The 144,179-nt window shown below is 40.3% G+C and overlaps 2 protein-coding genes across 4 annotated transcripts in view; one reads left to right on the forward strand and one right to left on the reverse strand.

The window, feature by feature from the left end:
- The first annotated feature begins 27,413 nt into the window (after nt 1-27,413).
- On the forward strand, nt 27,414-116,571 carry LOC119649134 (SEC14-like protein 2). Of its 2 annotated transcripts, none has more exons than XM_038051140.1 (11): nt 27,414-27,867; nt 101,450-101,519; nt 101,579-101,622; nt 101,861-101,969; nt 102,027-102,236; nt 102,303-102,383; nt 109,694-109,893; nt 109,959-110,104; nt 115,659-115,750; nt 115,858-116,012; nt 116,074-116,571. In XM_038051140.1, exons 1-11 carry the CDS (start codon nt 27,808-27,810, stop codon nt 116,107-116,109), a joined length of 1,203 nt encoding a protein of 400 aa, XP_037907068.1. In that variant the 5' UTR covers nt 27,414-27,807; the 3' UTR covers nt 116,110-116,571. The 2 variants fall into 2 exon arrangements, with proteins under 2 accessions (XP_037907068.1, XP_037907067.1); XM_038051139.1 differs by lacking the exon at nt 115,659-115,750 and having other exon boundaries at nt 27,414-27,684; nt 27,770-27,867.
- Nucleotides 116,572-126,225: 9,654 nt separating this feature from the next.
- Nucleotides 126,226-144,179, reverse strand: part of LOC119648330 (mediator of RNA polymerase II transcription subunit 14) — an 18,070-nt gene continuing 116 nt past the window's right edge. Inside the window, exons 1-18 of one of the 2 annotated variants that reach the window (XM_038050024.1) lie at nt 143,965-144,122; nt 143,777-143,909; nt 143,421-143,720; nt 143,214-143,346; nt 142,803-143,161; nt 142,603-142,747; nt 142,280-142,487; nt 130,000-130,159; nt 129,735-129,936; nt 129,400-129,677; nt 129,032-129,344; nt 128,840-128,970; nt 128,612-128,785; nt 128,264-128,458; nt 127,171-128,208; nt 126,966-127,112; nt 126,564-126,845; nt 126,226-126,470 (exon numbers count right to left, since the gene is read on the reverse strand). In XM_038050024.1, the coding sequence (XP_037905952.1) occupies nt 126,339-126,470; nt 126,564-126,845; nt 126,966-127,112; nt 127,171-128,208; nt 128,264-128,458; nt 128,612-128,785; nt 128,840-128,970; nt 129,032-129,344; nt 129,400-129,677; nt 129,735-129,936; nt 130,000-130,159; nt 142,280-142,487; nt 142,603-142,747; nt 142,803-143,161; nt 143,214-143,346; nt 143,421-143,720; nt 143,777-143,909; nt 143,965-144,122 (4,488 nt within the window). In that variant the 3' untranslated portion in view covers nt 126,226-126,338. Of the gene's footprint in view, nt 126,471-126,563; nt 126,846-126,965; nt 127,113-127,170; nt 128,209-128,263; nt 128,459-128,611; nt 128,786-128,839; nt 128,971-129,031; nt 129,345-129,399; nt 129,937-129,999; nt 130,160-142,279; nt 142,488-142,602; nt 142,748-142,802; nt 143,162-143,213; nt 143,347-143,420; nt 143,721-143,776; nt 143,910-143,964 lie in introns of both variants that reach the window. The other variant, XM_038050022.1, reaches the window with a different exon arrangement.

Here is a 144,179-nt window from a genome sequence, read left to right on the forward strand (position 1 = left end):
ACGAATTTCTGAATTAGAGGACGTGATCGATGGATTGCGATAGTTGGTGGAAGGACATCCTAAAGGTCCGAAACAAACTGTGAAGCCTCGATGACAACCGTAGGTTCTAATATGAAGCATTATACTGGAAAGTTTGGTGGAAATCCTACCACTATTAACAAAGTTATAGTAGGCCCAAAATTCCCACTTTGGCGACAAATTATTATTCCCTAAAAAATAACATCGAAACTATTATCATGTATATTCAATGTATGTATATACGTTACGGGCTATGTGTACATAAAGGGACCATCGTGAACCCAAATTTTCTTGCATCTTTTATCAATAAAACAATTAATACCTGAAGCGCTAAGCTTTCAGTTTTCGACTTGGAGCTCGTGGAGCTCTTCGAACTCGAGACTATGTCGATGATACATCACAACACAATAAAATTTCCTCCTGAACAATGGTCTGAAACGTATATTAAATCTCTTACAATCTAATTGTCCTTTGTCCTTTTTTAAGGTTTTGTGTAAACACAAAACCTTATTAAAATCGGTTTACTGTCTGTCTGTCTGTCCGTCACACGCATTTTTCTCGGAGACGGTTATAGCGATTTGCACCAAATTTGGTAGAAAGGTGGGAACTGTGAACGCTTACTCATATAATGAGTTACATCCGTTTACATCGAATTTAAGGGGGGGTACCCATACATGCAAAAGAGGGGGTGTAAATTTTTTTTTCATCAAATATAGTCATGTGGGGTATCAAATTAAAGGTCTCGGCTAGTACTTTTCGAGGCCGGTCTTAGTTTTGACATTTGTTGAAAAGGTGGGAAGTGCGGGGGGTTGAAAATGGTCATTTTTTTAACGAACCCATTCTCAGAAACTACTCAACCGAAAAATCTGAAAAAAATCAGTGGGCTGCCACTATATGGTGCCTAGGCTCCGAAATACCGTCCATACCGATACCTGTTAAAATAAAGTTAATAATAGTACATTACTAGATTTTTTAGTAATTGACAGGAAAATCCCCCTTAAGTTCACTCTAGAATCACGAGCAACGATATAGGCTACAGCATAGAGCATGATCGTGCCAAATTTGGTGAAAATCACACTATTAATAACAACGTTATACTAGGTCAAAACTGTCGCTTCTTTGCAGATTCAAGACTATGAATGTAAATATTACTTGAAAGTGGAAATTTTCACATAATACATATATGCATATTTTACGTGCTACATGCTAATGAGACAAATGTACACTCAAATCTCTTTATAAAGGAAATACACAAAACCTTTCATACCTGAAGCGCTGAGCTTCCGGTTTCCCGACTTGTTTATAAATAAAGATATAAAATATTCCTAGATATGTTTTCCTGTATGTGAGATCAAAATAGTGGAACAAAATGGTATCTGTTGGCACTTATGTAAAAGAAAAATCAATCAAATCAAAATATGTACTGCATTTACAAACTTGCTACATCGTTAATTAAAAATTGTTCTTAAGAACTGTTACCTAGTAAGAATGCAGTTCCGTTTTTACATGAAGGCAACTGATGATATCTACTACGCGGTGATTGAAAATTGATTTGTCCTGTGGAGCAATTATTATACTCAACCAAAGAAAAGTTTAAAATGAAATTCCGCAGCGAAAATTTTGTTCAATTCTATTTCCTCTTATGAAGAAAAAGATCAATTCCTCCGAAAAATTCCCTCTACACATTCATTTAAAGCATCGAAAACTGCAATATTTCAATTTAATAAATTCATCACTCTGCCTTATTAGATTGAAGAGATCTATCTAGCAGAACCTCATCACTTCTGATTTCCAATACATCATCCTCATTCTTTACCATATCACCATGACTAGATAAATTCATCTCCCCGTTTAGTGTTGAATGATTCAGACTAAAGCAGAATTTGCTTAGGTATGTAGTTCCGTTCGCGAATGGTGCAAAACTAAAAATAAATGAGTCTATTGAACGCAGGTGAAAAATCAAAATGCGGACGCTGAAGCCACGTCTAAGAACGTGCACCCACGTTGCCGATGACATTCACTTTCGGTACCCTATTTGTTACAATTTCGATTAGGAATCATCCAGGTAAATATTTACACTCAAGTAGCGAATAAAATTGTATTTTTAGTAGCCGTAGCATTAGCGGGGAAACACAGTTTTATTAGATACGATCTTTGAGCGATTTATAGCAAGGAGTGATCACCATTCGTATTAGGTCCCATTCATTCAGATGGAATACAAATTATTCAAACTTTCTGGTGAATTTAGTCGTTGAACTTCATAGAATATACTCTATATTGGGATATTCGGGTTTGTTACATAAATAACAATAGCTTAGGGACGTCAACATCTTCCCTTTTCACAAATGAAAAAGTTACAGAAAATTTATTTATAACTTATTGGCTTATAATATAATATGGATATCTTTTATAAACACCGGTAACCCTAACAAAGCAAGCAAGCAAATGTGCCGTTCACGCAATAACTAAGACACATTCCTCAAGCATATGTGGTTCGTACCCGCACTAGGTAGATAGCAAGTGTCTATAAAGTCGAATTTCCCAGGCTACAATCTAGGTGGTAATACAGTTCGCCAAAGCTTTTGCCAGTTCGACTCGCGTTGAGCACGTACGTGTTCATGAGCGCCGTAAGAAACGAAAGGTGGTATTGAGGTTGGTTAGTGATAACACGCACAACAGGGCCGCAGTGTACGCAGAACAATGTATATTAAAGGCAGGAATATTTACATACACAGTCTAATTAAAGATATCGTCAATTTAAGTGAGAAATATCGAAGTTCGCTTTTCAGGAAAACGAAAAAAGTATCTCTATCTAACATCTAAAATGAGTGGGTACTGTAAAATGAAGTTCAGATAGAAGTTTATGATTTTTGATTAAAATAGATTTATTCTACGAAACAATTGACCATTACATCAGGACATTTCGAACTCTATATTAGATCTATTATCTCAGTTAACGCTGTAAATACGGAGTTCCGGTCGGTGAAGCCTTATTTTGGCGAGGCTCCTAAATAAATGGAAGTCGGTAGATGAAAAGTCTAATGATGAAGGACACTTTGCAAAAACTTCACATCCTTGAGGCAAATATTTTTAAACGATCGTCCAAAAGTAGTCACAGCGACAATACTAGCGCATTTTTTTTAAATTTCGAGGAAGTGCTATTATTCTATATAGATAGTTGCCTTCGAGGATGATACACCGATTATGCCGGTCATACAATTTTTGATACTATTTTTATAGTACGATTTATCTTTATTCTCAAAATAGGCATCAGACGACTACCTCTTCATCGGCGGTAAATTTCTTTCCAGCCAGCATTCTCTTGAGGTCTGAGAACAGGAAAACGTCGCTGGAGGCCAGATCTAGAGAATACGGTGGATGCGGAAGCAATTCCAAACGCAATTGATACAATTTTGCCATCCTTTTCATTGATTTGTGACACGGCGGATTGTCTTGATGAAAAAAAAGCTTTTCTTTGTTCAAATGGGGCTGTTTTTCCGCAATTTAATCCTTCAAACGGTCCAATAACGCTCTGTAATAGTCGCCATGGATGATTTTTCCTTTCTCAAGATAGTCGATGAATATTATATAATACTATGAACATCCCAAAATACTGATACCATAGCCTTGCTAGCCCACTGTTGTGTCTTTGCTCGGTTTGGAATCGGTTCACCACGTGGAGTCCACTCAGATGACGATGGTTTTGCCTCTGGTGTGAAATAATGGAGCCATGTTCCGTCCATTGTCACATATCATCATCATCAACGGCGCAAAAACCGGTATCCGGTCTAGGCCTACCTTAATAAGGAACTCCAGACATCCCGGTTTTGCGCCGAGGTCCACCAATTCGATTGTCACATATCTCCGCATAATCGTCAACTCGTTGTTGTTTTTGGTCGATTGTAAGCTCGCGCGGCAACCACTTTGAGCAAAGCTTTCGCAGATTCAAATATTCATCCACGATATGTCCAACACGTTCCTTTGCTAGATTTAGAGCCTTAGTATTTTCTATCAACTTCACTTTGGGGTCTTCCACTTTTTGATGTTTTCGTCGGTAACAACTCTATTGGTTCGTCCACTGCGTGGATCCTCCTCAGTTCTCATTCCGCCTCGTTTAAACTTAACAAACCACTTCTCAACGGTTTTTTCCTGATGCAAAGTCTGAATAATGTTTATCAAGCCGAGACTTTTCTTTAACAGCATTTTTCTTGCCAAAAAGCAATGTTTTATTAATACACGAAATTCCTTTTTATCCATTTTCTTCAAACTAACAAAAGTTGCTTCAGGCAAAATGCTCTATCCCACAAACTGATAGTCAGCTGTTAAATTTGCACACGTGCCTTTCGAAGAACGTTGATCACTAATTGTTAATGCTGTATGTTATAATCTAAATTGCTGCAAAATTTCGTGGTTCTCAAGTTAATGGAAGTTTGGAAGCCAACTTCTAAAAATTATAGTAATATACTATTATTAATTTTATTTGAATAGGTAGTATGGAGGGTATAGGCTCCATATAGTGGCAACCTCTTAATTTTTTTCAGATTTTTCGTTTGGGTAGTTTCTGAGAATGACTGTATTAAAGAAACGATCACTTCCGACCCCCCGCATCCCCCCCTTTAAAACGAATGTAAAAACTAAGACTGGCACTGAAAAGTACTAGCCAAGCCCTTTCCTTTGATATCCCACATGACTATATTTGGTGAAAAAAATTGTACACACTTTTTGGATGAATGGGGACCCCCTTGAATTCGACGTAGAATGTTGTAACTCACTGTATGCGCGAGCGTCCACAGTTCCCACCTTTCCGCCAAATTTGGTATCAATCGCTATAATCGTCTGGAAGAAAAATGCGTGTGACCGACAGACAGATAGACAGACAGACGGACAGAGAGACAGTAAGCCGATTTTAATAAGGTTTTGTTTTACAAAAAACCTTAAAAAATGACCAGTTAATACTTCGTGTGAAGCTCTGTAACTTTATATACCACCTTCATTCTTCGGTGATGGATTCAGCCGGACGCTGGGCATATTCGCCTGGATTTTTTTTCAATTCTTTTGGAAGAAGGGTTCGGTCTTCTTCTTTTTCTTTTCAGTCTTTCTCCCGTTCACAAGCGAAATCGGTTCATTGTGATCGGTTTCGCCATTTGGTTCTATCATCTGATCTGGATGTAATCGCGAGGCTTTTAAATCCCCATCCAGCGTTGTTTCGGCGAGTGAATTTGACCATACCACTGAAGACGCCTCTTTCGCAATTTTTCCACGATCGGTGTAACCCAATATCGATCGCGGATATCCTCGTTTCGGATGTGATCAAAATCTGTCACGCCACTAGTCCAACGCAACATCTTCGTCTCCATTACCGCAAAACGCATTTCATTGTTTTTTATAGTTGGCCAACCCTCGAAACTATAGAAAGCCACAGGACGGACGACAGTGCGGTAAATTTCAGATTTAAGACTTTCGTTGAGATCATGTTGCATGAGGCGATCATTCCATTTTTGGACAAGTTGCTCGAGATCGTTTTTGCTATTAGATGCTAGGAAAACATCATCTGCGTAAAGCAGTGCATAGGGCGTCGGGCGTTGGATGTCCCGTGTGACAGTATCCATAACAAGAACAAAGAGTGGCGGTGAGAAGACGCTTCCTTGATGAACACCAACAGAGACACGAAGCGGTTTTGATACACCCACCACGCTTCGAACTTTACTTTTCGGATCGTGGTAAATCAATTGAACCCAGCGGACAAGTTCTTCTGGCACTAAGTATTGTCGTAGAGCATGCCAGATGCTGCTTAGTGTGGCACACGGTCAAACGCTTTCTCTAGATCCAAAGAGGGCAATGCTTCTCGCGGTGTTTCTCTGTAAGTAACCGCGCAGCGTGTATTACGTTAGTAGTTCTGCAGTTCCTGACAAATCATTTCAGGGTTTGCAGAGGCCGCTTTGTGGATCGCATCTTTAATTTCGATTCTTCTTCGCGATTCTTCCATATTGGTAATGGTTGGTAATCGCGTAAGTGAGATTATTTCTTCTTTCTTTTCACGAAATCGCCACTATTTAATGCGCGGTGGGCCGATGCGTTCTTCATGCTGTTTTATCGGGGTTTGGTCTATATTGAGATAATTGAACAAAAACTAAATGCGTGTTTTCCACGCTTTATGATTCGGGTCATTGGCTTGGTATATCTTGCTTATTTGACGAATACCCCATTTCTCTGCGCTGACATGAACATTTTTTCAGTATATTAACGGACGTATTGTTTATGCAGTAGTTAATTTTCACCAAGTCATTTCTTATTAAGCGCATACAGTGTATTTAAAAAATACTTCATTTACCTCAGTGTAATATTTTTCAATTAATGATATACGAGTAATTTTTCTCATTGGCTTAAAGAATTTTAGTGGTTTATCACAAGTCAAAGAATTTCAGTCTTTATTTTCTCCAGTAAGACTGTTGGTAGTGATTCTACACTCCGCCATTAGATACTTAATTTGGTGTTTCACCAAATCTATAATCGAGTACATTCGGTGTTTCACGGAATGACACTATCGATCACATCACACAGAACGTCAAAAAGCGAAGTTGTCGTAGCCAACCATGGAGGCATAGAAGAAGGTAGATCAGCTCACTCGCCAGCAGGATGCGACTGGTCAAGACAAATCTTTAGCAACTACCGGAAGTATCTTGTAATTCGGAAGCCCGGGGACTACCTCACAGCGCGATTAAACCAACTTGAGGGGATATGGAACGCATTCTCAGCAAAAAGGATGAACAGGCGCATTATTTTTCAGAACACCGATGCTGTGCGTACTACAGAAAACAATACTTTTCGTCGACGCAACGTGAGTACAACAACTGCAAGGATAACATAGTCCAACGTCTTCAGCACGTAGAAGGCACGTCGAGAGAAAATACCGGATTTGGTATACCAACTTCCGTTACGTTAGATACAGAAGCTAAGTAGGAAACAATGGTTAGCCCGCTCCTCCCAGCAATCTTGTCGTGCTGATATGGCAGCAAGAATCGAAGGCTGTCGAACATATCATCAACGGTATCGACGTGGAGACACGTTCATTCAAATGAGAATCCAGCAAACTTGACAAGTGTTGCCACCTATTCCTCCATGGAACTAAAGAATACCGACCGAAAGGGTATCAACATTGAGAAAAATGTGCGAACATGGTGCTGACCATGGTGATGGATGCAACTTCGTTGATTAATCAAATAGATCATCAAAATTCCTTTCAGCGAATGCAATGTGCAGTGACATATAGGTTGCGTTTCGCTAGGAGTATATGAACGACAAAACACAAGGAATAGGACAGAACGCTTTCAACTGTAACAGAAATAGAGGATACCATACGGGTGATAATTAAAGAGGGAGTTACATTTCAAGTCCGGTACCGTACTCCCTAGTTCAGTAGAGATTTAGGTATGTCTTGCATCCACCAGAATGAATGCGCTCAGATATAGATTGGTACCGTTGTATATAGTTTGCCACAGCCAAGAAGCAATTAAACGAATCCAGGATCATCTAATCCGAGCCCGGTGAAGTTCCGCCTTTTGTGTGTTCCTCCAAGCAGAAGGGAAGTCATCTCGGTCATCAATGCACTCAAGCGGAGTAAAGCCATTAGGCTTGACGGTCTCCGCGCAGAGTTGTTTCTCGAGGCCGTCGGAAGAGGAAGAAGGATATGATGGTTATGATTCAAAAGAAGGGTACTCATTTTGAATGCGAAAATTGAAGGGGAATCCGCGCGCTCCCTGCCGTCGCAAAGGTAGTGTATAAAATAATCCTAGAACGCATCAAATAATATCACCGAAACTTGATCAACAGGGAGCAAATTTTTTTTTTCTTGTTATTGATGACTTTGGCGGATGACATCCGTTTGTTCTCTCACCGGATCATAGACCTTGTCCAAAATGACTTTGGATTTGGAAAAGGAGACAGGCTGAAGATAGATATTCTCCCTATCTGCATTAATGGGCACAGCATCAAAAGCATCGATCAATTTGTATATCTAGGAAACATGGTCTCTACCGACGGTGGTTATCGGGAGCATTAACAGCGTTAAATCCGCTTTCGCTACATTGCCTAAAATCTGGGAATGCAATTATCTCCGCCAAGATCAAGTCGAAACTGTTCTATGCTAGTGTTCCTTCTATGTCGCTATATGGGAGCAGTAGTGAGCATCATTGTTACTGGAAAGCTCCAATCCTTCGTCAGTATCTGTTTGTCACGTATCATCGGAATACGCCTGATACTGCATAAAATGACGAACTTGTTCGGCACACAGGATTGGCAGTGGATACATCATACATTAAGGAGGGGTGCAACCGCATTGCTGACTACGCCATGAAGTGGAGCCCACTCTCCTAAGATGGCTGACGAATGGGTACGAAGACCTCGGGAAGTCCATTTCATTGAACCGTAGTTTACGCACAATAACGCTACGAATGCCTTCAGATTGACAGAATATCTGAAACCTGAAACAAAACTGCAGCCCGCTGGCTGTTCTACTTGCGTCACCTATATTATCCTGAATTGATGAATTTGGTATCCATCATTTGAATGCTACTTCCGCTTCGTCCTGTAACTTATTATATCGCATTCTAATGACTTTCACTATATGCTTAACTGGTTCGGTTTTGTGTAAAGCAAGATGCTTATAACAATAAATTTTATGCTGGCCAAACTATGCTTACTCCCAGAAATCACCGGTATTCGTATTTCATCTACTCCTTTCTTTTCTGTTCTTTACTTGTTTTGAATTCGGAGTGCCCTGCAGCCATTTTTGTCCGAAATGTAGAATCTAAGCACTCTGAGACGAGTGTCCTGATGAGTCGTGAATCACCAGGAACCGGAATTACAGCTACACTGGTTAAATATAGAGGCGGCCAGCTATACCAAGTGGTTCATAAACTTATGCCCAACGAAACAATGCCTGATGACTGGCAAACAGGCATTATATGCTTATCAAAAAAGGGATTTCACTCAGCGCAGGAATTATATAAGTACCCCACTTCTGAATAGCATATGTAAGATCTCTCCGCTATCTTGCGCAATAAAAGCAAATCAGCTATAGTTCAGAATTTCTCTCAACGACAAACGATGCAGAAATTGTTGGAATTTGTACATCAATTGCACTGTGTGAGGCAATCTTTGGCATCAAACATGGCCACATATCAATAGGTCAACCGAACTACTGGTCGACCGACATAAAAAAGACTCCAAATCTAATCGACTTTAAAATTTCAGTGGCACAAAGAATCTGAAAGCTCTCATCAGACCATTCTCCCGTGATCATCACGGCAACAATGTTTCACCAGACATAATATTAAAGAACAAATTTGATATTGATGAAGTGTTTGATCGTTTCAATCAAATTATAGTGGAAACCACCGTCTCCACAGTTACTAGAAAACCATCACACCATGAAGCCACAAAAGTGCTCAAATTCGCTCTCTGAAATACAGCGGTGGGGTATCTTCTACTGAAAAGAAGCCCAAAAGATCAATAAACCAATGTTTAAGGACTACCACAGGCAATCGGGCTAAAAGAATGAGGGCAAAGCCAGAGCATTCGCAGCTCATCTGGAAGAAGTACTCGTACAAGTTCACTCCCAAATGACATTTGCCCAGAATTAGCAGCAATCTGAACCATTTGCAAACATCCTTAAAGGAAGCTCAAAATACCATTGTGGAAAAAGTCAACCGCATGCAAGCTCCAAGGTATGATTTAATCTGCCAGTAAAAGCCCTCAAACTACTGTGCTATATTTTTGGAAGAACGCGATTGTGACAGTGATCCCAAAACCTGGAAAAGTTGCCACCCAAATAAAATTGTACAGATCGACAAGCCTTTTTCCCAAAATATCAAAAGCTTTCGAAAACTTCCGCTTCAGAAACTATTGCCAGTCATAGCAGGCAGCAACGTCATAGCAGATCATCAATTGGGTTTCGGAAAGCAATATAATTCAATAGAGCAAATCCCCCGGATTGTATCAGAAATTAACAATGCTCTTGAGAGAAGAAGATATTGCAGAACAGTATTCCTAGATGTAGCACAAGCATTCGATAAAGTTTATCATACGGGTCTTATTAATAAAGTCAGACCTCTACTCCCTGGTTGTTTTCACAAACTATTTAACGAAGCACAATTCCAGGGGAAATACAAGAACATTCTCAGTGAACAAAGATCAGAACAGGTGGGGAGGGAGGGAGTCTACTTATACTATAATTACCTTACCTACACAGCTAATCTCCCTGCTAACGAGCTAACCACCACAGCACCCTTTGCCGACGATACCAATTCACATGCAGACCCAAAACTGGCTTCCCTGCAACAACTGAAATGGCATCTCGGGAAAATATGAAAAAAAAAAAACTTCAGATGTGGAGGATGAAGGCAAACGAATCGAAGTGTGTGCAAATAACTTTCACTTTCAACATCATCAACGGCGCAACAACCGGTATCCGGTTTAGGCCTGCCTTAATAAGGAACTCCAAACATACCGGTTTTGCGCCGAGGGCCATCAATTCGATATCCCTTAATGCTGTCTGGCGTCCTGATTTACGCCATCGTTCCATCTCAGGCAGGGTCTGCATCGTCTTTTTTTTACCATAGATATTGCCCTTATAGACTTTTCGGGTTGGATCATTCTCACCCATACGGATTAAGTGACCCACCCACCGTAACCAATTGAGCCGGATTTTATCCTCTATTAGACGGTCATGGTATCGCTCATAGATTTCGTCGTTATGTAGACTACCGAATCGTCCATCCTCACGTAGGGGGCCAAAAATTCTTCGGAGGATTCTTCTCTCGAATGCGGCCAAGAATTCGCAATTTTTCTTGCTAAGAACCCAATTCTCCAAGGAATACATGAGAGCTTTGATCCTATGGTGAGCCGTTTCGAGCGAAGCCGTTTTTGTAAGCTGAAATAGGCTCTGTTGGCTACTAACAACCGTGGGCAGATTTCGTCGTCGCAGCTGTTATCGGTTGTGATTTGCGACCCTAGATAGGAGAAATTATCAACTGTCTCTAAGTTGTAGTCTCCTATCGCTATTCTTCCCGTTTGGCCAGTGCGGTTTGATGTTTTGGTTGGCTGGTTTTTGGTGCTGACGTTGCCACCATATATTTTGTCCATATCTTGCGTCAAAGATCTCACGCCGCCTGCTCGATCTGGGGGGTCGCTCTTCCCATGATGTCAATATCGTCAGCATAGGCCAGTAGTTGGGTGGACTTAAAGAGGATCGTACCTCTTGCTTTGACCTCAGTATCACGGATCACTTTCTCGAAGGCCAGGTGAAAGAGGACCCATGATAGGGCATCCCCTTGTCGTAGGCCGTTGTTGATGTCGAATGGTGTTGAGGGTGATCCTGCTGCTTTCATCTGGTCAGGGTCAGCCTAGTCAGTGTTATCAGGGTCAGCCTAGTCAGTGTTAGCCTAGTCAGTGTAATCAATTTCGGGGATACCGAGTTCTCTCATGGCCGTGTGAAGCGTACCCTGGCTATGCTATCATAGGCGGCTTTAAAGTCGATGAATAAATGGTGCAACTGATGTCCATATTCCAACTTTAACTTGGCGAAGTGGAAATTCTCCTCAGGTGAAAATCAAGAACATTGCTATACGCCAAACAAATGAAGTTAAATATTTGGGGATGCATCTCGATAGAAAACTCTCGGCACATAGAGGCGAAAAATGAGCAATTTAAACTTAAATTCAAGAAATTTTTGTGGATGCTCCACAAAAAATCAACACTTTCTCTGAACTGTAAATTGTTGATCTACAAATCGGTGCTTAAGCCTATTTGAACATACATTCAACTTTGAGGATCTGCCAACCCATCCAAGATTAATTTCTTGCAGCGGTCTTAATCCAAAATTCTGAGATGTGGTACTCTCACACGCTGACATCCACAAAGGCTTGAAGACCAGAACAATAGTGGAAGAAATCGAGTGTGCCACTAGTAAACACTTGACCAGGTTGAGTAGTCACCCTAACAAAATGGCGAAGAAGAAATTCAAAAGATTGTAGAGACTCAACCCCTGGATCTCGGAAAGATTCCTTGCATTAGCAACAAATCTCTTTCTGTTTACACAATTAAATTAATAATAATCACGGCTTAGCCTCTTACAGAAATTTGCTTTTCTTATTAAATTAATTTAATTAAGAAAGGAAATAAAATAAAAAAGGGCAAACAAAAATTAATGCTAAAATGGAAAACTCCAAACCCGACATGGGATATTGTTAATTATTCATTAGATTTAAAAACTGCAATAATTTGGAGTTTCCCATATATGGTTGGAACAATAAAAACAATAGTTGTACTATGGTTTGTGTTGATTGTCAAATGGAAGAGTTCCATATATCGACAGATTACTAAGAATGACTAAGCTGCTCAATGTGTGAACTCAGATAAAAACAATCTAGAGAACCTCCAACGTAAACAACGATTTAAGACAAGAAGAAGATTATGCCCCAAACGCCCTGTGAATTGCGGTTTAAAAATACATTTAAAGCCTTCCCTGCTTGTCGTAAGAGACGTCTGAAATGGATAGAAATTTGTTAGCCTATAAACCTATAAATTTTGAAACTCTATTGCTACTGAAACGTCAATAACGAATCGGATAGGGACTGACCCCACGGCAACAACCTTTGGCTATCGAAAAGGGACTATGATTGGTTTCTGGAATGGAGCATCAGAATTGTACACTGCTTCGGACCAACTGGAGGAACAATTAAACGCAGTTCTGGGGAGACTTCCTAAAGGAGACATTGTGATCGTGATGGGTAATTTGAATGCCAAGGTGTGATCTGACAACAACTTGATCGGACATTTAGAAACACGGTCTTGGTGACCAAAACATTAATCTTAGGATGGATTTCCGGAACTTCTACTGCCTCTTCATGGGAGGCACATTGTTCGAGCACAGAGTCTATCATCAGTTGGGACACCGTACGAGCGATGAAATCGACCACTTGGTGATCAGCAGTAGATTTAACTGTTGTTATCAGAGTTGTCTCCGGATATACGTTACAAGAGAAAGGGATCACCAATTACTTTCGCTTGCGTGTTGCGTCCGACACTTCTCACATTCATTCACAACTGGGTCGACTGCGGATACGGACTGTTCTTCCAAACAGAAGAGAAATCATTTCCGCCATCAACGGAGTAAAACCGCTGGGATCGACGGCCTCGCCGCAAAGTTATTTATCGCTGCACCTGCAGTTACTGCATATTTGCTACTCCCCCTCGTATGAAAATCTTAAGAATCCATGATCTTTCCAAGAGAGTAGGAGAAGGATATGATCCTCAAGACCCTAAAGGGGGGCCAGCTTTGAGTGTGACAATTGAAGAGCTGTCTAGGTGCTCCCTGCTGTAGCACAAATAATAGCTAAAATAATCATGATACCCATCGAACATCTCGAAAATTTCTTCGACAGAGTGTACGCTGGTTTCCGCTCCGAATCCTTCTGTATTGACTACACCAATACCTTACGGATCATTCTCAAACAGTGGCAGAATTTAGATCTTTGCTGTACCCGCTCTGCTCAGAAAGGGCATTCCGGAGAAACTAATAGCTATTATTAGAGTGACATATGACGCCGTAAAATGTCACGTGTAGCACCGAGGAGGATTTTGAGGTTCAAAGCAGAGTTCGCTAGGAATCCATCCTGTAACCAATATTATTTCTTCTTGTTATCGATAACATTTTTCATGCTGCCTTCTCCAGAGGACGCGGAGGAATTCAATGATCGCGGACATCTTTCCTCAAACTCCTCGACTGCGGGTATGATCTCTCACCGAGTCATGAACCTAGGCCAAATGCCTCTGAATTTGTAAGTAGAGGCAAACAGAGTTGAACTGAAGATAAACACTAACAAAACCAAAGTTTTCAATCTGGCGGGTCATCGCAATCTATCTGCATGAATGCCGACGATGGCGCCAAACGAATGTTGCCCGACGCATTAACAGCACTAGATCTGCTTTAGTTGTCCTGCCTAAAATCACAAAATGCAATTATCTCAACACGAAGATCAAGTTGAGATTGTTCTGTGCTATTGTTCTTTCTGTGTTGCTATATGGGAGTAGCATATGGAAAATGAACTCCACTGTTACCCGAAATACCTGTCTGCGCCGTATCATCAAAGTACGCTGGCCCGACACTATCTCAAACCAAGAAGTTGGTTGGGGCATAGGCCTGGCCCTCGTACGCACTGAGATCGGAAGACGGAAATGGCAGTGGATAGGTCACACATTAAGGAGAGGCGACAAGAATCCACTCTCTCAAGATGGCCGACGAGTGGGTCACTCCAGGAGCTCTTGGCGCAAAACAGTCGAGATGAGTGCAAGCGTCTCAGTGATGGGGCTGAAGAGTATTTCAGATAACCGCAAGCGATAGTTGACGACGATGGCTGATGCGCTATACCCCACAAGAGGAGAAGGGCAACCATATTAGAAAAAGTGATCCGTAACCATAATATAAATGTCACAAGCACTACTCTTTTAAAATCCTCCCAATTGATGTCCTATGTTGACAATGCGAAGAACAATCAATGATTTATAAACTGCCTTCCTTCCGACCGAGCAGGTAGAATGAGATCTTACGCCGCATATTAACTAAGGTTATAAAAAGTGCAATCATAAACCACAACTATAACGACAAGACCGGCGCAAGACTGTTGACAACAGAGCCCTCATATATTCCTCGGAAACCGAGGTTCTTAGCAAGAAAAAACGTGAACTGCATTCGAGAGGAGAATTTCCCGAAGAGTTGTTGGCCCGGTATAGGAGGATGAATGGTTCCGTGGCCCATTAAGCAAAGAAATTTATGAGTGATACTGCAAGCATTTGTTTCTGGATAAAATCCGGCTTCCTACCTAGTCCGTACGTGTGACGATGATTCAGCCCGGAAAGTCCATAAAGGCAATATCTACGCTACAAAAAGAAGACGTAACAGATCCTGCCTCAGATGGAGCATTGGCGTAGGCCAGAATTCCAGGACGATGGACCCCGTTGCAGAATCGGGATGTTTTAGTTCCTCCTTAATGTAGCCCTAGACGGGACACCGGTTATTGATGATGATAAATAATTGATGAGGATGTAAGAGCGTTTTTGTTAATTATCATGATTTGGAATATTACTTGATGTTTCAATAATGTTTACTATAGAAAAGTTGTAGAAAAAAGGAAAGGCGTTTCGAGAGGAAGAAAACAACTTTTGCCATGTTTTGGGGTAATTAGTTGATGGTAATTCTTCAAGATAACTTTGCGTTAATCCCATCCCATGTAAACAAAACAATTCTGCAAATTAAATAATTGTGAACAAAACGATAATTTGTTGGAATGAATACACTATGTACTTAGGCAACAACTTTCTTGTGCAAATATGAATGTAGCGATTATTTACACGAAAGAAAACAAGTGTAGTGACCATCCAAGGAGTTGTATTCAGAAAATTCCATGACTTCCATAATTAAAATCCACTTGCGGTCCACCAGCTTGAAGATAACGTATAGCCACAATTGTTTCCCACAAGCCACATGAGACTTGCTTTATTTTGGATTACTCTGTTCGAATACGAAAGAATTTTATCAATTTCTTTTAATGGAAAATTATCACGAACTGCTTATCGCGCGACTTGCAGACGTAGCTGTGAACTTTTGCAGTCAAATAAACAAAGCATTCATACTAATCTGCTATGGTCTTAGCCTAGGTTAGGGATAGGTTTCTGAAGCAACGTTGTCTAAGGAAGGAAACCTGCAAATGGATATTCGGAATCTTTAATACAAAATTAAATTAATATTCATGCATTTTCCATAGACACTCACAGTGTCATTTCATCCAGAGAAACTCAAAAAACAAAACATTCATCAAAATTAGAAAGAAATGCTTCGTAGCGCAGAAAGTGCCTCAGGTGTAATGAGTTTTATATTTAGCTTTTGGTTGTATGTATCAAATTAGATATTATTTGTACTACGTCATGTTCCTGCTATCAATCATAGAATTCACAAAAAACTTCTTATTTCAATTGTCCTCATTTTAATTTAGTTCCTAAAATAAACTTAGAAGTACATCTGAGTTGATATTATGGATATGAGAAACTGCTATTTAATGGCATTTGAATCGATATGTTGATTTGATATGAATTGCACAGCCAAAGAAAAACTGAATTTCAAACTTAATACAAAGACAACAAATTTTTGCCATCAATTGAGTAAATTATTATTTTATGAAGTAATCATTAGCTTTTAAGATTGCGAGAGGTTTTCTTTTCATTGACCATACAAGGGTTTCGGTAACTTTTGCAGGAATAGACCTCCAGATGTCCTTTATATGATTCTTCATGAAACGATCAATATAGCAACCGTAGCTGGTGCTTTACTGAAGTTTCCTTGGATTATACACAGTGAACTTGGTCCTTTAGATACCAAAGCACCTAACAACATGATGCTACCAGCGCCGCGTTTAACTGTTGGCTCAATATTACGATCTTCTAGGACTACCAATTTCGAGCCGTCGGAGTCGAAAAGGTTGAGTTTAGACTCGTCGCAAAAAAATAATATCTTTCCAAAGTTCTTGTCTTGCTAATAAACTCCTGACCATATTCAAATCGGTTTTCAATATTTCTTCTGAGAACAATAGCTTTTTTCTTGGAATATAGGTCCTATATCCCCTTCTGTGAAGAAACATTCGAACGGTTTGAGGATGAATTGTTATTGCAACTCCAGTCTTTGCAATAGATACTGTTGTTGTCCTGGAGTTGTTCCTTATGCCCTGCAAAATATGTCGAAACGGAACCACTGTCGTTAAAGTTTGCTATTACATAATGAACAGTGGCTTAAAATCGGTTCAATGTCTGTCTGTCTGTCTGTCTGTCTGTTTTTTTTTTTGAGGATGTGGAAATCTTCAAAAGACACTGGTCTGGACACATTAGCGTGTGGGGTTTTTACCCACTAAAACCACCCCCGACTCCCTCCCTGCCCCGCGGAACCACCACAAGGTATTACATCACGGGGCGGAGTCAGCTTACTCTAGCTTAATCCCATTTCTTCTATGCGCGGCGCACGTGACCGCGCTTTTCTCCTTTCCTCTGCCTTTCGCAATTTATCTTGAATAGATGCGATCATGGAGTCGACCGCATCCCAAGTCTCTTGATGTGCAAGCATTTTCGGCACCAGATTTTCTGGTACCAGCACCTCTCCTAGAGTCTCCTCTAGGTTCCTCCTTTCTTCCACAAATCTCGGACAGTGGAAGAATACATGCTCTGGGTCCTCTGGGACTCCATCACAATTTGGACAGTCGGGTGAGGTCTCCAATTTAAACCTGTGAAGGTATTGGAGATATCCTCCATGTCCCGTGAGAAACTGGGTGAGATTATAATTAATCTCACCGTGTCGCCTCTTCAACCACTCCTTGATGGCAGGAATGAGCCTGTGAGTCCACCGACCCTTTCCCGAGCGTTCCCACCGCTCTTGCTATCTATTTATGGATCTCTCCCTCTCAGCGTTCTTCGTCTGCGATAAGGGAGAGATTGGCTTCGCATGGTATATATTCGCCATCTCATCTGCCAAGATGTCAATCGGCATCATTCTAGATGACGAATGCTGCGTCATCTGAGACAGTCCTGAAGGCAGAGCATACCCTCAGAGCTGTCCTCCTGTAGACTGCATTCAGTTTGCTAGTGTTAACTGGCATCCGCAATGCCTCGCCCCAAACTGGGGTCGCATAGAGCATGATTGAGGTCACCACTCTGACTATAAGCAACCTAGAGGTATGCCGTGGCCCTCCCACGTTCGGCATCATCCTCGCCAGGGCCATACTGGCAGTGGATGATTTATCACAAACATAATGTACGTGTTGCTTATAGCTGAGCTTCCTGTCTATCACCACCCCCAAGTATTTGATGGTCGGCTTGGAAGTGATGATATGATTCCGGATTCTAACATAGGCGTCATTTCTCTTCCAGCGCTTCGTGATGAGGACCGCTTCTGTTTTCTCCTCCGCAAGCGTCAAACCAGAGGTCTCCAACTAGCATTTGAGAGCACTGATTGCCTCGCTTGAGTATAACTCAGCATCTTCAAGATGCTACCAGTGCTATGTCGTCAGCGTAACCCACCACTATGGCTTCCTCCGGAAGGGGAAGATTAAGTGCATCGTTGTACATGATGTTCCACAGTAGTGGGCCCAATACGGAGCCCTGTGGGACACCTGCGGAAATCAGTCCATCTGTCTGTCTGTCACAGGCACTTTTCTCAGAAACGGCTATACCGATTGACACGAAATTTGGTGAGAGGGTGGGGTCTGTGTACCCTCAGACATGCAGTGAGTGATATCTTCCTACGTTGAGATTTAGGAGGGGTTCCCATACATGTGAAAGGGTGGTGTACAAATTTTTTTCACCAAATATAGGCATGTGGGATATCAAATGAAAGATCTCGATTAGTACTTTCCGAAGGCGGTCTTAGTTTTTAGATTGGTTAAAAAGGCGGGGAGTGGGAGGGGTGCAAACTGATGATTTCTTTAACGGAGCCATTCTCAGAAATTACCCAACCGACAAATCTGAAAAAAATTATGAAGCTGCCTCTATATGGCCTCAAAATACTCTCCATATCGATATCTGTTCAAATTAAGTTAATAATAGTATATTACCATATTTTTGGGAAAATTGAGTAAAACCCGCCTTAAGTGCATATTATCATATTATCTCCAAGTTTGATCAAAATCATACTATTAGTAACAAAGTTACATTAGCTCAAAGTTGTCTTTACCGTGTAAATTTACAACCCGAAGTACTAAGTCTGACATGCTAAATGCATATTCTTAACTGGCTACGTACAAATGGGATAGTTCTACACTCACCCTTTCATACCTGAAGCGCCCAGCTTCCGGTTTTCCGACTTGTTTTGTGTTATTTTAGCTATTTCTTGATTACTTATTTTCCGAGATGTCACAATCTCGGCAGATGCCGGATTTTACCCTATACCAGCACTAAGTGTCGAGCATTTAGGCTCGGACGACCCTGCCTACTTAATAGATAAAGGGGCACTGGTGGTGGTGGCCCCGTAACATCGAGCACGTGTGCAGAATGGTGTACTTCTGCAAGGCTTAAACAGGGTCCGTGTGAGAGTTCCAGGACATCGAAGGAAGCCGTGAGGGATTTAGGTACAATATCTGTAGCTGGTATTATGGGAACTACAAACACTTTCTCGAGATGCAAAATTTCATTAATTTCCTGATCCAGGAGGTCATAGTTCACCTTCTTCTCCACATATTTCCATTCAATGTTCCAATTATGGGGAAAACCAACGTCAGCTAACAGTACGTCAGGCTTGTTGTACTGCTTCCGCTCTTGGTCGGACTTCACCCCACTCAAAGGATTGAAAGATCGATGCTTCAAATTAAGCCGCATGCAAAGGATTCACCTGCTTTTTACGGTGCAAATAAGCGCGTATCGAATCAACTAGCTGATGATGTCACGAGGCACTTCATTCACCGCAGAGTTTTGATGATGCATTCGGTCTTTTTCCGGATATAGTGGTCCGTATCTGCCGCTGGAAGTTTTCCAGACCCATTTTCGTATTCGGCAGTATTCCGGATGCATAAGCCAGTGAAGGGATAGCGAATACATTCAATGCGTTTATCTTATTCTTCCCCGAAAGATGCGATTTCAGTACGTTTATACTTGGCAGGAGTTCAGACAGCAGAGCATCCTTCAAATTACCAACTCGAGCATGGGTTCCTTGCAGAATTCCTAGGTGCTTGTAGAAGTCTGTAGAGGACATCAATGTAATGCCCGACATACGGCTCATAATGGCCTTTGCATATGGCTTGGATTCAACACTTTTCTAACTCGAATATCGCCGGTGAACATATCTACAATTCATAACAGAATTGTCATCAGTACCAGCAAACAGCTTGATGTCATCTAAGTATATATGTATCAAGTGTATAAGCACGCAATAAATACGAAGGCCATATTTTATTGGGACACCATGCCCTCTAGCATCATTCAATGCCACAAATGGTACCATGCAAAACCGAAGGGAACTCAACGCATTCCCCTGGAAGGCTCCGAGGTATTGGCACCCTTAGATGAATGCACTGATGATGTGAATTTCTGCACATGATCCAGAACTGAGCCTCTCCAGTTCTTTGAGCGGTTTATTATTCGTTTTGAGAATGATGGGGTCCTAAGTCCGCATCAACTTAATGCTGGACCGGACCAAATGGGGAGCAACTTACTCCCTCTTTCCTGGTCCACGGACCCCTCGCTTAGGGCTTGCACCCAAACTTTTAAAAAAAAGTCAAGCGAAGACGGCTTTACAGTTTCTTACCAGGGCAGCGGCAAATCGTCAGACGCTGCCTCACCTCTGCCCTGGGAGCAGCGTGACCGTAGCGGCTCGCAGGTCCAGCATTAAGTTGATGCGGACTTCGGACGCCATCATTCTCAAAACGAATATTTCAGCTCTGGCCAAGCTCTGGTCAATAAGGCGGATTTGCGCTCAATATAATTCGTCAGTTTCAAAATGTTTAACTTCAAAGTTTATAGCAGTAACGACCTAACTTTTTAATTGGTTGACTGTATATAGAAGTCGACATACGGGGATTTGTATGATGAAGAAAAGCATTGCACATGTTTGACATTCTTCCGTCACTTCCAAGTGAAGAAAAATGTTTGATACCGTTGATGTCGTGTATGTGATACATTGGACGGAGAAACATACACAGGAAAACCATTTAGTCGTCATCGTGCGTATAAAAGCGTACAAAAACACTCCGTGCCGCGTAGAAACCCGATTAACTCCTCCCGTATGTAGTATATGTGTATGCAGTACATATGATGGAACTACCTTCGAATGTATCTTCAAGTCATTTCATTCAATAAGGGCATTGTACTCTCCCAATCGTACCAAATTCGATATCAATAGGCTAAGTATTTTCCTGGTGAATTGTATGTTAAATAAAAAGACCGATAGATGATACTAACTAAAGCAAATATTTATAGAAGGCCCGGCGTAAAAGAAAAATGATGCAATATAATTTTAATCATTTATCTTTATTCCCACACTATTTGTCTTCTTTATTTTGCTAGAAAGAGTACACCTCAGAAGGAACTTTATACTATTGTTTTTAAGTTGAACTTAGATTACTTGCAATAGCATAAGGCATATTCCATCGCAACGTTTCTTTTACATTGCTGAAAAAATGTTATCTGTTAATATTGCTTAGCAGCATTCACAGCCGTGACTCCTCGTCGATCCCTTTGTCTTTCCATCCAATAGACAGATAGTCTATCGGTCTTCTATCTTCAAAAACCACTGGCTTGGACACACTAGTCTCTGAAATCTTTACCCACGATAGCATTTCATATAGAGTTCCTTCTAGGTTTCTACTTTCTTTCAGAAATCTCGGACATGGAAGGAATACATACGTTGGGAACCCCATCATACAACACAATCTGAGACTTAATCTGAATAAAACCGAATTTTCGACCCTAACGGTACAGGCACTGTCGTCGCTACTCCGCTTAATATCAATGTTATCCACTAATGGTGAACTACCTTATGAAGTTGCTTCACGCATCAGTGCAACTTACATGGCAGGTGTTCTGCAATTAGCGTTTTCTTTTTCATCAACGAACGTTTCATTTCCAAAATTTAGGGAAGAGTCGTTCACCGTCTTCTATGGTTCTGAGTGCTGACCGACTATAAAAGACAATGAACCCCCCCTCTCTCCCCCTCATAGTAATGGAAATGTTGGGTTGGACCAGTGACCTAACACCCCATGATCGCATCCGAAAGGAGGACATTCGTGGTTATATTGATCCGGGCTGCATCGACCGTGGAAAAATTGCAAGATTGCGATGGAATAGACATCGCGCTTGGGTGACGAGATGTCACTTGCTTAGATTGATCTAAGTATCGATGTCGATGAGAAACGACCAAACGGCGGCCTGAAACAACATTGGCTTAATACGCTAGATGGGGACGTGAGAGCCTCTCAAACTTTGTACAGAGAAATATGTCAAAATATAAAAAGTAGCAGACCAAAAGATTGTAATAGCGTGGGTTATAATATGTCTACCCAAATGTTGTTGGCCAACATTTTTTTTATAGCCTCAGAGTTTGTTTGCGATCCCTAACGAGTCGCTCATGACAAGGGAAGCGTCGTTCCCCAACTAAGTATTTCAGACCCCCTAACTAGCATTATACCGGTGCTCGTCGCGACACGCTAAAATTTCTCGAAGCGATCGTCAACTCTCTATTGATGCCGATAGGGAGATGTAAACCCGGCTCTGCCAAGGTAGCAGATGCAGCACGTATCAAAAGCCAGCCTCTTCGGCACCCTGGTCAGATAGTGATCATTGAAGTGGAAGACGCATCTGATGGAATTTTAATTCAGCTAATCCACAGGCTTCAAAAAAAAAATGAAGAAAGACAAGCAGAAACAACGTGTCGTAGCGACAGAAAACCGTCTGCCAACATGGATGGGAGAACGAAGGAGTGCTCCACCGCTAGCTCTGATTATCCAACCGACGAAACGCAAACACTTTGTAAAAGGCGTCTGCTAGATCCGATGCCATCTGGTTTCGGGACGGAGCCCGATTTCAGATTCACATACACCTGCCAGGTCGAAGAGATGGATTCGTCTGGATTCGGGGCTTAGGGACAATTTTTTAAAGGTTTACCTAACACCGAATGATGTAATGCTGGACTTTCTACGCAGGCTGTTAGTTGAGGGTTACTTCAATTCCAGCGAATTTACCACATTCAGCCTCCTGAGGCCCAGAAAGCTACTAGTTTTAAACATCAGATCCACGTCAATGTTCCAACGTTATCTTCACGTCGGAATCACTGGTGCCGCTGGTGTACGGATGGGGAGTTCTGGAAGAATTCTGGTCAATCGACCATCGATAAATCGCAATCAAAGTGAAACTGGAAGTTAACGAGACTTTCGCCAATCAGCAAAGGTAAAGGAAACCCTAAACTGCCGTCTGCTCACTGACCACTGGACGGCAAAATCTGGATGGAGATCATGCCGGTGGTAGCGCAGAGATCTATCCTTGAGTCATACCTCTGGAGCGCTTCTTGCATCTGCTAACAACCGAAAAGCTCCTGGTTGATTATGCGGATAATATTGCGGCACATGTTGCCGGACGAACTGTTGAATAGGCGCACAAGCGGTCGGAGAGACTATTATATGGTCAAAACCGAGATTTTCGCGCAAATCAAAACAGGCTGTTCTGCTCTATGGTGCAGAGGTATGGGCTGATGGTCTTGGCAAGAAGGTTTGCGAATGACGCGAATCAACTTCTAAATGGGAATGAAAGTTTTGAGCCTTACCTGCACAAGATTAGGATGGCACAATCCGCACAATCCGGTCCCGAGCTGGACCGTTGAGAGAACGGGCTGCCAGAGGGCTCTTTGATGACTACTTTTTTAAGAAGGCAGATTATTATATAAACGTCTTAAGAAATGTGAAATAATAAGATCCAGATAATTTGAATAAATGACGCAAACTCGAGCTTAATTTTGAACAAGTGGAACATCAGAAGCTCAGCTCTTCACAAATGAAAAGTTTTGTGTATTTCTTATGCAAAAATATATAAGTGGACATTTGTCCCATTTGTACTCAGCTCGTAAGTTCCATATAAATCATTCAAATTATTGCCCATCGCTAATTTGAACTTTTTGTCATCTTTCTGGCAGAGTTTGCATACCGTTACGATAAAAGTGTTCATCTCGTGAAGGTACCTGCGAATCAGGCCATTTTTCGATTCCCTCATATGAGCGGAACTGCTGATCAGCCAGACCATGTGCCATCAAACGGAACAGGCATTTATCGGCTAGCGCAGTATCTGGGGAATGTAGCATGTAGGGTATAACTTCCGATTTGAGCGTCTCTTTGTTGGTTTTAACGAGAGTTGTCATGCAGTAGAACAACTTTTTTCTCCTTACTCAGCTCAGTCAGACGTCAATTAAAGTCGCTACCGTTCCCCGGATCCTCATCGAGCAATTCCTCCAATTTCCCGTCTTCGAAGGTATTTGGTCTTTCTTCACGCGAACAGTCATCAACATCGAAGTCACCGTCGGAACCAATTACGGTACGGTATTTTGCTTAAAGCAGCATTTCCATAAACTTTTTTGTAACTCTCGATATGCTTCAGCTACCGTTTTCTTTGAATAAAATAAGAGAAGTAACACTTGCCGCAAATGGCGATTATTTAGCACAACATCAGACATTTTCACATAACTAATCTCTCACAATAAAATCTCTAACGTGTCAAAACGGTTCATTTATCATACATGTCTCGGCTTGGTTCGTTTTAAATATGTCAAAATCGACTAACACTTACCCTGGACCTAACTATTGACAAAAAGCGAGAACCTAATAACTTTGTAAATAATGGTATGATTTTCACCAAACTCGGCAGTATCCGGTTCGATTTTTTAGCCTATTTTCCATAATTTTTGTTTTTTTTTATTCCGAGATGAACTTAAGTCAATTTCTAAAAAATATACTTATATACTATTATTAACCTTCTTTGAGGACCAGGCACCATCTAGTCGCAATTTCACGATTTTTTGAAATTTTTCGGTTGTGTTGCTTCTGATGCCGGCTCCGCACGCCTGGCAAACTTCAACAAACTACGAGAAATTCAAGCGTATAGATAGATTGTTTGTTTTATGTAGTTTGAGAGCTAATCCGATCGAGGGTCGGTTTTTTGGCATAAATCAAAGAAAAAACACTAACACCTTTGCAAACATGTGGATGACGACGTTTGGTCCTCACAATCAAGTCAAACGTTTCTGATGGTTTCAAGTTTGCGACAAGTGTCAAACGAGTGGAGCCGGCATGAGATGTGTCCATAAAGAAATTACCATTTTCCAGCCCCCGCACTTTCCCCTCTGCATAAAATGTCAGAACAGTTTCGCAGAGTACTAATCGAGAACGTCATTTGATACCTCATATGACGATAATAACAATAATAATTTACGCCTCCTTTTGCATGTGTAGGGACCCCCTTAACGTAGGATGATGTTACCAACTGCATGTGCACCAGCTCATAGTCAAAAAGACCGTAGACCGACTTTGATCAGGGACTGCGCCTACACTTTTTGCGGTATTTGCCGGCGAATTGTTCAATTCTTTCGATTTTAATAAATCTCCTAAAAGGTCGTTGGTTGCCTTTGCTGACGATCTGATAGCCTACACGGCGCACAAGAAGGTAACTGAGGTGCAAGTTGAACTTCAGAAGATGTTCAATGATATTAAGTTCTTTACGAACAGTTGGCGGATGAAAATCAATGCGCAAAAGTGTGAAACGATTCTGTTTCGAAATTCCTTGGCGTATGCCAGTAGGAACTTGAAAAGGAATTGGAGAGATTTCCACATTGTCGCGAACGAGGATAGTTCAGAGCGCATTCCTCATAAGAAGTGCGTTAGATACCTGGGTGTGCGTCTTGACGAGCGTCTCCAATTTAACGAGCACGTTAAAGTCGCGCTAGAAAGCGCTCGCAAGGCATTCATGTCTCTTCGAAGACTCTTTTATGCTCCACATCTTAGCCGGAAGGTTAAGATTATTTGCTATCTTACTTTGGTTAGACCGGTGCTTACCTACGGGTGTGCTATCTGGTTTAATTTGAGTGCTAGCCAAATGGAGAAAATAAGAATCTTTGAAAGGAAATGTCTGCGTGCTTGCACGGGGCTTAATAGGACTGCTTCGTCAAACTATGAGCACTATGTAACTAATGAAGTGATGTATGCAGCTGCTGCTGTGCCAAGAACCGATACAGTTATCGTCAGATTGATTCGGAATCATATAGTGCGATCTGCTTCGCATGGTGAGAACCCTTGGGTTTCGCAGCCGTTCTACCCAAATGATGGGTATTTCGAGAAAACTCTCACGACAGGCTTCCTCCCGAAGCGTTCGTGTATCTTGACAGGAATGGTCTAATTCTTGATTCTGCCGGTGATCCGGTTATGTATCATATACATAGGCGGGCCACGGACAAAAGGATAGAATACTCCCCGAATTTGACAGTGGAGGCTCCGGGATTCGACTGGAGATACTCCAGAGCGAGAGCAATTGACATTAAGCGGGATGAAAAAGAGAAATCTTGGTACTGGTGGCTGCGGGATGCCGGTTAGCGGTGGCCGTGCTCAGTCCTGCCATTTGTTTCTTGGTGGGGCTTTGTAAATATGTATACATTGAACGGGTGCTGATTTTGTCTCCAGTTGTAATTTATAAATACATACGTTATTATTCTTTGTTTTTTTTTGTATGGATGTTATTTTAAAAAAAAAAGAAAAAATGTGTAATATAAAATCTATAATTATGATAGTTTTAAGAACAATAATTTAAGTTAAAAGTGTCTTTTGAAGCGATCAAATATTTATTATTACTTTTTATATTTCTTTATTTGCCACTAAGGCCAAGTGAATTCTGTCGGGTTTTTGACCATTTCCCGACAACTTATTGTAAAATTAGATTTTCATTTCTTACTGTTTCTCTTCTCTGTCTGTAAATCGTTATTCAAAAATTTTGAGAGCCCACAGTGGCCATTAGATTTAAGTTATTTTTGTTATTTTAAAAGATTGTTTTTTATTGTTCATTTTTCCAATCTATACACTATTGTTACCTATTTCTTAAAAATAAAAATGGTTTTAAAAAACAAAAACAAAAAGACTTTGATCAGGATTTGTCTTATACGAAACCCTAAAACGACAAAGCAGACTATCTTTTAGGGAAGCAAGAATAAAAAGCACCTGTAGGTGGAAGCAGAACCGAAAATCATTGTGCTTCCTGAGATCCAGGATTGCAACAACAAAACAATAAACAGCCAGTTAAACCTGTTTTAATATAATTATCTTCTAGTTCCCAAGATGTTCAGTCACAAAAAGTATAGCAATAGATACATTGGGATTTCCGATTACCTACAACGACTTCAGGCCTCTATCTCTGAAATAATATATAATTATATGTAAAGGCCGTGCTGTGCCAGCTGCTGTATGCTTCCAGTAGGCAGTCTAGAGTCAAATTGGTCAATGTCTAAGAAGGTCGCCAATAACCACAACCGATTACCAGCGCGAAGTTCTTATCACATCCGGATTTTGTAGTTAGTTGAATGACAGTGTACGATTGGTAAGCGGCTCAGACCTCACAGTTGCAACGAGCTTTTTTCACCTGAGTGAATTCCGATCGGCTGCACGTACATTCCTACCTGCCCGCACATAAGTACATACATGTGACTATGCATAGTTCGAAGCCCAGCCACCCCACCGATCTTTACTAGAAGCCGCTTGTTTAGATACTACTGCGAATCGTACTTTGTTGATGTGTGGATTTTCCACTTTTGCAGACCGACTATCTGAAGCTCGTCTGCGATTCACTTTCAGTTAGTATATCGCGCAATTTCATAGTGTTGGGATTGTCGGTGCGCGATCTGCTTGGAGTCCTCAGATACTTTGAGGTACCAGTGAAATTCTCACGCTTGGGATTAAGATAAGTGCAAAATACATACTTGAATACTTTGTGTGCAACCAAAGCAAGTGCGCCGAAGACTGTTGACACAAAGATACTAATTAAAATTTTCCTGGGACGCTGCCAAAGTGTGAATAGCGCGATTAAGTGAATCAATCAATTTGAAGTTTTTATGCGAGAGTGAGTGTTTGGGTAGAAACGAGTAAAACTCCTATTCTTGCAGTAAAAATAGCCACTGCTGCTCATTGAGAAAAGTGTGTTCCAGATTACAGTACTTCCCTTTGTTGTTGATAATCAAATAATATGTCAGCGATTGTGAGACGACCGCAGCTTGAAGATGATCAAAAGTTTGCGCTTATGAAGGTAATTGTCAGTAATTAATAATAGTTTCACCTCCCCCCACCAATTCAGAAAAAAGCTGGAAAACAACTACGTATGTAATAAAACTGCAGTCTAGGTGGGAAATGGGATTAGTCGTATTATCCGCCCAACAAATTGTTGTTGGGGAATCAAGAGCTATTGTTACTAGCGAAAAACAAAGCTTCATGCTCCATATTTTTCACAAAACAGAATAATAAAGTGAAATTGGTTCCAAGGATTATTAGCAATCTCTTATCGGCAGAGCCAACTGTATTGGACTCACTCCGTGCCATAACTGCAACGTGAATTGAATTTCAAATAAAGGGCGCGGATATTCGCAGAATGGTCTTTGAATTTATTACTCTTCTCAGTAAATCATTGCAAGGTGGTCTCTCTGCACATTTTCACCAAATTAAATTAAATATCGCTTGTTCTCTATTTCCATCCTAACTTAATGGTGGGAAAGAAAGGTTCGAAGTTTCGAAGTAATGTTCTGAGCACTATTTGCAGTTAGAGGCAGATTTCCAACAGTATTACCCGAGTTTCGAATGGAAGCGAAAAAGGTAGGATAGTTGTAGCAATCCGCTAACCCTTTTTCAATTCGAGGAGAGGGATTTACACCAGGTTTAGACTCTGTTATACATGAATGGAGGTGTCTGGCGCAGTGGAGTTAGGATTTTTCAGAAACAATTCAAGCCAATCATAAGATGAGGTCCTTAGGGAATATAATTGGGGAGACACGGCACAAATAGTAAAAAATATCGAGAATATATTTGTTTTCTCATAATTATAAAGATGGATTTGCGTCTTTACCTGTAAATTCTAACTGGCTCCAAAACCATCCAAACGTTAAATGCAGTGGAGATGAGAACAAGGCGGAAATCGAGAGGTGTCCAATTTTATGTGCACGATTGTCCCATTTCTTTCATTTTAATTTGTGCGCCTTTACCCACTCTTAGGTAGCTGAATCTGTTTTCAGTTAACTACAAAACCACTAGAAAAGATTAAGGCAAAATGTTTTCAAGCGGTACCCCATCTAAGCAGGACCGATTTTGCTTTCAGTCGCAAATATAGTTTACCTAATGAAAGGCTTTCTCAGTAGTTGTTAATGTAATAATATATAGCATAGTATAATATATCTCTGTAGTTTGGTAATTTAACAGAGCTATAAAGGAGTTACATATTGAAACGAAAAAAAAAAATCATCAATCTCAAACTAATTCAAATAGGTCACCCATCCAATTTGTTACAAACGCTTAACTTTGCCTGCTTCCAAAGATAATGAATGCCGCCTCTTGGTAATGGAGACGACATTTTACATTTGGGATTGCACCGGAGGAACCGGGAGAGAGGTGCGCTGACAAGAATTCACTAGCTAAGATTGACGTGAACATAAAAATCGATAAGAAACGAACCAAAGGCCAGTCAAAACAGTAATGGCTTGAAACTCTAAACGGTGTTTTGAGAGCGTCTCGACTCCCCCTGGGGCCCATGAAGCGGCGAACCCATTCTATCGAGTTAAACAAAGGCAGAAGAACTCTGTACTCTTTCTTTTGTTGCATTTAAGTCTCTGTTTTTGGTATTATTATTTTATTATATATACTTTGACGAAAATCACTGTAGGAAAAATATGTGTGACTTGAATTTAAATCGTAGTAACAGATGAAATCGTAGTAATGACAATTAGCCAGGACACCAAAACTGTATTATCTTAGAGCGAATATTAGAATGAATGATAACGGATGAATCTCATGTTAATACCAGGTGTACTCCTAATTAATTTCCGGTTTTTTTTGTGAATAAAACTCATAATGCCAAGGGAACCGTAATAGTTATTTTATTCAAAATATTTTCCATCGCTTTCTACACATTTTGTCTACTTTCTTGTAATTTGTGAATACCGCACCAGTAGAATTGACTGTCTTTAGAGGTGAACCGCTCAGTGAGCCATTTCCGCAAATTTTCGTAGGAGTCGAAGCGCTTCTCAGAAAGTGCGTGGCCCAAAGAAGCAAAGAGGTGGTAATCCGATGGGGTCAGGTCTGGTGGTGGTTAAGCACCTCCGACTTGAGCTTTCCCAGCGTGTCGCGAACGACTTTCGACTTATGCGATGGTGCTTTGTCGTGGAACAATCGCTCGGTTCAAATCTTTCAATCGTTGTTTGTAGCGAAGGGCGTTCACAGTTTCACCGGGTTTCAGCAGTTCAAGGTAGATTAGTCTGGTCGCACTACACACACAGTATGTCCTTTCGACCATAACGATTTGGTCGTGCCGTCGATGTCGATGCTTTACCCACGATTTGTTCCGTTTAGGATCCTGCAAGGAAATCCACTTTTCGTCGCCTGTAACAATACGATGGAGAAAAGACATTCTTTTGTACCGTTGAAGCAGATTTCACACGTCACTTTTCGGATCTCCGTTTGTCTCTCGGTCAGTTCATGCGGCACCCACTTTCCACACTTCTGAATTTTTCCCAAGGGTCGCAGACGTTTCGAAATTACTTGCTGTTGAACTCCCAACGTATCTGCAAGCTGTCGTTGTGTTTGCGTGTTGTCTTCATCCAATAATGCTTGCAATTCGGCGTCATCAAACGATTTTCGCTTGCCGGAGCATGCGGCGTCAACAAGTCGAAATCTCCATTTTTGAATTGTCGAAACCACATTTCACATGATCACACACACAATTGCACAGTGGCTCTTGGACACTTTTTTTCTTTGATTGAACATGAAAAACAGTACATGGCGCATATACTCGAAATTTGGTACGTACGCCGACATTTTTGACGTGCAATAAAAATTTGCTGGAGGAACTTTTTTTGAAAACGTCAACGCAGTTTAAACACTCGACAACAACTAAACAAAATGACAGGTATGTACGACCAACAGCGACACAAAACATAGAACGGCATCTATTGAAAAAACCCGAAATTAATTAGAAGTACACCTGGTAAGAAAATCCTGTATAAGGGGTAAAGTATTAGGTTGTTGCACATGAAATGACCGATTTGGTCTAACATTTGAAACGACTGCAAAGCTTACAAAAATGTATTTAATTAATCAAAATACGTGCCAGTTGATTCAAAACACTTCTCCCAGCGAAATACAGGAACAGGTATGCCAGTTTCGTAGAAGTCCAATTTTCGGGTGTGGATAAACTCGTCGAAGGCAATTTTGATGGCCTTTTCATTCCCAAATTGTTTTTCCGCCAAAAATGATCCAAATGCTTAAAAAAGTGGTAGTCGGTTGGCGAAAGTTCCGGTGAATACGGTAGATGAAGCAAAGTATCATACTGCAATTCATTCAACTTAAACCGTTGTTCTAGAAACATGAGGTCATGCATTGTCCTGAAGGAGAATCACACCATCTCTGTTGACTAATCTCGGCCGTTAAATACTCAATTTTTGGTGCATTTCCTCGAATTGAGCCAGGTGCCAAAAAAGAATAGTGGATAACTCTAGCTGTAGACCACCAAACAGTCACCATTACCTTCTTCCGATGGAGGCTCGGTTTCAGCGTATACTTTGGTGGCTCATCAGCATCTAGCCATTGTGCTGATCGGCGACGATTGTCGTATAATATCCACTTTCATCACATGTCATTATTCTGTGCAAAAAGGGATCGCTTCTATTGCGGGAGAGTAAAGAACTGCAAATTTCCATTCGAAACGCCATGTTTTGTTCCGTAAGGGCATGCGGAAACCATTTGCCGAGCTTTTTCACCTTCCAGGTTGTTGCATGTGCCAGGAAACTGTCGAATAGTGTACGCCCAGTTTCTCTACAATGTCTCTCACAGACTGACGTATGTCGGATTCGACTAGCAAACGTAACTCGTCGTTGTCAATCAATGGCTCTGGATGTCCGCGTGGCTCACTTTGAAAGTTTACGTCGGTAACTCGGTGGGGTATAGCGCGTCAGGGTGATCTAATCGTCGCCATTTTGAAATTATCGCCCCTCTTTAAAGTTTGACAAAGAACTTGGTCGTCAACCAAGTTCTTCGTTTGAGATAGTGATAGTTGAGCGCACTACGATGACGCAGCCAGATATTGACGAAAGCTTAGAGCTTTTGGATAACAGTGGAGTTCACTTTCTATGTGCCAGTCTCGTATAGCAACACAAAAGGAACACTAGCACAGAACTAACGCTGTTAATGCGTCGGACAACATTTAGTTCGGTGCCGCCGTCCGCAGAAACCACGCTTCCTGGATATATAAATTGTTGTGAGATGAAATGACTAGTCATCCACAAGAGGAGAAACTTTACCAGGTGTGATACGGTTAAGAACCGTGGTGAAGTCTTCCTTTCACCTCTTCAATTGTTCATCATCGTGGATGAGAAGTCAGCCGTTGACGTTCCTCACAGGACCATCGAAAGATTTGCGACCACATGCAAGCTCTTTTGTGTTGCGGGATACATTCCTGAAATCATTGTCATCTTCGACGTCCATGTTGAACTTAGGGAGTTGTAGCTCTTCAATCCTGTGGGAAGTGACGGATGCAACCCGGAAGCGACCATCAAATGGTGATCCCTTTCGAAGCCGATGTCAGCGCCTCTCTTGTTTCGCACATCTAAAAGACAACTCCTAAATCTACTGCTGACCGCGATCTGATTGCTCATACGGTGTGGGTCAGTTGGAACCCAACTGACCTTATGGCATGCTATGTGCTCGAACAATGTGTCACCAATGACAAGGCGGTGGAAGTTGCAGAAATCCTCGAAACCCCCACTATTACCGCTGCGGTCGCCAAGACCGTGTTTTCCTATCACATGTCCAAGCAAGCAAGCATAACAGATCAGAGCCGACCATGGCATTCAGATCTCCCATCACGATCACAATGTGACCTTTTTGGAAGTCTCCCCTGAATTACTTTTAATGAGTCGTAGGAAGCACCCTTTCCCACTATATCGGAAGTCTCCGTTGCTGCATATCATTGTACAATTGTGACTCTTTATCACCTAGACCAGAACCTTGCAGTTAGAAATCTGTCAGAAACTGGCTGCCAGGTCAAGAGAGAGAGCGCCTTTTGGTAGAAGTCAGAAGCAACCACACCGGATTCGCGTCTGCTACCACTTGGCTTTCCAGAGTACAAAAGCACATTGCCGCAAGAGGGAGAGGAGTACTCCCCAGATTCTCAATATCTTATTTCGCTTATACCCGGTATGTCCAGCTTATATCGCTGGAATGTGAATATTCTGAGGAACCTTGCTTCCGCTATCGAAGAGCGTGCGCATATTGCAGTCCGTTTTTGACAGCCAACGGTCGTTGCCGTGAGGTCATTTTGCAGGTTGCTAACCCACAATTTTTCTATCCTCTCTATAATTCCTACTACTGGCGGCATTCATTCATCGCTCCAACATCCCCATCAAATTCTGTTCGAGTATACATATGAAAACATTTTAGGGGTCTAGTTCCAAAAACGTCTTTTTTCAGAAAACTCAAAAAACTGATTCCCAAGACATGCTGCTGAATCTAAAGCCGACTTTGAGGACCAATTTCACTCTAAAGGAGTCCGGTACGGAAAATGGTAGTAATAATAGTAATTGTTCGAAGCGGCTTGAAATGGACTCTCCAGTACTATATTTAACTTATTTTCGACTATTTTGGAACATGCGACCTTAGGAACTAGACCCCTCATTTATTTCCAAAGAAGCAATCTATTTCTCAGCGATAAGGAATTGGTCTTCATTATCGCTGGCACTTGTATATCGTTATTGAATGATGGAAAATTTTCTTGTTTAACAAATTTTATAGCGATTAAAATAGTTGGAATTAGATAGTACAAGATTAGGTGAGCATAGTTGACAAAGAAATATTTTCTACTTAAATTTGCGTAGCTTTTGTTGAACTTTGGGAGCTTGTAGTGGCTGTCATTTCACAGAATGCAGATCGTTTCGTTCACATTTGTCATTCGCCGAACTCGAGAAAAGATGTGATCACCAGTATATAGCGTTTTTCATTTCCCCGTTATTTCGCATCGTTTAGCAGCTCCATTATCATCCTTTCAAATTCCTACTTCCCACCCCGACTGCATTACACCAAAAATATTAACGTATTTTTCTTACAATATTAATTTATAAATAATCATTTTAACTCCCGCTTCTCACCCACACAATTTTTAAAAATGGTTTTGTTTTTATTTTGCTTTTTTTTTCGAAAATATTGACATTTATAAGGAGTATGCTGAAATTTCATAAAGGGTAGTATTGTGTCGGACTTTTATAAGTATAAAGATTTTTCTGAGTAGCCACGCGACCGCCCGATTAACCGAAAAACACATTCCACTCTCCTTCTTCTGCAGGCTATTTGGCTTTGACACCTCAAAAGAAGCAAAACTCAACATAGAACGGCTAGACTGGACAAAAGTGGCACTTTGAAGTCTGCTCTATGCTCGGCACTGCCTGGACTCAATGCTGATCAGCCTTAAGTTGCAATTATCACTGATTTTCCGTTAAAAAAATGAAACTCGCTTTTCTTAAAACAGCATTTGTCAACGCAAAATTATAAACTCTTCCCAAACCAATCAATCGATTCGCTTGACACACAACCAAATTAAAATATAAAGTTTTACAACTCCTGTCATTTTCCTGTTTTTTTCCAAAAGTCCCACTATGCTTTCTACATAAAAACAATGCTTAAGGTAGGGACCACAGCCACTTCTAATCATAAATCTTTTTGATTTTTTGCTTTCACAATATCCAACTGGACGCAAGTTTACTATCTTTGTTTTAAAGTTTTTTTCTTGCTAATATTATAGTTAATTATTGACAATGTAAAACCAATAAAAAATGTTATTGTATTTTAAGAACATCCTAACGTAATTAGTGTCCGGGTAGCTGAGTGGTTAGAGCACTAGGCACTGCAGTGATATAGGCTATAATATAGAGCATGATTTCACCAAGTTTGGTGGAAATCGCACTATTACTAACAAAGTTATAATACCTCAAATTTTTTGCTTCTTTGAAAAATGAAGACTATGAATGTCAATATTACCCGAAAGTGGATACTCTCACATAATATATGGATATATTACGTGCTAAGAAATGCACAAAACCTTTCGTACCTGAAGCGTCCAGCTTCCGCTTTTTCCGACTTGTTTTGAGGTTAAGGCCTGCCACCTTTAAATTTCCTGAAAACCTTTATTATAATACAGAAATTTTCAAAATTATCATTAACCTTTTTTGTTGTTATTTTCATATAACTAATCATGATATGTGTTAGCAAATGTACCTTATGTCTCGGGCAATCGCAATGAGTTGATGTATGGAAGGGTTGCTGCGAAAGCAGTTGACAACACGAACTGTCATTGTGTGGCTGCATTGAAGCCGGTACCTTTGGAGGCGTTTTCTTAGTTCGGATAGAGGAGTGAGTTTTGTCAGTCAGCTTTTTTGTTCTTGCTTTTGTGCTGTAACAATCCAGTAAGCTGGTCTTTGTTCTGCTTGAAAATTGGTTTACGTTGCGACTAGCGAAGATTAGTTAGGAACTTTTTTTGAGAAGACTTTGCAGTGACTTCGTACGCCAATATTGGATACGAAGTGTTTTAATCCTGGAAGGCCCCATTTAATGTATTGTCTTCGTTGTTTTTGTTTGCGAAGGGTTGGAATCTGTGACGATTTTTAGTGAAAAGGCAATGCCCCTCGATATATAATACATTTCATTGATTTTTCGATATTAGAGCTAACACCGTGTTAGCAAATTCAAACCATGATATGGTGGATTATAAATAAATTAATATATAAATAAATTCTTTCAGATGAGTGTCGTACACTAACCAAACATGAGTATCAACGAACTTATAACGTAATATCCGGAAAACTCGTACAAGATCATAATAATAATAATCGTTGGCACAACAACTCAATTAGATCGGGACCTTGAAGTAGGTTATAGGACTTCATTCAGAATATCATAAACTTTGCCCATTCAATGAGAAGACAGAATTATACCCTTAAATATCATTTTCATCCGTGCACCTGTAAATACTTCCCTCTGACTTTAACAAAGTGGTTGCTTGCACGATTTCAACGTCTCAGAAAAAGACCTAAAAATTCTTTCCACTGAAAGCTATTTTAGAGATTTGATGTAGCTGAGGTCTACGCATACACTTTTGGCTATAGGGAGACGTTCTATAGGATTAACTTGAAAGGTAATCAACATATTGTTAGGAAGTGGACGCATCAAATGAGAGGATATCCACTCATACTCCGTACAACTCAAAGTGGTGTGTAAAACAAAATTTTATTAAAATCGGTTTACTATCTGTCTGTCTGTCTATCTTTCTGTCACACGCAGGTTGTGCCGATTGACACAAAATTTGGTGGGAAGGTGGCAACACCTACGCATGCAGTATGCTACGCCGTCTTATGCAAAAAAGGAGTGTAAACTATTTTTTCAGCAAATATTTTCATGTGGGGTATCAAATAAAAGGTCTTCATCAATACTTTTCAATGTTGGCAGTTCTGCCATTTACTCCAAAAGAGGGAGGATGAGGCAAGAAAGTGGTCATTTCTTTCGCGGGTCCATTCTCAGAACGTACCCAACCGACAAATCTAAAAAAAATCACGAAGTTGCCGTTGCCTAAGCTCCGAAATATCCTGCATACTGTAAAACTTCCCGTAAGTTCTTCCTAAAAACATAAAATTTTGCAGTAATATAGGCTATAATATGAAGTATATGAAAGTTTGGTGGGAATCACATTATGATTAACAAAATTATAGTAAGTCAAAGTTGTCACTTCAGTGTAAATTCTAAGACTTTGAATGTCAGTAATAATAATAAATACACAAAACCATTCAGAACTACAGCGTCCAGCTTCTTGTTTTCGGAATTATTTCAAATTTATCGCTTTTCCTGTCCATCTGAATCATTTGCTTTATTATCACAAGAAAGGAAGTATATTTAGAGTTTATGACGCCTTTACTTCGTTTGGTTTCCTTAAGCTTGCCCATGTGTTATCAACATTATTTGATTTCAGAAAAGCATAATATTGTTTTCTAAATCTAGTTATAGTTGTAAACTTACTCTTAGATCTCTGGGAGAGGATGACTGTTTTTTTAGGTTTTTGTGTAAAACAAAACCTTAATAAAATCGATCAATGTCTGTCTGTCTGTCTGTTACCCATACTCGGAAACGGCTGAACCTATTGCCATGAAATTATGTGGGATGGTGTGGTTTGTAAATCCCTTTGCATATAGCACCCCTTTTTCGTTGAGTTTGAAGGGGCCCAATTGCAAAATTTTTTCACAGAATGGAATTATCAAATCAAAGGGCTCCATTAGTACTTCTGATCGTATTGTACTTCTTATTCTTATTCTTATTAAGGCACAAAATGCGTGTCCCCAAAGGTGAAATATATCTCGTTGTCAGAACGTATTCAATCGAATAATCTGAAAAAAAAAACTCAGTGATGTATCTATACGAAAGCAAAGCCTCAAAACACATCTCGTTCCTAAGAAAGAACCATGAATCCCCACGCATACAGAGAGTGGCACGAATTTGAGTTCACTGTAAAACAGGCTCCCAATAAAAGCAGAAACCATCTAATTATTTTAAATAGTTTAATCGCTAGAAACACCGCAAAATCTCACTTAGACTCAATAAGTACTGTCAGTTTCGAAATCGGTTACAAAATTGGAGAATAAGAAAAAACTCAAAGAGAGACAGAGATAGTATTGCGTATAATATTGGAAAGCTCAACTCGGCTTCTAGTAGTAAGTTAATTTACAGCAGGTCAAAATACCATTACAATTCCTCAAATAAAGTAACTAAAACCCCTTTTTTTTGTCAAGTACAGCCTTATTAAAATCGAGTCAATATCGGTCTGTCTGTTTATCTGTCTATCAAATCCAGTTTACTTGGAAACGGCTGAACTGCTGTAAATCCCTTTACATATAATGAGTGCATGATTTTGGGTTAAATTTAAGAGGAGTGTGCTTTTTTTAATCAGAATATGATAATTTGTGATATCAAATGAAAGGGTTTAATAAGCCTGATTTTCCGTATCGGCTGTAAGAAAAGGGAGTAAGGACTCTAAATCAATCAAGATAACCAAATATCTGAAGAGGAAATCAAAATTTTATAAAATCTAGGCTTCAACATACACATTACCCTATATATGCTGGTATATTTAGAAAATTTGTCAAAAGTACCCCCGTAATACATTCTAGAACTACGAAAGTTGGCATGTGTGTGAAGAGTTATACAAATTATACATTGTATGGAGAGTTGAAAATACTGACATTGCTCAATAAATTAACTTCACTAAAGAGTTAATGAGAACAGGCAACGTTTGGGCTTTCAGTATATGACACTATTACTTAAATGTGAGATTGTCTTTGGGTGCAGCAAGCTCACAAAGAAGAACCACTTTGTCCTTCTACCTGTCCTTTTCAATAATAGTACGATTCCCAGAAAACTTTATAGCAGTTGTTTAAGATAACACGAACAAATAAAACGAGAAATTTTCTCTGGTGCTCAATCCAACTCAGCACCGTTCTCAACACCGCTTGACCTTGGCGATCACTTCAGTCAAAGTCGAGTAATTAGAGTACATAATCGGCAAGACTGATATTCCGAAATAAATAAATTTTACTAAAATTAAGATCCAATAATTTACGGTTAATCAAAATACTTTCTTACTGTTATTATATGGGATGGATTTTAGTTGCGTCAGTTTTAAAAAACACTGAGCCTTTCCATTCTTGTCTATTTGTATATATACATTAATAATAATAAAATAATACGCTCCATATTTGATCCGGATCTTGAAGTGGGTTAGAACACTTGATTCAAGACCGTAACATCACTTACCACAGTATATATAATAGGCAGTACCGACACTCAATGGACTGGACCGGGATTATTGTGGAAGCTTATCTGTCACATCATAGGCTCTCAACATCTGGCACTATCTAAATATGGTTTAGTACCTATGATATGTGCGGATAAATTTGCCCAATATATTCGCAAGTCCGGTTCATTGAGTGTGAGTAATATTTGTCAGAAGTACTGTGGATGTTCCTTTGAATCTGACTCTCCCTCAAAGCAGCATTTCCGGACCGGTATAGCGTCGCAGGTATATACTGTCTTTATCAAAAAGTTCCCGTGCAACCCTCCGATTTAAATTCCGTTTTTCGCTGGATTGCCACATCTGCTACTGACACACCCTTCATAGCTCAGCTACGTTTTTTAATAATTTTCACAACTAAGTGATAGCGTTTTTTTTTTTTAAATTTTAAAAATGGAATTTACAACAATTTGAGTCCATTAATGTCGACATGACATTGAATGGCTGGATCCGATTCTATGTTGCCTCTCCTGCGCAAAGCATTCCAAACACTCTCCCTGTTGATTATGTTGAAATCTTTCGGTAGCGCTGAGTTGTTCCGTTTTCGCTATTATCTTTGCGAAAGAGAGTACTACAATCCCTCCAATTGTGGCGCCATCATCCACATCACATCATCTACGAAGGGCGGAACTTCATCGGATGTTATAAAATTAGGAATTAAACTTCTCATGGTCATTGATGAGAAGCCTATCGTCAACATCCCTGGTAGGACTATAGAAAGGCTTACGACCACTTCCAAATGCTTCCTTGATACAACATGCGGTAGCGAAGACATTGTTATTGACGGAAGCTTTTGCTTTGTTGACCAAAGCAATGATCAAATTCCTTTTGCACTGACGCACCAATGCTGCACTTCTGGATTTTCTTACGTCATGAGAGCTCCAATATGCCAGCCCCCTGTCAACCTGCAGATAATATACTTTAGAGCTAGTTTAGGAGGCAAACCCATTTCTTCGTTTCAGCCGGTGCTTCTTTTATCGTATGTTTCTATCCTAGCTTTGATGATTATAAGGCATAAGTATGTATGGTTGCTTCAAGACTTCCCGAGAGATTTACACTCTTCCTACATTGCTCTAACCATATTCCTTGTTAACTAGCCTTTCGCCGGCCATTACGCAAATAAGTGTTAACGAAGGCTTGGAGGATATGCACCGCAATTAGATACTCCTTTAGTTGTTAACAGTAGCTTTATTCTTTTTTCTATGAATAGCTTCAGCTATTTTTTCATTAGACCAAGCTCCTAAATTAAATTAATAGAAGAGATTTGTGAAATGATTTTGCGCAATCTCTGATATTTTAGCTGGAATACGATCAATTCTCGCAGTTTGTGAAAAAAGAATAAATAAACGTTAATCACTTTAAAATATTTACCCTAACTAAAACATCCAATGCAGAAATGCCTTCTTACTAAAAGTTTAACTGCTAACGAAAGCAGGGATGATTGCACAAAGCAAGTTTTGTTAATAATATGCACATTTGCTGCAATCGAATCGCAACTGGTTTGTTATTCCATCCAAAATAAGCCAATTTATCCCAGAAATGCATCTAAATCGCATGAAACTGGACAGACAACTGTAGACGGATAGAGAAAGTGGAATATTTGAAAAAGATGTTTTTTTCAAGGTCATATAAGACATTTGCAGGTTAAATCGCGAATTTAAGCTTCATTAGTGGAAGAAACTTCATTTCGAGAGGTTGCGGCCTCTTGAACGGTAAAAAGATCATTTCACTAATTTAGGCGTACACCAAAGCCCCATTGACCAATTGCAGATTCCAATTTTCCTTAATTTAAAAGAGGAATGAGTACTAGGGCTATTATTGAATGAAAGAATTGATAGACGAATTTAATTGGGTTGCTAAAGCGACAAATTCCAATGAAAAGATGGGAAAGGTTTCTACAGAACTACATTCATATACATACATGTTATAATAAGCAGTCAGAGAAGGCGGAGGTTTCTCACGCTAGCGGAAAATATAATACTAACTCAAATATTGGTAACAGGGAGCAAATGAAAAAAACAAACAGCACATTCATAAATGGACCTAATTAACAAGTTATTGACACAAACAACACTTATTGGGCATTAACATTGATGATTTGTCAGCAAATACGTTACAACGTGAAGAATACAAAAAATTAATTATCACTTAATGAGTAAGTAATTATGATGATTAAAAAGGAGGGATCAAGTTGAATTGTATTGAACTTGTTAGAGGCAAGGTAATTACAGTCGAGGGAACCAGGGGGATCACGAAGCGATACAAAAAGGTGCTTCGAACAAGGTAGTTGAAGAAAGTAGTGTAAGAAGTAGTGTAAAGTAGTGTAAGTAGTGTTAAGAAAGGTTGGACAGAGTCAAATTAAGGGGTCGTCTAGTGTGAAGGCCTTCTTATGATTTATTGTAAAACAAAACCTTATTAAAATCGGCTTATTGTCTGTCTGTCTGCCACACGCATTTTTCTCAGAAACACCAAATTTAAAGTGCAGGTGGGAACTGTGAACGCTCTCGCATACAGTGAGTTTCATCATTCTACATCGAACTTAAGGGAGGGTGCCCATATATGCAAAAGGTGGATGTAAATTTTTTTCCATCAAATATAGTCATGTGGTGTATCAAATGAAAGGTCTCAGTTAGTACGTAGTAACACGAAGCTTAGTTTTGACATTTGTTGGACCTGGGTAGTGCAGGCGGTCGAAAGTTATCATGGACCCATTCTCAGAAACTATCCAACCGAAAAGTCAGGAGGCTGCACTATATGGTGCCTAGGCTCCAAAATAACCTCCATATCGATATGTGTTCAAATAAAGCTAATAATATAATTTTTAGTAATTGTCTGCAAGATTTCTTAGATTTACGAAATTTTGCAGCAATGTAGCCTGAGTTTGGTCGAAATCGCACTATTACCAAAAAAGTTATAATAGGTCAAAGTTGCCAGCATCACGCGAAAGTGAATATTCTCACATAATATATGCATACATTACATACATACATTAATATATGCACTAATGAAACATTAATATATGCAGCTTCCGATTTCCCGACTTGTTTAAGGTTTTGTTTGTAAAAAAACTGTGAACGCCCAGGTATGCAGTGAGCCACATCTTTCTACGCTGAGAATAAGGGGGATTTTCATACATGCAAAAGGGTTGTGCATTTTTTTTACCAAATATCGCCATGTTGGGCATCAAATCAAAGGTCTTTACCGTGCGTGTGACATGCTAAATGCATATCCATGACGGGCTACGTACAAAAACGATAATTCTACACTCAAATATACTCACACAAGAAGCAAACAAAACCTTTCACATCTGAAGGGCCGAGCTTGCAGGTGCTCGACTTGTTTAATATTTTTTTGGGACATTTTTGACAAATCATTCAAATAATGCAATTTATGAATTTTTTAGTAACATTTAAACAAACTTTGGGAATCTTTTGAAGTCGTTATATACAACATAAATGAAGATACGCTGCCCAACAGAGAGGCATATAAAAAAGAGGCGCTCCACTGCTGCCATGATCCTGGCTGTTCTGATAATTTGAAATCAAGTGCCATTTTAATCGTAAGATTTGAGATCCTACATGCAACTAAAATAAAATTACAATTCTAAAAACCATATTTTTTGTAACCTTTAGAAGGAAAAAACTAATTTTTCGCCCTTGTCTGTTTTAGTTAACTTAGTTCATCCTGTAGTTATATATGTACTAGAGCTGCGGTATAAATTTGGCAATATCAGGCAAATGGTTTTTGATATATCATGATAGCAGTTTAAAAAACGCCATATTTTGAAAAAAAAACGTGTTTGAAAGTCATTGTATATAATGCACGTCCCGTACACTTGCTTAGGCCTATGGCCGTAACTTTTCAGCGGCTTCGATTTTCGAAAAATCTTTTTATCTACAGTTTCTACACAGGTTTTAAGTGCGATTTATGAAGAAACAAAATATTTAATTTTTTTTATTTGACACACTAGACGACCCCTTTAAGAAGAAATGCGCAATTTCTGACATCAATGAAAACGGTGGGAAACAGATTGGGAGACGATTTAAGAGAATAACATTTCGAATGATATTTGCTGACATTTAGTGTCAATTAATTTACATAGCACCGATGAACCAGAGTATCTTAGTTAGACTGCAGAGACGCATAGTATATTAGTGATGGTCATGGACGTATAGCAAACAAGGGTAAGTGAAGAGGAAGATCGCTGATGAAGAATAAATATAATAATTGACCCACAATGAATCTCCGCCATACATCAAAAGTGGGGAACGACCGTTGAAGGAAATACTGAAGGTACTGAGGTGAGATACATAATGTGTGATAAGGGAATGTTACCTGAAGTGAGTTAGGACAACAGTATCGTGTGAAAAAAAAGTCAAGCGACGACGGCTTTACGGTTTCTTACCAGGGCAGAGGCCGAAAAGTCGTCGACGCTTGACTTTTTTTTAAAAGTTTGGGTGCAAGCCCTAAGCGAGGGGTCCGTGGACCAGGAAAGAGGGAGTAAGTTGCTTCCCATTTGGTCCGGTCCTGCATTAAGTTGATGCGGACTTAGGACCCCATCATTCTCAAAACGAGTATCGTGTGGTTAAGGGAGTCAAAGGTCTTAGACAAATCCATGTCCATAACGTGAAAGCAACTTAGCAACAATGGCCAATGGATGGCGGTTACTCTTTCTTAAAATTACGCAGAAGGGGAGAAAAATATATTGATTGACTTTTAGTGAAAAAGTGCAAGGAATGCCATCAAGGTCGGAACTAACATCTGGCAAGGTAATCGAATAAAGAAGCAGAAAGAAGCTGAATTGCCTAAGACAAGAGTACAAGCCCTTGATGGCCGCTTGGCTGTCGCTCCAGCCATCGACAGACTTCCAATATTAGGGGCGATAATATAACAAAATATCACGGGAATATAAAAATTAAATAATTTTTTCAATTGTTCTTTATCTCTGCATGGTCATGTTAGAGAGGACAAGATCAAGAGTAGAGTTTAAGTGGTGGATTGGAACTAAAAAATGCCGCAGGTATCCATGAAGATAGATAAAGGAAGAGAAGTGTGAAAGGAGTTGTTGGTGAGACCATTAAGTCGGGTGAACAATTACGGAGAAAGAGTGGAAAATTGCAAATACGATTTCCGGTAATACACATATAATAAGGAATTCTGTAGATTCATTTTCGAAAAGACCCGCATGTTCATCTGTTCTAGGTCGTCCATCTCTAAAGGCTCCTTCTTGAGGTACGCCAGTCACATTTTCAATAGGGCCTGAGTCTTCTCCTTAAAAATTTCACGAACACTCTATAGGAAGTGTATAATAGTAAAATATCTTTGTAATTTTCCGATGAGAGTTTCTAGCATTTTTTATATCTATGATAAATGTTGCCTTGATCAATATGTGAACGCATTTTACCACAAAATTTTTCCAGCATTTCAAAAATCTGTTGTCAATATTTCGTACTTTGCCAAATTTTAGAATTTTGATGATGATGCCTAGGCCTTTTATAAACGGGAGATCAATTGCAAGGATGAATTGTTCATCCTGCTGGGTTCGGGAGTTGCCTGCAATAGGATACCACTATTTACCTTGCTCCCACTGATTAAGCTTCAATCGTAGCCCGGTGTACAATCATTTGGATGTACTATTGCGAGAAGCACCCGCTGAATCTTTGGTGCAATTAAGAATGATATAAAAGTTTTACCAGCCCCCGCCGTTCTTTCCCCGTTTCAAAGTGGGAAGAAATTCGCTATTTCACACCTGCCCCATCAGCCCGGCGAACTTGCTACATGCCCAAGGATTGACAATTGGGCAACTTCATCATTGTAGTATACATATGGTGATGGATATGGTGTCGTGATAGCTTCCCCACTCAGCAGTCTTTAACACCACAAGGGCCTTTCAATGTATCGACCTACCCTTCGAAACATTCCGTGAGCCAGACTTCACTCAAATTGCCATATCCCAGAACTGGGATTACGATCAGTTACCGCGGATTTATGGTATTTTTTATTATTTCTAGTTCTTTTCTATTCTATTTCTAGTTTTATTCTTATATTCATATCACTTCTCATATTATTTCTTTTAATTTCATCAGTACCACACATGGATAGAATCAGTTAAGGTTTTCCAACGCGCTCGATCGATCCGCTTATCGTTAGTTGTTTACTTCATTTTCATATCGGACCCCATTTTTGCAGCGTTACTTTGATTTATTTAGTTTTTGAGTCTTGACGAACATTTTTGTAAAATGGCTTCTGAGAGACTGAAGCTCCAAAAACCTTTCTTACTTTCCCGAACTGACCTGCAAGATAGGGGCGCACTTATGTGCGCCCGGGGCAAAGTATAGCACTGCTTCCTTGGCTGACAATAGCCAACCCGGAATGATATTCCCGAAATCAGATCTTTATCAGAAAGTAATATATGCAATGTATGTAGATTGCATCTAATTTATTATGTCATACTAATTTCATATGTATATATCAGATATTGGCATATAAATAAAATGTATGACGCAAATACAATTATTTGAAGAATTTTTCGGTATGGTGGCAATGAAACCCCACAGCTGACATTTTGATAATTTATCTGGTGTTCTATTTTTGGAAGAAATCTTTATGACAAATAACAAGGCTAAAACAATAAATTATTGATATCACCACCAATGAAATTTTAGCCCTATCTCAATTGATTTTACAGTAATTTTGTATATTTAAATTTCAATATTTGCCTTTATTTATAATTAAATTCATACTCCTGCGGTAAAGAACATTCAGCGGAGGTCTGGAAGTACCATTCCAACCATTTCATTGCCTATTGTCTTTATTCACATGAACATCAAATTCGATTTAACTATGCATATATGCAGGTGTATAACTAAAATATTGATGTTTTCCAAATGACTTGCTGATGCGGCATTAAGTTTGAATTATAATGACACGGTACAGCACGGAACGGTTTCGGCCAGATAAATTTGGTGGCTGCTAGCTTAATATTAGTAGTCCTATAAACGCAATGAAAACCGTGGGTGCTTTGGAAATCCGTCTTTGAAGGCAATCTGGTTTAAAAAATCGGTGTATATGCAGATATTCAGGAATCGCAATAATTATAGCCAACATAAATTAAGTTCTAAAGTAACCCACCACCCCTAACTGTTTATCTGAAATATATCCAGGGATTTGTGCACTGCACCATCCCAATCTAAAGATACAAAAATAAGGGAATAGTGCATTAAAATGTGAGAACATCTACGGGAATGTAATCGGTTAATGTCGCGTTGATGATGATTTTGGTCTTAGTTTGATTCGCTTCTTTGTCAACCTTCACCAGGGTCTCCTTCGTACTCTCTTACGATCGTACCAGGGTACTGATATCATCCGCATAAGCCACTATCTGGGATGATTTATAAAGTAGCATACCGAACTATATACTTCGGCGCGTTGTTGATTAATACTTGGGCCAACCCTTCGCCTTGCTTTAATCCGGAATTTCTGTTGAAGTATATTTTTAAATGGTTTTGTAGCTTTTCTTGAACACTGTCTCATGGTTGCAATGACGAACCTAATTAATTTTGGCAGGATGTCGAATTTCCACATTTCTTCAACAATTTCCAACATTCTTCCAGTACCTTTTTCACCGAAAATAACTGATCGATTATTGACTCTCCACCTTAAAATCCTTCTTGATAGTCGTCAATAATATTTTTTGAGAAGAGTTCCAGTTTCCTTTCGATTATTTTTGACGGCATTCCGTAATATATTTGTATACTCAACAATATATCTGCCTGCAGTTCTGGCAGAGCTTGTTACCTTTTTTGATAAATAGGACAAATAACATCATTCCACATTTATAATTACCTCAAATGAAACAATCTTTAGAGGTTCATGAAAATTCGTCGGCATCCCCATATATCTGCCTTTAAGTATAATATGTAGTTATGCAGGCATTGTGCTTTGTTATTTCTGAGTATTTTAAGGGCATCCTCGACTTTCTTGACAATTGGTGTTAGGTTAGCTAGGCCAGTCTATAAAGCGGCTCTATTCCTTCAATGTTCGGGGAAGCAACTTTCACATTTCGGAACTAGATTGCTTCGGCTATCGAAAACTATTTATAATTGGTTTCTGGAATGTGTGCACACTCCTCGGTACCGAGAGCTCTCAGCATTCTCGCTTTCTCAAACTTGAACTAGAATGTCGATACTATAGACTGGCCCTACCCAAACTGAAATGTTTGAACCCTAGAGAGCACTTCTGTTCCTCTTCCCGCCGTCTACTTTTGTACTTTGGAAAGCAGAGGCAAATCCGGTGTTGAACTGCTGCTGACAGTCTTGAGTACAAGATTCTGTTGCTGCTCCTCGTCCTCTTCATGGATTAAATTTGTTGGGACTATGAACAAGCGGGGAGGGACATTTCGAATAGACTAATAGCTATTATCAAAGCACCATATGATGGCGAAAAATCCTACCTGTTAAATAGAGCTAAAACCTCCGAGGAATTTGAAGTGCCAAACGGAGTATGCCAGACTTGAACTTTATCGTCGCTACTTTTGACGTCCTTCATTCTTTCTTGGCTGGAAAACGTGGGGAGATCCAATCGACCATCTCATCTTTGATGAAAACGTCTAAGATGACCAATAATTTGTTTCTGACGACAGTGCAACGAACTTGACGTCGCTCGATCTATTAACCACATTAAATCCGCTTTTGCTATCGACCAATGGATGGAACTATGTAGACTAGAATACATAGGAGTTTATGGCAACTATATTAAGTAGCTCCATGGAATATTGGGTCCATCGATATTTGTCTCGTTTGGTTTTTGTTGCTTGCTTCTGATATTGATTATATGCAACGTGTTTCTCCTCGATGGCTGGTTAGTCTTACCTGCACTCCACTTTATATCAATGCTGTTGGTTTCTTAGTGTCGATCCAGTGTCTGCACAATATTGAACCTAACAGCTGTGCTGAGGCTGCTTCTCACATCATTTGCAGTCTGATATCGATACCTTGCTCTGAAAAGATACTGGTCGCTGTCGCAGTCGCACTTGTGCATGAAAAAAGCTGCGCCACATTCTATCCTCCAAATTTTTTTCGTCCTTTAAAAATAACCTGTGTTTGTCCGGTGAGTGCTCTAAGAGCGTCAGTTCTGAATAAGACGCGGACGTTTCAAATTAATAGCCTTTTTCCTTTGCCATAGCCACCGTATTTCCAATCCGATTCGAGGCTCAGCCCCGATTTCCCAAACAATAATATTCTGGATAGAGGTTGTCTGTTTGTTGCATAGCTCTCGACATGAAACTCCCTCTCGGCTGATTTCTGGTTTACAGCCCAGAGAATTCTTATCGTCCCTAGTCTGTCTACCACGTTTCAATGGGACCCTTCAGAGGGATTTGTTGAGTCAGATCACGGGCGAGTGCAATTCTGACCACATTGCCGTTGACCTAAAGTGTATCGTTGCGGTCTTAAATGAAGTGCTCTAATCTGCTTTAAGGCTCAATTCCAATTGAATTGTTACACCAACGATTAATATTATTTATTTCATTGTTGTCGGTCAATCGAAACCCAACTGATGTTATCGCAAATTATGATTGGAAAACGTGCCACTACTCTCGAAGCAGTAAAATGTATGTCTACAGTCTCCCTACCCCTATTGTACAGGAACCGAAATAATTTTTTTCTAAGCATCGATTCCCCCCATCAAAATCGCAAGGACACTTCCACGAAACTCCTCCTAGTCGCAATTTTTTATTTGGATGGGACTTTTCACAAATAAGGTTGCTGGACACTGCATAGCATAAAGCGAATCTCAATCCATCGTCGTTAATTATGGGAAGAACTCGGACAGCGCCAGTTCAGGGCTTATCTACAGCGCTCTAAATCGCGATTTCTGGACAAGGAGGGGACAAGAGGGAGTATACAATATTTTTTCTTCAAATATAGTCCTGTGGGGTATTAAATGAAAGGCATTAATTAGTGCCGATTTGCTTTGACACTGGTTGCATAGAGGAGTGCAGGAGTCCGAAAAGGGTCAGGACTCCTTCTCAACAGAATAGTCCAAAAAAATGGCTCTCCATACATATGGTATATAGGCCTCAAAATACTCTCCACACCTATATCTGCTCAAATAAACTTAATAATAGTATAAAAAAGCAGACTAGAAACTTGTTTAAGTTCACTCTAAATTCATAAAGTTTTTGCAGGCTATACCATCGAAAATAATATAATAATATTCAGTTTGATAAAAATTGCACTATAACTAACAAAGCTATTATGGATCAACGTTATCCCTTTTGTGCAAATTTATTACAATATAAGACGTTCAACGTTAATAACACATTAAAGTGAATAGTCTAACAAACTAAATGCATAAACATTACGAGCCCGCACAAATATTTTTATATAAGAAATATACAAAACTTTTCATACCTGAAGCGTTCAAACTCCAGTTTCCCGACTTGTTTTCCACTTCCGAAGATTTTGATGCCGTGCCAGATGAATATGCAAAAAGATCTCATAAGGTGTATTGCACAGGAGTACTTACAAATTCCCTGATACAAATCTTTTATGAGTCTATTTTCATTCATTAAAATTATTTACAATAAAACGGAGAAAAACAACATAATATACTGAGGACTAATAATGATCAGTTTCTGTGAATTATGTATACTTTTATGTGTACGTAATATACATTCATGCGACCGGAAAAACTAGAAATTGCCAAAAACTACGAACTGTAAATATGTATGTCTTCATAATATATAAAAACAATGCCTAACAAAATATATAATCCAAGTTCATATACATGTTGTATTACATAATTTCCGGATACTTGAATCAAAAATAATAACCTTGAAAAAGTTAAAGGTTGACCGTGAAAACAATTCAAGATATTTGTGGAAAGTTCCAAAATGAAGCAGTTAATATTGATGTGTATTTTATAGGAATAACCCCGCAAAAGTTGCAGAAGCGCGTGACATGTGTATATACTATACATATATATATAGGATCTCACTAAATTACTCATCTAATGACACTCATTCATTAATTTCCCAACACTTTTCGCGATAAAACTACAATTTCTTTCACCTGGCCCGCATTAAGAGAAAGTCGTTTTCGGTCAATGTCAAGCCGGTTTGCATGCAGCAGATAAATGGAGTGCACAGCAGATACCTCAACACGGAAATTGTAAAGCTACAAATGAGACCCCTAAATCGAGCCCAAGGTGCGCTGTGCGTTAAATCATTAACAATGATGGCAATGAAGCTTTGAAAAGAAGAAGCGAAGAGCGAACTCACCTGAGGTTAATAGCCCACTTTGTAAGCATTACAGTACGAAAATGTTGTATTATTATAGATAGATAATAATTATGAAAACCGCGTCGCATACTATCATATTCATGGTTGGAACTAATGGAAAAAGTTTTACTTTCAGTGTTTGCAACGTTTATTGCCAAAATTAATCGTTATTTAACGCATTTGAAAAGCAACAGTGATATTGACTGAGTTTTTTTGGGGTGGGGACATGATAGATTCAGTATGAAATTATCAGATATTTTTTATTGTTTTATTTACGATAGCAGTCTTAGTACGTGCATTCACAGCCTGCGAGCCATTTTTTACTTTGAGAGCGTTTGAAACAATGAGCGGTGCAAACTGAATTTTGGTTTTGTAATGGTTGGCAGGCATATTTAGACGAAGGCTTGTGCACATTATTTGCACCTTGGAAACGGAGCCAAGGCCGCGAAGAACTAAATAAAGTACTCATACCAGCAAAAAAGTTGCCATCAACCATGACTGACATTCAATCTTTTATGTCAGTGCATTTAGCAAGCTTCTGGAATTCGCAATTGATTTTTATTGATGATTAACTACATATATACAGATCGCCTACCTAATTATGTATTGTTGATTTGCGAGCGCGTTCTCATTTTCACAAGTGCCTTTTCAGAGAAATTCTTTTGTTCTTATATATATACATCTTTCCAAATTTCTTTGCACTGTTCCAATCTTCAATTGAATTAGTCTCCATTGTATGGAGAAGGCAAAGTTCTGCAAAGTTTCTTCCTTAGCAACCATCTCAAATGATCCTTCAGTTCAGAGATGCTGCTCCTGGTGGTTCCTACAAGTTTGTTGATCACCAGTCGGTTTGCATTTAGCAATGTAGCGAATGACCATTATGAAATCGATTAGCCTTTGTTTTAAGACTGTTAGATATCCGACGAGAGATACTATACTAGGGAACGCAAGTGAGTTGTTCAAGTTAAGAATCTACATTTTGTTCGTACTCGATATTCCAAGGAGGATTTGTGCACGCTGATGTTCAAATTTCTCAAGTGATGGACGTTAACATCGAAGCCGGTTATTACCTTCAGCCTTTCTGAATATTCACTAGAAACTTTGGTCGTAAATGAAGTTAGGCGGACTCCTGTTGACTTTGAGTAGTATCAAATCAATCCTGGTCGAAAAGGCCAGTAACCTTAGCCCGGAGATATTTCAGAGGACCTTCATCGAAACACTGACACAACATGTAAAGGGGGCGTTGTCGACCCTATTGAGGACCAACTTCAGTGGAACGTGAGTCTAAGCTCAAATTTCCCATCAATCAGCTTAGAGTTATCATCTCAACTAGCTTACGATCACCTAAATTTTATTTTTCTATGTCAACACGTTTAACGTGTACTAATCCAAGTAGAATTCCTTTCCCGAGACAATTCTAAGACTAGGACCACCGGTAGTTAGAGCTCAGCTTAGAACACTTCAGTTCATCACGCGTCGTATGAAACTGAACCATTGCGCGGGAACGCATCGGAACCTTAAAAACCAAAAAAAATATGGGACATCATGTGAACCTGACGGAAGATACATACGCCAGCTAAATGCGGAAATTAAAACAAACAAAAACAAATCGGGAAACCGGAAGCTGGAAGCTTCTGGTATGAAAGGTTTTGTGTATTTCTTTTATAAAGAGATTTGAGTGTACATTTGCCTCATTAGTATGTAGCACGTAATGTATGCATATATTATGTGAAAATATCCACTTTCATGTGATATTGACATTCACTGGCTTGAATTTTCACAGAACCGGCAGCGTTGACCTAGTATAATTTTGTTAATAATAGTGTGATTTTCGCCTAATTTGGTAGGATCATGCTCTACTATTATTAACATTTTTTGAACAGGTATCGGTACAGAGGCACCAAACAGTGGCAGCCTCCTGATTTTTTTTCAGATTTTTCGGTTGGTTAGTTTCTGAGAATGGGTTCGTTAAAGAAATGATCAGTTTCAACCCCCGGCACTCCCCATCTTTCCGAGAAATGTCAAAACTAAAAGCGGGCTCGAAAAGTACTAACTGAGACTTTTAATTTGATGCCCCGCAAGACTATATTTGATGAAAAAAACATGTGCATCCCCCTTTTGCATGTATGGGGACCCCCTTAAATTCGACGTAAAAGGATGTAACCCATTATATGCGTGAACGTTCACAGTTCCCACCTTTTTACCAAATTTGGTGTCGATCGCAACAACTGTCTCCGAGAAAAATGCGTGTGGCAGACAGACAGTGCGGCAAGTAAGAGGATCCACGATTGCTCGCGTCCTCAGTTGCTGTTTCTCCTGCGTCATATGTTGAATGAGGCGTGGCCTTTGGTCTTCCCGCCATTATATTGAAGAATACCTCTATATTAATAAAGTGAGATTTGCGGGTTAGAGAGGAGGAGGCTGCCGTCTAATCAAAAATTGTAACTCCGATGCAGCTCAGCAGATTCTGAACTCCATAAAACAATTACAATTAATAATAATGATTTAAATAAAAAGAAATTAATAAACCAATACGAAAAGATAATGAAATGGAACAATAATGGTAGATGGAAATAATAATAAAATCGAAAAAGGGAAATAAATACAAAACAAAATAAAATACTGATGCAATCAAAAAATAATAAACAAGTCGATAAAGTTTTGTGTATTTCTTATACAAAAGTATTTTGGCAGACATTTATCCCATTAGTACCTAGCACGTAAGGTATATGCATATATTATATCAGAATATTTATTATTGTTACAATTTACACTGAAACGACAACTTTGATCTATTATAACGTTGTTAGTAATAGTGTGATCTCCACCAAACGCGCTAGAATTATTCTTTATATTATAACCTATATTACTGTAGTTCAATTTCTAGGATGAACTTGAGGGGGGCTTTGCAGTTAATTACTAAAAATTATACTGATATTAATTTTATCGATATCGATATGGAGGATATTTCGGAGCCTAACAACTTCGTGATTTTTTTTTCAGATTTTGCGATTGCGTAGGTTCTGAGAATGGGTTCGTTAAAGAAAAGACCAATTTTCAGCCCCCTCCCTCCCTCCTTGTGCATTAAATGTCAGAAATGAGATCAGATTTGAAAAGTACTAGACCTTTCATTTGGTGAAAAAATTCCTTAAATTCCACGTACAATGATGCAACTCACTGCATCCATGAGCGTTCACAATTTGGTTTTACATAAAACCTTAGAAAGTTTTCAATGCTAAAAAAATATCACAGTTAAAAAGGGAAAATGAAAAATTATGTAAAAATCCCACGATTTAGTCTCGGAAAATGGTGAGCAAATGAAAGAAAATGGTATTAAGATAAACTCGGAGCAATGAAAACCTCCCTCCATTCAGAGCTCTCAATCGTTTACCTATTAAAAATTCAATATGATAGTTCTCCCCTATTTCTAATTGTATTTCTTGAGGAAAATTCAAAGTGCAATCTAATCTATCAAATATTCAAGCACCAATAAATTCTTATTTGCTTTTTATAGCAACAAATATGCATACATTAGCATAATCCCACCGTTGTGAGGATATGTTCAAATGACTTAATTTTGAATTGATAGACCAGTAGCTTACTATAAACTACAATTTTATTTTATTATGCATGTATGTATGTATGTACAAAGCTAATTGATAGATCAGTAGCTACTTTCAGTAGCACTTACTCCCTTCATCAGTACAAAGCTAATTGATAGATCAGTAGCTACTTTCAGTAGCTTTGTACTGATGAAGGGAGTAAGTTGCTCCCGAAATATATATATACATAATAAAATAAAATTGTAGTTTGGAGTAAGCTACTGGTCTATCAATTTTAGACTTAACTACAAATAGAAGACAATATCTAACGTTTTAATTTTGAAGTTAGGAAAGACCAAAATTAGCACTTTCAAAGTCACGGGTTGTTGGTGGGGCTCATGGATTAGATTTCAGCGCTAACACGGTGGACTCCCTTCGCAGCTATAGACTGGTGTAAAGTGCTCGAGGACCTTCATGTCCAGAGATGGTAACGAATGCACTTGTTAAACTACGATCATTTTGAGCATCCGTTGTTCTTGCATCCTTCTAAGCTAACCCAATTTTATTCACCTTGGTATTAGCGCAAGGTGACGCCTTTTGTTTACCTTTCTATAATTACTAACAGATTAATTTCTTTCGACTCAAGGACCATTTCGAATTTTCGCCAAGCATCTGTAATAGAAAGCATTGATTGTCTGCACTTTTATTCATGAACAGCCTCTTAACATTTAATGCTTCCTAAACCAAATATCAAGGTTCACTCACAAGACCGAATTTATACTATCAACTAATAACAACGTAGTTCTCCTACTGTTTAGCCCGAATAAATCCATTAATTATCTTCTGTCTGATTTATGTACTTTGTGGTCATTTTGTGTAATCTGCTAGGACGACTTCTTGAAATGGTCCACTTACATTACATTCATTTTCGATCAATTTCAAAAATTTATCGGACTGGAGGAAGACACGACTCTTCCTCCACTTCAGTTTGATCGAGGAACGCATGTTCCATTAGCGATTCAACAACCCTCTTAATCCACCTAATCGCCAGTTCACATGCCTCAGCCGCTTAAAGCGTCGCTAATTTTCTTTGGTTAGCTCTGACCTTGAACTTGAAATTCAACCTCGGCGGTGACGGCAGCACCAACTGCCTCGAATTTTTCGTAAGCTGTATCCGTCTAATCGGCCTTAAAACAAATTCCCATTCACTGCAGCCAGAAACAAACAATGGAAGTGCGCTTAATAATATGTAACATGTCAAAGGAAGAGGATAATGATCATTTCGTAATATTCAGAAATTTCTATTTAAATATTAGTGGATTTTATAGTTTTGAAGAAAAGTATAAAAATGTAAAATTATGAAAAGGAGAATTAAATTGATAATTTTAAAAATTAAATTTTTAATCTAAGTGGATGTCGGAATGGGAATTAGAAAATCGACAGCGGTGTATTGGAGAAAGTGAGAATGTACTAAAACGTGCGAAAAAGACGAAATACTGCATATTAGCAAGTGCATTCTCTCATCAGCTTGTCACCAGATAAGGCGAACGAAATATTGCACATGCTACAAAGCCGCCGACACTACAATTTTCAACAAAAAATTCGAAGAGTGCTATTTTACTCATATTTGGAAAGAGCGCGTTATTATCCCTTTTCGAAAAAGTGGTGACTCACTCTAACTGTTAACTACCATCCTATCTCATTCTTTTCCTTTTGATCCAAAATCATCAAGAAATAGCTGAACAACCATACCTCGGCCACCTCATAGCGAAAGAGCAACATGGCTTTGTGAAATATCGATTTACTGCTTTTAACCTTCTCGATTTTATAAACTTAGTTAGTTAGTTAGTTTAGATAAATGGGGGGAGCCGCAGCTCCGAGCACTCAGGCCATTATTAGGCCCATTGTACTATACCCGTAAGTTGCCTATTCAATGGCTTCCCGCCTACGGTGTTCGCAGGCTTTAGCGAATCTGAGAACATTCTCAAGAGGCAGAGAGTGTGCAGATTCTTCATTGAAGAAAACCTTGCCAAGGTGTCTTCGTCTGAGATCTGAGGATGCCGGGCAGCTGCATAAAAAGTGCAGGGCAGTTTCCTCCTCCTCCTCACATTGGCTGCACACAGCCGAAACCACTACCCCAATCTTTTCCATATGGTAGTTTAAGGGGCAGTGTCCCGTCAAAAGCCCTACTAGGGTTTTCATGTCCCACTTCTTAAGGGACAACCAAAAATGTCGCTCTAGTGGCCCTAGGCTCCTTCACAAGGATTTTCGCTTGCCGGCAAGAGTCCAAATTTCTCCACTCGGTTGCGTGAATCCTTGCAATTTCACCTTTCAGAGTAGACTTGACAGTAGATGGTCGGATTCCAAGAGCTGGTTCTGGGCCCACCATTGTGGATCCAGACCCTCGGCGAGCCAGTCTATCAGCCCCCTCAGTACCGGCGATGTTAGAGTGCCCCGCCACCCACATCAGGAATGTTTCGTTCAGTCGGCCAAGTTTCAGCAGCACCTGATGACAACTCCACACCAACTGGCTTGATATGTTGTTGCCATCTAGTGCTGATAATGCCGCCCGACTGTCGGAACAGATTAGAATGGTGCGACCCCTCCATTTTTGTCGCAGACATTCTTCTGCTGCCAATGAAATGGCATATATCTCCGCGTGGAATATGGTCGTAATTTTTCCGAGGGATCGGGCCAGTTCTATAATCGGATTCTCCGAGAACACGCCTGCACCCGATCCATCCTCCGTGACTGACCCGTCGGTGAAGATTATTAGGTCTGTAATCTGAAACAACTCATGGCCACTTGTCGACCATTCTTCTCTTTCGGTGATTACGACAGTGTATGTCTTTTCAAAGACGAATCTGGAAACCATATGATCGGTCGACATCAGGGCTAGCGGATGTTTTTCAAGGAATTTCCATATAGACGCATGCCCGTTGGATTGGCCGCCTTTCCACGCCCCAATGGTATCGAGCCTATATGCGTCGTTGGCTGCTTTCCGTTTCACCTCCAAGTGGATGGGGGGTAAATTTAGGATGGCTTCAAGTGCCGCAGTCGGCGTAGTACTCATTGCTCCAGTAATACTTAGGCAACCAAGTCTCTGAATCTGCGTTAGCAGCTTCCTGCTGTTAGCAAAGTTCAGTCTTGGCCACCAGACGATGCATGCATACATCAAAATGGGTTTTATTATGGATGTATACATCCAATATATCCGTTTAGGTGAAAGTCCCCAGGTCTTACCTATCGCATTCCTACAGCACCACAGCAATCTGCAGGATTTCTGGTATTGTTCCTGGATATGATGCTTCCACGTTAACTTGGAGTCGAAATGTACTCCTAAGTACTTGACTGTTTGTGCCAGCTGGATTTCCGCCCCTGCGCAGGTGGGTAGCGTATAGCTGCCCCACCTGACGTTCCTAGTGAACATAACTAGTCCAGTCTTTCTAGCGTTCACCGTGAGTCCATTGCGGAGGCACCAGCTGTGGATTACATGCAGAGTTGCATTCAAGCGGTCACATACTGTGTCCGCAAACTTGCCGGTAATTATTACGGCTAGGTCGTCCGCAAATGCTTGCGCGAAGACTTTTTTGTCCTCCAGGAGCCACAGCAGGGTATCCATCACCAAGAGCCATAACAGTGGAGAGAGAACCCCTCCCTGTGGGCAGCCCCTGAGACATTCTGCTTCAATAGACTTCTGGCCGACCGATATGTGGATTTTTCTCCACTCTAGCATGTGAAGGATCCAGCTGATTAGCAGCGGTTCGATTCCATGCTGTCTTGCCGCATCACAAATTGCCGCAAATGAGGCATAATTGAAGGCACCTTCGATGTCCATGAATGCGCCTCAAGTGTATTCTTTATCGGACATCGTCTTTTCAATTTGTGCCGTAAGTTCATGGAGTGCTGTCTCCGTGGATTTGCCTTTCTGGTAGGCGTGTTGCCTATGGTGAAGTGGCCATTTAGGAATGTGTGTATCCCTTATGAACCGATCTACTAATCTTTCTAGTCCTTTTAGCAGAAAGGACGTTAGGCTGATCGGTCGAAAGCTTTTTGCGTCTGTGTAGGTGGGTTTTCCTGGCTTGGGAATGAACAACACCTTCACATCCCGCCATATAATTGGAATATAAGCGTGTGCTAGGCATGCCCGATATATATTCCGAATGTGTCGACCCAGGGCATCCATTCCTTCTATTACTAGCGCAGGAATGATGCCATCCGGACCTGCAGACTTATATCTGTGGAACGAGTTAAATGCCCATTTCACTCGCTCCAGTGATACTACTTTGCATGCCAGATTCCAATCTCTCGGTTGAGGGCTGTATGCACCTGTTGGCCCCGAGATTAGATTTTGGATGCTGCCTGGGAAGTGTACTTCAAGCAAATGATTTGCCGTTTCTTCATCGCTTTCTATGTACTTCCCATTGTGTAAACGTAAGTAACCCAGTTTCTGGCTGCGTTCTTTGACCAGAATCCGCTTCAGCTTTGAGGTTGCCTCAAGAGAGTTAGTCTCTTCGCAAAAGCGTCTCCAAGATGATCGTTTAGCCGATCTTATGCTCTTCTTTAGAGCCTTCTGTGCCTCTTTATAGCGATTCCAGCTAGTGCTTGATTCGCCCTTCAGAGCACGATTAAGGAGCATCCTTGTCGTTCTCCTCTGTTTTGCCAAATCCGAGTTCCACCATGGTTTTTTACCCTTCTTTGGCATCTTGAGTGGACAGCTTTCTTCGAAAGCTTCTCTCATGCTAGTTGTGATCATCTGGGTTGTCTTCTCAATTCCAGCAATGGATTTGATGCGCCTCCCAGGGATCGTGACTCGGGCGTTCAATTCTGTTTGATACATTACCCAATCTGTCTTCCTCGGATTCCGAAATAGAGTGGGTGGAGGTAGATCCATGCCCATAACGAAATCAATGCGTCTGTGATCCGAGAGTGTGATATCGTTTGATACTCTCCACTCTCCGATCAGAGCCGCGATGTCAGGAGATGCCACCGTGATGTCGATGACCTCTCGCCTGACCACGTTGAAGAAAGTGGGTTCATTACCCACATTTAGGATCTGCAAATCGGTTCCTACTAGATACTCCAGTAGTCTCGATCCTCTTGCATTGATGTTCGAACTTCCCCAACATATGTGGTGAGCGTTGACATCACATCCTGCTATTACCCCCATGCCTTTACTTTTGGCATATTGGATAGCTCTGATGAATGTTGCACTGGGAACGTCTTCTGCGTCGTAGGGGAAGTATGCGGAGCACCATAGTATCTCTTTATCTCCCTGTTGACTTTTTATGGTTAGCTTAGCCGATGTGGTGTCGCCATCACATAGATCGTTAACCAGGTTAGCCTGGAAGTCTTTGGAGACTACCATGCAGGTGCGGGGTCGATCGCTTCCATTGGCATACAATAGGTCAGCGTGTTGGAAGTTTAGGCCCCTGACTGCCCCACCAACAACCCACGGTTCTTGTATGAGGTATATAAATGTCTTGCAGCTATTGATCCGACGACTGATAAGTGCAGTCGCCGCTTTACAATGCTGCAAATTTATTTGGGAAATGTGGCACCTCATTTATGTTTCAGATGTAGATGCCGGGGGCTGCATGTCCCCTTCAATGGTTTTAGGAGCCGACACTTGTAACGTGACGGTCCCCAGCCCATAGTAGAGCCGCCAACCCGATTCTTCCCGAACTTTCTTAACATCAGGTTCGGGAACGCCGATAGTGAGAAAAGTTCCCGACCTATCGGTTCTCTCTCCTGTTTTGCTGCCTAGCGGCAACCAGGTGGAAGTGTTAAGGTTGTTCTGTACACCAAGTTGTTCCAGAACCCCGACACCATTTCGCTCTTCTTCTGGAAGCCAGAGAAAGCACTTTTTGATCGATGGCAGCTCAGAGACCCTTTTCAAGGTTAGTCGCGCACCCTCCCACACATCGTTAAGGGAGGAGCAGTACTGCCTGAGCCACTCGTTCGTGTCTTCTTTTATAAACTTTGTTCCTAACTGAATTTATTTGCGACATGCTGCTTTGATGATAAGAGAACAAACTGGCACTAAATGTCAGCACTGCCATTCGATGTATTTATAATTTTCAATTTCAAAAACTCTGGTTTTATCTTACGTTCCTGTCCGAATGACTCAATCAAGCCCTCACTTTTCAACTCCCTCGTTAGACATATTTTTGAATATCGCTCTGTGATTTCGTTCTGGGAGCTATATAATGCAAATTCAAACTATTCCTCTTTTTTGAAAACAACTTCCCCAGGTGCACTATATTTCCCGCCTCCGTACTCTCAATCTCTCGTATCTGCAACAACACCGAATATGCCTTGATATGGGTACTATCCCTTTTTGGATATTTTCAGCATTACTTTTCGTAGCGTAGATGTTTTGAAATTTCTTTTACGAAGCTTGACAGTCTTTTCAATCTCTAATCGCCAGATTATTTCGGTCCTACAATGCCTTGTAGTTTGATTCCTTTGACTATGTCTCTCCTCTTGGTTCAAACGTAAAACAAACTATTCACTTGCTCATCCGTCTGACGACAATACGTAACGGGAAACTCAATCTTCCGTGTATTGTCTCTTTAACTATGTAGTGACAAATCTATTGAGCGATCAATAAGTTCTTAAAAAGAAGTCACCAACCAGAACCCCGGCGCTTCAGTTATGAAAGGCTTTGTGTATTTCTTAGGTATTAGTCTCACTTGTTCCTATTTCGAGGCCTGGACAGGACTGTGAATCTATGGTGAAAATTATTCGGCCCCCCTATTATCCCTTCTGTCATTGAAATTTCTATTCCGCCAGGGTCTGAGCACCGTATGGTGGTAACTTCGTGGTTTTTTTCTGTATTGGGTAATTGCTGGGTCCTTAAACTCAACGTAGAACGATGTTACTCACTGCATACGTGAGGATTCACAATTCCCAACCTTCCACCATTTTCTGTATGAATGTGAGTAACCGTTTCTGAGAAAGTGCGTGTAAGAGACAGATAGACAGGCGGACAGACGGACGCACAGACAGACAGACACTAAACCAATTTTAATAACTTATTATTTTAAATAGAACCTTATGATGAAAGGATTATTTATTTACAACAGAATAATTTACGGAGCATCATCAAAGTTTTTGAATTATCAGCACTAAATACCCTATCTAGCTAGTTAGAGCGGAGCCGTCACCAACCGCTTAGCTTAAGTCTGAACGAAACGTTCCTGATGTCGGTGCCAAGACACTGCAACATCGTTGGTAATGAGAAAGGTGATAGACTGTTCCGAAAAGGATTTGGCCCCACAATGGTTGAATCAAAGATAGTATTTATTATACTATGCGCCGTCAAGTTTACTTTGGAACTTGAAAGTGCAAGGGCTCACGCAGCCGAGTAGAGAAATTTGAAACAGTGCAGGTGGGAGAGAATCTTTGTGAAGGAAACCGAGCGCTATAAAGCTGCTCCTTAAACTTCCTCGCGGGAAAAGTCAGGTGGTGGTCTTAGCTATATGTAGGCATTGTGGGGAAGAGGAAGAGACGGTTTCATCTGTTAGTATAGGATCCTGCATGGGGTGGTTTTTCGTGCTTACTCGTGTTGTCACCTCAAATCGCCAAGGAGAGCTTTTTGAAGTCGACGTGTAGTTGCTTTTCCTTCTAACTAGACACCGGCATCCAAAAACTCAGAGCTCTTAGACGCACTTTACAAATAAATAACAAACGTGGATAGGCCGGTACTTTCATCTTAAGGGACTATATCTGTTTGTAAATTTTTTCTTCGCTTTTCTTATTGACCTAAAATACGTGAAAAGAAATTTATAATCAATAGCGATTTGTATAAAGAAAAAAGTCACAAAATATTCACTTTTCAATACGGTAAAGTGACTCGTATATTACAGTAACCACAAAAGAACTGCAAATGCAAAATATGGCTATGGTAGAGCAATTGATTGCAGTTGTATGATGTTGGGATAGCAGAGTGAAAAAAATTATGAACTGAATATTGTGATTTCGAAAAGTTACAGCGTTTTTAAACTTCAAATGCGTTTTTCTCGAAAACATATTTTCAAAATCGACAAGAAAATTTAACTGCAACTTCTTCATTTGGTTGTCTGGTGAAGAAGTACATACGATTTTAGTGATTCATGAAGAGATTTTTTTTAATAATTTTTTTCGAATTTCAATTTTTTTAAGTCAATTTTTCTCCTCGAAAAAGCTAAACCCCGAAATCCTGCGAAAAAATTCTAAAATTATAATTATTTGTACTTCACTGGCTACTCTTATGTAGTTCATGACAAAAATTTCAATTCCACTGCCCCCCGCGAGAACCTTAAAAAAATATTGGTTTATTTGTATAGTCCTACAGCCGAATAGAATAATAATTTTTTTTACTCCTCAAGAGTTACTTTATTGATTGGTATATTGGTTGTGAACTATAATGTCTTTTTGAGGAACTCCAATCAGATATAACCCTTTAAGGTGAGAGGGTACTGATGGATGGATGGAAAATTCTTAAAATATGGAAAAAATTCAGGGGAGTCTTTGCCGCATATATCAAATAGATCATCGTTATGCCAAGTAATGTAAAAATTAACAGGCCGTCAATAACTACCCTAATAAAAAAGTCATGTTATTATTAATATATATTTTAATATAAGGCAAAAATATTTAATTTTTCATCTGTTCAAATCGTCCGAATATGTGAATATTTCCTTGTTTAATTGCAAGGGGGAATAAATGGGTTTCCTGGTTTTCGACGCTTCATTGTTGCAAGCTTACTCTGCGCCCCTCCTTTTCCTCCTTAATTAGCAAACCGAGCGAAAAATTCGAAACATATTTATATCAATTTTTTATAATATCTTTCCAGGTAAATATTTGAAAACCCACATATATTGAATACAACTACATAAGTGAGTATTGTTTTCAAACTCTTATAAATATTTTTTTTTCAATGAAAATGTCACTTTTGAAAATTCTAGCTCTAACTACTTCATGATAACTTTCGACTATTAAATAAAGATTAACGTTATAGACTACCATTTCACATTAGCGCGGGGACTAAAAAAGTAAAAGTAAAAAATGACAAAAAGTATTAAATCTTTTTATTTAAATTTTTTTTAATACATTTTGAATTTTTATTCAATAATGTATACCAAATTTATGATGATGGAAATAGAAGAGAGCAATATCCAAGTAATATTTGTCGGACTATTTGCAATGTATTGTTGCAGATCCACAGTGCTGAGCATCGTCTAGTCATACATATATATAGTTGCATGAAGCATCTATGTGGGATATGACACGTCAACCACACTTATGGAGAGAGAGGGAGAGAACATTGGCGAGAAAATGCCCTGATGTTGACGTCCAGATTTTATACAAAATAGCGAAAGTAGATTTAGTGTTGGTAACACGTCTAGCGATATCGATGTTTTGCTCATTAACGCAAGGCAGCAGTGCGATGAACAGTCAAAGTGGGAATCTTGGTTTTGTTGATACGTTTCTTCAGCCCAATTCTGCTTGCCTCTTTTTCTAAGTGCAAACCAGTTTGGCGAAGGTTCATGACTTGGTAAGAGAGCAAGCAGGTGCCATCGGTGGTAAGACACAACATCAGCGTACCTCTGAGGTGTCACCTCGATGCAGCAGATAAAATCATGCGCTATCATACATAGTTCTGATAAAAGCTACTACTTTCACCGGAATGTCTTCCACGTTTTCAGCAGTTCATCTTCGTGGAAGAGAAGCCTATCATGAACACTCCTTATGGGACTATCGAAAGACTTCGGTCGGAAGATGCGGTCTTATGTGCAGAAACTTCTACTTGCTTAACATGGCAATGGTCGAATTGCTGTGGTTATACACGACGCTACACTTCTCCTGTTCTGCCACGATAACGGAACCGCCATCACTTTCCGCCACTTGTAGCCATCAACAAAACTTTGAGCATCTTACGCATTCATATTATCGCATCCCCTTTTAGGACGCGACCGACAACGTCATCATCATCATCATCAACGACGCAACAACCGATATTCGGCCTAGGCCTGCCTTAATAAGGAACTCCAGACATCTCGGTTCTGCGCCGAGGTCCACCAATTCGATATCCCTAAAAGCTGTCTGGCGTCCTGACCTACGCCATTGCTCCATGTCAGGCAGGGTCTGCCTCGTCTTCTTTTTCTACCATAGATATTGCCCTTATAGACTTTCCGGGTTGGATCATCTTCATCCATACGGATTAAGTGACCCGCCCACCGTAACCTATTGAGCCGGATTTTATCCACAACCGGACGGTCATGGTATCGCTCATAGATTTCGTCATTGTGTAGGCTACGGAATCGTCCATCCTCATGTAGGTGGCCAAAAATTCTTCGGAGGATTCTTCTCTCGAACGCGGCCAAGAGTTCGCAATTTTTCTTGCTAAGAAGAAGAAGTTTCCAAGGAATACATCAGGACTGGCAAGATCATAGTCTTGTACAGTAAGATCTTTGAACCAATGGTGAGACGTTTCGAGCGGAACAGTCTTTGTAAGCTGAAATAGGCTCTGTTGGCTGCCAACAACCGTGCGCGGATTTCATCATCGTAGCTGTTATCGGTTGTGATTTTCGACCCTAGATAGGAGAAATTATCAACGGTCTCAAAGTTGTATTCTCCTATCCTTACTCTTCCCGTTTTACCAGTGCGGTTCGAAGTTGTTGATTGGTTGGTTTTCGGTGCTGACCATATACTTTGTCTTGCTTTCATTGATGTGCAGCCCAAGATCTCGCGCCGATTACCGCCTGCTCGATCTGGATGAAGGCAGTTTGTACGTCTCTGGTGATTTTCACCATGATGTCGATATCGTCGGCATAAGCCAGTAGTTCGGTGGACTTAAAGAGGATCGTACCTCTTGCATTTACCTAAGCATCACGGATCACTTTCTCGAGGACCAGGTTAAAGAGGACACATGATAGGGCATCCCCTTGTTGTAGATCGTTGTTGATGTCGAATGGTCTTGGGAGTGATACTGCTGCTTTTATCTGGCCTCGCACATTGGTCAGGGTCAGCCCAGTCAGTCTTATCAGTTTACCCTGGCTATGCTATCATAGGCGGCTTTAAAGTCGATGAATAGATGGTGCAACTGATGATGTGTATTCCAACAGTTTTTCCATCACTTGCCGCAGAGAGAAAATTTGATCTGTTGCCGATTTGCCTGGAGTGAAGCCTGTTTGGTATAGGCCAATGATGTTCCAGACATATGGGGCTATCCAGCCTAGCAAGATAGAAGAGAATATCTTATAGATGGTACTCAGCAACGTGATACCTCCATAATTGCTGCACTGTGTGATATTTATGATATTTATGTATGAAACAGATATTATGTATGAGACAGATAATGCCTCGTTGCCAATCGTAAGAAATTGATTCGCTGTACGGTTGTAATTCCATCGACTCCTGGCGACTTATAATTTTTTAGCCGATGAATTGCACGGACTGTTTCTCCTAAACTTGGTGGTGGCAGTATTTGTCCGTCGTCTTCAGTTGGCGGGACCTCCAACTCGCCGATGTTCTGGTTGTTCAGTAGCTCATCAAAGTGCTCTACTCATCGCTCCAATATGCCCATTCTGTCGGAAATCAGATTTAGCTCTTTGTCGCGGCAGGATGAGCATCGAGGTTTATAAGGGTTCACCCTGCTGACTTGTTGGTAAAACTTCCGCGCCTGGTGCGGTTGCTCTCTGCACTTTTCGAGTTCACAGACCCGTTGGTTCTCCCAGGCTTCCTTTTTCCGTCGGTGAAGACGCTTCTCCGACCGACGGAGTTCATGATAAGCTTCTGCGCGTGCCTCCGTTCTTTGAAAATGCAACACTACACGGTATGCGGCATTCTACCGTTCCGTTCCTAGCTTACATTCTTCGTCAAACTCCTTTTGCGGCTGGAGCCAAGTATGTTTGTGGCCGTATCAATGATAACGTTCTTCAGGTGGTTGCGAAGATCATTTGTTAATGCTTCACCTCCAGGTCCTCTGTTGACTGCGGTTATTGCGGCATCCATTTCCCTCTTATAGGTGTCGCGGAGGGCTGTGTTGTGGATGGCTTCAGTGTTAACTCTCACCTGATTGTCAGAGGGGATTCTGGGTAGTGTTGTTTTTCGCACTCGGAACACCATGCCAACGAGATAGTGATCCGAGTCTATATTGGCCCCCCTATATGTTCTGACATTCATCGAGGCTGAGAGGTGGCGGCGTTCAATAAACACGTGGTCAATTTGGTTGAAAGTGGTCCCATCTGGAGAGGCCCATGAATGTTTGTGGACCGCTTTCCGCGCCAACCAGGTACTTCCAGCAACCATTTCGTGTGACACTGTTAATTGGCTAATCCGCAGTCCGTTATCATTTGCATTTTGGTGTAAGCTATGGAAGCCAACGTATCGGCTAAATATGGGCTCCTTCTCTACTTGCTTATTAAAATCCCCAAGTATAATTTTAATATCATATCTGGGACAGGCTTCGAGGGTTCGTTCTACTGCCTCGTAGAAGGTACCATTCTCCGACTCTGCAGTCTCCTCTGTAGGGGCGTGAACGTTAATGAGGCTTATATTTCTAAATTTGCCTCGCAAGCGCAGACTGCATAGCCGTTCGTTTATGTTTTCAAAGCCAATAACAGCAGGTTTCATTTTTTGGCTGACTAAGAAACCTACTCCGAGCACATGGTTTATAATATAAACCATAATAAAATATGGTGTAGCGGCTCTTCTCCAGAAAACCGGTCCCTGTCCAACGCATCTCTTGTACCACTGTTACATCAGCCCTATATTGGGACAGAATATCGGCTAGCTGCGCAAATCGTTTTTCCTTTGTCGTTGCTGGGTTCGTCGTTGCTGGGTTCGTCGTTGTGTATTTCGTCCAGACCGAGGCTCCTGTTGTGGCTTCGTAACAAGTTGTTTTCCGTATAGGGTTGTCAGCCCTACCCAACCCCCAACTTGGAGGACCAGTTGGAAAAATTTGTCCCATTTTTAGGCGCGGGAGACTCGCCTTCATCCTTCTCCGTCTACAGCTTTTCGTTAAGAAAGAGCTCCCAGCGGTGACGACGTGGAAGTGGAGATAGGGTTTGGTAGTAGAGCTGTTGGTGTTGGTCCAGCAGGCATTTCCCAGGTTTTATACTCCATCGTGGGTACCAATCCACGTTTCGCCCTGGTACCTATACTACCCTTTGACTAATAACCGACAACGTCACCCACATTAAAGGTAAAGCCACTTTCATTTAGAGCTTAGAGTTTGCGCCTTTTGCACAACAACGAAAGAAAGAAGTAGGAAGAAAGACGCTCTGTTCCCCTACGAGCGAAAACAGTAGTAATTGGATTTTTCGTGGCCGATTTCGGTGTCCCTTTTGTTAAGCATATCCATTGGTCGATCTGATCAGATGTTCGCTGCCAGTCAGTGGAAACCCAATTGACCGGGCAAACTCTGTGCTCGAACATGAGGACGTGAGAGTGCAGCTTAAGCCCGCCTTCAGTTCGGTCTGTCTGTTACGCCTGAAGAGTTCGCATTTGACCGGTGGTTATTGAGTGTATGGGATGCAATTGTTATGTGTGTTTTGAATGTCCAGGCGGTCGGTGATCGAATGAAAAATGATTCGGCCAACCCAGGATTTCATATTTATTTAAGCTGTGAGCGAGACTTTTATGGGCACCTTTATCGCTGGTGAATATTTTTGCTCACACACAAAAATTAATGATGTTGCGGCTTGCCGGTACGTGGATGATGCTTTCAGTTTAACTAGCGGCCGGGCGTATTGCGGGTTCTTCCGGCGTGACTGACAAACCGTTCTGAACACGGATGGTAGGCTTCACACGCGACCTATTGCCCACATATAGAGAAAGGCGTTCACAATTACATCAACTGAGTCGAGATAATTATTTGAGGTAAGGCGAGTTAGAATAGAGGGTACTAATATTAATAAAACTAATAACTTTTTTACGTCAAGGAAATGCGAAAAAATGATAATTCCTAAATTTGCAATGTTAATTAAGTGAAATACAAAATGGTCCATTAATTCTTTTTCCTTTAGTTATCTCCCATGAAAAACCAAGACTGCTATTTATATGTACAAATAGATTTTTAAGCCCAAATCAGGCCATACACTTTCGGTTTTGAATTAGTTCTCCTTGCTGCTCGCGTTTTAACTAAACAGCAATTTATATCTGAAATGCTGCTGAAAATGATTAATGCGTTCCTGAAGAATTCGCGTAAAGCAAACCCGCACTAAGTGAAGTTTCATACATTTTAATCCCTAATGAAAACTTTGTGGTTCTATCATTGCTTTTTATTGATTTAATGTTAAAAATACATAAACATAACATTGAATATAAATTTATACGACACTAATAATTAGGCACTTAGAGCTAGAATGTCCTGAGAAGTGAAAGAAAGAACTGCTCTATCAGGGTTGAGGGGAAAACCACATTAGAAAGCTATCCATACTTTGTTGGAAATTTGTTAGTGGGGAGAATTATTTAGGATTCATTCAAATTTGAACATTATATCATTCCGAACAACTTTGGAATTTTTTGAAAAGCTTAAGTTAAAAATAAACGAGTTGTGCGACAATATTCCGCTGAGAAAAGCTTTTATCTTTACATCAACAACTTATTTTCTTAGAATGTGAACCTTAGTGCCGCTGACAATAATCAAAATTAAAAATGTTGCAGGTGTTTAGAAAAAAATATTTCGATTTTCACCATTTTTCACTAATTATACGAAAAAAGACACCCTTAAAAATATGATATCATCCATCATATTCTTGGTCATTTTATAGAGAATCATTCCCCTTAAGGTCATAATGATCGATTTATTACTTTTTGAGATAGAATTCCTACAAATGTGAGAAACGTCGTTTTGAAAAATACTCGTCTGAGAAAAAATTGGTTGAAAAATCCCCTTTCAGATATGAGGGCATTTATTACTGTTAATTACGAACAAAATACCGTTACAGCAAATGCAAATGCACTCGTACAAGGGACTGATGCCAAGTATTTGTAAATACTTACATAACATTATCGAATTTCGTAAGGACATAAAGCGATCACCTCCTGGGCGGTGGACCCTGAGCCTGTACCCGATTTTCGCTTGCTTCTACCCCTACATTATCTAAAGGACCACGAATTTCGCTTTGAAATTTCTGCAGCATATTCTGGAATAGCTAGGCGATCTCTGCATTGACGAAAGAGTCGATTCTGAAAACCACGTAATGTGGTTTCCCCCCTTAACGGGGTCATCCCGTGTGTCGGATCCACGGAATCGATTTTTTTTGGCATCAATTGTATCTGGATATAGTGTAAAATATATGGGCAAAGTGATTTTTTGATATTCGGAGTCGTTCGGAAATTATAGTGTTAAACACGTGATAAGTCACATGCTATTATAGATTTATGTCGATCGCCATAATAAAGCTCGTATTTTTCGGTCCGAATGACGTTCGAATGTACATGTGTTTCTTGGTTAAGGTTTTATGGCTAAAAATCACATTCTACTTTTTAAATGCGTTTTTCTCGAAACTGCATGTTGAAAATCGGCTGCCCAAAATCTATTCAACGAAATTCTTTGAAATTTTCACGACTTATTCAGAACATATTTCTACGGTCCGCAAACTAGGATAATTGCGATTCATTCAGTAGTTTTTTTTTATTCACTGAAGAAGCCGTAAAAAAGGCAAAATTAAAAAAAAAAGTTTAACAAGGTACCAAAAATTTAGTTTTTAATATTTTTTAATAATAGTTTGTGGACTGTAATTTAAGTCTGTACGTTAAAATGGCGTTTAGTTTTTTCTCTAAGATGATCGCAGCGCCCTCTAGCGTGACAGCAGAAAAACACATTTTTTTGGAGATGGGTGTATAAGTTGCTCGGTATTTCAATAACGAATTACGTCATCGGGCTGGAAAAATTACTATTAACGCTCTGAGGTGGATTTTGACATTATCATAAATGTCATGAACTAACAATATAGCAAATGACAAGCCCAATATAGTAACTATAGCTGGTATGTTCTACCTTAGTGTACCAAGGTAGCCTACTTTAATGAAGTTTTCTTAGTTTATCTACAGTGACCCTGGTTCTTTAGACGATATTACGCCCAACAACATGATGCTGCCACCCCATGTTTGAAAGTTGGTTCAATATTACGATCCTCTTAAGCAGCGCCCACCCTTCTCCACACCAACTGCGGGCCATCGGAACCCAAAGATTAAATTTAGACTCATCGCAAAAATAACTGCTTTCTAGAGCTCTTCAGTCTTTTTAACAAACTTGTGAGCATATTCAAGTCGTATTTCTTTGCAAAATCAATTGCTTCTTCCTCGCAGAGTAGGCTTTATATTCCATTTTTCGAAGAAAATTTCAACGGTTTGAGGGTGAATTGTTATTATACCTTTGCTCCAAAATTCTTTCCAAAAATATTACAGTTGTCTTGGAATTGTTTTCTTTATGTTTTGCAAAATCTGCTGTTTTGTTTATTCTGACTAGATTTTCACAAATCGACCGCTACCTGTTTTGTGGAAAATGGAGCCACTTTCTTTAAAATTTTTCAAATTTAAATTCTAATTAATGAACAGTGGACTTTGGCTTTTTGGCTATTTGAGGTATTTCCTGAATACTTTTATAATATTTAATGACCAGTTACTTTCAGTCGCAGGACAACCGCTTATGGTCCATTTTCGGCTCTTTAACGCGCGATACTTACAACGAATTAATCGCTGCCGTAAATGCCAGGAAGCCCAGAACTTCTAAACACCACACGGAAGATAGCGGTACTTCCTTTTGGGAAGCAATCACGTTGCGTGTCACCGATATGAAATGATAACTTGAAGTCCCAAGTATTTTGTTTGGCTGCGATAAGCCCTCGCTTTTTTGTTTTCAATATTTCTGTGTAAGATCAAATTAATTAAATAATAACCACGGTAGAGGGCAGCCATTAAAAATTGTTTTTTCTTCCATAATTTATTCAAAAATATCATTCGGCTTTCGATATATGTATTTGACTTCAAAGTGATTCCAGCAACTGCTTATTTGGTTGACTGTATGTAAATACGTCATATTGAACCATTCTGTTCAAAAACACGAAATAATACTTTTTTATTTTTGCCGGAAAACAATCGTCAAGGTAAGTTTAAAAACATTTTCTAAATGAACATTTTATGTCTCTTAATCATAAAGCTCTCATCCGAAGAACACCATTAACAAGATTTTTAATATGGGCACCTTAATACAAAGTTAGGCACTTTATTCAAAAATCTCAATCCTCTCTATATTTCAACAGTATCAAATAATATTCAGCTTTAGTTCGCAGAATCCCTAATTGAAATCTGACTCATTTCGTAACCTCAAAAACATGATAAAATAACTTTCCATTAACCAAATTCAAATTTGCTTGTTAGCTATAAAAACAAATCGAAGTTAAATACGTTTCTTGGTAGAGGCCGTAAATTTTCAACAAAATTGTCCAAATGGTGGTTCAGACATAACAGCTACGTAAATTAGTTTGGGCACAAGAACATCAGGTTTTTATCGAGGGGCAAAGTTCTGTTTTGAAATTCTATGTTAACTCTCAATGAAAATGGGTAATTACATCAACAATTATAAACGAAAGCTCGTTACAAGTTTTTAAAAATGAAACTAAACTATCTATGCAGTCCGTTATGAAAGTGAAGAGACACCAAAAACAGAAATTTAAATAATTAATGAAGATTAAATGTGCAGTTTTGATGCGATGGTTATCTGGCTTTACATACAAAGTTTATAGGAATTTGGACAACTTAAAAAATTTCATATGTAAAAATAGATTTTTTTGGCAGCTAGGAGATTATTGGGACATTCAAAATTTATTAATTTGGCAAAAAATATATGATACTTAAGAGTTTTTTCCCTATTTTGACCGATGAAGCTACCCGCACATAGAATTAGCCACTTACAACAACAACTAGATAAACACCTGATTCCAAACTAATGAAATGCGGGCTACGAGGTCGTTTACTACTTTCAGACAACGTAAACCTCTCAGATAAGTATGTCCACAAATTTTCGATGGAGTTAAGGCGAGGTTAGTTAATAGTATCAAACGAACGGCCTAGTCCCGAACTAACCATGGGAGACATTCGAGCTGCACGAGCTGTCAGACCTTTTACTGGGATTGCTATTCTCCACATAGCATACTTCCACGTCGCAAGTCCTGGTCGGTCTAATGTGATATGAGAGGCCGTCTCGCCCTCTTCATTACAAAGTCTATATGTTGGGCCCCCAGTATAGAAACCTATGGTAAGCAGATGCTTCTATAGGATTACGTGAGTAAGGTTTTGTGTCAAACAAAACCTTATTCAAATCGGTTTACTTTCTGCCTATTTGTACGTCACACATATTACTTCAGAAACGCTTACTCCTATTGTTGCAAAATTTGGTAGAAGCGTGTGAATCACATTAATAATAATAATGATAATCGTTGGCTAACAATCCATATTGGATCGAGGCCTTGAAGTGTGCTGGAGCATTTCATTCAAAACCGTAACTGTTCACTACAGTCCACTGTAGGAAACAATATGATCAGCATTGCGCTCGCCCGAGGTTATTTTCCTAATTTGGCTCGACTGGTATCCGACATCCAGTCACGATAACACCCCCAGCGCTCTAACCACTTGACCCATATTACATGCGGTAAGTAACACAGTTCCACGCTGAGTTTAAGGGGAATGGGGAGTTTCCATATATGCAAAAATGGATGTAATTTTTTACCAAATCAGTACTTTCCGCAGCCGGTATAAGTTTTGACAGTTTTGGTTTCCCAGGGAGGAGTATGGGGGTCCGAAAGCAGTCACTTACTTCAAGCACTGGTTCTCAGAAACTACCTGCCCCAAATATCTGAAAAGAAATATGATGGTCCATGCACAGATACAATGTGCAATGGCTTCAAAATACTCTCCATATCGATATCTCTTTAACTAAAGTTATTAGTATACTATTAAATTTTTTATCTGTATATTTTTTCAAAATTGATCGGGAACCTAGAATTATCAACTTACAATAATATAGGCTATAATATAGAGCATGATACTACCAAGTTTGATGGAAATTGCACTATTACTAACAAAGTTATAATAGGTGAAATTTGTTACTTCTGTGCAAATTTCTTGCTTTCCAAGGCTTTGAATGTTAGTACCATATTAAAGTAAATGGTCTGATAAACTAAATGCATAAACATTACGAGCAAGGTGCATGAGAGGAATGCCCATTCAAATATGTTTTTAAAAGCAATACACAACACCTTTTGATACCTGAAGCGTTCATATTCCGGTTTCCCAGCTTGTTCTTTGTTTTTTATACTATTTATTCTCCACGAAAATTTATCCTTTTCATAGCCTATGAAGCCAATTTCCAATTTCTCGTATTCATAATAACATAAAGCTTAACATAAAATGAAAATCGATTATGAAAATTTGAGACTACCAAAGACCTGTATTATCAGTCCGTATTATAGTTTAAAGCAATAGTGGAGACAGAGTCACTCGTCGGCCGTCCTGGGAAAGTGGGTTGTGTTACATGGCAACATGGGTGGCATGGGTAGCCTATCATTGATTTGTGATCTATTCACTTTCTCTTCAGCACGTCCACGGGTATTTGGCCCGTACGCTGATAAAGTTATTATTATATTTGTTATTGTATCAGAACAGAATATCCCGATAACATGACGCAGACATGAGTTAATGAAAGTTTAGAACATCCGTAACAGTGGCAGCAACTTTCCATGTACTACTCTTATATAACAACAGAGACGCGGACTATCCTCAATTCGATATTGGTATTGAAGTAGTTGCATTTCCAGCGTTCAGAGAAAAGACCGAAAGTGGGTTAAACAATGTTAATACGAATGCTACCCATCTTTAAAAGTTATTGAACGCCCTCGATGTTTTGCCCGTTAGCGTAAATAGAATGAGTGCGATGAACAATCAGATTAAGAACTTTGAATTTATTGGCATTTGTCTTTAGTTTAAATCTGCTTCCTTATTCTCTAAACCTGGAGCCATTTGCCCAAGCTCCACGACTCGGTAAGAGGATAAGCAAATGTCTTAAGCGTAGCCGAGGTATTTGAGGAAAGATAACGCTTTCCATTGAACCCCTTCTTGTCCTCTAGCCAAGGTGGCATGAAGAAAAGGACAATCCGCACTAAAGATAAATACACTTTTAATGGCGACTGATAATAACTGTGCTTGGCGACAGTCAGATTCGGGGATGACTGGTATTGAATGTGGGGGTCTGCACTCTATTCTCTTGCGAGTAGACGTAGCAGCAACACACAAATAAAATTTTTTATAATCTGTTAAAAAATTACTATTAAATTATTTATAAACCTGTGTCATACGGCCCACTGGAAGCACCCACTAAATCCAGCCCTATCCCCCCGAAGTACCTTTGTAAGTTACCAAACTTCTCTTCCAAATTACTTCACACGTGCAAGCATAATTTAGCCTGACATTCTCTCGAACTGAAAACTTTCATTTCGTGCATGCTATATCCGTGTAAAAAATCCTGCGTCATATTATTATATTATTATCGGTAATCGGTCCATAATAATTTCGAAATAATCAACGGCGTACACTATCATGGAAGATTATTTATCTGGAAAAACGTAATTATTCCATGACCAATAAGTGGCCTTGATGCATAACATATAAGTTGGCCATCTTGGGTTAAAATTGCACCGAATACATGGTTACTCACATAGTTCACTGGAAAATTTAAAACTAATATTACATAAATTTAAATATTTGGCGTTTGGATATATTTTGGGTGATGTATATTGGCCCACTTTTCCTCGCTTAAATATAATATCTTATTATTTGTACGTGACTTTCGCATAATTTAACAAACTTCCCATAGATACCAATATAACAAAGACAAAAAATCCTGTTTGCGTTCGTTTCGGCTTTTGGCAAGTCGATACAGATCTCTCTCGCCATCCCGAGTGTCCAGTTTATCGTAAAGATTTTTGTAATAGTCCGCTCGGGTGGCAGCGACCGCTTTCCTAGCTTCTCGGTTGGCATTCTTATAAATTTGCTAATTGGCTAGTGATTTATCCTCAAGAAATTTATGGTAGAGGCGTTTCTTTTCACGGTCCTTCATTTCAACATCGTCAGTCCAAAGCCAAGTGTCTCGGTTGATGCATCGCTTACCTGGCTAAGTGACCACGATTCTTCCACATTCGTAATCGTTGGTAATCTCCTAAGAAATAATTTCTTCTTTATTCTCACGAAATCGCCACGCTGTCTTATCGGTGGCTTAATTCGCAGGACGGCAATCAACGGCCAATGTTGAGGTGCGATGATCACATAGGGAACGGCTTTGCATTCAGTGACAATGGTAAAATGTCGGCGTCTTATGAGAATATAGTCGATTTGCATTTTACTGTTCCCACTATAAAATGTAGGAAGATGAGACAATCGTTTGATGAACCATGTATTCATAAGTACAAGGTCATGGGACTCCGCAAAATCGATTATACGCTCGCCACTCAGCGCGCCCTTTCCCACTGTGTGTGTGGGGTACCAAAATAGAGAAGTTTATAGCCATTTTTACCTCGTTCGCATTCAATATCGCAGCTTTTGGCAACTGACCATTGGGTTTCTTGCGGAGCGCAGATATGAATGCGCCTTTTCCTAAGGGCTCTTTCGAGTTCCTCCGTCTTTCCAATTAGGTTGCCACCATTTAGCAGGCAGACATGTATTTGTTTTGCTCGGACTAACTTGCTTACATCCTGATGCCGTCCATACATTAGGAACCATTGCCGATTTCTCGACAGGACCGGGACCCGTCCTGCCGCGTCGAGTGTGGTGGACGCCTTGTATTTTTCCGGGGCGTGTGACTCAATCCGATCATCATGTTTCTAAAGACATTGTATGCATTTTCTTGGTGGACCTGTTGCGGTACCTGTCACCAAGAGAGATCAGGTAGGATTTGGCATATTGGAATAACTCCAACTATACTCTATTTATCTCTTTCCCTGATCTCAGCATTTTATTTTTGCTTTACTGAGGATAATACAAAAGTTTGCCTCAAACCCTCCTCTTTTACCTGTCCTGGGGTCCAGCATACTATGTTAATAGCGTGGCGGAGTTTTTAATATGGATAGCATATTGTCTAGATAAACAACACAGAGACATGTTAGCAATATTTCTCATAAATAAAGTAATAAAAATGGCGCAACAATCCAATTGGGTCAGGGCCTTGAAGTGTAGTATAAGCATTAGAGCAGAGCAAGACCGTAACGGTACACTACAGTACACTGTAGGAGACAATGTGGTCGGTATTGCGCTCGCCCGAGATTATTACCCTGATTTGACTCAGGTACTCATTCACAGTTAAGCCGACTGGTATCCGACGTTTAATCACGATATAAATCCGACTGCCACCAGTGAGATTTGAACCGCGACCCTCCTTATGACAGCCTTATGCTCTAACCACTCAGCTACCCGGACACACTATTACATTAAAGTAATTAGAGTAAACTCCGTTAAATTAAATGCACAATTTTCACATATAAATATAAACGACGATTTCTAAGCATAATTTACCCCAATCAGAAATAGAAACAAAGTTTTTAATATTTAAAAATGTTATTCTGGGATTCGAAATATTTTCATTATAAAATAGAAACTGTGGAAAATTAACTCAAACCTACAAAGGGAACTATCTGATGTCCAATGGTAATTGTGATTACTACCATTCCCATCAACAGTGCAATAATAAAACTGAAAAATAACCATAATTACTATAATAAATCGAAGAATAATAACCAAAATAAACCCAAGCCGAAGTAATTATCAAAAACACATCAATAAAAAGCAAAAACCAAGTAATAATCACTATCATGGTAATAACACACATAAAAATAAAATCACAACAAGCATGCTGAATCCACACAAATCCAAAATGCCGGCAGATATCGGCAGAATTCAAATAAATATCAATAAATTACAGAAGGCGCAGCCAGTCCTAGTAAGTCCTCTGACCTTCGGACAACGCCAGATAAAGCAGTATTGATTGCAGCAGAAATGATTCCGAGCATGCACTGGCAACGCAAATAAGCCGGGTTTTTTCCTGGGGTCAGTGGATTCAAAGACTGATGTGTAATTTTAGATTAGACAGTTCCTATAGTACACGAAGGTAGCTGTAGGCAACACTATGTCTCCTTAGTTTTGCTAATTCTTCGAATTGGCGAAGCATCGAGAGACATCTCCGCGTAAGATTCCAAGCCAAACGAGTATCATAGCGACACTGAAGAAACATGTATGCCGTTACAATCAGAGAAACTCTGGTTTTTAATTATCTTCCTAAATATAAAAATCAAGGACAAACTATTAAAGGAGACAATAGCCAGGAAAGGTGAAGCCCCTTCCCCCAAATCCCAAAACAATTCTGAAATAATGGTCTCTTGTCGGCAGAGTCGGAGAGACCGGATTTTTTTTTATGAATGCTACTCCACATGCAAGTGCTATAACCGAGCGACTTCCGATGGCTGTCGAACTGACGGACTTATCTTTCAAATATTTTTTAAATATTTTATTTTAATATTTTAGACTATAGTTCTCGCCTTTGCGGACATGATATCATTTTGAGCGGCGTTCGGAGATACATACATTTATTTCAAAAGACTCACTCTGCGAGTTGAAGTATTATAAATTTCCCATTTTTTTCTAAAAGTTCATGTGATTAGTAATAGTTTTCAAAAACCCTTAAATTCTAATTTAAATGTTACTTCCACATGTCACATTTCAAATTTAGCCTTATTTCGGAAATTGGATTAAGTTGCTCCTGAAATATAGTAGTTCGCAATCTGACTAGCGTAGGGAACGATATCGCTGTCTTCTTTTTAACACGCTTGGGTCGGAGATAATAACTAGTATAGCGACGCTAATTCTATAGCAGTCAGTAGCTCACAATTATCGATTCTTGAACCAGTTATGAAAAGTTTCGCATACCCGACTTTCATTTTAGAGCTTTGTGGCTATCGCCTCTTAATAATAGTTTATTTCCAAAACATAGACCTTAATCTGGGGACTCTTCGGGATCAATGTACTCAAAATTTTCGTTTCTCTTATCTGAAGTTCAGTGCTTATCAGTACATATTTCTTTATTGGGAATAAATCAATATGTAGCTTCTAGAGAACAAAAATTTATTCGTTTTTCTATATTAGCATTTTTTTGCACAGATTGGTCAAACATATTAATTAAGTCCTTAATCAAACTTTTACTTTCATTCTGTCATTACTTTATATTTCCTCTTGGTTTGCAATAAGTTATCACAACGCTACCACTCAACAGCCCACGGCCGGACCCAGACCTCAATGATTCCTATAGCATTATCATAAGAAATCATAAGAAAAAGAATTATTTAACATTGTCATAAGTTGGCAGGTTGACTTTCATACAAGGAAAACTATGATAAGAGGCATGAGTGGCAGCAAGGCACCTACTCATCAGGCAACCAAACCAGGCGACACTGCATAGTATAACCACCAACAAAATGACTGTTTTTCGATAACTGATGACTTACCTTCGCCCTTTAGCCAATTTGATCAAACTACTTAGATAGTTTGTCATATACCATTCTTACCATTAAGAGAACACATACAACTTTATGTTAACATTGAGGAAGTTTCGTTTAACATTTAAAACATGACAGCGAATGCAGAAATCGTATCACCTTTTCGGCAAGCAGCATTCGAGCCAATGCCACGAGTGATGTCGGCTTTCAAGACAATCCATTCTGATTATCCGTTTAGCTTTCACTCATTGCAATTTACACAAAAGTGACAACTTTGACCTAATATAAGTTTGTTAGTAACAGTGTGATATCCACCAAACTTGGTAGTGCCATGTTTTATAGTATAGCTTATATAATACATATATAATTATATAAATATATAAATTTGATGATTCTTAGGTGATCTCAAGGTGCGTTTCTAGTCAATTTCTAAAAAAAAGAGTAATATACTATTTTGAGTTTTATTTGAGCAGATATGCGGGATATTTCAGAGCACTTTCCCTTTTTGCATCAAATGTCAGCACCGATGTAATAGTCGAGACCTTTCATGTGATACCCCAGATGACTACCATATATTCGGTTGCATGTACCTGGGGACCTCCTTAAACTCAACGTAGAACAGTGTTACTCACTGTTACTCATTCGATTTCTATAAGGTTCTGATTTACATTAGACAAATCCCATTCAATATATCATCTTAAAAGAGGGAACTCCTTACCTACACCAAGTGTCCCATTTTCACATATTTCACCTCGTTTCCTATCGGAAACAGCATATCTTTCCTCATCTCAATGACTGTATAGCTAGGATTATGCAAGTAAATCGGCAACTGAGCGCAGATAAGCCGGGTATACATGTGTATGGACTGGACTCCTGTAAGTCTCTTCCCAGTGGTGGAATTCGATGATATGCTTGACAACCTGTACCCCAAAATAAGAGGCTCGAATCTAGAAAAACCCAAGGGAACATAGTTTCAGTAGGATTTTTGCGCTTTGAACGTAAAACCTACTTAGTTGTGGGTATTATCTTCCCAAACGTTCCTCTGGCATATAACAAACTTTAGAACGTGAACAAAGCTTTTCTGTGCAGCGACTACCAGGTGATTTTGCTGTACATAGAGAGGAAATGACCAACAAAGAGAATAACGTTAAGCGAATTTGCGGGAACCACTGGTTCCCTTGATCAGCGCTACAAAAACAGTCTAATGATTTCAAGTAATTTAAATGCTAGAAACCCCGCAAGATGGCACCTACATAATCATGTATGAGAGTAAAAGATAGCTCTCCACCTAACCGTCTGTGACAAGAGAGTACATATTTCTCAAGAGAATATCCAGTTTCTAGTGGGATAGTCTGACTTTCGTTTGCCTTGCCTCTGATGCAGGCGAAAAATAACATGCCCATAAGGTAGTTTGCAGAAATCTTTAAGAATTCTGCACAGGGTAATTCATCGACCTCAAGGGAATACATCCTTCCAGATCCCGTGCCATAATTTCCTACAAAAGCTTACTCTTCCCTTCGGGAATGCCGGGTGACGTCTGAGCCCGAGGAGCACTGACGACAATACTGACAGTAACGAACGAAGAATTGCTCGAAATTTGCTACAGCAATGAAAATCCGGTCTGAATGGCATATCTAATAAGACGTTAAATTCGTGAAAACTAGACGAAATCTTAACTGAGTTATTCGGAGCATGCACTTACTAAAGCTGATGAATCTAGAGCCACAACATCTTTCACATCCACATGTCTTTTGAACATTCTGGGAAAAATGTTAGAGCTAGAGAAATAATTTCCATAAAATCAAACCAAACCAAACGTTCATTCCCCAACCCAGATTAATAATTTAACCAAATGCATGCAATTATGCGTTTGATGGCTTAGGGGTGGTCGAAATTATGCCTAATTGACTTTTACCTGCTGGGAAAACAGAGCTAACACTTGCGTTGAGTCCACGTTCCAGTGTACTATACCTAAATGCGATGCCTCACAAGATTGCTTAACACATCGCTTACCAGTTTGGGGAGGTGAATGAGGTTCCTTACACTGCTCCTAGGTGAGGGTATCCCACGTTGGGTGTCATTTGTATCAAATCAGGTGTGGTGGAATTGGTCAAAAGCTTTGGCAACAGAACAACAATGCAACAGAACTAATATTCATGTCAAAAGTGAATGAATCCAGAAGAAATATTTAATTACATTTTAAAGACTTATTTGTATATTCTGAACGAAGAGGATATACAAAAGTCTTTACATCGTAATTAAATGCTTCTTCTTTTTCAGGATATATCATAGAAATAAAAACTAACTAAGCAGTTTATTTAATTATCATAGAATAATATGTAGATTTAGAATAGTACACAAATAGTTACCACTGCAGAGCAAATTTGTTAGCACTGGTAAAGGGAACAAGTGTTTCCCGAAATATAAACAAGTCTTAATTACTTCAAATAATTTAATCCCTAGAAACACTGCAAAAACACACTTAGAATACAGAATAGTTATTGGGTGCATAACCTACCTAGTGAATTATATTCGTGCGAACTAATCAGGCCTATAAGGATGTGGCCAGAAAACACTCAACTAATATTCGCGAAAAGCAAAATAGGAGCAGTGCTCATCACAAGACACTGGATGAGAAATTATAATTAGGATTCACATCACCGTATTCGGCCCAGCCATAAAATATCACAGAGATAAATTTTAAGTACTCAGTTATTGAGACTGTGCTTCAGCTCCATTACCATCACGTTTAATGGTGTATAAGTAATAAGTTTGTAGGAGCGCAATAAGTGTAAAGACTAATATAAACATCCATGACGACGAACACTGAAATCCGCTCATTTAACTGAACCACCACGCCATCAACAACGAAGAGATAGCGTACGTGGACTATTCTCCACGTAGGAGTAAACAGGACACACGTGTATTTAGAGTAACATCTGCAGTATACTTGCGACGAAGTATCCAAAAGCAACATGACCTTGGCAAGGTTGGTGTCAAATTTACGGAGATAACGCTATACTGGTACAATATTTATGGCCAGAGACATGAGTTTTATCTTGTTTTATACAGCATCATTCCGAGAAAGCGTACTGCATTGCTAATCGTCATCACCATCAACGGCGCAACAACCAGTATCCGGTCTAGGCCTGCCTTAGTAAAGAACTCCAGACACCCCGGTTTTGCGCCAAGGTCCATCAGTTTGATATCCCTAAAAGCTGTCTGGCTTCTTGATCTACGCCATCGCTCCATCTTAGACAGGGTCTGCCTCCTCTTCTTTTTCTATCATAGATATTGCTCTTATAAACTTTCCGGACTGGATCATCCTCATTCATACGAATTAGGTGACTCACCCATCGCAACCTGTTGGGGATCCAACCGTGGATTTTATCTACAGCCAGACGTCGTTATGTAGGCTACGGAATCGTCTATCCTCATGTAGGGGGCCAAAAATTCTTCGGAGGATTCTTCTCTCGAAAGCGGCCAAGAGTTCGCAATTTTTCTTACTAAGAACCCAGGAGGAATACATAAGAACTGGCAAGATCATATTTTTGTACAGTACGAACTTTACCCTTTAGTGAGTTCAAGGGAACAGTTTTTGACCAATGCGATTTGATGTTGTTCATTCTTTGGTTTCTGGTGCTGACGTTGTCACCATGTACTTGTCTTGCCTTCGTTAATGTCCAGCCCGAGATGTCGCGCCAATTACCACCTGCTCGATCTGGATGAAGGTAGACTGTACATATTGGGTTGTTCTTCCCATGATATCAATATTGTCAAACTAGACCAGTATTCCTAAAAGACCAGACCAGTAGTTAGTTGGATTTGAAGAGGATGGTGCCTCTTGCATTGACATCTACATCTCGAATCGCTTTCTCCAGTGCCAGGTTAAAGAGGACGCTTGATAGGGCATCCGCTTGCCTTAGACCGTTGTTGCACGGACTTTTTCTTTTATGCTTAGTGGTGGCAGGTAGGATGAGCATCGAGGTATATAAGGCTTCATCCTGCTGACTTGTTGGGAGAAACTTCCGCCCCTGATGCGATTGCTCCCTGTACTTTTCGAGTTCACAGACTTGTTGATTCTCCCAAGCTTCCTTTTTCCATGTGTGAAGTCGTTCCTCCGCTCGACGTAGTTCGTGATAAGTCTCCGCGCGTGCCGCGTTCTTTGTTAATGCAACATTTCTCGGTATGCAGCATTCTTCCGTTCCGTTGCTAACTTACATTCATCGTCGAACCAGCCCTTTCGACTTTTCTTGCGGCTGGAACCAAGTATGTTTGTGGCCGTATCAATGATAACGCCCTTCAGATGTTTGTGAAGATCATTTGCTGATGCTTCATCTCCAGGACATCTGTTAGCTGCGGTTATTATGGCATCAATTTGACGTTGTAGGTGTTACGGAGGGCTGTGTTGTAAATGGTTTCAGTATTCACTCTCATCTGATTGTCAGAGGGAATCGTAAGCGGACTACATTGCTACAGTGCTTATATAATGCCGTGTTGCGCTTTTAGGACGATTCCAAATGATGCGTAATTCCCTGTGCGGGAGCGATGTTCGTCTATCTGTTGCCTCAAGAAATGGCAATCATCAGTAATTCATCCTTTCGGAACCGCAAACAAATAAACGTCGATAATGAGGAATCACAGGAATCATAGGATCATAGCATCATACGAAATAATCACAGAGAAATCGTTGGAGAAGCAAATCTAATCATAATTTCTCAAGGAACATGGAGAATACCACACGTACCTGTACAGGATTTAATGAGACAGTTCACTGACCGCCTCGCTTACATTGGGGTTGACGCTTTCCTTTGATGATTGAAACAAAAAGAAATCCCTGTTTTAAATGCGAATAGGAAGGATCAGAACAAATAGATTGCACTGAGTTTATGTTGCTGTAATTAGATCTATAACTTTATTTTATTTTTTCTTAAGCTAGGAATTGATAGTGGGAACCGTTCGATAATTCTCATGCAAAATCTATACGGCGGAGACCAGTTATTGTAGATCGCGACACTATCGAACTGTAACAAATCTTCCCATGAACGTTATACCTAATTCTATTTGATCAAGAGAAGCTTCGTCCTGGTACCGGGTAAGAAAGAAGAAGACGAAGAAGCGATGTAGACACTTCATCTGATCATCTACAATATTCAGGAGATGTATTCGGAATTTGAATAGTGTAATCCGCATTCGCTGCGGACGTTTTTCAAATCTGTCTTCGTCCACCGCAATATTCCGAAGGTATGTGCCAGTAAAGGGATAGTTAATTAATTCAATGCGCTTATTTTTCTCTTCCGCTCGAAATACGATTTCGGCAGGAGCTTCAGAAGTGTCTTATACTTATAAAAGTCTGCCTCCGTCATAGCTTGGATATGGAGGTCATCAATGGGGATAACTTGCATTCGACACTTGTCTACACCAAGTTCCTTCCGAATATGACGGTTGAACATATCAACTATGCGCAACACGCTTCTAGGATGGTCTTCAGTAATAATAATAATAATAATAATCGTTGGCACAACAATCTATATTGGATCAGGGCCTTGAAGTGTGTTAGAGCACTTCATTCAATACCGCAACGGTACACCACAGTAGACTGTAGGAGGCAATGTGGTCAGCATTGCGCTCGTCCGAGATTATTATCTACCCTGATTTGACTCAGGTACTCATTCACAGCTGAGTCGACTGGTATCCGACGTCAAATGACGATACAAATCCCACTGCCGCCAGCGAGATTTGAACCGCGACCTTCCGTACGACAGCCTTGTCTTCAGTACCAGTGGAAAAGTCTATGCCATTTAAATACAAGTATGTCAGTTCGCACTTAGTACCTAGATAACCGTGCGAAACCGTGCCCTCTAGCATCACTCAATGATAATCGAGCGAATCTGCTTAGAAGATGCTTTACCATATATGAATGGGTTCTGAAGTGTTTTTACCTTGAGATGTGCACACCGTCGGGATGGTGTACCATCCTTTCATGACGATAGCGAAAAATTCCGAATTTGCTTGATGTTTTAATTTACTTGTGCGGTCTAACCATTTATTTTTGCTTCTCTTTGTTCTACATTTTATTTAGTCTGTATCGACATTTTGGAATCGAAATCCTGTTTGCATTCAATAGATCGAGAGAGAAAACAGAGGGTCTAGGGATGGCAACGGTTTTTCCTAGGTAAAGTCTGGATATAGCTTTATTAAAATACAATAAATTTAAATTTGAAGTTTTTTGACTCACATATTTCTTTAGTCTCTAATATCTATTTTTTTTTTTTTAATAGGATAAGAGAAATCTAGAAGCACTAATGGACTGGCTCCCCCTCGGACATCACCCTGTCGTGGTGAGGGAGCCTGTAATAGTTTACTATGCTAAGGGTGTCCAAAAACATGAATATGGAAGCTAAGGATTTTAGCTCTCCAAGTGGTAAGAAGTCACAGACTTTGACTCCACCCGCGATCATGAACAATCAGGTGGCGGCCGGGGCGCGGATTTTGGACGCCTCACCGAATTCATGTCCTCCTAAGGAGAAATCTGTAGAAGGAATGCTTTCCGACTTAATGGAGAGCTTACATTTAGTGTCTATATCGAAGCCAATCAAGGGAGGAAACGAAGGAAAGTACGGATACTTTCAGCTTGGGAGAAGTTGAAAATCCGACTACGGCCGGTGCGTCCGCGGAATTGTAGCACAAATCTACCCGTAAGCGGAAGAGGAAGGCTCGGCAGAATGGTACATCTACCGCTGAGGAGGGGGAACCACAGGCTGAATCCTACCTGCCGGAACCTTCTCCTTCACACTTACCAGGAAGAGCGGAAAAAAGGTTTATCATCAGTATCTGGAAATGGAGTGAGGGTGCGCTCCTACGTTTGTATTACCGAGAAGAAGTGAAATAATTGACCTAACAATCTGTACTTCAAAGGTGTTAGAGTTGTTTATAGGACGGCGGGCGCTAGAGGAATTCTCACTGTCCGATCACCGATACCCAGAATTTCATCTGACTATTGCGGGCGAACAATCTGTAATACAAACACGGAACCCTAGGAAAATGGATGGAAAATCTTCAATGAACTTCTTGGCAACAAAGTGCAGTTCCTAGGCGACTAGCGACTCCTTTGGTGCTTGAAGATGAATTGAAAACTCTGAATCGCCCACTTTTAAAGTACTATCCTGTCCTGTTCCCCGAGACCACTAGGTGACTAGGTGACTTTTGAACCGTGTTTGTAAAAGAAATAAGAATGAAGACTGGGTAACCTTCGGGAACTAACAGTTAAGTGTTCAAAACGAGACTCCTTTAGAGCGCACTGTGAGGAAACGGTAGACGAAAGGGAGACTTCAAGGCATACAGAGTCCTTGAAAGGGATCAGTCGGCAAAGTTAGACTCTCTTAGAAAACCCGGTGGAACTTCTACGAACTCCAGACTGAAATCAGTATAGACCCTCTTGAAAGTACACCATCCCGAAGAGTGGTGAGAAGTGGAAGAGGGAAAGTTAGCGGTTCCTGCAACCCCTTCAATACGTAAGTGTTGGAAGGTGGAACACTGCAAAAGCGGTTGTTGCCAAAGGGTGAGCGTTGGAAGAGTTACTGGCAGAACCGGATCCAATTCCTTCCCCCCGCCTGCTTTCTGATTCTCGGGTCGAATGATGAGATATGAAGATACCCTGAAACATGGGGAGAACCGGGAAGTCCCAGAGGAGTGCGTGGCGGGATATACGGAAGACGGAAGTCTTCTACACTAGTGGCTCAAAAACAAAAAAAGCTTCTGGAATAATAAAAACTTGTTTTGCCTATTCGCTAGTGTTGATTTATATTTTGCAAATATCGATATTTCAGGAACCACTTGTTCTTTTCATCAGTGCTAACAAGTCTCAGACGCAAGCACTGATGAAGGGAACAAGTTTTTATTATTTCAAATAATTAAGGGGGTCATCCCGTGTGTTGGATCCGCGAAATCGATTCTTTTTGTTTGCATCAATTTTATCTAGATAGTGTAGAATATATGGGCAAAGTGATTCTTTGGTATTCTGAGTCGTTCGGAAATTATAGTGGGTCACATGCCAGATTTATCTCGATCGTCGTAATAAAGCTCGTATTTATCGGTCCGAATGACGTTCGAATGACTTCGCTAAAAGGACAAGAATTGAAGCCAAGGCTGTAAATATGTTTCTTGGCAAAACCTTAGGTTTATGGGCTAGGTATAACAGGGTAATGATCAGTGAAGGTTTTATGGCTAAAAATTGCATTCTACTTTTAAATGCGTTTTTCTCGAAACTGCATGTTGAAAATTGGCTGCCACCATAGTCCAAAAGCTATCCAACGAAATTTTTTGAAATTTTCACGACTTATTCAGAACTAGGATAATTGCGATTCATTCAGTAGTTTTCTTTTGTTCATTGAAAAAGCCGTGAAAAAACACCAAAATTCACAAAACAAAGTTTAACATGGCACCAAAAATTAATCTTTTAATATTTTTTAATAATCCTAGTTTGCGAACTGTAGTTAAGTCTGTACGTGAAAATGGCGTTTACTTTTTCCCTTAAGATGATCGCCCTCTAGCGTGGCAGCAGAAAAACACTTTTTTTGGAGATGGGTGTATAAATTGCTCTGAATTTCAATAACGTACTATGCGATGGGGGTGGATCTAAATTCAACGCGGTGGATCTACTCTGGGTACCTGGTCATTGTGGTATAGTGGGAAATGAAATCTCGGATACTTTAGCAAAAGAGGATTCCCCATGCCTTGACCGGAACCAACGATTGGAATATCAGTAGCATTGGCTAAGTCTGTCTTCATCAACGGGGAACAAGCTTCCCATAATGGCAGGTGCAGAGCTTAAATTCTGCTAGACACACTAAGCGTTTCCTGTCAGAACTTAATATGCATACGGCCAAGTTTATCCTATCGAAAAGCAGGAAGACCTGCAAGTTTATTGTAGGCATTCTGACAGGCCGTAATTCACTAGCTGGAAAATGTTCAGAATAGGAACTGTACAAAATGATACGTGTCCTTTTTGTAACGAGTAAGCGGTACTCACTGAGCATTTTCTATGGGAATGCCCGCTTATGGACGCATCAGACATCAGATCTTGGTGCTGATGGGTTCAAGCTGCAACGGATAGCATCATATCCACTAACGGAAATCCTGCAAAACATAAACGAGTCCGGGATATTCCATTGGGCGGTGAATGAGCTCAGAGGCTATAGTGCATACACATAGAATAGGTGCATCAGTTAATATCCTTACTTCACGAGAGCCCAGTGGAATTTTTAATGCAGAAGCTAATAGTACTTGGGATTTTTTCTCCGTTGTTTTTGAGAAGTAAACTTGTTTCTCTCTCCTGTTCCAGAAACTTTTCTATGAAAATTATATAATGAACATAGATCTTGAAGTTTCAACTTGTTTTTTCTCTACTATTGTATTGTAGTAGATTTTTCTTTCAATACTTGAAATTTTCCTCTAAGACAAAGTAATATAAATGAGATGGATAATCTAAATTGGATTTATTATCCATCTAGGTAGACTGCACTGTACTCGTATATGGCGATTAACAGATACTTTCATCACATTCCTGCTTCAATTCAGTAACCGTGAATCGTCATCAGCAACAAAAGTCTTAAATTATGCTCTTGCTAAGCAGCGGCAAAAGAGCCTTCGTTAATCGTACATAAACTTAAGTATGCAACGTTTGAAGCTTCTTTTGTATGAATTGCATTTCACAAAAACCCACATTACAATGAAATGCACGTCATCACACATTTTGTACTCATAACCGAATCTGGGCTGCAAAATTGCTTAAAGAATTGCACAAAGCTTACTCATACCAGTGCCTGCATCGATTGTAAACTGAGTACGAAACGGAAATTTCACACTGGCCAATGCTTTACGTTCCACTTTCGATTTTTCATCTATTCACCCAGCAGTGCAGGATCCCTGCTAAACAGTTTAGAAAAGATGCAAAGATATTTTTGCCGAAGTAACAAGCGCCAAAGTAAAATTACCACAAAGGCACATCGGAAAGGTGTTAGTGGCTACCTGTATGAATTGCCAGAGGAAATTGAAAATTTTGCAAGAAAGTCTGTTGCAAAGGCAAAGCTCGTTTCTGCGAATCTAGCGAGGTAAGTCTAGTAAGTACTGGTAGTTGTTACCGGCTTTCAATGGGAACGGCTATTGTGTTAACCCGGGACTGAGAAAGAATGCCTTTGGCATGTTTCACATTTTTTGGCTTTTGGCTTTACACTGCAAATCCGTTTTATTGCACAATGCACTTATGCATGTTTGCTGGCTACCGATTTAATTTATTTATTCATTACTGCGAACTTCAGTTAATTGAATTTCGAGCGGATAGTGAAACTGGTTATGAAGTTACAAAATTTGATTCGGAATTGGTTGCAATTGTTGTGGTCCAATACCACAGGGTTAGTGAATACAACATGGGAAAGTGCAAGCTGAATCACCGAACAAGTAATTATCCCAGTAACTTTAACATCTTCATGTGTGGATGTTTTTCGATGTAAGCTGTTTGCCGGCTAAAAAATAAAATCAGGCCAGGCAACAGTTGTAAAATGATGGATGGAGTCAATTATAATTGTAGCCAAGGTCAATTTCAACCAAAATCAAAATTTCCTACACGCCAATTATAATGAGAGGGTCATTAAAATGGCATATTCACTTTAGATATGCTTGTACAAGTATGTGTTCAGTGTTTTCGCCAACTTTTGGTTCGGAGCTCATTAGGCAATCTTATCGTGCTCGACAGAAGGTATGAACACTTTTAGTAAAAACATACGATTGCTGTTCAGTTCAAATTACCGGGTCATTGCCAGTTATTTAATAAACTCAATGACAGTAATTACTTGGCAGTTGGCCAGTTACACCTTTGCAGGGATTTATAACTAAAAGTCAACAACGGAGCTACACAATGAAAACCCATAATGTGTATACGTGCATATATAGTTTCATAATACACTTGAATTTTGAAAAAGGTTTATGGAATCACTTATCACTAGATGTTGGAAGTGCACCCAATGTCAATTTGAAGCCAAGTAGTGGCTATTTATTTTCATTCAATGATTCATTCTTCTTGCAGAAGTTATAATAAATTGATTAGTTATCCTTTGAGAGTCCTCCGTTTGAGTTCAGCTTCAAGCCTGGTACACCAAAATTTCAGTGGAGCTCTTTCTGGGGCATAGTTTGCCCTCAAACGAAAAGCTTCCTTTGCTAGCCTTTTTCTAGTATCCAGTGAGTCGCGCACCATTCCTCCCCTTTCCTTAATCTTCGCTGTTGAGGAAGAAATCTATTTTTTAACTTTCGTATCAATTTTATTGGCAACTAACTATATTCGAGGTGTATTAATAACCGAGGCCTATCACTTTATTTTTAAAACCAAACTGACTCTGAAGATGGACTTTTTGTCCTTGTTCATCTCGCTGAATATTCCAAAAAGATACGCGATCACTGTTTTATTACTTTGTCACTCGGTTATCAAGTAACCAAAATAATCCTCACTGTTAAACAGTTAGCTAATTCTAATTCGCGCCACCTATATATTCCCAAAGTGGTTTTTGTCACAATGTGTATTTAAATGTTACAAACCCCATCGCTGCGGGCTCTTAGCAAATCGTTCCACAATCAATAATGATCCAAAGGGTGTGTGTGTGGTGAGGAGACGCTACAGCTTCTGACCACTCAGGCGGTGTTGGCCCATTGTACTCGCGGGGATCCAAAGGGTACTAACAGGGTCGATATAGAAGGATGCAACGAGGATACCGGCCTACTCTTTAGAGATCAAGCGATATTCTTTGATACGTTCGGTTAGATTTCAATTTTAATCTTCGCAACAACAGGAAACACGCAAATACCCCTCCAATTGATACTAAAGACGAGTTCCTGTTTTCAGAACCTTAACAATCATCTGCTTCTCCCACACATTGGAAAAGCTGACAGCTTCGATTTACAAATAAGTGGAAGTAGTAACTTAACAGAACAATTTTTCAGGGTCATGGTCAAGGTCGGCCACTTTGCTCTAATTGAATGTATTGATAGAAGAGACGATTTCACATTTATTTTCCACAGATATATACGATTAAGATTAAGTATTTCTTCCATACCTTCAAGAACGTACAATCACCTGATGGGATATATGGTAGCGAATTCGTTATAATTTGCAGCAGCTTTTATTTCTCTGAGCAACGCACGATGTTAACTACGCTGCATTTCCCATACTTTGCCACTCACCACCGTTTGCGCAACAACAAAGTCTTCACATTACTGGACGGAAGGAGGGAGGACGATCCCGCATTGAATTTGGGGTACTGGCGAACTGTGCAACACCGACACACAAACAAAGATAATGACCTATCGAATGCTGGTCCCTTCTATACATTTCCAGTATCCATGGGTTTATTGTCTGTCTATCTGACACAAGCACTTTTCTTAGAAACGGCTGCATCTATTGATATGAAATTTGGTGAGTAGGTGGGAACTGTAACACACATATGCAGTGCTGAGTTTTTTCTACCGAATATATGGACAGTGAAGTGCAAGTGAAAGATCTCGGTTAGTACTTATGAAAGCTTGACGGTCGGTATAACCAACCAAACAGTTCTAAATATAGGCACCTTCAGCTTTAATATTTACAAAGGGGTTGTTCGCGGCTATTCACTACTGGCTACGCACGTCGATTTCCACAAGCCCACACCGCACAATGTTTGCTTTTAAGGTTTCGTGTAAAACAAAACCGATGTCTCCCTGTATATTTGTCACACACACTCCAAAACGGCTGAGCCAATAGGAATGAAATTTTGTGGACAAATAAGAATTATGAAATCCCACGCATACAGAGAATGATATAAATTTACGTGGATTCTAAAAGCCCCTCCCACCTTTGCTTAGGAAGGTTTTAAAATTTTTTTTACTCAATATAATTAGGGTATTAAATGAAAGGGCTCGATTGGTACTTTCCTGATGCTGATACTAGTTTTGCACATCAAAGTGTAACAGGCCTCATTTTCAAAACCTACCCAATCAAAAAATCTGGAAAAAATCTAGGCCCCAAAATATGTGCCATTCCGATTATTTGCTCAAATAAACTTGCTAATAGTATATTACCAACTTTTAGAAATTAACCGAAAAACCCCCTTAAGTTCATCCTAGGAGTACTCAATTGCACTGGTATAGAGGACACTATCGCATACGCATGCCATGTTTCATGATAATCCGGCTATTAGTGGCAAACTCATAGCAGTTCAAACTTATAAAATTCGCGCGAATTTACTGCATCTGAAGCCATGCAAATGAAATGCTGACGTCAAAATTAACGAGAATAATTGTATGAGGTTGATGATCAATACAGTGATTTCCAGATCAAACTATTTATGCGAATGACTTTTTAAAAAATTCAGGGCAATTTAATTTTGAACTATATACATACGAAACTGTCCTGCACTCATCGTTCCTCACATAGGGAAACTCGAAACCTCTTATAGCAAAGGTTTTAAGTTGCGTCTATTTCTCAAATGATTCAATGGAGATACTTTATTGTTCGCGGATTACAGGGATATTGACTCCTTTTTCGGAAACGATTTATTTTAGTAGCATTTGGGCTTTTTCGCAGTGGGTTAATTTCAAGGGTAAAATTACCATTTTCACATCAGACTAATAGCTATTCTGACAGCCGTACACTTGGTATCCATCATTATCCTGCAAAGAAGAAATGCACTTCATTGGCGTTCTTCGCCACACGTTCAACTCTTCAGCTTTTCATTGATAGTTGATCGGGAAGCTTGCAAAGTACCCATTCGATTTTGACATTTTAAGCGACAAGCGCCTTGCCTGCAGTTACTACAGGGATTGGCACGTACCTGTTTGCGTTCCACCAGATGGTTTTTTCGATACCTTCCTCCCGATTCCTATATGTTCTTAGTTAGTCATTGGAATAGTTCAAATTTCTCCCTAGTAGTGGTTTATCTACGTCCTAGCGTTCAACCACAAGAAGTGGGTGACTTAGATACTGTGACATTCATTCTATCTCTATTCAAAATAAGACGCCATCGAACCAAATTCAACTAAGGAAATAAGTGGTGATCAGTGGGTGGCAATCTAGGCTACAGGGTAGGGGCAGTCGGTGGTAATTATTTTCCGTTCAAAACTTTACAGGAGGGCAACTGCTTAACGGACAATGAATGGCCTAGCGTTGTCTCTGCCTGTCAACGTGTCTGTCCAAAAAATAGCAGTAATATTAGTACTTGTTGCAAGGACATGTTCGGAATGTCAAATCGGTATACAACCTAGTGCCCTTAATTTTCATTTGAAATAATCCAAAATTTTATAATATTTTTTATACAAAAAGCCAAAAACGTTCAAAATTTATTAAAAATTTCCACCTTTAAAAAAGAGTGAGTTTTCAATAAAAATTGAGGAAGATTACGCCTTAAAAAGATATTTGCTTTTAATATTATTTCGCATGTTTTAGGTTAAACTAGAAGGTACTAGTGGAGCACCTAAACAGAATCTAGACCTCAAAATATATCCCATTAATATATATTCCCAGTTAATAGTAGCATATTACTATATTTTATACATTTACTCGAAAACCCCCCAAGTTTATTTTAGGGGCACACAATTTTGCAGAACAGTGCTGGCTATGCAACGTCTGTTGCAAAGTAAACGAGACTTTTTCAAAATCTCCATTTTCCATGACCCTATCTTTTGACGGGAGTAGGAGCAGCAGAGTCCATGAGTGGTTTAAGCAACTCAAAGAAAGTTGTGTGAAGTTGTGATCGATGACATCGAGAATGACGTACATCCCGGTAAGAAAAGTTTCGTGATTACACCAAGTAACGTTGAAATTTAGCGTGAATATATAAATAAGTCGGGAAACCAGAAGCTTCACGCTTCAGGTATAAAACGTTTTGTGAGAGATATTTAAATCGCACAGTTATGTTAGCGGTGGTGACCTCCCCAGAACTGAATGATTTAAATGTCTCGGGTCAATGCTATGCTGTCAGCCAGTGGAGAACTACGAATTGAAATTGGTTCACGCATTAACGCAACCTGGATGAAGTGGCATTCCACAACTTGTGTTCTTTGTGATCGACGTATCAGCGAACGTCTCAAATCTAAAATTTACCGCAATATCGTCCGTCCTGTCTCTCTCTATGGTTCTGAGCGCTGGGCGACTATAAAAGACAATGAACGGCGTCTTGCAGTAATGGAGACGAGGATGTCACTTTGGACTAGTTGCGTGACACGTTTAGATCACATCCGAAATAAAATTATCTGCGATCGATATGGGGTTGAACCGATCGTGGAAAAACTGCGAGAGAGGCGTCTTCGATGGTATGGTCACGCAATTCGCGCTAACGAGAATTCACTTGCCAAGATTGGTCTGAACATCGAAGTCGATGGTAAACGACCGAAAGGCCGACCGAAACAACGGTGGCTTGATACGCTATATGGGGATTGAAAAGCCTCGCGATTACATCCAGATCAGACATTTGACAAAATAAAATTACGAAACCAATCACGACGAGTCGACCTCGTTTGTGAATGGGACAAAAGCTGAGTAAAAATAAGAAGATTCGAGGAGCGATGAGTGCAGGACAGTTTCGTGGCACATAGTTAAAAATTCGATTCGCCTCTATTTTTTAGAAAGCGATTTAAATAAATCATTTGATCGGAAGCATTGTATTGATAATAGTCAATAGTCATACACGTCACACTCGGAATTTAATATTATTAGCAAATGTGAAGAACTCAACCTACAACAGATAAAAACAAGTCGGAATACCGGAAGCTCATGCTTCGGGTATAAAGGTTTTGTGTTCTTCTTATGTAAGAAATTTCAACGCACATTTTTCTATCCGTGTATAACTACAAATTCAACATAATCTTTCATATTTTTCCAAACTACGAGACATACGTACATATTACAGCCATAGTTATTCCGCTCACCTTAAACAAACAAACTGTCTATTTCCGAATACTGTACACATATATGCACGTATATAAATCGATCGTACCCATATTTCCGATTTACTTCTTATATCTATTTGAATTAGGCACTACCCGCAAAGTTCATTAGCACGCATCTATTATATACCTACATACACACATGTCTAGTTGACAGATAACTAAAAAACTAAAACAAAATAATTCTCTGGGACCCAATTCATAAGAACTCATTTCGTTGTGGTACCGACGAATTGATATGTGATGATGACGTCATCAAGGTTGTAGATTGCACGAAATTCACAAAAAATTGTAAAGTTTCACCTCCATTAACTTTGTTAATAATAATTGGATTTTCTTCAAACTTGACCAAATTGTGCATTATGTTCATTACACGCATGCCAAATTTTGTACTTCTGGGATGAACATAAGGGGGGTGCCGGGTAAATTTCTAAAATGTGGAAATATACTATTATTAACTTTATTTGTGCAGATGTCGGAACCGGATATATTTTGAGGCCTAGATTTCGTAGAGATGCGCTACTGTGATTTTTTTCAGATTTTTCGGTTGGATAGGTTCTGAGAACGAGACCTGTTACACTTTTTGGGGGTCATATTTCGAGCGCTCACTCCTCCATGTTTCACCCAATATCAAATATTGCACCAGTTTCGAAAAGTACTAATTGAGACCTTTCATTTGATACCCCACATGGCTACATTCTGTGAAAAACAAATTTGCACCCTCCATTCACATGTATGGGGAGCCCCTCCTTAAACTTAACACAAGATGGCGCCACTTACTGCATGTAAAGGGAACACCAGACAATCGGTCCAACCGTTTCCGAATAAATCGGGTGTGACAGACAGACAGACAGACAGGCCACCTTGTTTTGTTTGTTTCACACAAAACCTTAAAAAGGGCTGGGGAAAAGTAGATTCGTCACGAATGGAATTTTATTATTTCACTCGTATGTCAATTATTCTCGTTAATTATGAAGACAGCATTTTATTTGTATGGCTTAGGATGACACTAATACAAAGTAAGCAGTTTAAACTTATCAATTTCGTGCGAATTAACAGCATCCTTGGATTTTCATGAAATTTGGCATGCGTATGCACGAAACTGTCCTCTATGCCTGTGCAAAATTAGTACTCCTAGGATAAACTTAAGGGGAGTTTTTCAGTCAATTTGGTAATATACTATTAGTAAGTTTATTTAAGCAGATATCGGAACGGGACATCTCTCGAGGCTTAGATAGTAGTAGATTCTTCATAAATGAGGCTTTAATTAATACTATTAATTTAATAATAATAATTAATAATTTAATATTTCGCGCGAATGTCAATTATTCTCATTAACTATGACGTCAGCGTATTATTTGCATGGTTTTGGAAGCAGTAACTTCGCGCGAAACTGCTAAGTTTGCCATGCTATAACTTTGGCGTTAATTGCCAGATTTCCATGCAGATGGAACGTGTATACGTTCTCTATGTTGGTGCGAAATTTGCAAGTCCTAGGATGAATTTAAGGAGGTTTTTTTAGTAAATTTCCAAAATTATTCTATTAGTAAGCTTATTTGAGCAGACATCGGAATGGGACATATTTTGAGGCCTAGATTTCATCTAAGCGCAGGATTTTTGAGTTGGGTGAGACGAAAATGAGTCCTTACTCGCGCACTTTACAATTCACGTCAAAACTAATATCAGATTCGGAAAGTACTAATTGAGACTTTTCATTCGATACGAATTTATCTCACTCCCTGTGGGATTTTATAGTTCCCATATGTCCACCAAATTTCGTTCGGATCGGTTTAGCCGTTTTGGAGAAACGTGCGTGTGACAGACAGACAGACAGTGAATCGATTTTAATAAGATTTTATTTGTACACAAAACCTTCGTTACGATACATGGTAATAGAATATCAAATATAATCGCATTTTGACTAAAAACTTAGAACTCAGGATGGTTTATGCTCACTTTTTTCCACACAAGCTGACTGATGACCGAAAATTGCTCCGAATTCAACAATTCAAGTACAGCATTGTTACTGGTGGTGGAGGGGGTCTCAATATAACGCCAAAATAAAGCGGCGAAGTGACAAATAGAAGCTCCCAAACGAGTCAGATCGGAAAAAAAGCTGTCACGAGAAGTCAAAAGTTTAAACACATTTGATTTGTTTCTACGATTCCAAGGGAGCAATTCAGAAGAAGCTTGTACTGCAAGGTCAAACGGTTGCCCTGGAGACACAAGAAGGTTATTTTCAATCAAAAGATGACTTTTGAAAAAAAAATAAAAAAACAACAAAATTTTTGAAAAAGTATCAATTTTGATATTGATCACAAAGGGGTGCGGGCTGAAAAGTGATAATTTCTTTGACGGACCCATTCTCAGAAATCCAACCCAAAATCTGAAAAAAATCGTGAGCCTGCCACTATATGGTGATTCAATAAATTTAATAATAGTATATTACTATTTTTTGGGAAATGGACTGAAACCAGGTACATCATACATCAGCATCTACGCAACTTCTTTCAATTTTAATCAGTTCATCAAAAATATGTCTATTTGGCGTTATAATCATGAACTCAAACCGTTGCTGTCAAACCTTTATGTGCGTCGCATTCTACTGCCCGCCGCAGTTTACTTCAACGATCTGTCGGCAAAAGGGAGGCAAGTATTAGAACAATGCTATCGCAACTTTCCACAGACATGACTGTATTCGATGAAAGGGTTCCCTTTCAGTGGTATATTATTGTAATTGCTTCCAACGAAAACATAAATATCCGATTTCCCACAAATCGGTCAAAATGGAAAATCTAATAGTGAAAATGTCTAGTGTAAATAGAACCCTTAAGAATTAATCAGGAACTAAATAGATATCACCATTTTTGTAAAGTTTTGATTTACATATAATGTGTGCCTAGCGAAACCATTCTTACTTAGTTGATCAATTGCTCATCAATAATGGTAAACGAAGTATCCTTGACTATTTAAATGGGAGAATTCCTTACCGGAAAAGATACTGAACTACCATTTTGAATTGTTAGAAGCTCATAACAAATTCCTGTAATAGATTTCGTAGAAAATCTTATTCCAGTAAATGACCAAATATTTCCTAAAATCTGAGAGCGAGATTTACTTTTAGAATCAATAATCTCTTTAGAAATTATCGATTCTAAATATAACGCAAAATGCTTTATTTGCATAAGCAATTCACATCAATTTAACACGGAACTAGACCTGAGCCTTCTTAACAACGAATGAATGAGTGAATAATGGAAGAAAAGTTTACGAGTGGATAGATATACGACCACCATAAAGCAGCAAAGGTTATAAACATCTCCACCAGAGATTTCATGATTCGTTAAATTTCGACTTTCCGTAAATGAAAATATAAAGTTTAATTACTCCACTTTTCAAGGCGGTATTTTATTAGTAAAGTGCACGCACGCGAGTGTAATTGTTTCAAACATGCATAACTGCCAGTAAAAGTAGAGTTAATTTGGCATTCAACTTGAATGTAGGAAACTTTCTCACGCGCTAGGGTACTATGTGCGTATTGTATTTAAACTAACACCACATGTCATCATTACCTTTCAAAATATTCCACCACTGAGTAAAAAATTATGTTTACATAACTAGAAAACTGTATTTATAAAATTAAGGTAGAGACTATGATCAGCAGAATACAATTTGCAAAAAAATTTTCTAGAAGAATATTACTGAATAAAAGTAAGATTCATTCGTTCACAATTCAGGGAAGCCGCAAATTATTCAAAATTAGCAACTATGCATACAATAGAAAATAAATGAGGTTCAATTGCATTGTTTCCTAGTTACGTAACTGCTAACATGACTAAATAGTATCTGCACTATTTTCACACAATTAGACATTTATCAAAAGAATATTTCTTAGCAACAAGCTGGATATGCTATTTTATTTTATTGGATATAAATTCAACGACAGGAGGCATTTCGATGGATAGCTCACAGAGGCAGTGTGGACATATAAGATGACAAGTCTAGCCATAATTATCTCCAAGGAACTTTTATCTGCCTTTTAAAGTCTAGCGAAAAACTAATATGGCATATTTGCATCATCAACGGCGCAACAACCGGTATCCGGTCTAAGCCTGTCTTAATAAGGAACTCCAGACACCCCGGTTTTGCGACGAGGTCCACCAACTCGATATCCCTAACAGCTGTCTGGCGTTCTGACCTACGCCATCGCTCCATCTCAGGCATGGTCTGCGTCGTCTTTTTTTTGCTACAACAGATATTGCCCTTATAAACTTTCCAGGCTGGATCATCCTCATCCATACGGATTAAGTGACCCACCCATCGCAACCTGTTGAGCCGGATTTTATCCACAACCAGACGGTCGTAGTATCGCTAATAGATTTCGTCGTTATGTAGGCTACGGAATCGTCCAACCTCATGTAGGGGCCAAAAGTTCTTCGGAGGATTCTTCTCTCGGACGCGGCCAAGGGTTCGAAGTTTTTTTTGCTTAGAACCCAAGTCTCCCAGGAATATATAATGACTGGCAAGATCATAGTCTTGTACAGTAACAGCTTTGACCCTATGGTGAAACGTTTCGCACGAAAGAGACTTATAAAAGGCATATATGTATGTTTGCCATAAACCCCTACCATCATGACTTTCGGCGACCTGTCCACTCTTCCTCCTCTCTTCTGCGTAGTTTCGGTGACAGAATGTAACCCTGATGGGCTTCTCCTTGGACTTCGAAGTTTGATTTCACTGCGTAAGCATATGTCTCCGATTCACTCTTTTGTGGAGTATACGACTCCACACAATCTCTTCTTATTATTAATATTTTCCGAGTTGTCACAGTCTCACATAATACTAGCACTAAGTACAAACCATTTAGGCTCGGACGATACTTAAATTATAAAGGGGCGCTGGTGGTGGTGGACGATGGTAGGTTAATGAGAGAATACGTCTAGAACCCCTCGTAACATCGAGCACGTATGCAGAGTGGTATATTTTTGCATAGTTTGAACTAGACTGTGTGAGACTCCTAGAACATCAAGAGAAGCCATGAGGGATTTCGGTACCATACCTGTACCTGACAATATTATGAGAATTACAACCGTTTTCTCGAGACGCCAATTTTCTTTGACTTCCCGAGCCAGTGGCCCATAGTTCATCGTCTTCTCCACGTATTTTCGTTTAGTGTTGCTATTATAGGACATAGCAACATCAGCAATACACACGGAGCGACCCGAATTGTCAACTAACAGCACGTCAGGCTTATTGTGTGCTATGTGGTGGTCAGTTGCAACTTGTCGGACTTAATACATGCTATATACAGAGCTACCGAGTACTGCCTGCGGCTGATATCGCTTAACCGAACGTGTTTCCGTGATCAGCCTCTGCTTGTATACAAGTTTTTGATGGATCAATTTACATACAGAATTATGCCTGTTGGTGTATTGCACCCGTGTCACTATAGTGCAGCCAGAAATGAGATGGTCCAACGTCTCTAACGCCGAACCACTCATTCTGCACTGTCCGTTCTCCACCCGCTCTTTCATTATGCGCTTTCTGTGAGCTCGAATGGCTACCACGCTCTCTTGAATGGCACATATAAATCCTTCCGTCTCAGCAAAGCGCTGCCCAACAAACAACCGTCTACTCGACAAATCCAAATCGACAAATGGGTGCCAAAGACAATTCACGTATTTCCGTGCATTGCCTTCGACTTCCATTCATCGAGCCGCTCTTGGTCCGACTTCACTCTAGTTAACTCTAGGATTGAAAGCTTAGTGAAGTCAGCCCACAATCTGCCCTACAGCAGCATGCAAGGGACTCGCCTGCTCTTTGCTGTAAAAATAAGCGTGTGGCAAGTAGACTTGGCGATGATGTTGCGCCGCCACATATACCACGCCCCTCCCTCCGATGTCACAAGGCTGGTTCATCCGCTGTACGGCAGATTTTGGATGATGCATTCGGAATTTTGATATAGTAGTCTGTATCTGCCGCTGGACGTTTTCCAAATCGGTTTTCGTCCACGGTTTTCGAATGCAACAGTCAGTGAAGAGATAGCGAATACATTCAATCCGCTTATTTTATTGTTTCCCGAGAGATGCGATTTCAGTACCAGCTTTATACGTCGAAGGAATTCAGACAACGGAGTATCCTTCAGATCATCAAATCGCGCATGGGTTCCTTACAGAATTCATAGGTTTTTATAGAAGTCTACCTCGGCCATAGCTTAGATGTAGAGGTCACCAATGCTGTGCCCAGCATGCGACTCGTGATGACCTTTGTGGATGACTTGAATTCAACACTTGTTTAATCCTAATTCCATCCGAGTCTTACAGCTGAACATGTGTACTATTCGCAACAGAATTCTAAGCTGATCGTCAGTAATAGCATACAACTTGATCTCATCTAAGTACATATAGTGTGTCAGTTCGTACTTAGCACGTAGGCTGTACTTTATTTCAAAAACATGCGCTATAGCATCATTCAGTAACCATGAAAGGGAGTAAATGCCATGCAAAACCAAAGGAGACTCAACGAATCCCCCTAGAAGATATCCCTCCGAATATGCATAGGCTCTGAGGTATTGGCACCCTCAGATGGCCGCACTGATAAGGTGGTACGCCACCCTTCCATGACTGTCACCAAAAACTTCCTTGGTTTGGGATCAATGCGATACAAACCTAGGACATCGACTAGCCAGGTATGCGGGATATTGGCATAATCGATCGTCTGGCATAATGGATATAACAGCTAGAGAGGTTTCTTTGGCCTCTAGTTTCCTGTCCTACAACTACCGAATCCATAATGCGTTGTCCTTTACAACCCCTTGAACCGACTTCACAGCTCTTCTGCTCCTCGGACAGAATGTTGTTGGTCTCCAGGTGCGCATTTTGTAGACGGTTTGCGACCAAGTAATCGACCCTTCGGTGGGGATCCACTCAATATCGGTATTTGCAAGAATAAATATCCACACCAACGAGAAAGAAACAACAAGTTTTTATTATTTCAATTAATTAATCGTTGGAAACACCGCATAATTTCACTCAGAAGTTCGTCTAAAGATAAGATAAATAAGGTAGGATAAGTTGAAGACATAGATGTTCGGATAAGGTTTTCCTTAATAAATTCATTACGCCAAGGTACAAACTTTCACACATCCAAATAATATTCTATTTAAGATTAGAGACATGCGTCTAATATCTTGCCAATTAAGTAACTGCCTGAAACATACTCTATGGATTGAAATAAATGCAAATAAGTGAAGTCAAAGAAAACCAGGCGATTTTTCTTCTTTTGATATTTCACATTTTCCGCAAATTTGTAAGTCGAACATATTCAGTTTTCTTAGTTCCTTGTATTCTAGAATTGTTGTTATTGGTTCTATAACTTATAGTTTGTTTATTTAAGCCTAAATTGATATTTATTTTTCTCTTTCATTTCAGTTTCGAAAAACCGTTGAAGATATTTTGGGACCAGATGATGACGATTATTTCCTTCTTCGCTGGCTCAGAGGTAAGGAACTTGAAGTTGCTTAACCTTCACATATTCTGCCAATATTCTTCTTATTTCAGCCAGAAAATGGAACATAGAAGCTGCCGAAAAAATGTTGCGAAGTGTAAGTATGGATAGTTTCTCTTGTACCCGTTGATAGCCGGGAGACAGCGATGTAATAGCTTCCTGAGCCCCGCTATTCATATAAGAATTATAAGTACATTTTTAGTTCCCCAATCTTGTATTTGTAAAAGAAAATGTTTTCAAATCTCATATATGAGGCCGCCCGATCATGTAATATTTACACTGAATCTTGAGGGATGTTAAGATGCAATGAAATTGCTAATCTTCATTTTTTAAAGGCTCATCGAAACAAGCAAACGTGGATAGGTACCAATTGGAAGGAGCCGCAAGTCCTGAAAGAATACCTTCCATATGGACTCATCGGCTGTGATAACGAAGGATCACCTAGTAAATATACAAATTGAAATTATAAAGTAAATACCACTAAGCGCGGGGTACTTCCAGCCATCCTTGTCCCATTTTCTGGACTTGATCTTTATGGAATTTTGCACTGCACCTCGGCGTCGGAGTTTGTACGAAAAACAGTCTTACTACTTGAGCATTTCTCGAAGGTTGGCTTTGAGCAAAGTAAAACCAAAGGAGTGCTAGCTAGGCAGTTCGTTGTGATATGTGATATGACTGATTTTAACATTAAGCAATACGCATGGAGGCCAGGTGAGTTTTTTAATGGTTGAACTGCAGTGTCGATAGCAATAACGTCAACATAATTCATCTTAACAGCTGCTGAATTGATTATTTCCCTGGTGAAAAACTATGAGTTGCACTACCCAGAAACATTAAAAATTTGTTATATAATAAACGGTAAGTATTCTATCTGATTAGATACGAACAGTCGATTTTTGAACAGAATAAAAACAATATGAAGGATACTTAACTGCAAACAGTGGATAAAATTGGCTCGTTATGCAGCTTCGGTCTCGGCTATCTATTACTTAACAATATTCAATTAAATTCCAATATTTACAAGTAAATAAAAAATAATAATCGCCTTTCCAATCAACCAATCAATCAAATTACAACTGCAAATATACCCAGTGGGTGTTCTATCGAAATCCGTAAAAGATAAAATGCGCAATTGACCTGAAAAGAGGTAATCCTTTTATCTGGTTACCATAAACCCCTAAGTGTGCATAGTGTTTGAAGCATACCCATGCGGCATTGCTGAAAATTTTTGGTAATCTGCCTTAACTCACCCGACGATTTTTGGCATTGTGGGTTCCAAAGCATGCCACAACCCGCAATAGTATTGCCGCCTTCTCTTATCGTGTTACCTAGCCACTGCCACTACCTCCTTCTCACCAACACATCCACATCGACTTGTCCCACTTGTCGAAATAGTCTACAGCTTCCAGGTAAGTAGATATAACCTCAAACTACCTTGGTAAACCAGTTGTTCATTTGGTTCCCTGATGTATTTTCCTAATCGATCAGATACTGCTGCGTTATAAGCTTCTGCCTGAGCATTCAACAGTACGTTATACTGGGTCATGGTCTGCAAAGAGGTAAGCTGTGTGTGTCAGAGGTTCTCGATGACATTGTAAACCTCTTTGTTTACACCAAAAGCTACCAATAGTTTCCCTAACAGACCTGTCCTTCGCCTGTTCAAAACCGGGACGCTAAGTAGTACATTGATTTTGGAATTAAGATATCCTATTAGCTCCTCACAGTAGGTTTGTTGCATATTATTTTTGACTGGTCTAGGACGCTACACATTTTCTTGCGGTCCTTAATCGTATCTTGAATTTTGAAATCCATCCTGAAATGATAGGAGACAGGCCTAACTTTTCGACATGATACCATGCCTTGGTCTACCATACCTAATACCCATTTTTTGAAAGTTTTTGGACGAACCAGGTCTCGACCGATACAAATACGATGGCTAAAATGAGTAACGACCGGTCCCGAATGCATGTTGCCACTTTTCGTCTCTGAGAAATGATAAAAATAATCGTTGATGCGACAGTCCAGTTGGATGTGGACCTTGAAATGTGTTAGAGCACTTCATTCAAGACCGTAAAGGGACCGTAAAGGTATGCTATGTTACTCTGTAGGAGGCAATGTGGTCCGAGTCGACTGGTAGTGGAGTGGGAACTACAACCTTCCGTAAACACTGAACTATTCAAAAAGTTCTGCAAAAATTACAAAGTTGTCGTTGCTTCTTCGCTTCACAGGGTTTGGAACCGGCAGTGACGCCTTCTTTTGGCCCTTTCCGCCGATTGTTGCCCCTCTAATGAAAACATGTCATTGGATTTATTTGTCTCGACTGAAAATCCATTCTCTGCTTCTTCTTTGACCCACGATGTAGGGTGTTGACGGCTCGTACTTTTCCATTGCCCCCAAAGTCAACGGCGCTAATACGAGCCAGCAGCCATTTTCCCGGCGATGTAATGATAGTTCGGGTGTAAAAGTGATGGGCAAATCGTTTCCAGAATGCCTGATGCAAAGCTTTAATCTGGTGCCACCGCTCTTACAAGTTGCGCCGTATCTTATCAACTTCTGATATCGCTTTCATTGAACGCTGAGCTAAAAAAAGACTTGGTTTCAAAGCCACCAAGTCTTTGAAATTATTGGAGGGGGTACAAGTGTTCTTGAATTTTGAGTATAATACACTAAATTCTTCAAATACCTATTCGTACTTCGCCGAAAACACATTCCAAATGATTTTTTGCCGATTTCACAGCCATTTCTTACAGGTCACCAAAACGTGGTGTTGCGACAAGAATAAAACGTTACTCCATTCTTTGCCTACATCGCTGCGACCTTATTCGTTGCTGATACGATTGCCTCCTTGTCCATGAGATTGTGTGATCCAGCGAAGTGATCGATGTAGATCTAGATAAAGGCGGCTAAAAAACCTTTGGTTTTAGAGTTTTCTAAGTCGTCATTTAATGGCCTTTTGATATTCGTGCTTTGAATGGGGGCGACATAGCCCACGCCACAGTGCAAGAAAGGCCAACTTGGTGCAATACAGACTGCTGACAGATCACTCATCGACTGTTATGAACGTTGGCTCGTCTACTTTACGAAGGTAAGGCATCGATGTGTCTCGTCATAAACTACCCGTTGATCATCTCTAATGACAGCAAAAGATTGCCAGTTGCTGTGGGGTTTCCACGAAGAGTATTTTTGTGTTTTTAGAATAATTTTGAATCGGATGTTTATGATCTTCCAAATCTTCCAGATCTTCCTAATCTAAATCTTGAATGCTGGAATGCAATAATGGGCCTCTCCAATATCGAAGAAAATGGAGTAACATATTCCACCACTCCCATGAATTTTGCGAAACTGGAATAGCATTCCAGCAGGTTGAGTTCATTCGGAAGCCCCGAAAAACCTCCTTCTGTGGACATTTTTCTGAAAGTCATTTTGAGCTACTCCCCCATAATGGAATTTAATCGGAGTAATACCCCTGGAAGCACAGCGAAGTTCTCCTTTAACGTTACGTGTCCCTAAGTTAAAGGCTGTTCGCTGATATCCTGAGTCTCAGCTTTTTGATGAACGACTTAGTTTTCCAGCTGTGTCGGCTTCTTTTTTATTCAAACCAACACAATCATTGAGTGACTTCAGCAGCTTGGTCCAACTGCAAAGTGAAGTTACTATCTTCATTACCTTAACCAACAATAACGCATCGTCGAGCAGCTCACCACTACTCAGCGATGCCGCTACTTTATCATCTAGCTATAGACAACTGCTTGGGAATAATGAATCTAGCGAAGGACGCGGCAAGTCTTCAATAGCTGGAACTCGGTCTCGACTTTTCTTAAAATCTAGGGGAGGAAATTTTGCCTCATCAGAATTTTTGCTTTTATGCTAATCTGAGCTTGAGAAAATCTCAAACGATAATTTGAGTCGGGGGATAACCAGTTACCGGCAGATGTGTTGATTAGAAGCTTACGCACCATTATTGAGTTTCTGGAAATGTGCTTCGACCGCTCCTTCCTCTTCGAATCTCTGAGAAATTTGCAATGGTCCTCCACTTTTCTGCGCCTTCTCCTTCTTCTCGTAACCGCGTCGCACATTCTCGGATAATGAGTTCCATTGTGTAATGGGATTGTCGCCTTTTGTCAATGCCATTATTATTATTATTAGGCGGCAGAGTGCAAACTTCTCAGAGATTCTGGGAGGGATGAGCGGCCGAAGCACATTTCCAGAAACTGCTAGCGTAAAATGGCTAATTTTACTTACTGATAGTTCCTTTTAGTAGCAGAATGCAGTATTCTTATTCACTTTGAAGTATATTGTAAATTTCTTCATAAATTGATTAATTTTATAGTGAGGTTGTCCTTATGAAATGTCCTTTATATTATCTCCATTTTACCAAAATTTAAGCCAAATCGTCTTGCAGTTTGGCTCCAGCATGCAGTTTTTCATTTAAGCTTACACCTTCCGTTGTATTGACAGAAGCATTAAAAACCGCGCGCGGTTTTTTGTGGTGCTTTTTAGCTTGCTCGCTTGATGACGGGGAAGGTAAGGGACATTTCTATCCTTTCCAATGAAAAGGATTGTTCTCTTCATGCTTCAACTTGATGTACCCTTGTGTTACCTTGTGCTAGATAATAGCCCCTCCCAGTGGTGTCGTCATTTGTTCGTCCTTCAATGGTAGAATCCTCGCGTATCACCCGTCTGCTTCGTGCATCGCCGAACTCTGGTATAGTATTTCATACTCACTCCACGTTGCGGAAGTCTGTGGTTGATATAGGTTGATGAGAATGTTATGACAATTTAAGTGGCACCTTGAGTAAGAGCATCCACTCAGCTTCGCTTTCTGGGGTATGAAAGGCTTCTCCTTTCTGATATAGTAACTGACATCCTCGAACGCCTCGGTGCCCAGAATTAAATCGATTTGTGCTCTTACGTTGATAGTAGAATCGGCTAAGTATGGGAAACTTGCTGCATTCTAAAGAACGGGCTCTTATTGTACATTTTCCATTTTCGTGAGTATTAAAAATGATTTTTTTCTTTATGACCTAACTGGCTGTAGTTTTTCAGGTTTTGTGTAAGACAAAAGCTTATTAAAATCGGTTTACTGTCTGTCTGTCTTTCTGTCCGTCATGCGCATTTTTCTCGGAGATGTTTATAGCGATTCACACCAAATCTGGTGGAAAGGTGGGAACTGTGAACGCTCACGCTTATAATGGGTTACACTATTCTATGATGAATTTAAAGGGGGGGTCCCCATACATGCAAAAGGGGGGTGTGAATTTTTTTTCATCAATGTGAGGTATCAAATGAAAGGTCTCGATTAGTACTTTCCGAAGCCAGTGTTAGTTTTGACATTTGTTGGAAAGGTGGGGAGCGCGGGGGTCAAAAGTGATAATTTCTTTAACGGGCCCATTCTCAAAAACTGCCCAACCGAAAAATCTGAGAAAAATCTCAAGACTGCCACTGTATGGTGCCTAGGCTCCGAAATACCCTTCATACCGATATCCTTTCAAATAAAGTTGATAATAGTATATTACTATATTTTTTGGTAATTGGTTGCAAAAAACCCCTTGAATCCATCCTAGCACAACGAAAAAAACAGTAATGTAGACTATAATGCGGAGCGTGATCCTACCAAGTTTGGTGGAAATCGCACTATTATTAACAAAGTTATAATAAGTCAAAGCTGTCGTTTCTTTACAAATTCGAAACTGTGAAAGTCATAATCCCCCGAAAGTGGATGATCTCACATAATACATGCATATATTACGTGCTACGTATTCATGGGATAAATGCACACTAAAATGCCTTTATATAAGAAATACACAAAACTTTTCAGACCTGAAGCGTCCAGCTTCCGGTTTCCTGATTTTTTAAAAGGTAATTGATGAAAATTTTGGAGATATTTCATGTTCTCTTCAAAAACGCGAATTTACGTATGATATGCGTACAATGGTCGAATTTTTGAACTAACTGCATAGTTGCGAACTATCTTATATGTACATGGCCGTTGTGGCGACTACGAACCTATAATCAAATTTTTCCACGTCAATTTTTGAGTTCATATATTCGGTGGCAGCGGTCAGGTCGTTCCTTCAATATCATCAGTGCAGCAGTTGCTGCTCGTCAATGACCTTGCAAGTATTCAAGTAATTACAGTATTTTTTAAATGTTCCACAGTTTCTGGTTCAATAGCCATTTTCACGTATTGGCTTCATTCATTACTCAGTCCTGCGAATACCAGGATTTGATTAGGTGGACATTTCGGCAGTTCTTAAATTATGTACACTTGCGAGCTGCCTCCGTTTTTACCCAACACATCGCAGCCATGATTTTGGTTTCGAATTCAGTTTGTATCTTGAAGTAAAGGTCCTTTGTCCCCAGCAAGTGGTCTAAAGGATGGCATAATATCTCCTCGTCAGCTACTCCAATATTCCGAATTATATTCCCTAAATAGAATCTTCTCTTCGAAGTAATCCGCCATTTTATGTCCTACCTCATCCTTTTTGTAATGCCTTTCGGGATTTTCTACCTCCTTCACAATCTCCGTTTGTTGGCAGTGTTTCCGCCATGATTGGTAAAGAAGATTTTCCGACTAGTGGAGACCTGAGTGAATCAGGAGTTTGATCAGATATCAATGACTCGATACACCAAACACCAAATTGCCAGGCTCGACAGACTAATTAGAGAATTGAGACCTAATTCAGTTTGCTCCAGACTCTTTAACAATTCAGTAAAAAGGTAACATTCCCAACGGTAATAGGAATATATTACATGCGGAAAGTAGGGAGAAAAGCTTTAGACGACGCTAATCTATTAAAAACTTCATTCCAACTCCACTGATCACTAACTCCATTTTATATTGCAAGAATTTAATTTTAAATTAGGATGTGAGAAAGTATTATCATAGAGATTTGTGTAATGGTCAATCTTATAATTGCGTTGAATTGGGTTTAATAAACCATTAGATTTTACTTGGAGTTATGCAAGAGACCTTTGTTTAATAAGTTTGGGCAGTTATCGGAAATCTTAACTTAAAAATTTAAAATAAATATTTTATAATTTAATAATATAATATAATATAATATAATATAATATAATATAATATAATATAATATAATATAATATAATATAATATAATATAATATAATATAATATAATATAATATAATATAATATAATATAATATAATATAATATAATATAATATAATATAATATAATATAATATAATATAATATAATATAATATAATATAATATAATATAATATAATATAATATAATATAATATAATATAATATAATATAATATAATATAATATAATATAATATAATATAATATAATATAATATAATATAATATAATACAATATAATATAATATAATATAATATAATATAATATAATATAATATAATATAATATAATATAATATAATATAATATAATATAATATAATATAATATAATATAATATAATATAATATAATATAATATAATATAATATAATATAATATAATATAATATAATATAATATAATATAATATAATATAATATAATATAATATAATATAATATAATATAATATAATATAATATAATATAATATAATATAATATAATATAATATAATATAATATAATATAATATAATATAATATAATATAATATAATATAATATAATATAATATAATATAATATAATATAATATAATATAATATAATATAATATAATATAATATAATATAATATAATATAATATAATATAATATAATATAATATAATATAATATAATATAATATAATATAATATAATATAATATAATATAATATAATATAATATAATATAATATAATATAATATAATATAATATAATATAATATAATATAATACAATATAATATAATATAATATAATATAATATAATATAATATAATATAATATAATATAATATAATATAATATAATATAATATAATAATTTAAATTAAATATTTTATTAATGCAACTTAACCATCTAAGAATAAAGTGAAGATAAATATTAACAGCTGAAATTTCGAGATATGCCACTTGCTGGCTCACAAATATTTATCCTTTTTCTACCCTTTTTGGTCGCCCAAGTTAAAGGACTCAAGTCTAGCCTTTAGCCTTTACTAAATCTAATATAGAACATGACAACAAATAATATAAAAGATTTTGTATTTCAGCTCCAAAGGTATTTTCTGTTGCCTTCAATTTCATTAAAAAATTCATGGATGATTATACGAGAAGCAAAATCTGCATTTTCAACCACGGTTCAACGAAATGGCAAAAGCTCTTATTCGAACATCTAGACCCGAAGATATTCCCCAAATACTATGGCGGGGAATTGACTGATGAAGATGGAGACCCAAAGTGTAAATCGAAGGTAAGGCCGTTTTTCTTTACCGCAAGGAAACGCCATAGTTTTCCACCATCTACACTGTCTTTTAGATTTGCTGGGGAGGAAAAGTCCCAGAGGAAATGTATACGAAACGTGACGATAAAAACAATAATGCAAACTACATTGACACTGTCATTGAGAAGGGGAAAAAATTGAAAATTGAATTAAATTGTGATATTGCGGGAAGCGTATTGAGGTAAGTAAATAATTCCTTCGCTGCACTACCTTTAAACTAACGCAAATTAACGCAAACCCAAGCACGAGGTTGTCTCATTTCTAACTCCTTGTGCTAAATATTGGTTTCGGGCCCACCTTTCAATAAGATTCATATTAGTCGACGGTTTAGTCCTAGTCAAAAGTAGATGTACATATTTATTATCATGTCTAGATTCATTAAACCAGGATGTCGTGGTTATCATACTTCGATGAGATTTCCTTGCTTCCTTCCAAAACATGCAATTATAAATTATCACTGGTTTGTTAAATTAAATTTTAACGGCGAAAGTCGATTACAAAATGCGTAAATTTAACCATCTCTGAAAACGCTCTGGAATGAGTTGAGCTTAGTCGAACGGTGCTGTGGCGTCACATTGGCATGACAAATCGAAATGGATAAATTATTCAGTACAAAAAGTGAGTTGACATTGGCCGAAATAAGCAAGTTACGCGGATACTGTTCATTTTGTTTGCCAAATTGGGAAAAGCAGCCTCTGGGTTTGGGCCTAAAAATACAATCAAAGTATTCCCTATTTGTCGTAAGAGGCAACTAAAAGGGATAGAAATTTGTGGGCTAGCAACCTACAAATTTTGAAACTTTGTTGCTACCGAATCATTCTGGATCCTAGCGAAGTAAAACTCTGAAGAGTAATCGCCTGCTTCATGCGCCAAATTACTTTTGTATTCTGGAAGGACAAGTGCCAGTAGACGCGAATCCAATGTCGGGTTGCGTGCTCTCTCGACCTTGGAGCCAGTTTCTTAAAGGCTTCTGACTACAAAATTCAGACCCAAGTTAAGAAGCATCGCAATTGTACAGTCCTATAGTGGAGAGGATGCTTTCTACGAACAATAACACGCAGTTCAAGGGACGTGGCATTGTTATCATGATCGGTGATCTGAAAGCCAAGGTCTGCTCTAACAACATCTTGCTCGGATATGTGATGGGGAAACATAGTCTTGGCGATCGTAACAATGATGGCGGAAGGTTCTTGGATTTCTGCAACTTCCACCGCATCGCCATTGGTGGCACATTGTTCGAGCACAGAGTTTGCTACAAGGACAAGGAGTTTCAAATAACCGACATAGCATGACTAATCAGATCGACCACTTTGCGATCAGCAGTAGATTTTAGGAGTTATCGCTTGGATGTGCTAATAAGCGAGGTGCTGACATCGGCCGCTTACGTTTGCTTGTACGTAGCGTCCGCCACTTCTTCCAGGGTTGGAGAGCTGGAATCCACCAAAGTTCACCATCAACCGCTTGTATGTACCAGTTGTGACTCGAGAAGAACTATCTTGCAGATGGGACGGCAAATACACTGAGTAACCCGCCTGAGAATATCGATGAGCACTAGGCCTCCATAAAAGATACTCTTTTCTCGAGTGCTATGCAGGTCGTCGGCTACGTCCCAAAGAAGTATCATAAGATCTGGCTTACTGCGAAATCGTGGAAACGGATCGACGAATGGAAGAAATTGAAAGCTCGAACATCGACACCAAACGAAATCTTGGGAAGTTCAGCGCAATGTGTGCCGTGACAAAAGAGAATTTGCTATTGCACTGGTCAGGGAAGCGGAAGATGCCGCAGAAGGCAATGATTTCAGAAGTGTATACTGCATCTCGAAAGAGCTTGCTTGTGGTTACAAATCTTTTGATGGTCCTGTAGCGGAGTGATACCGGGCACACTGGAAGAAGGAGCAGCCTGTGACGAGGTTTGATTTGATTTCGATTTGAAAGAGCGGGACTACTTCACAGAGAAATCGTTGTCGCGTGAAGTAGACTCAATTGATTTTTAAATTTTGAAAAATAATTGGAGATTTTGCTTGTCAATCACGGAATGAAGATGTACTCCTAATTTAACATTTTCAATAGAATTACAAAGATATTTATAACAAAAGTTTCTAATTCTGTTGAAAATGTAAAAATAAAATAAAAAGTTAAAATGTAATAACCAAAAATAAAATATTCTTGCTAAAACTAAAGTTAAATATATTAATTTTGAACAACTAGAAGAATTAAAAAGTTAATTTAAAAAAGGAGACTAACGGTTTAATCTAGGGTAGCGGCAACTCATCAGACGCTGCCTCACTTTTGCGCTGGGGGCAGCGTGACTGAAAGTGGCAACAGGTGGAAGTTAAATGAGTTGTATCAACAGTTTTGTGAAGGATGTTAACGGTCAGCTTCTCATCCATGACGATGAACAACTGAAAAGGTGGATATAACACTTCACCACGGTTCTTAACCGTCTCGTCACCGGATGTGACGTTCCACCTCTTGTCGATGAAAGGGCTAGGCGCCATAACGTGCGAATCCGGACTGCTCCTCAACACAGAAGAGATATCAATGTACTCAAAAAGGAGTAAAGCCGCTGAATTCGACGGTTCCTCCGTAAAGTTATTCATGGCTGCATCTGCGGTTACTGTAGATATACTATTATACTTGCATTCATATGGAAAACCTAGGTATCCGAAACCTTTCCCATCCAGTGGAAGGAGGGGATGACCGTTAAGATTCCCAAGGAGGATATCCGTCTTGAGTGTAACAGTTGTATTGTGTGTTTCCTGCCGTCGGAATAGCTAAAATAATCCTGGAATGCACCAAAGAACAGGATGGTTTCTACCCCGAATCCTCCTGCATTGACCACATTAACACCCTACGGACCATTTTCGAACAGAGCACGGAGTTTAGATCTTCGCTTCGCCTGAGAAAGATTTCAATAATGTAAACAGGGAGTGTACCATATTTGGGAGGTTCTACTCTATTCCGGAAAAACTAATAATTATTATCAGAGTGCAAAATGTCGCATGCTGCACCCAGGTAAAATGTCAGAGGATTTTTAGGCCCAAATCAGATTCCGGCAGGATTACATCGTGTCAACGATATTATTTTTTCATATCATCGGTGACGTTCTTCATGCTGTACTGTCCGGAGGACATGGATAAGTTCAGTGGGCGATAACATCTTTCTTCATACAACTCGACTATGCTGATGGCACTGGGTCATGGACCTTGGTCAAATGGTTCTGAATTTGGAAAGAGAAGCAAATAGAGTTGGACTGAAAATAAACACCAACAAAGCCAAGGTTCTTAGTTTGACGGGTCATCACACTCTCCCTATCTGCATTAATTTGCAAAGCATTGAAGGCGTCGATCAATTTGTATATCTAGGAAGCGTGATTGTATTGACCGTGGCACCGAACTGGATGTTGCCCGACGCATTAACAGTCCCAGATCCATTTTCTCAGCCTTGTCTAAGTCTAAGTGAATTTTTTCAACACCAAGATTAAATTGATACTGTTCTGTGCTAGTGTTTTTTGTGTATTGCTACGAGTATATCTGAGTATCACATGGGAAGTGACCCCCATTGTTACTTATAAACTTCAAGCCTTCGTCAATACTTTTCTGCGTCCAATCATGGAAGTACACTGGCCTGATATTATTCTAAACGAAAAAATTGCTCGGCGCACAGGCATTCGCACGCGATTTGAACAGGAGGCGGCAGTGGCAGTGAATAGGTCACAGACTAAGGATGGGCGACAATTGCATTGTTGGCTACACCATGCAGTGAAATCCACTCTCCTAGGATGGCCGACGGGTGGGTGACCCAAGGGCACTTAGCGCAGAACAGTAAAGAAGGAATTCGGGCGTTTGAGGGAATAGTAGCGCATTTCAGATAACCGCGAATGATGGCGCGTAGGAGTGGTTGACATGCTATACTTCCCCGAGGGGTAAATGGCAGCCATATACAGTCGAACCTCTCTAAGTCGAAACCCCTCTAAGCCTTCCCTAATTCGAATTTTCTGATCTTTCATTGTCGTTCCCGTCAATTTCCTCTACCTACCTCTCTACCTCGAATTCCTATAAGTCGAAAATTTCTCTTAGTCGAAGTATATTCTCGAACTTTGGGGAAATATTTCATACATTATAATTTTTTGAAGTCAAAATCGAAGGGTGGTTTTCACGATCCAGCGAACAATTGAAAAAGTTTTTTTCGAAAGGAGGACCAATATTAACGTAAAAAGTCCTAAAATTAGCAAAAAGCTTGAATTGGCATACTTTCAGAGCCTGGCTCACTACTACGATTCGTGGAATCTATAGAAAAATCATATCTGGAAAGGGTATAGCAACCAAGAAGTGCTGGATGACTGGCTAGGCTGTCGTTCCACTGCAAACTGCAAAATACATACGATAACAGTCCTTTTTACGGGTGTTCACCAAAAGGCAGTTTAGTGCTAAAAGGAGATAATTGTTTTAACAGAAAGCATAGCAAAGAAAACGTAAATTACCCTTCTGATTGGAGCCAGCATGGCTGGGTCAAAAAATTTAAGTCTTCAATAATAGGGAGAGTAAACAAATCTCATTGTTTTTGACGATGTATTCGTTGAAGAGATGAGACCGCACCGTCAATTATATGGCGAACAGGGGGTCGTGTATACTAATAATTATCGTCGCCGCAACAATCCATATTGGATCAGGGCCTTGAAGTGTGTCAAAGCACTTCATTCAAAGCTCTAACGATACACTACAGCACACTGTAGGAGATTTTACTCAGGTACTCATTCACAGCTGAGGCGACCGGTATCCGACTAATCACAATAACAAATCCCTCAGCCACCAGTGAGATCTGAACCGTGACCTCCCGCTAAAACAGACCAACGCTTTAACCACTTGAGGTCATGTATGTCAGAGGATATTTTTACAACTTTGTTGATCGGTAAGAACAAGAATATGATGGGTGAAGTTCAACCCAGGGTCATGGGAATTATCCTTTATGCGAAATTCATTAGGTGCATCACAGTTAAAAGAAAGTTTTGTAACTTTTGGAAAACAAAAAGATTTCAGTACGTACGTAATGTCACTCCTACCATACTTGCAAATTGTTTCAAAGGTTTCGGGAAATTTGAGTGGGATGACGACGACTGTTTGCCACTGCCTTCTTTTCAACGCATGACTCAAAACAACGAGTATAAAAATAAAGCAGGAAAATTTTCCAGCATCTTAGAAACTAGATACAATATCGATGGTTCTCAGCTACTCGGCCATGTACAGATTAACGACGATGCCCTGATAGCTGATATTCTTGATGATAATGATGTTACAATAAAAATATCTAAGAGAAGAAATCATCCAATCAATCGTTAATTTGCAAATATACGACAAAATTAATTATCAGAAAAATTTAGATATTTCTTTTCTAAGATTACAATTTGTATTATTAATAAATGCTATAATAAATAAATACAAGAATATGTTCGGAATTATACATACAAGTTCCCAATTGTCACAACCGCACCAAACTGACCGTGCTGCACAATTCATTTTAGTTAAGGGCAGGCGAACCTGTATGGTCAACTTCCCCGCTTTGTTTTGGGTTTTTACAATGCTCACCTTCATGGTTGTTAATGGGTAAACCTGATGTCCATTTTGACGATCGCCGAGTGCCACAATAATTACAAGTGACCCTCCCTTCAAATTTGGATACATCCCGATATTTTGTAAAAAAAATGTCCGTCCCTTTAATTTTAATTTAATTTAGACACGGAATCAGTGCTCAGAATTCTTTCAATGAATGGGATAACTGTTGCCATCTATTTTTGTCAGGATTCGCAAAAGATAATAGGGCCCAAGGTGACAAAAATCAAGCTCTAACAGAATGAGTCTGAATTTAATCAAATTTAAAATTTGCTTCCTGATCCTTATTTTTTTTACTTAAAATCGATTTTATATTCTTGTAGCTGGGATTTTAGCACCATTGACCATGACATCCGCTTTGGTATTAAGAGTGTTGACAATAAAACTGGTGAAAGCCATTCCGAAGTGCCGCTCACGAGGGTTATCTCAAACGAAATGGACGAGGCCGGCTACATTACTTGTCGTGGAGGAACCAAGTGTAAGAATTTTCACTAAAGAAAAAAGAAAAATTCGATGATTTTTTTAATTTTCCTTTTCAGATGTTGTCGTGTTCGACAATTCCTACAGTTATCTGAGAAGCAAGAAACTGAAGTATTGCGTTGAAATCACTCCTCCATTGGAAGAACTTGAGAAAGGCGCTGATGATATTAATGATCAAATTGAAAACTTACAAATTAAGTAAATTATATACTAAAAAAGGCAATAATGCAAGCGGGTATCTAGTGGTTTAAAAAATAGTCTTACTGTAAATACTTCTTTTATGCAGAACAATCCTGTGATGGTTAATATACTATAGGATAGTGTTTAGATATTTTGCACGAATGAATCATTTGAATGATTGAAAGGTTAAAGTTACATAAGGAATCAAACTGCAACAGGTTGGCAAGAAGATAATAGTTTAACAAAAAAACACATAACTACTTCCTGAGTTCTGGCAACTAACGTACACCTTTATCTGTGGTTTCGAATTATATTGTTTGAAACAAACTGTTAAATTCGTTAAAAATATTAAAAATAAATGTTATGAAATTAAGGTATTTTTTGATTTTTAATTTCTTTTGATAAGGCGATATGAAGAGGGTCGCGCCAAGTGGCTTTTGGGCTTCGGTAGCAGAATCAACCTCTGCCTTTTCGACTTGGCGGGAAACACTCCTTCCAAACCATGTGGGCTTTATACTGAATACCGTCCAATCCCCGATTCGTTCATACATTTCTGGTAGTTCCTCCTCTGTCACATCGTGTATCGAGAAGACATCCATTGGCTGATATCCATTTTCTTCCTGTTGTGGGAAACGATTTTTCCCTATGAATCTTGTTCATTATAACCTTGTAAGCAGCGCCCCACGGGTTCGTATTTGCCCCAAGGCACAGTTGCTTGTAGCAATTCCACTTATTTTCCTGTATGGCTTTCTCAAGTCTACTTCGAAGGTAAGTGTGTTCTTTCTCCATCTGCCGATGTTCTGGTTTCCCACCTTGGCCGCTGATCTCAGCGGCGAAATTTCCTGGTTGCACCATTAGTTTGGTTTCCTACTGTGGTGGAAACGCCATCGCTGGCTGATATGGCTGGCTGATCTTTTCCAGCGCCGTTCCCTCCAGATCGTGACCCACTGAAAAGCTACAGTGGACCAGCTAGCTATCCTAGTTTTTCCACTTCTGTTGCACATTCGACTGTCCGTTTTTCCGTTTCTAATGTCGAAAAAGATGACCTGGTTGTCACTGTGGGGATAGTGTCCACTCACCCGTCCGACCATCTCTCTCGCCAATGATGTACTGAGGTAAGCCAAACCGGCGATCGAGTCTAGCCCTTGGAAAATCGCCACGCATCCAACGTTGTCTAGTACCCTGGTCCCTGATGTTCGTCACTCAGCTTCCCCAGCCTAAACCCTATGCGTTGAAATCACTGTCAATAATTTTAGGGCTATGGTTTCTAACGTCCAACACCAAACTATCTAGCATCTCCTCATATTGTGCTAATGTTTCACTAAGAGCAGCATAAAAGCTGTAGATATGGACGCTGTTGACTTTTGTCCTTACAGAACCGGCTCACGGGAATTTCATTATTTCTTGTATGGCTTGCTTTCCGTATGCCGTTTACGAACTGTAGATTTTTCCCGTCTGGCAAAGTCGAGACCGTAATCGAAGAACTATCAACTTTGCTAGACTCAGCTTTTCTATTTTTGGGCGATCGAAGAGTACCAAGGGATTCACTAATTTGGTCCCCACCCCGTTTGCACGCGTTCTTACATAGCTTATGTTGATATTGTATGTTCTCGCCTGACTTTGCCACATCACTCTTGGCAATTTTTTTTTCTCTACTGCCCTACTACAGGGTGCGGCAGCGTAACTTCCTTTTTTCAAAACTCAATAAAAACTATTGTATGCATCGGAAAATATTTATTTATTTTTTATAATTTAGGTACATGTCTAAAGTTTTTATTTACATTGTTTTGAAGATCAAATCTGTTAGGTGATGTCCCCCATTCTCCATACATTGCGTATACCGATTTTTGGCATTTGTCATGACTCTTGTTAGCATAGCAGGTGTTATGTTGGCAATTTCTTCTTGGATGTTGGTCTTCAAATCTTGTAGGGTTCTTGAACGGTTCACATAAACACGGGATTTCAAAAAACCCCATAGAAAAAAATCACAAGGGGACAGATCGGGAGAGCGGGCCGGCCATTCCAAATCTCCTCTAATTGAGATAAGGCGCTCTGGAAAGTGTTCCCTCAAAACAGCCATCGATGCTCTTGAAGTGTGTGCTGCTGCACCGTCTTGTTGGAACCAAGTGTCCCCCAAATCCAAATTTTCTAGTCGTGGGAAAAAAAAATTCTGTAGCATGTTTACATACCGATCCGAATTCAGTGTCACTGTAACCTCATTTTCCTCAAAAAAACCAGGGACCAATAATTCCAGCTGAGGAAATTGCACACCACACTGTGACTTTGGGTGAATGCAAAGGCTTTTGATGCAATTCTCGAGGGTTGGTGTCAGCCCAGTAGCGCATGTTTTGTTTGTTAGCCGACCAACACAAAATGAAAATGGGCTTCATCATCTTCATCATCATGGGCTTCATAATCCGCTTGAAAGGTAAACCTCAACGGCAAAGGCACGCTCCTCACTATTCCAACGGAAAATGGCGACTGAACCGTGTCGGGACAAAACTTTACAGTATCCCCTCTTGAACGAGACCACTAGCGCTCCGCTATGACATCAACTAATTGAGTGGCGCGCATTTTAAAAAAGGAAGTAATGCTGCAGCACCCTGTATAATACAACTTAATGCCCGTAACAGAGCCCTGATATTTTGATGAATAGTACATTTATGCGTCCTCATAGTGAAAAAAGCTCTGTTACAGCTTGCTGCTTTCCACGCTCATTTTTACAACAACATTCATGTCGATCATGCGATTATCCGTATTAATTTCTGTTACGATGAGAGTCCAGCATTGCGTCACCTTGACACCAAGGCAGTCACCAAGGCTGTCAACCAACCATACTCCTCTAATAGGTTTGCCAGTAGTGAACACAGGACACAGAACAGATAGATTTTGAATAACTTATATTCACTGATACCGATTTTGGAATTAATGCTAACTTAAATTTACTTCTTTTTTCACTAAATGCATGCTTTAAGTATCTCACAACCATATTCGAATGGGTGGCCACTTGGCTCATCGACAAATCCGAGTTGGGTGATGCAGTTACTTATATAAAGTTATCGTTGGAAGACACTGTGGACTTGTTAGATTCAGACGGTCTACAGACGATAAATGCAACCCTGGAATCATCGCATTGCGAAGAAACTAAACCTGGTGATACAGACGGGGTACGGACTGGACAAATCGGGGAAACAGTTGACACTGAATCTCCCATGTTCTGGGAATGTCGTCAACCTGACTATGGGAAGCCATTGGTGTTAGGATACTCCCCTTTTGGCCGTTTTTTGTTGCACACCCAGTGTAATCAGGTTTGTAAAATTCCGGCGCGCCGCATTTGTAGCTTACGGGACGCCCGACACAGATCCTAGCAGTGGCCAGGGTCCCGGCAATTCCAGCACAATGAAGCACAATAGCCTCCAGCTGGTTATCAATCTCTTCGATACTCGAAGGTGGAAATTCCGAATCACTGGAGACCTCGTTCACGATGGATTTGAGAGTGGGGCGAAAAGAGGAATGGAGTCAAGAGTTCGACCTCCAAGAAGTTCCATGGTGATGCAACGCGAGTTATTACGAATAGGATCCGGCGTGCTTTAAAACACTTCAAAATAGACAAGGATAAACTCCTGTCTCTAAACTGCTCGAATATTTTTACCGAAATAGCGCATTTCATTTTTAAGCCATAACTTCTGTAATTTTGCAGGCTAAAAAGCTGAAAAGAAATGTATAGAGGATTTTATATGCTATGAGATGTATAACTTTGAGGTTTGGCTACTTCGTTTTCGAAATTTCCGAATTTAGAGGGCTTCAGAAAAGTGCTCTTCTCCTTCTCATGCGATCTTTAAACGGCGATATTTCAACAAATTTTACATTTTGGGGTATTTAAAAAAGAGCATTACTTTTTAATTTAAAAAAAAAGATTTTTTGGTTAATCACACTTTTTTTCCGGAACTACACTTTAAATTCTCAAAATTTATAGAACTTATTGTGGGAGCCTAGATACAGTAGCTTCTCAAGAGAAGCTTACTTCATTATAGAGGCCTTTTCAAGTGCTCTAAAACAGGGGTTTCTTACAATTTCCACGAAAAAGTTATTGGTTTTCCGTTATTTGATGGTAAAAGTATTAATTTCTGTTTCAATTGATTACGAGCTCACGTTAGACAAGCTATAACTGGGTCTATATCGAAAAAAAATCAGTCTTTTCGTTATTAAGGCTTTAACTCCACTTGTCACTTTGAAAAAAAAACCGATTTTTTATTGCGAGAATACGTCCTTAATATATCAAGTCGATTCCAATAAAATTGACTGGAATATGATCGTTGAAAGAGAGAAATCCGTACCGCAAACGGTCTGAAGTTGAAACTTTAAACGCGTTTTTCTACGAATGACATGTTTGAAACAGGTGACCAAAGTTATTCGTACTATTGAACTGATCTTTTTGAAACTTGATTATTAACTATATAAGAATGTACTGTTTAATCGTTCAAATTTTTTCGATAGAAATTTACCGTTTTATAGTCCAGTCGGTTCAGATGACCCAAACCCTCACAATTTTGATCACCGGAAAACATAAAAAAAGAAATGCATTTTTTATAGCTATTTCTAACGTAGCTGTATAATATTTTTCAATAAGAAAGTTATTCAATATATGCACTTCAACCGCCAAAGCCGGTCCCAAGCCCGGTTGTGAAAGGAGGAGGGATGGATAGCTTCAGTCTAAATGGCTGTACGCCACCGCAGCGTCTCAGGGGGTAGGTGAGGAAAGTGTAGGAACTTTGCAGTCTTGCAGATTACTCACTAAGGAAGCTATCTCAACACCTGGCAGCTAGGGATAAAATGCACCACCAAAAATGAGAAGGAGAAATTTAAGGTCCGGTACGGATAACCGGCGGGAGTCGTCTCACTTGGTGACTGGGTCGGGCTCTCGTAATGGACAGCACTGCGTCGAAACCGCCAGTCGTGGGGCGGTTCGACGTCTAGGCGCCACGACGACCAGGAGCACAGCTCCGCCTCCTGCAGCTATTTCGCCACAATCTGTGGCGACCTCTTTAGCAGGTTCGCGTAGGAAGTGGATGAAATGGACTGAAGAAATGAACCTCTTCATCATCCGCTCCTACTACGAAATAACGGCGGGGGCAGTACAACATCTTACCGCCCCTTGTTGCACCAGAGATTCGTCGAGCGTTTCCCACAATTCGCGTACGTGACTGTGCAGCGAGTCGCAGACCAGTACCGCTTTATCACTCGCAGCGACACAATCCCAGCCACCATCAGGGAGCGTGTTCGACTTGAGGTCATCGGGGAAACTGGTGATCGAGAGTCGATGGGGGCAGAGGCGGCGGCATCAACAACACCACGCCGCACTGCAGGCAACAGGTTCAGTACTCGCCGAAGCACTCTTCTCCATCGTCCAGCTGAGGTTTCCGCTGAGGTTCGGGACGAATTCCAAAGAGCGTGTATAGAATTCTCGGATATGGATCCTTTGCATAGACCAGGTATTCCCAGGCTCTATGCATCTCCAGCAACTCCGGGAATTCTATCTCAAATCAATGATGAGATTACATCTCGACTGTGTGCTGATATGTCGCTGCTGCAACTACAATCACTTGTGTATTGTGGTGCAGTTACGGCTATCAGATTGCACGGTCAGAAGATTCGCTTTCGTGTTATTGGTTTGAGTGACAAAAGAGATCCACCAAGGAAAATTCGTCTGGAACGTCGGCGGGACTCACTAAGGCAGGACATTGCTAGACTGATTCAGATCAGCACTGGCAATGCCAGCCGACGGGTGAGAAACAAAGTGCAGAGGGGTTACCGGAACTATGCCATCCCCTGTGAGACACCCGTTGTTGAAATTCTGAACACACTAAAACAAAAACTTTCTGCCATATGCAGTCGGTTACGACGGTATGGCGAAAGTTATTCCAGACGTGTCCAGAATGCAACATACGCGAGGAACCAGCGGAGCTTTTTCATATCTCTCAACGAATCCCAACAGAGCGCCCAGACAATACAGTTCTCGGTGACGGAAGCGAAAGAGTATTGGGGTGGACTTTCGGGGTTACCTGCCCAGCATGCTGAGCATGCTGAGTGGATCACCGCCGAAGGCACCCGCCATGCCAATACACCTGGCATGAATTTTGCGGATGTAACCGAAGAGGAAGTTCGACGAGCCATAAACAGCTCGAAGAACTGGAGGGGCCCAGGTCTGGATCGGGTACAGAATTTCTGGTATAAGAAATTTACCAGCGTACACAGTCGGTTGGCACGCAGTATAAATGAGGTCATGAGTCGGCCGGGGGAATTTCTACCTTTCCTCATTGCGGGGATTACCTACCTTATCCCTAAAAAGGACACGGTGCAGGACCCCGCAGACACAAGACCGATCACTTGCTTACCAACCCTCTACAAATTCATCACGTCCATTATTAGTGGAAGGATCAATGCGCACCTCGAGACCAACAACATTCTGTCCGAGGAGCAGAAGGGCTGCCGAGTTGGATCAAGGGGTTGCAAAGAGCAACTCATTATCGACTCGGTAGTTGTAGGACAAGCAACTAGAGGCCAAAGAAACCTCTTCAGTTGCTACATCGATTATGCCAAGGCTTTTGATAGCGTTCTGCATACCTGGCTAATCGACATCCTACATCTGTATCGCATTGATCCGAAACTAATAAAGTTTTTGGCGACAGTCATGGAAGGGCGGCATACCACCTTATCAGTCCGTACATCTGAGGGTGCTAATACCTCAGAACCCATCCGTATACGGAGGGGCATCTTCCAGGGGGATTCATTGAGTCCTCTTTGATTTTGTATGGCACTGAACCCCCTTTCATGGCTACTGAATGATGCTAGAGGGCATGGTTTTGCAATAAAATATGGCCTACGTGCTAAGTGCGAACTGACACACTTGATGTACCTAGATGACATCAAGCTGTATGCTGCTACTGACAACCATCTTAGAAGTCTGTTGCGAATAATAGACATGTTCAGCCGTGATATTCGGATGGAGTTTGGATTAGACAAATGTCGAATGCAAGCCATCCGCAAAGGTCATTACGAGCCGCATGCCGGACATAGCATTGGTGACCTCCACATCGGAGCTATGACCGAGACAGACTCTACAAGTACCTAGGAATTCTGCAAGGAACCCATGCTCGAGTTGGTGATCTGAAGGAAGCTCTGCTGTCCGAATTCCTACGACATGTAAAGCTGGTGCTGAAATCGCATCTCTCGAGGAAGAATAAAATAAGCGCGTTGAATGTATTCGCTATCCCTTCACTGGCTTACGCATTCGGAATATTGCCGTGGACGAAGACTGACCTGGAAAACGTCCAGCGGCGGATACGGACAACTATGTCCAAATTCCGAATGCATCACCCAAAGTCTGCCGTGGAGCGGATGAACCTGCCTCGTGACATCGGAGGTAGGGGCGTGGTTGACGTGGCGGCACAACATCATCGCCAAGTCGACTCGCTGCGCGCTTATTTTTACAGTAAAGAGCAGGCGAGTCCCTTGCATGCGGCTGTCTGTAAGGCAGACTGTGGACTGACTCCACTTAACTTGAAGGATCGATCTTTCAATCCTCTGAGTGGGGTGAAGTCGGACCAGGAGCGGATCGAGGAATGGAAGTCGAAAGTAATGCACGGTAAACACGTGAATTGTCTTTGGCAGCCACTTGTCGATTTGCATCTGTCGAACAGGTGGCTGTGTGCTGGGGAGCTCTTTGCTGAGACGGAGGGGTTCATGTGTGCCATTCAGGATGGCGTGGTCGCCACCCGAGCTTATAAAAAGCTTATCATGAAAGAACGGGTGGAGAACGACCAGTGCAGAATGTGTGGTTCAGCGTTAGAGACGTTGGACCATCTCATTTCTGGCTGTACTGTTATGGCACCGGTGCAATACATCACCAGGCATAATGCTGTATGTAAGGTTATCCATCAAAACCTTGCATATAAGCATGGGCTGATCACGGGAACATGTCCGGTTTACCGATATGAGCCGCAAGCGGCACTTGATAGTTCTGCTTACAGCATGTATTGGGACCGGCAAGTTCTGACTGATCGCCATACCGCACACAACAAGCCTGACGTACTGCTAGTTGACAAGACGGGTCGCTCCGCGTATATTATTGATGTTGCTATCCCCCATAATAGCAACATTGAACGGAAATACGTGGAGAAGAAGGTGAACTATGAGCCATTGGCTCGGGAAATCAAAGAAATTTGGCGTCTCGAGCGGGTGGTTGTAGTTCCCATAATATTGTCAGCTACAGGTATTGTACCTAAATCCCTGACGGCTTCCCTTGATGTCCTGGGACTTTCGCACAGTCTGGTTCAAACCATGCAGAAGTACACCATTCTGCATACGTGCTCGATGTTGCGGGGAGTACTCGACGGATTCTCCCACTGACCTACCACCGGCCACCACCACCAGTGCCCCTTTAGTTTTTAAGTAAGTAGGATCGTCCGAGCCTAAATGCTTGGCACTTAATGCTAGTATTAGGTAAAATCCGGCATCTGCCGAGATTGTGATAACTCGGAAATAATAATCGTTGGCGCGGCAATCCAATAAGATCAGGGCCTTGAAGTGTGTTAGAGCACTTCATTCAGGACCGTAACGGTACTCTACAGGATTACAGTGCCCTGTAGGAGGCAATTTGGTCAGCATTACGCTCGCCCGTAATTATCACCCTGATTTGACTCCGGTACTCATTCACAGCTGAGTCGACTGGCATCCGGCGTCATATCACGATACAAATCCCACATCAGTGAAATTTGAACCGCGACCTTCCTTACGACAGCGTAGTGCTCTAATCACTGAGCTGCCCGGACACTTTAAGATAATATAATGAATGTTCAAAAAGGTTTCAAAGTTTTCTTAACAAAATTTGTGAAAATGGGCAACAAGTGGTGTTAACCCCTTAAGTATACTTTGTTTCTGCTTATTATTATTTATATATGAAATTCATTATATTTTAAATATAAAACTTTTTCACCTTCAGTGAGAAGTGCATATTGGCACTATATAACGCCAAATTTCATGTCTAACGGTCTTGACCGAAAGAACTCGGAGGATGAAAGCTTTGGTGACTGCTATATTTGAGAAAATTACGTTTTGCCGTTGATAATATTCTGCTTGATACATTTGTTGTAGCATTATTAATTTTATAAAAAACTGCTTACGGGCCTTGGAATGTCATTATAGGCTACTTCTTTCGGATACCCTCTGTAGAAAGTAATCTAGTGGATTTACATCAAGTAATCTCGTGTAGGCCGCCGTACTGACCTACAGTAACCAATCCACCGCTCATAATGGAGGAACACCTCCTGTTGAAGGCACATCCTCCCCTTTTTGGCCAGTTCAAATTTCGGCTGATACGTTGTACAGTCGAAATTGAAATTCAAAATGCTCAGAATATTCCTCAAATTTTACACGTTGGAGTTATCGCAGAACTGGACCCGCCCGCATCGTTTCGAGCTACTAGGACGTGTTAGAAATTATGCACGTTCCCACTTTTGGAATAGATCATCTGTTTATTGACGGATTTCAAACTGATAATTTATGGCGCCTCTAACTCTAAATCTGCGGTCTCGATCTACGAATCGACAACTGTATGTCACCTGCTTCAGAATTGATAAGTATTGTAGGTGTCCATAGAAAATGTGAAAACTTCCCATTCCCTCTTCTTTCGGGTACTGACGAGTGAGTTTACTTATATTTCTTTACTCGTTTTCGTTGTTGATTAATTAACGTTATTTTTTAATAAAATCGCTTCTAATTTATTTAACTTATATGCCCAGGCAAGTCCATCGAGGGGAGAGCGGAAAGAGTGTTCCCCCTGGTCCAGAGTATTCTCTCTGACGTTGCAAGGATACCCGACTCTGCTCGGATTTTACCCGCACGACCCCGCAAATTGGGGATCATATTTATATGATCATCAAGCACGACACGAGAACGCTGTATGTGTGATTCCAAACCAGAGTAAAAAATGGGATAAATTTGGCAGGATTAGTATTGAAAACACATTTCAGTTAAGAACAAGGGTAGTATATTTTATACTAATCACTATATACACAATACAATTTCCATCCTCGTTTGTATAGGAGGAGCAATTAAAACTATGAAATTAATAAATAGAAAATAGTTAATTTGGTCCCTGATTAGGTCCCATCCCATAAACCTGTTGTGGAGGTCCACCTTGTCCCATTGTTTGCATCGGAGAATTCATCATTGGTCCAGGACTAGATCCAACAGGACCAACTGGCGATGGTACAATCTACAGAAACACAACGCAGAACAGTAAATTGTAACAGTGACAAATACTGAATGAAAAAAGTGCATATTAACAAGTTCGCATATTTTTACCCACCGGCATTCCCATAGGAGGAGGTGGTGGATTATCGTTCATGAAAGTGAGGTTGGCTAACAAATCGCGAACCGCAGGAAATAAGGAACACTCGCCCGGCTGCGCCCCATACTCTGAAAACTGCCTCAGCTGTGCACTAACCGGGTTGGTGGCAGGAGACTGGACCTGTTCCCGTCGTTCTGCCAGTTGAGTCACATTAGAACTACTATCGTATATCATCGGTAAAACAAGAGAGGGACTGTCTTTCCAGTCTTGCCCATGGTATGGTATCCTTGTGATTTGCAACTGTAAATAAAGCAAAAAACATATCCATATTGTGAGGTTAATAGAAGCTTCAATTGTCGTTTAATTATCAGCAAATTATTTCTTCTCTAAATCATGTGAAGTAAAATGCAAGGTACTTACGAAGAATAGAATTTTCGAGCGGAATAGCAGCACCGCTGGATTTCCAACAGGAACAATTTGAGCCCCTGACGGCGGAACTCGCATGCAGAATTGTACGGTCCATTTCAAGCCCTGCACCAAATCCGGCATCAATTCCAGTCGCATTATCTGGAGATCAAATTATTCGATAAGGTTTGCATTGATTAAAAGTAAATTTAGATTTTACCTGAATGAAATCCTTTAAAATCTGAGGCGGAACATTCAACGCCCTGCAGAATCCGTGAAGTGCGTTAGGTCGATATGGTGGCGACGCTACTTTCAAATCAAAGAATTGTTCAATTATCTGCAATTCCTCTGGACTATATTGATATGGTTGCTTTCCGTCTGCCAAAGTGGGCGGCGGTGGCATTTGAGTAACTTTTATATGAAGCGACTGCATATGAGTTTGATTCAAGTAGACTTGACACTGCAGTCCGTCTACTTTGAATAGAACCACCCCGGGTTCATTTGAATTCAATTGCGTCAGCCATTCTTCTGATTGAATATTCCGTTGCAGCTGTCGGCGCATATACACACAGCCCAAAAATCTCTCCAAGGGACTCAAATCCGGGCCACCCATATCTTTATTAGGATGAGGGCACGGTCGACATAATGTCTCCAGTGCTTCGTGTGTTAAAAGCGTTGGTACTGCACCAGCCCACGATCGTGCCGGCAGAACTCTTGAAAGATGAGGCGTACATGGCGCCTGTGATTTATGTTCAGGGCTCTGGCCAGGACGCGGTGACGGCCTAGGCATAGGCGACCCTGGCCAATTTGAAGCTGCCGGAGACAAAGCGGTGAAGGGGCTGCCGTCTGTATGACCTTGCATGTACAATGTGTTTGGGCCTGGTGAATGGGCCATGGGACTTGGTTGGGGATTCAACGGCGATGATGGCATCAATCCACTCGGAGATGGATGCGGCATATGTGGAGCTGGCGGTGAAGTCATACTGAAGTTTGGATGACCCTGACCGATTGGATGTGGACTGGCAGGGGTATGGGGATTCGAGCCGGATGGTGGGGTCATTGGCGGTGCAAACCTCAAACCACCATCTCGAGGACTTTGAGGACCACGCATTCCACTGGATAAGAATGGAGAAGATCCTCCTGTCCCTGGACCTCCATGAGATTCTTCCATTGTAATAGGCGATGGTGGGTTATCATCTTCACTTTGCGATCGTCGGCGGTACACTGCTGATTTGTCAACGTATTTTGACAAAAAGCCCTGTAAATGTTTGGTTGAAAATACGAACCCCAAAACGGCGTAACACTTGTCTTACCTTAAGTCCTTGTGTTGGCGAGAATTCTTCAACCACATTACTTCTATCAAATCGACTGTAAGCACCATCTCGAATAGAAACCAGTCCTCCCCCTCTAAACCTGATTTCCAGGCAGTACATTGATTGATATGACAGCCTTATTAACGTCGGAGATTGCGGCAAAATACAGAAAGTCAAAACCGGAACCTGAGGGCGCTGAAATGATTCGATGAAGGTTTTAGAAAATTTCATAAAACAGATAGTTCTACACCTAAATTTATTAACACTATTAGTAGCACCGCCAAATGAACAATGCTCACGTAAAGCAAACTTATAACTCTTAACGAAATGTAAATATTTGGTATTTACCGGTATTCCCAGCTGGGGAATAATTGGAAGTTTAGCTATCGAACTCAAAGGCTGATACGTTTCGTGCAAAACCTGGACAATGTGAGACAGATTGTAGTGACGATTAAGATGCGACTGTAGCTGCTCCAACATCATCGAATGTGCGTTGATTGCTGAGATTCCGCCAACAAATATCTGAAAAGCAAATATTTTTAGAAGAAAGCTTGAACAAGAGACAATTAAACTGACCATTCGGAATCCTTTTGATTTGGAAGACCATGACAAACTAAATGTGACTTCTTTGTTAGGTCCATAGTTCAGTAGCAAATTTGTGTAGCTGTAGGACTTCACACTAACCATACTCTGATAATTAAGCTTTTCTGAAAGAGTGAACATTCGACGTGAATTAAAAAGAACACTTTAGAGTCTCAGTGAACTTACCATTCTTATAGTGCTCAGCAAAATCGTAAACAAGACAATAGAGGTACACGATTTTTGCCCAGTCTTTCAGTAATGCGTCAACAGTCTTGGACACGTTAGTGGAAAGAAGATCGTAATGTAAGTAAACAGTTCTACGGCTTCCCTGTTCTTTATGGTTCAAACTTGGCAAAGGGGTGCTGTAAAACACAAATTCCACAACCCATGTACGGCTCTGGTTGTGCTTATTCATCTGTGCCCGAATAGAAACCGAAAGCAACCGTTTTAACAAACTATTCCAAACGTGCGGTTCAATGACCGGCGTGGAGATGGAGCCCTATAAGGGAATATAATCAGCAACAGCTAATATCATCTTACTTTCTATCAAATACTTTTTGCTGTGAATCACTTGACCCAGAACTGCTTCCAGGTTTTGGTAAAGTTAGCAACTTCAAAACCAAAGATGTTGCATTGGCTTCCACTTGTAGGCCACTGTGTGGCATATTGCGCTTGGAAAATTCACGAGCCAGAGTCAAGAATGGTATCTTCTCATCACACATTGCCACAACATGCGCAAGTTCGGGAATGAAGTACGCTGGATAAATTGTTTTTTGCTGTTTCGATGGAGGACCTGCATCGTGGCAGGATGACTTGCGCTTCATTGTAGTATCTGTTAGTTTAAAAACAAGTGAAATCTGCCTGTTTTTTGAAAAGTAATTAAAATTACCGTCCACGTAAGTCCCAGGCCCATGAGTTGCCACGAAAGTATCAAATTCGATCATTTTAGCCAGACGCAGGTACATTTTTGGAACTTCTGCTGGAACATCTTCAGTTGTATCGCCATCGGTGACAGTTTGCTGAATAAATCCTAAGTAAAAAGTGTATTCCATCTCACTTGGACAATTGGGTTTCTCTTTGAGTTGAACAATCTGCCAAATTGGTTTTGGTTATCAGTTGAAATTTGCTTGAAAACAATCTAACGGTGCACTTACCAGAGTAACATTTGGATGACGGTGTAACTTAACGTAAATTTTCTGTCGACCTGGAATATGTGCGAGCCTATCTGGAGGATTCAAAAATGAGAGGTTCTCAAGTGCTACGGCAGGCAAGTGTTGCAATGTTTTCTCGCATCTTTTATGAGTTATCCAGTACCTTTAATGAAATAAGGAAGAATAAATAAGGATGCATTCGCTCACATTATAAAAAAATATCAAATAACCAATTAAGGGAGATTTCTGGTGCATTATGTCGGAAAAATCTTCTTTTCTCGATAGTCTGCGTTTTTCTATATCTGCTGCAAAAACTTAAATTATAAACGATTATATGACCGCCCCTCAAGACGCGTTGGGCGCTATCTCTGAGCGACTGCTGTGTTATTTGTTCTTCTTTTACCCTGATTTTTGACCGATTTTTGGATTTGGTAGTTTCCGAAAATGAATGAATTCTGCATATTTTGACCTTTCATTCACCCATTTTTCAATTTATGTCTCTAAAGTCTGCATATTAAGGTACTAATTGAGACCTTTCATTTGGTACCCCACATGGGTACATCCTTGCATGAATGTGGAGCCCTAATTTAAATTCCATGTAAATTGATGTCATATTTTCCAAAAACAAAATATATGGCAATACGATACTTGGACGCACAATAGAAAAAAGCCTAAAACTTTTCATGGAATTGAGCGAAAAACTGATTATGCAAGTGCATCTGCTTCTGATCAACTTCAAACACTGACAGATACTTCATTCTGAAGTTTTGTATTGTGTTTTCAACAATAAAGTGTAAAATTTGTAACGACGGTGTCTCTCTCCACCGAAACTCAGTGCGAGACTTCGCTTTGCGGAACAACGAAAATACCTTGCTGCCTCTAGATGAACAAAGCTTTTAAAGTTAATCGACGCATTGTTCTTGTTATGAGACTTCTGGGTTTAGGCCTACAAAGTATCAATTTGTTTTGTGGGTCAATGGACATCAGGAGCAGCTTAGCTATCAATGCATAATATGCGTGCATGAAAAATATTTTTCATTGAGTTGTGGACGAAGAAAAAAATATAGATGGGCAGGTAGACGTCAGTGAAGGCTCTGAGGAGGTCAATTTTAGTGCCACAAACTCATAAGGCCATTACTGCTGTGGTAAGTGCAAGGGAGCAGAATCAGTTGGCCTAAATCTTTACAACCAGCCCCTAGCATTCACGCAGCTAACGAAGGAAGTGCCTGAAGATTTCTCCCTATTTTCCACAGCTTCGGTAATGCAAATTGTAGGGAATGTCGACATGGCGACATGGTGCAAATGGAACACAGACTGTGCCCACCGAAATACTGCTAAGAATAAAGCTCCGCCCGGCCAGTTCATCAACCCACTCATTCACTTCTATGTTTCTATGACCGAGGATATAAATGAAGGTGATTTTGAACGTGCCGTCCAGATTATTCAGTGTTTTTCGGCACTATCCTACCAGCCTAGAGGGTGTCGCCGTTGAGTACAAGGCTTTAATGGCCGCTTGTGTGTCTGTGGTGGAGGAGAAGCTACAGCTTCTGAGCACCCCGGACGTGTCGGCCCAGTGTACTCGCCACCCCAGTCTAACGGAATATTTCGGATTCGTAAACGTATCGCAGGATTTCCGTTAGTGGATGTGATGCTACCCGTCGCAACTGGAGAACATCGGCCCCAAAGATCTGATGCCTGATGCACATCTGATCTGATTTACATAGGAACTGCTCTGTGGATTCCGCTTCCTTCTCATTACAGGAGGGACAAGTATCATCTTGAGTAATTCCTATTCTGAACATATGCCCAGCTAGTGAATTATGACCTGTCAGAATGCCCACAATACACCTGCAAGTCCTCCTGCTTTTCGACAGGATAAACTTTGCGGTACGAATGTACTGTTCTGGCAGCAAAAGTCTGGTGTGTCGAGCAGCATTTAGGCTCTGCCACCTGTCATTGTAGGAAGCTTGTTCCCAGTTTTTGGAAACAGACTTAGCCAATGCTATTGATACTCCAATTGCTCGTTCCGGTCCCGGCATAGGGGAGATTGACCCCTCTTTCGCTAAAGCATCCGAGATTTCATTTCCCTCTAGGTCACAGTGACCAGGTACCCAGAGTAGTTCCACCGTATTGAATCTAGAGATAGAGTTCAAACGGTTTCTGCATTCCTGAACGATTTTCGAGGTGATTAAAGGACTACTCAACGCCCTCAATGCAGCTTGGCTATCACTGCAGATTGCGATGCGCCAGCCCTTCAACCGTTCGTCAATCACCCAGTTTGCCGCCCTTACGATCGAATAGACTTCGGCTTGAAAAAAAACCGTTGCATATTGCCCCAAAGTAAAAGCCCACTTCTCGTTTTTATTCGAAAGGTAGACTCCACAACTCTCTTCTGTTTTTGAGCCATCGGTCTAGAAGCCTTCCGTATATCCCGTCACGCATTCCTCTGGGACTTCCTAGTTCTCTCTACGCTTCAGGGTAACTTCATATCTTCTACCAAACAGATATATGGGAACACGAGAATCGGAAGACATTGTAAGAACTGGATTCAGTCCTCCCGGTAACTCTTCCAATGCTCTTCATTGCTTCTGCTATCAGATAGCGATAGACACCCACCTCAGCGCACAGCAATCTGTGCGTTAGCATAGCATGGATCCACTTAATTAAAGCATCATCAACACCAGGATCTCTGGCGGTATCAGAAAGTTTTTGAAAAGGCGCACAGTCAAAAGCCCCTTCAATGTTCACGAACACCCCATCTCGTATTCACCATTCAAAGTTGCATTCTCTATCTTTGTGACCAAAGAATGAAGAGCAGACTCACAGGACTTTCCACGCTGTTAAGCATGTTGGTTTTCATTAAGTGGGTGCGACCTAAGCGCGTTTTCACGAATGTGACGCTCCAACTCATCCCTCTTGAGGATTCTGCACAGCTTTGAAGTCTCTCTTTCGTCTTCCAGTTCCTCACAGTACGCTCTAAAGGAGTCTCGTTTCGAACACTTAACGAGCCTCTTATATTCACGCTGTGAGTTCCTGAAATTTAACCAGTCTTAGTTCTTATTACTTTCGCAAGCCCGGTTCAGAAGTCGCCTGGTTGATTTCCTGAGTTTTTGCAGTTCCCGGTTCCACCAAAGAACCGTTTTACCGCTTTGGCCTCGGGAAATAGGACAAGCCTTTTCATAGCACTCTAAAAGTGTGCAGTTCAGAGTTTTCAATTCATCTTCAAGCGTCAAAGGAGTAATGGCTGCCTAACTGTCGGTTAGAACAGCTATCCAACGTTTGGGGCTCAGATCATGTCCCATCATTCCAGTATCGCCAGTACTTCCACTTGGAATACAGTGGTGACATCTGGGAGACCAGCAAAGCACCGAAGAATACTATGTAAGCCTTGAAGACTCTTACAAGAAAAGGCTGGTGGTGAAAAATGGAATGTGCGAGTCTTGTGCAAAAGAGAAACCAGACTGAGAAATGCAAAAAACGAAGTACAGCATTAGTGGCGAAAGCGCTGGGAATGAATTTCTGAATAAGATAATTTGGACATTTAGTCCAAAACACATGCATTCGAGAGCAAAGGTCATGTAATTGCCGACTTTTTTGATTATCTGCATGTTTAATTAAGACTGTCCAGCGATATTAGAGATAATGGAGTGAGTAAAACTGGCATATGTAATTCCAACCTATCCAGACGCAACAGCAACCACATCGCTGAATCGGAGCAACAGTTGTCTGAGAGCGTGAAAAAACAGTGAAAAGAAAGCAGGAAGAATCGACGCACTAATCAGAAGCTAACCAACTCAAAAATCGAGAAAAAACACCAGGCTACTACGATGCCTCGCCTAGGCCTCCACATCGATACCTGTTTAAACAAAGTTAATAAAAGTATATTACCATATTTATTATATTTTTTTAGGAATTGGCTTGGGGCGCCCTCAAATTTATGCTAGAATCATCAAGTTCGCAGTAATATAGGCTATACTTTAGAACAGCAAAGTTTGGTAAAAATCGCACTATTACTACAAAGTTATAATAGGCCAAAATTATCACTTTTGTACAAATACAATAAATCCTAATGAAAGGGTTACGCCAGCATCATACTATGTACTATACTAAGTGAATGATATGACAATCTAAACACATAAACATTACGAGTTCGTAAAGCTAAGCACAAATGGGACAAATGCCCACTCAAGTACCCTTATATAAAAAATACACAAAACCTTTCAATTCCGAAGCGTTCAGTTTCCGGTTTTCCCACTTCTTTTAGTTGGCGGATGTTGTTTTTTGCAACTATCGATTTCGTTAGTAATGATCCGATCCCTCCCAAACTTGTAGTATCATTCTCTATATTATAAGATATATTACTTTTTTATGAATTGTACTCACGCTGCTCCCAGCGCAAAGGTGAGGCAGCATTTGATGAGTTACATCTGCCCTAGTAATTGTAGGATAAACTTACGGGGGGATTGCCAATCAATTTCTAAAAAATTTACTAATAATGAATATGGTAATATATTATAATTAACTGTATTTTACCCGGTATTGGTATGGGACGTATCTTGAGGCCCACATACCATACCATACTTGAACCACCATACTTTTTTCAGACAGTTGGATTGGATAGTTTCTGAAAACGGGTCATAGAAGTAACCGACCCCACAAAACCTTAAAAATATAATAATATGCCATTCTATTATTATTTAAACAGATATCGGAATGGAGGGTATTTTGGGACCTGGACATAATATACATAGCAGCAGCTTGGTTTTTAGATTTTTTGGCTGAGTAGCTCCTGAAAACGAGTGCGTGAAAGAAATTGTCACTTCTCCGCCCCCGCGCTCTCCTCTTTTGCATCAATTGTCAAAAACAAGCTTTGACACATGACTAAATTCGGTGAAAAAAAAAAATGAACTCAATGTGAACGATATATCTTGTTGCATGCGAGGGTATTCACAGTCCCATCTTCCCATCAAATTTCGTATCTATAGGTATAGCCGTTTCTGAGAAAATGCATGTGACAGACAGTAAACTGATTTGAATAATGATTTAACCTTAAAATGAACCGATTTCAATAAATCGTGGGTGCAAAATGTACAGAACACTTGTAGTTATAGCCAGAACCATGGATACATTTCTTATTTTTTTATATTTGTTGTTTTTAAAAGCCGGCATTTTTTCCACTTTTTAGAATTTTAAGTTAGCCGGAGTTCGAGCTATAGTAAAAACCCTGAAGTTCAAAAGTCTATTTTTTGTTCAATTTCAGGGAACTGAAACTGCAAATTTCAATAAGATGGTTGTCACAATCCTGCGGTTTACATGTGGTTCGGAAAAGAAATTCAAAAATGACTTTCTCCCTTAAATTAGATATAAAGCGAAACAAACGACTGTGGAAGCTAACAGTTCAAGAACGACGCGACGTCATGCGTAATTCACAGAAGATTTCATCCATAAGTGCCATGACACTTTCCAAAAATATTGCGACCTACACGTTTAAACAAGTCCGCAGTGAGGACATTCGCAAAGTATTGTGGGTTGTGAATTTCATCTCCGAAAATAATGGAAGAAAAACAGCTGGGCTTTATGAAAAAGCAAACTATAATTCATATAATGTCCGACTCTGTTGTATTCATGGGTTTTATTAATTTCCTTTGTTTTCTTTATATAGTCTATATTGGTGATTTGATCTTCTCGTTGTACTGTTTTATGCTCCCCCTCGGACACCACCTTTTCGTGGTGGAGGAGCCTGTAATAGTTGACTACTACACTAAGAGTGTCCAAACATGAATATGGAAGCAAATGATTTTAACTCTCCAAGTGGTAAGTACGTGTCAACCTTCCCCTTCGTCCTTACCAGGAAAAACGGAAAAAAGGGAAGCTGGTGCTGTGGGTGTTAATGATTTATAGGCGATATGTGGAAATGGACACCGGGAACTTGGGAAGGCTCCAAGCCAGCGGCAGCGGAAGAAGGTGAAGCGCCTTGCGAATGAGGACATGGACTTGGCTGCAACACTAGATACGGTAATGTCCAGAAAAATCCGACGCAAGGAACCGGAATCTTCGGCGGATGAAGGCGACAAACTGATAACTTCGGTGAAACCCAAATTGGACTCCTCTGCCAGCAGCAATGCGCGCAAGAAGCGCAAGACCAACACATCTGTGATGGGCAACACTTTATTAAGCTCCGCACGGCCTACATTCGCGCATCCAGCGGGGATTAGGACCGGTGTGCCAAGAGATGATCGAATCAGCAAGAAGGATTTGGTTTCTCCTATAGGAATACGGGCAAGAAGGCGGAAAAGGAGAGGACGTATGCGCAATCTGCAGTCTGATTTCTGACCGCTGCTGTGGGTTTTTCCTACAAGGATGGCAAAATGACAGAGGGACAATCCTCCATCCTTCGAGAATGCCTGTGGAAAAAAATGCTGCAGCCTGGAACCACAAGTTCAATCAAGGTTTTCGCGATGGGCTCCTCCATTTGGAATGCACTGATGAGGCTGCCTTAAAGTGGCTCCAGCAGGTAATCCCGGCTTTGAGTTCTGGCGGTCGGCCCAATTTCAGTATTATGAACAGTGAGCTGCGCAGGACAGAACATGTCGGATGTTGGTTACCTGGCCCTCGAAGGAAGCCCGAGGACATCATTCGCATGTTGGGTGAACAGAACCCAGCAGGGAGTTTTGGCACTGGAGGGTAAAATTCTTGAATGCATGAAGGGTAGATCTAGGTACAAAAGTGGAGGGTTTCAGCTTGGTATGCGAACTGGACCAAAAGAGTCTGAATGTGCTCAGGCACAGTCACCATATGCTGCTCCACTTTTTCCTAAGTAGATTGATATTCTTTATCAGCAAACTGTAGAACATGAAAAGATGAAAGCTGCCATACTGTGGTAAGATGATGGTATCTATCTAGCAATGCTAAAACAGAGTATAGAGCACTTAGAGCGACTGTTAAGAAATATTGTTTTAGCATGTTTGCCTTTAGGTTCCGTGTTACCTCTTGGCAGAAGGTTAAGGTAGTCTTCATACCAAAACCTGGGAAAGATGAATATTCTAATCCAAAAGACTTCAGACAATTCAACTTGACATCATTCTTGCTGAAATATTTGGAGAGACTGGTCGAACGTCGCATTCGTGGGAATGCGCTTAGGTTGCACTCAAAAAATGAAACCCAACATGTTTACCAGCGTGGAAAGTCCCGTGAGTCCGCCCTTCATTCTTTGATTTCAAAGATAGAGGATACGAGTACGCGTCTATGCGAACTGCAAAATTTGCCAATACACGTTCAAGCTTATGCGGATGACGTAGCTGTGCTTGCTGTTGATGCCTCAGTCATGGACTTTCAGTTAAACCAAATAAAACCACAATGGTATTAGGAAGGGGAAAATTGAATGGACTTTGGCTCCCAGGGATGAGGGTTACAACCCTTGAAGGGTTCTCTTCGAAGAAGTGAAATATCTGGGAGTCACTCTAGTTAAAAAGCTTCTATGGAACAGACATATAGAGATAAAGATATACGAACTCTCGCAGCTTATGAGCGACGCGAAATAATCTCTGACAGGCAATTCAGCCGCGTTGCGTTGCTTAGCTGAATGTCGCGTCGCACAGTGTAATTCAAGTGTGTATTGCTGCCTACAAAACCATATAACCATATTTTGACACGTCGCGTGGCGAAGATGGGGTTGTACTTTTAGGCCTCAGGTAGTAATGGGGATATACGATGCTATCATAGTTCGCTTATGCATCCGTAGTGTGGAGGGTTAAGGTGAAACAAAAAAAAGGAAAAGTCCTGTGTGAGAATGCATGGCGGGATATACGGAAGTCTTCTACATCGGCTCAAAAACAGAACAGGGTTCTGAAGCCGGTGTCTACCTCTCGAATAAAAACGAAATGTGGGTGATCGCCAGGCTGCATTAACTCTAGATTAAATATGATGGAACTACTCTGTGTACCTGAATGCCTCGCCTATGGACGCATCAGACATCAGATCTTTGGTGCCGTCGATGTGCTCCAGTTGCATCGCATACACTAACGAATCCGGGATATTCCGTCAGACTAGGGAGTCGAGTACAATGCACCATCACGGTCTGAGTGCTCAGAGGCTATAGCTTATCTCTCACCACAAACCCCCGCCCCACACACACACACCGCTTTATGGTTGCTTAGAAGTGCTTTCTTCAATTTTCCCAATCCTACAACGACTTTTCCGCGATGTATCAATTATTTCGTTACCCACTATATATATATATATATACCACAATAGTAACGAGACACATTATCCGCCATATATATGAATATGACACAGAATACAAGAAGACGAACATTGGTTTTTTACTAAGAACCAAGTAACTCAAGAGTACCGTTTAATAACTTCTTGTCACATTTTTTGATACCATACTTTTTCCAATTCGGAAGATACTCCTGGTGAACGTTTTCATTATCTATCAAACGTAATTGAGGTGAGGCAGATGCAGAAGAGCAGATTTGAAAGCAGAATGTTAGCCCTCAACCACGAAAAATTATGTCATTTCAACAAGTTAATGGGCATCCAGTTCATTCCATTGATGCAAATCTGCACGCGCTTATGATGATGATGGTCATATCATTGGGGACACCAGTTATCGCTTTGAAACGTCGAGTTTCTTTTCCCACGAAGTTGTTACAAACAATTATTATATTTTTATGCAAATGATTTGAGAAAAATCAATGTAAAACCTAACATGAAGACATGTTCACCAGTTTCTTAGACATCTAATCAAGGAAAGCATTTTTTGGATTATATTTAATACTTTACATTATACTTTGTTCGAGATCCTGTTTCAAAATTTTATTGAATCTTTTTGTAAGACTAGCCACTAAATCTTGGCATCGTTTAAATGAAATATTCTGCCTTATATTTTGATGCAAATCATATACATTTTTTTGTTGTTTCTTCTCTCGACATCTGCCTAGAGATTCTCGATTTAATTTGTGTCAGGACTTTGAGTGAGGCGATCTAAATATCTGTATTTTCTGAAGAGACCATACTTGCACGCCCCTAGCAGTGTTTTTTGGGTCGCTATCTTGCACAAAAATGAATGAAAGGGGCATTCATCCTCAAATGGCTTCATTGTGATCACCAACATATCTTTGTATACACTTTGAACCATTCACTCAGTTATCCGCCGAATAAGACCTACTGTAAACCACGAAAAAACCGACCCATGCCACAATCATCAACGGCCCAAAAGCCGGTTTAGGCTTGACCTAGTAAGGAACTCCAGACATTATAGTTTTGCGTTGAAGTCGTCTAAACTGATCATCAAATCACAATATTCCCTCTAATATGTTTCATGGTCTTTAGAGTATAATTGGGGCAGAGATGCACACATGTGTGTGCGTTGAAGGTAAGGAAGAGGCACTCATATCGTAGTGGCCCATTGTGATTCGCACGTCTAACGAAATATCCCAGACATGGATTTCCGTTAGTGAATGTGATGTTATCCGATCCAACTGGAGCACCAAAGATCGTCTGATGCGCCCATTCAGATAGAAAGTGCTTCGTGGATTCCACTTCCGCATTACAAGGTGAAGGAGAGAGGAGAATGGTGCTTTATAGGAGCAGCTGCACGCAGTTGAGGAGAGGTTTCCTAAAGATGACATTGTGACTGTGATAGGTAATTTGAATGCCAAGATGAGCTCTGATAACACCTTCCTGGAACATGTGAGGCATGATCTTAGTGACAGTAAGAACAGCGGCGGTTTGTAGATTTCTGCAACTTTCGCGCCACGTTATACGACGACACACTGTTTGAACACAGCAGGACCACAAGATCAGCTGATCTAATGAAACATTAAGGAATCCGATGTCAGACTCAAAAGGGCATCGTCTGATGGTCGCTTATCTTTGCTGGTTTATCGCTTCTGCATTGCAAGGGGGCAGAACGTTCAATCCTCAAATTCGTTACGTCTTAACAATCCGATTGTCGTTCAGCAGTGGAGAAAATTTAGTGATGCGCGAATGACATAAATTCTAAACAGCCGCCTGAAAATATTAGTGACCCACTGAACTACCACCAGAAGTGCGTTTATCTCTGGTGGTAGTGAAACTGCTGATTACATCCCAAAAGGGGATCATATAATCTGGTCAGTGCGAACACGCAAAGGCGGATCGATGAAGGTCCCTCTGTTGATGATTGGTAGCGAAAGTGAGCATGACGAACTTGAGCCTACCTTCCTTTAAAAAAGTACGAGGATAAAGTAATGTGCCACGAAATATCAGGATTTCCACGTTGATGAGGGAAGCAGAAGCTGACACAAATAACAAAGATTTCGCTTCTGTATACCGCATCTCGTAAGAATCTGCTGGTGGTCGCAAATGTCTCGATGGCATTGTGAGGGATGTGAACGGTAGACTCCACGACGAAGAGCAGCTTAAAAAGTGGAGTGCACATTTCACCAAGATTCTCAACTGTATAATATCTGAAGTTCCACGTCTTATGGATAGAAAAGATAGTCACCGTAACATGCGGATACGAACTGCTTTTCCAAACAAAAGCGAAATCATTTCGGTCATCAATGCGTTTGATGGGACAACGACGCTCAGCTTTTCAACTGCTCCTCACAGCTTTTGAAGTTTCTGCAGAGCCGCTGCTTACAGTCATCCGTCGTCGTCGTCGATGAGGCTCTACAGCCTTCCTCTAAACATCTTCCATCGATCGCGCCCTCCAATTTTGAAATCCGAGCAGTGATGCGCTGTCTTCGTCAAAAGAATCTGCCGGGAGCTTTCGGGGTTTTCCTACCGGCCTTCGTCCTCCTGCCTTTCCTTCAAATAGCCTTTCAGATATCCGTGTTATCTATAGCTGAACGTTCTATTATTCTCCTCAAGACCCTCCTCTCGAAGGAATTGATCAGTTTTGCGAAAGTCTGCCTTAGGATCTATTTTTCACTTCTGTAGCAGAGCAAAGGTCTTATTCTTTATATTGTTTTGTATACCCGTAGTTTTCCTTTCCTGTGTATGCAGCTGGCTTTGAAAGCTCCACAGGCAACTTGCTCCAGCACCAGATTAAACAGATTGATTGATTCCTGGGAATTTGAGATCTTTTTCAATAAGTGGAAGAAGGAGATGGTCCTCCTTGAGTGCCACAATTAGAGGAATATTTACCTCCTCCCTGCTACCGTCAAGATAACAGCTAAAATTATCGTGGTAACATCAAGGAACACGTCGAAAGTTTGATCCGCAAAGATGACGCTGAATCCTAATGGATTGACCACATCAACACCTTCGGTTCATTTTAGAGCATTGTGCAGAGCTCAGATCTCCGTGTCACTTACCCCATAGATTCTGAGAACGCTTTCGAGGGCATGAACAAGAAGTGCACCAGGAGTGTTCTACGCATGCGGAGGCAGCATTCTGCAGAAACTAATAGTTTTTATCAGAGACGTGAAGGGCGTCAATGGACCATGAAATCTTCCCTCAAACACCTTGACTTTGATAACATCTGTTTGCTTTTTCTCCGGGTCACGGATCTTAGCCAAGTAGCTCTGGATTTGCAGAAGGAGGCAAACCGATTTAGACTGAGGATAAAGACTAGCAAAGCCAGGGTTCCTAGTCGAACGGACTTCGTGTCCTTTCGGTGGCATTGTTCCTCCGAACGCATTGCCGGGCTAGAGCGTCTTCTTCTTTGGAAAGGTGCCCCGAATACCAACATCAAATTAAAGTTGATTCACGTCAATATTGTCTTTGGACATGGGAAGTGACCGCCAATGTCACAGCAAAGCTTCAAGTTTTAGTTAACAGCTATCGCCCCCGTATCGTCGGTGTACTCTGGCCCGACACCATTTCGGAGGGATACGTCGGCGTACAAATCAGGCACTGATAGACTTGCTGATTAGAAAGCAGAAGTAGCATACTTTAAGGAAGAGCGGCAACTCCTTTCATGGCTATGCCATAAAATGGAATTCACCCGTCCAGAGTGGCCGAAGAGAAGATCGCTATAGAAACACATAGCGCAGAACAGTAGAGGATTGCAGACTAACCGGGAAGACCTGGATGGCTGGAGCACATTTTGGCGACCCCAGATGATACCTAGGCGTGGTTAACGCGCTACACACACTTCATGCAGGGAATGTTGGCAACGTTATAATTTGGTTGGTCACAAAATCGAATTCAGGGAAAATAAAATTATTCCCTTTTCCTGTCATAGGGTAAAAATTCTAAAGAAAACCTCATGCACCTTCAATTTGTACTGTTACAATACGGATCATCCGGCACAGAATACTCACTCGCAAATTAACAAACATTTCCTACTCACCTCAACTCAGAGACCAGAGTCTGTAGTTTGCTGTGATCGCCATTCAAAGTATTCTGCAACTCTGGAATGATGGGGCAGTCCAAGTGCTTAGGAACGTGACACCGAAGCATGCCTGTGTGTGTGTCCACGGTGATGTAGATCTGTTCTGCTCGGAGGCAAGGGTTTAGCACCGGCACCGTGAGAATTGCGGGGGTTCCTTGTAAGTGGTCTGAATTGAGAAAATGACAGCAAGGAAAGGTATTAGTTGCCAGGGTCAAAGGAGTATGAAATGAAAAATTGTTGCTTTGGTATCTGTTACGTAAGGAAAACAGTAAAATACTTACAGTCCACGTCCTTCAAGAACGTTTGAAACTCCAATTTCAAGTCGCTGAGTTTAGAAAGGGACCGGATGTAAACTGTGTGCACCAACAATCGTTCCATGGAGAGATGATCGGACCGCACAGCCCGGTCGGCTACTTCGAATGACTCCTGGAATATAAGATGTCAGTGAAATTCTGCAGCGGTTGCACGAGATCATATCCACCTTCGAACCGATGGACGGTACATGTGTTACGGCCAGGGGCCTGGCAGTTTCATTTGGATCACTCTGCACAGTCAGCCGGAAACCAAGCTCCGACTTGGGGTCCTTGTTCGACAGCTCCCGCCAGTAAGACACCGTCAACTTCACACCAGGGATGTATTCATCGACGTGAATGTTGTCATCCAAGCGCTCCATGATCAGCCGGAGAGTCTGCGTGTAAAGGACTTCCAGTTGCAGCGATTGGCAGAAGTAGTGCAGGCAATTGTAAACCTCTGCTAGGGCGTTTTTGTTCTCGACTAGCCTGGCCTGGATGAGTTGGTGAATGTAGTTGACTTGCAGCGAGTGGACGAGAGCTTTCCCATCTGAAATTTTCGTGTGTTGTCATTTCACTTCCTGAGATACTGTAAAGCTTACCTCCAATCTCCTTGTCCTCCACGAGAATGTCAATATCGAGAAGTCTCCACGGAACATTCATGCCGTCCCCCATCACAGTCAACGACACCTCAAACTCGTGATCGACATGGAACGTCACTCTCCCCGCTTTTATCTGTACAAAATGAATGAATGAAATCGATGCGTCCTCCACGCGATCTGCCGATTGTTGACATGCAATTTCTTTACCTTAAATTTCCGCATTTGGGGCAGCAAATTGCCAGTAACCAGGCGGTGCTGTATGACTTGGTTCAAGCGCAGCAAAGTTTGCTTCTTCTCAGACGGAGTAATTGGATCCGGGGGAACAATCCTTTCGCGGATGCAAGCCGGTAGTCGGTTGAAGGATCCCGTGGTGAGGATCTCCACGGCAGCGGGGATGTGGAAGTTGGGCAGTCGAGCCCGGACCAAAGTTTCACGTGCCATTCGCGCCAACATGTCTGCAGTCTCTACGAAAAGCATTGATTGCTTTTCCAGGAAACTCATTATGTGCTGGAAACACCCAAAGTTAATTATGGATCAGGCAACGATTTAACCCACTTATTTACCGCTGACTTATCTACTTTCGATGCGGAATTTGCCCATTTTACCAGAGCTAAAAGCCGGATGAACAACTGCCGGGTTCTGGCCGAGAAATTGTAGATTTCAATTTTACGCTCCATGTCCGTCTTCCGCGGCAACCTGAAAGCCGGCAAAGTTCATTGATTTGCCTAAATTCAAAGCAATTTTAACTCACAGTTCTGCTAAAACAGTAAGGTCATGATATGTTCGCTGAATTATGAAGTCGATGAGCATCGCGAGGGAAATAGAACTCGTTCGCGGGCCTCCCTCTTGCCCCGACGGAAGGTAGCCAGCAACCGGTCCCTGCATGCCTTCGAGCGGCTGCGGTGGCATGATATGGTCTATTTCAAAACAACGATTGTGCGAACTACTCCTATCGGGATTACGACT

Source organism: Hermetia illucens, chromosome 2 (assembly GCF_905115235.1).
Source record: "Hermetia illucens chromosome 2, iHerIll2.2.curated.20191125, whole genome shotgun sequence".
Classification (NCBI taxonomy): Eukaryota; Metazoa; Arthropoda; class Insecta; order Diptera; family Stratiomyidae; genus Hermetia; species Hermetia illucens.

Coding starts and splice junctions, on each gene's coding strand:
- LOC119649134 (XM_038051139.1), top strand. CDS start 27,808: ATGTCAGCGATTGTGAGACGACCGCAGCTTGAAGATGATCAAAAGTTT. Junction 101,520..101,578: donor CCTTCTTCGCTGGCTCAGAG/GTAAGGAACTTG, acceptor TTCTTATTTCAG/CCAGAAAATGGAACATAGAA. Junction 102,237..102,302: donor GCAATACGCATGGAGGCCAG/GTGAGTTTTTTA, acceptor TCATCTTAACAG/CTGCTGAATTGATTATTTCC.